Here is a 112,405-nt window from a genome sequence, read left to right on the forward strand (position 1 = left end):
TGTTTTTCTCCGGTTTCCGGTCAGTTCTTCGCCTGTAAATCGATCGACAAACTTCTTCTTTCTGACTCGGTCGATCGAGAATGCTTGGAGAAAGAAGCCAAGATCATGAATCTCGTAAGTGGAAATCCTAACGTTGTTCAGATCTTTAACGTTTACGAAGACGAGGATTATCTCCATATGGTTATCGAGCTCTGTGAGTCGTCCGATCTTTACGATCGCATCTCCAAACGGATCTTCTCTGAAACTGAAGCGGCTGCCGTTATGTCACCGTTAATGGACGCGATCGCTCACTGTCACCGACTCGGAGTTGCTCACAGAGATATTAAGCCGGATAACATATTATTCGACGGCTGGAATCGGTTGAAACTCGCTGATTTTGGATCGGCCGAGTGCTTTCACGAGGCGCATTCGATGAGAGGGATCGTAGGAACGCCGTACTATGTGGCGCCGGAGGTGATTTCGGGGAGAGATTACAATGAGAAGGTTGATGTATGGAGCGCAGGAGTTATTTTGTATATAATGTTGGCTGGAATCCCGCCGTTTTACGGCGAATCTGCGGGAGAGATATTTGAGGCAGTTCTCCGTGCGAATCTTCGGTTTCCAACTCGGATCTTTCATTCTGTGTCTTCGTCGGCGAAAGATCTCTTGCGGAGGATGCTCTGTAAGGATGTTTCGAGGAGATTCTCAGCAGAACAAGTTCTCAGTAAGTGATTCTTGATGAAGCCTTCTTAACTCTGTTTAAGTCTTCTTAAATGTCTTGCATGAGAGTCTTTCAAAGAGATTTCTCAAATTCTTTCCAGTTATTAGGGTTTTGATCACTGTTTTACTCTTATAATTCAAGGTTTTTAAAGTGTTTTTTTGGTTGATTCTTTAAATTTTCCCTATTTTTGATTTGTCGTAGTTTTTGTGTCCCTTTTCTCTGTATTTAGATTTACCAGTTTTTAGGGTTTTGATCTCTGTTTCTCTATATTTTGTATGCGTAGTATGTGCTCCTGTATTAATTTCTCTGTTTTCTCTGCATTAATTCCTCTTCTTTATTATTCTACTAAATTTAGAGCCGAAATCCCCAAACCGAAGCGCAAAATAACAAACTTTTTAGTTAGCTTAGCTGTTAGTCCCACCTTTTTCGCATTCTTTCTGTTTCTGTTTCTATTTCTAATCGGTTTTCGAGGTTGCTTCATCTGCGATGTAGATTAGATCTTCCATAATATCGATGTTATTTTGCGAATCTTATATGTATTGGTTAAAATCTTTATTTTAGTCATAAGGGTTTCGTAGACTAAGACGTCTCTGTTTTGCTCTGTTTTAATTTCAGGACATCCATGGATAGTAAGTGGAGGAGAGGCTAGATCCATGACAGATCTAACCTAAAAGAATAAGTACAACACCTTGAGTGTATATATGTTGGAAGAGTACTGTAGATATACGATGTATGGTCCTCGTAGATTCCGGTTCTTCTCTGGAAGTTTGTAGATGATCCCAGGGGTCCGGCTTTTCAATGGAGGAGAAAGAAAAAGGCTATGTAACTAAGAAGAATGAAACTAAGTGTTTTTTTTTTCTTTTTTAAATAAATAACTATGATGTGATGAGAAAGAGTGAGTTTGAGATTGTAGATATATACGAAAGTTGAGAATGTATACGCCTTGCACGGCCTCTCACTTTTCTGTTCTTGAGTTTTGGGATCCGTCTCTCTCGCTCAGAAGTTTCTTTCCTTTTTTCTTGGTATTTTTCTTCGAAGTGGAAGAAAAGAAACTGAACTAATCAACTAGTATTTTTCTATTGACTCTTGTACGCTTATGAAGAAGCTCTCATGTAGTTATGTTTGACTCTATTATTTCCTGTTTTTCTAGTATACTTTTTCATTGGGTTTTTTTATCACTAATTTGTGAAAAGACGAAGTTATCCTTTCGATACGGAGGGATATAGTAGTGAGGACCGTACTTTCCAGTAAATTCAGCAACGACCACGCGATTTTCAAACCAAACTTGTGTGATAAGCTTTAGATGAGGGTACTAGAAAGATAAGTGGATGGAAGTATCTGATATTTCGCCATGATTGACGTAAGAGGGTTATTATTTTATTATTCTATACATGTGATATTGCCTACTACTAATTATTTTTTTAATCAAAAAATCCTTCAATAATGTACTTAAATTGGGCATTAGGGTATGATGGATGATCACTCACTCCCTTATTTGGAAACAGTGACCACCGCTATAGTTTTGATCAAATAAAGAAAATTAAAATATAATTTTTTTATATTTTTCTTATGTATGCTTGAATAGAATCTCATTACTTGATAAGTTACATACTCTAGTGGCGTCATGTGCATTGCACAAGGGCCTATTTGTAAATTAAAATATTAATTAGGAGGATTTTGAAGATCATATAATATATCTCAGAACCATATGAAATTGGCCCCATATCAAATCCTACAATTCTCTATGGCCATGCTTCAAGACTTCCCCAAAGGAGGTCCTGATAATGCTTTTCGAGATTTTTACTAATTTCTTTCTATCTCGGGATTTCCCTCAAGATTTTAATATCTCTAAGATGATTGGACAACTGTCCTTATGTATAGAATTATGCTCACATTACCCTCATCTTTAGCCTAAACCTTTTTATTTTTTTCTCTCAAACCTTATGACATCAAGATATTCATTAAATAGGGTAAATTATTTTTGACCAAATTATCCTTGTTTTTAATCCATCATCTTTGTTCCCTTCCCAAAAAAAAAAAAAAAAAAATCCTTTATTATTCTACTCATGATCCACCTTTTTTTACTTCTCCCAAAATCATAACTCTGATGTTTGAAGGTTGGAAAAAAAAAAATCTTAGAAGTTGAAGATATGAAGGGTATTTTTTTTTTAATCTTGAAGACTGAAGATGGATTTTGGGCAAAAAAGGTCCAGGATTCTTGGCCTGGGGTTGAAAATGTGAACATTTAATTTATTTTAGAGAGTTGTTATTACCACACCAACTTTTTATGATTACATATCAATCCATTTGTAATAAATTGCTTAATTATGAAATGATTGGTGTCATAAATAAAAGTTGGTGTGGCAATAGATTTTCTCTTATTTTTTATTAGGCTCACAAAAGTCAAGGGAGTTTCGTTTCCTGTTTGAAAACACGGATATTTCATTTATTCACTCAAACGTGGAGGGTGGTATCTCTAAATCACCCTATATACCAAAGTCGGCGTATAAGGTGTTTTTTGGGGGGGATATTATATAATCTCATTATTTTAATTGTAATAAAAAAATATTTTCTAAATCAAAATTTTATATTATAATGTGTATATTTGAATTTGATAAGTGATTCTAGTTTTCTTTCCATGTGATGGGAATCGAGCTGTCCCCAAGAAGTTTTGGTCCCAACGCCACTTTGATCGCCTGTGACTTTTTGTTTGCTTGATTGAGTTACCAATAAAGTAAAACTTAATCGAGCCAGTTCCAGTTCCAGTTCCGTATACAATGTTTTTCTTCTTAATTAATTTTGGGACCCAAGAACAATAGGAGCACATGTGGTCCTTGTTCTTGGTAGGACAAGTTGCGCCATCATTGAGGCAAATTGTATTTGTCTTTCAAAGGTAATAGTTGAAGACAATAATTTTGGAAGAAGCTCACAATATAGGACAAGTATTGCATTGTTATTGGATCACAAATCTTATTGTGTAGCGGCTTGTCTAATATTATCCATATAAAATAAAATAAAATAAACACTTAAAAAATAAGGATTTTTGAAATTTATAATAGGATTTAAACGAAGAGTAAAGACCCATTACGGTATCCCATACCTAATTAAGGTCAGGTTACATCCCATTTTATGCCACATGGCATTTTTAGGACCCGCTAATTGTATGATATGAAGTCTATCCCTTGGTGAGTCTACGTATCAAAAATCATAATGTTTGATAACTTGTATCCACTAGATTTAAACTTGTGAAAAAGAGTTTAAATCTAACGATTAAAAATCATTCTTATGATAATGTTATTATCAATGGATGCATATCACCAATCAAATTGATCTTTTGTGTGTAGATTCATCAAGTGGTGGACCACATATCCATACGGTTTAGGTCTCAAAAATGCGATGTGGCTTAAAATGTGGTGCTAACTGACCTTGGTTGGGTAGGAGACACCGTTCTGGATCACTACTCTTCAATGAATGGGTTTAGGACAGGTTTGTACCCTTTCACAAGTCCAAAGAGGTGAGAATCCTTTTGTCTCCTTTCATTCTTTAAGAATCATAAAGATCTTTTTCAAATATTAATTTGTTTATTTGAAAGAGTCGAGCTAGAGTAACATTGAAATTGACATTGTTTAAGACATTGGTGTGCACAAAATCATAGATGCTTCTCACTCATATCTCGATGAAAAGTGTCTGGTTTTATAGACACATTCATGTAACCAATGTCAAAAATGATGTCAATTTCAAATATTACTTCAGCATTTTCCTATTTGAGTAATATAGACAGATTCTTTTCTTCTACATAATTTCATATTTAATTTAACAATTCACATTCTAATTTGATCCTAAGCCCTTAGTGAATTTGATTTGATATTGGACACTTGGATTATTTGACTATTAAGATTGACTACATAGCAAATGTAGAGAAATTACTCGATATGATTTCAATGTCAAGAATTTGTTCTTCCCTTCCAAAAGCATGGATCTATATGAAGCAAATCAATTTGCAATACATTTCAATTTGGGTTCACGAATGCAATCAATCGTGCATCAACAAATCTCTAAACCGCATATTTGTAATCGAATAATTTTTTTTTTCATTGATTCGACAAACTAAATGTAATATTTGAACGAATAATGTAGTAAAATTAATTTGTTTATTAAAGAAGTTTGTTGAAAGCGGAAGGAAGTATAAAAGAAATAAGATCGTGCTTCGTCTTCGTTTACTACACCTGTAATAAGATCGTCTCATTGAATATGAAATGAATAGTAGCAACCAACAAAAGCGGTCAAAGTCATGTCAGACTGAGCTGGTTGAGCAGCAAGAGGAAAATCGATCTAATTTCAGGTAAATCACAGTCAGAATCATAAGGAAAATACCAGTTTGACTGCCACCACGGATTTCACAAGAATTTAAAGCCAATCAAGCAGTCAAGTCAGTTTAGCCAACCGTTCCGTTTCGCTCAAGCCAAGTTATCCTAGTCCCTATTAGAAGAATAGCCCTACTATGGGACAAATAGCCCCAGAGGCACCTATCGAAAGGAAGTCATCTCCATCGAATCTCATTGAAACAGCAGGTAGGGGACCGGATATCGAATCTGAAGAGGGCCTTCGAACGTATCTATTTGATCCCCACCTCATTCTCTTTATTCCTCTCCTGGAAAAGCTGTAGGTGAGTCTGATTGTTCTGACTTCTATTGTTGTAAGTTTCCTTAAGGCGCCTTCCAATTCCAGGCCAACAGGGGAATTTTTCGGTGAGGAGGATCTCATTTAAAAGAAGGAAGAAAAACCTACGTATCCTTTCGCTTGGATTCGGGTATTATTGTCTCCCTTCCCCTCCAAAAAATTCTTCAATCTCACCTGCAATCAATCGATGGGTTCTCTAATTAATTTTAAATAAGTTCAATGGATTTGAAAAATCTATCAAGTATATAAATTATTCAAATTTTAAAATATGAATTTCTATCATTTTTAAATGAATTCATCTACATTTCCCATGATAGACAAAAATAAATAAAGATTCAAAACCTGAATAATTATATCCATCGTGGATTTGACGCCAGATGGTATTTATGGGCATCTTTTGTGGAAAGTGTGATAATGCCTGCTTAATTTTTTTTTTTTCATTTTTATTTCTTTATTTCGTTTTTTTCAAGGAAATATAAAATAAGAAAGAATATGCTTTTGGATGTTGACGTGGCAGTGTGTTCTCTTTGCTGTCACTGATATTTAATTTAGATAGTTGCAATTGCCACACCAATTTTCACTAATGCTACACCAACAGTGTACAGTTTTTTTTTTTTTTTTTGATTTATATTGGAATTGCTGTGGCATTAGTAAAAGTTGGTGTGACAATAGTAGCTCTCTCAATTAAGTATGTTTATTTTAAACTTGTGCAAATGTGCAGTCCGGATCAAACAGCTTGGTAACATGTTATGGTTTTGATGCCTAGGATTAACTTATGAGAATTTTGGTAAGAATCGAAACTGAACTAATATAATGGTTATGTTTCTAAGTTCCTTAGTTACAGAACTAAAACCGACCCATTTACACCCATAGTATAATGTTTGTCTTCCTCATTGATCAATTTATTTTTTTCATGAGTTTGGTTTAACTACTTAATCAAATCATCATTTAGGGTTTTCTTTGTATACATTGCTCTTATAGCCTTCATTGTATTCTTGAAATAATTATGTAAAATCAAACATAGATACTTTCATTTCGTGCTATGTACAATAAAAATAAATTATTTAGATGAATTTCTACAAATGTATTATCCCTACACAGAAGAATAAAAATCTAGTGCTCTATATAAAGGTTTATTTATTTTCAGGTCAAAAAGATTAACTCAATAGATATACCATAGAAATTGGAGAACTTTAAAAAAATAAAATTACTTTGTCAAGAAATATCTGAAGTTTTAAGTAGCGTGTCTATTCATGTTAGTCTACATAGAAGATTGGGGTTAAGTTGTTGGACCCTTGGAGGGTATTTTTGATATTTTAGTGAAATTAAAATTCGTTAATCAACTAGGCTAACCTATTCTCAAAGGGTAGATGTAATTTTACATTTTTTAGGGGTAACTCTTAATATCATCAATTCGCAGGGCCATTTCGAAAATTCCCCTAACTTATTATATGTCAGTGGGACCCCTACAGTCCTTTGTGTCGAGACCTGAAGAAAAGTTGAATGGCAGTTGAGACTTAAGAATCTTGTTTCGTTTGACCTGTTGAGTAAGAGGGGAAAAAAATCTGAAATTTCGCGGTTTAACACGTGTCACTCTTAAGTAGTTTGAATATGTTTAAAGAACACACGTGTCAATTTGGTCACAAAGATGCCAAAGCTAATTTAACCATACCCGTGTCATAGTACTTTAACTTTTATTGATTTCTTATTTTCTTTATATTTAATAAATAAAAATTAGTCCAATTTACCTAATTTGAACACTGGTCCAATCTTAGTTTGACAAATGACCATTGGAGCAAAAGTTTTGATTATCAATTTGACTTTTGTACAAAATGATATCTTTTATTGATGTGTTAAGTTATTATAATTATAAATAAATAAAAATATTAAATAGATGTTAATTTTTACCCACGACCCTCACGTTTTATGATGTGTTGGCTCATAATTCAATAAATGTTTTACATGTGGCGCAATGAAATCTAATATAAAAAGTTTCTCTCTTGCCCATTTTTCATATATTTATTTTTTTAGATTTCAAATGTTAAAAATGGCCATTACACCCACATTGATTATTATATTGACAACCCAACAATACAGACTTTTAGATTTTATAAAAATATTTATATTAAAAAAAAGATATTATTTTTGGAGCGTGTTTCAAGGTGTTGAAAATGGATGATCACCGAACACTCAAATTTAAAAATAAAATTCAATGAAAAAAAATTATTTTTTAAAATTCTTATAATTTCGTCCTCTACAATTTCATTACATTAGATCATATTTTTGAATGTCACAAGGTAATCAAATCAGAATATTTGCTTTTTTCACTATAGTAGGAGAGAGAAAGAGGGGAACGTTGACAAAAAAACAACGTCCATTTAACATAACTCAAAAAATAATAATACACTAATTATTAAATTAAATTTACATTTGAAATTATTATTTAAGTTAATGTTTTGTATCAATGTCTTTGGTGATATATTACAATTTGCATTCTTTAACACCATGTTTGCATCCAACACTTGTTTTAGTTTCTGTTTGTGGTGACACAAGTCCCTCCTTACAACTCATGAATTAATAAGTCTCACAACAATAAAGTCTACTCGACATGGATTAGGCATTAATGAAATCTTTTGCAGTAATCTTTCACAAAAATTATCAACTAATATTTGACGGGTCAACTCTTACAACAATTAAATGGGTAAATATAATAAATATCCGTAGTCTGAACACAACTCATCTAATATCAAGTTAAACAAATCGACACAATTACACTCAATTGAAACCCGTTAACTTCAAGTCGTATTCCTAGGTCAAGTTAACAACTACACCATTAGACTTTGGAAATTGAATAATAGATTGATTCCTACGTCAAAGTTTGTTTTATCACCTAGGCTCATGTAGATCATTTTACCAAACACACTTCACGCTATAAATTTTTGGCATAATTGTTCAACAATAATCCTAGCAATTCTAAATGAATCAATTAATTTACGGTCTATTTTGTTCAAACATGAAGTTGTTTAACCTCTAAAAATTAACAATGAGAGTTAATTACAAGTCCAAGGTTTAATTACTTGTGAGAATTTATGGAAAGTTACGTAGAATAATTCATCGTCATTTATTTTATATATATATATATCTTAGAGTTTTAGGGTGAGTTATCAATTCTCACTTAATAAAATGTTATAAGTCTCACCTCATAGATGGAGATTTGTAACTTGTTGAAAATGAGAGATGGGAAGACTTGAAACTTTCCAAAGTAGTTGGGCGTATAAAACACGCACAAATATCTAAGGCAACCTTTCGCCCCCGACTCTATACTTACAAACCGGCCTCTATTGATTTCAATACCCTTCATTGTCAATCTTATAGATATTTTTTTCTCTCATGTATCAATTATCGTAGATTTGAGGAGTATGGCTCTCATTATGTGAATGACTTAGTTGCTTTGATTTATCAATTAGTTATGCCACGCTAGTAGTATGGATATGCCTCCTACCATTTTTGGTAGAGTCGCGATAAAATGACATGCTAACACCTCTTAGTGAAACTCTTGACGTAGTAATCCACAAAACCTAGATATTTTCTTTGAGATACACAGGATAAAATATCTATGATTCTGTGAACATACCACGTCAGGAGCATCAATTGTAACAAGTTAGTTTATCATTAGTTTGGTAATCAATGAGACATCTACGTACTTATTAAGGTGACAAGAAAAAAAATTGCCGAATTCTTAACATATTCATATTTAAATAATTCAAAATATTTTTCAAAAATTATATTCTATGGATAATTAATTTGATTAAATTTATTTTGAGATGTGGGAGGTGTTAGATATTAACATAATACATTTATAGGAAGCTTTCAAGTAATATCTTTGCTTAAGGGATTGAAATGAAAAATAAATTGGAATGGGACTTTCTGTAGTATCTGAACTCTTATAGGTTAAGTAATTTATTTAATTTGTCCGTGTTTAATTTCAGGCAAAATTAAATTCGAATTGGAAATAAAATAGTATATATCTCAATCTAAATTGGAAATAGGAGGAGAAAATTAATAAAAACATATAATCCAATAGTTTCAAACAAAGAAAGATCCCTCATGTCTCCAATGTACCTCAATAAATATACTTTCATGTCAAGAAATGCAATATGAGATTCCAATCCGAGGTCACTTCCGCATTATTCTAAATAGAATTTAGGTCAAAGAAATGATTGATACTTCACCATAATATGAAAAAAATGGAAGGTTCATCAATAATGGAATTTCTATTTTATTTTTTTATTTTTAAAATTAAATCCGAAAAAATTTCACTCTACTTCAAGCCTGGAGTATCCGAGATCTAGAACCAAATCACCTAAATTAATGCTAGATTTTTCAGTTCATGCAACAAATAATATGGAGATTTCCTAATTATGAAATCTATATTAAAATCAAAATTTTAGAGTAAGAAATGATGATGACATCAAATGCAACATAAATGGATTAATTAGGTACCATTCAATTTCTTATGCATTGACATGTCATTAATTTTCGTCTCACCTCCCTTGGCTTGGTTTCCAAGAACTCATGAAGCATGAAAAAAAGATGGCCGTCTCATCTCATTAGAGTTGATATTCTAATTCATTTTATTCAATTTATTATCTTATTTTAGACAAACAAGATTAGGAATCAATAATTAGTTGGTGAAAGTGATTTTAGAACCCATGTCTAAGCATCATCATTGACAGACTTCAATCCACCTACAAACTTGCATCTTGTATCTTCTATTCATCTCAATAACGAGTTGTAATAAAATAGCTAAAACTAAAATAATTAATGGGATTATGTTGAAATAATATTAAAATGTATATTGTGGGGGACATTTTTAAAATGAATGTGCGTCAGAAGCATAAATGCTTTTCATCGAGATCTCATTTCAATATAACTCCGGCACGACTAAATTTTATTTTAGTAACTAAATTGCAATTCATATTAGAAAAAAAAAAATCCCTCAAATTTTTTTTTTCCTCCTCAATATCAAAAGCCATCATAACATTACTAATAATATATGGATTAATCCACAATTAAAACTATGATGCGTGGAGGGGCACTTCGAAATCATCAACTTCATAAGTGAAGTTTGACCAACGTCATCTTTAATATTGAATATATATTCATTATCTTTCAAAGAATCTCCGATACTTAAATTGGAATAAATTCAAATTTAAAAAAAAAAAATCAAGAAAAAAAAGAGTCCTCTTATGTGTTATATTGATTTTTTTTTTTTTTTTATCTTTTTGGGGTCGGGGGAGGATTCATGACAATTACTGACTTTAATTTAGCCATGTATAATTATGATAGATGAGATTCTACCTTTATTTGAATCACGTTATTTTTATATTTATAAACATTTGCTTGTAATTACACCTTTTGGGTTATGGAGTCACCTAACATGTTGACCAGAGTTCCCAAATGAACAACCTCTTGGAGAGTTGGGAGTTGGGAGTTGGGAGTTGGGAGTGCGATAGAACCATGTAGATGATGACAGCTGTTCGGCGTAATTTGGCCAAATTAGGATGAATACTGTGACTTCAATAATGCAGCCATCAATCACACATGAGTGATGGCATGCTGGACATTGACAGGACTGTTTGTTTGTATAATCGTTGAACCTTAATCCAACTATAAAAGCTTGTTTGAATACTTTTTAGGCTTTAAACCAAATTGGTGTTCAATTCCTCTTCTTCTTCTTCTTCTTCTTCTTCTTCTTCTTTTTCTTCTTTTTTTTTTATTTTTTTATTTTATAACTATTTGATAAGTCCTTTTTAAGGACTTAAGTAACGACGAGTTGGCAAGATTTGAATCAAGTCTTTGGTATCATTACCCAAAAATTTTACCAATTAAGTTAGCTGGCACTTGTCATTGTTCAATTCCTATTTTGAATTCAAATTAAATGGATCATGATCTCATCGATTCCTTATTTATTCTAAATGAGTCAACCATAATTTGGGTTGAGTTTTGTAAAAACAATTAGTATTTTTAATATATTTTTTTTATTTTTTATTGATTAGATGAATTCCACTCAATTCACCATTTGATTTGCAATTCCATTTATTTCTATTTATCTTTGACAATTATTTCACAGCAATTGATAGACTATAATTTTTATTTATCATTAGCTAAGATGTTATATTAATTGATGTATAGGCGTCTTTGGACAAGATCATGATTTATGGACTGGAAAAATTCCAATTAAGGGCTCATTCTACTATCTACAGGAATACTTAATTATCTAAAAAAATAAAGATGGCTATTATTGAAAAAAAAAAAATTTAAAAAGAAAATAAAATTGGTGGACATTCTTGAAAAAGAAGAAAATAGGAAAAATAATAAAATTAAGAAAAATATTTGACAGACTTCATTGGACATTGTGCTAATGTGACATTGCATAAACTTGAGGAAAATGCAAAATTTAAAGTTGTCGTCAAGATAAGGGAATTAAATCCCAAACCCTCTTTTTATAGGGAATAAGTGAGTGGGGTTTAATTATATTTTAAAGGAATCACAATTATTCAAGTCTTGAAAGTTTATTGATCCTTTCTTTAAAAAAATTTCGACTTCATATATTCCAATATTACTATGTTAAGTTTAAAACATTTTGCACCAAGTTTCATTGCCACCGACCTACACACTTGTCTTATAATAATATCTTTAATTGATTCGAGAATCGAACCAAATTGATTGGTTTCATACAAGCTTGATCCAAGAATCAAATCAAATTGATCGATTTTTCATTTTTATAACTTAAGATCGAACTACAACTTGTTCTGAACCAAACTAAATCACTCAAAACTATTGATTTGATTCGATTCTTGATTCGAACCTGACCAAGTTGCACCCCTAATAAGGGAGATTAACAAGTAATCCAAACCACTCAAATTTTCAAGAACTCAATCAAGTATTCTAATTTTTTCAAACTATTAATTTTAATGTTACATACCCTTTCATAGAAGAATTCTAAATATCGTTGTTTGCATAATTTCAACACAATTTTGATGTATATTAGAGGTTATTTTTTCGTCAACGAAATCTTCTACAATTAAGACAAATAAAATTTAAAAATTCTTGATTTTTTCGCATCTCAAACTCTAAAAATTCTAAGTTTCTTACACTCTAAGACTCTATCTCCCCAACATGCACATGTTGAGCTTGAGCTTTTCAAAGAAGAATACGAGACTATAATTTTTAAAACATTTTCAATCTCAGCCGTTTGTTAAATTATAGTTCTATAAGATTCCAACTCGTTCTATCCTATAATAGAGAAAACACTTTCATTTTCTTTCCGGAATATTTACATCTTTTGCCTTTTTCTATTTTTTTGTTTTTTCGTGTTTGTGAAATGACAATGTTATCCTCTCTTACACGGAGCGGAGCTAAGCTAATTTTCGAGGGGGTTGAACTGTTGAAGTGCTTATCAAGCTTAAAATTTGATAAGTGGATGAAAAGTTTCCTTTTCCTTTTTCTTCGATTTGACGGGGAACAAGTTCTCCCAATTATGGTGGGTCCAGTGGCGAAATCACCGCATGTGACTTTTTTTTTTATTTTATTGAATTCGTGATAAAGACCACTGCCGTACAAGAGCAAACGTTTATAAACTTTGAAATAGTCCCTCCGAGTTTTACGAAATATTCGAGATACCCTTTCTTTTTAAAATGATGACATATTCATGATCTTGGTCTTTTGTGAGAGACCAATAGTAAAATGATACTTCTCTTCAAAAAATTGCCCAAATCCTTATGATTTTTCTCCTAAAAACCAATCCATAGGAGTTTTTGGGAATTTAAATAATCTTAAGGTTTTTTTTTTTCTTTTACTAGAGATGGATGTTAAGGCAAATTAAAAAAATTATATTAATCTCATAGACTTAAGACCGTGGTCAAAGGTTATTTCTTCAGTTTGAGATGTAGGGGTGTTTTAAATATTCATAAAAATCCAAAGGGACATTTGTAGATCACCTTAAGTTTCGGGAATCTAAGAGGAAGCTAGTGGCCATATCATTAATAGGATCAATCGTACAATTATAGTCAAAAAATCTACCCGCCCGGTCAAGGTATCAGTCCAAAAATCCAAAAAACTTTTCTCAAAGGAAAGCAAGCTCATCACATTGGGCAAGTAATCTATAATTATGCGTTCTCACATCTTCCAATAATTTTACTACATCTTACCTATTAGATATATATATATTTTTTAATTGACTAATTATTTTATTCTATTAGAAAATAAAAACTAATAAAATGAAAAAGCATAAAGCCAGGGAAACTTGGAAAGTCATGCAAAATGAGATTTCAAAAAAAAAAAAAAAAAAAATCATAAAATATTGGATTTAAAAGTTCATGCAAAAAAATCTTTTTTAAAAGTTCGATTTCAATAAAAATTATATTGAAATCATTTTAACATTTGATATTTTATATAAACTTGGATGCCTAACATAAATGGGATAAGAAAAATCTACAAATCATCGAATTATTTTAGAACATCTCCTTTTCACCATCTTTTAACATACCACCAAAAACACTATTTCTTATTTTTAAATGGAAGGAAACGGTGACGAGTGATTGTTTGATCACAAACCAACATTGTTTTGTCATGTGACACTAATGACGTAAGTAATAAGAGGAAAATTTATCTCTCTTGTCTAAAAATTTTTATTTTTAAATTTCAAATTTTAAAAAAAGTATTACAGGATCCACATTGATTATCATGTTGGTAATCTAGCATTGCAATCTCCTATATTTCATGAAAAATCTCATGGGAAAAAAATGAATTATTATTATTTTTTTTATTTTTTTTTAAATTGATCAATATTGTTGAAAATTGATAGTTACAGGACACCCAAATTTAAAATTAAAATACAATGGTAAAAATAATTTATTTTTGAAATTCATAGAATTTCATCTTCTACAAGACTTTTATATTGATCATATTTTTGAATGCGACAAGATGATCATATCAAGAAATTTTGATTTTTTGCCACGTGAAGAAGAGAAAAATTCTCTTATTATCATTTATGTCATCAATACCACATATCAAATTGGTGTTGGTCTGTTAGCAAACAGTCACTCAAGTACTAACATAGTTGAGGTTAAATGGTTGGGAATCATTGAGAAACTTTTAGTTACTCGAGATGTAATGAGTCTCTACCAAAAAAAAGAGGTATATTTTGTACAATACGGATTAGTTCTTGATCATCATTGATTCCACAACGACAAAATTATTTTGCAATGTGTTAAATCAACAAAACTATGTGTTTGAAGCCCTCATAGATGTCCTATTAATTGATGAGAGAAATAAGTTGGTTGAAAAAGATGAGGAAGAGGATGATTAAATATGAATTATTTATTATTGTTAAAAAAATAAAAAAAAAAGTCATTTTCATTGGAATACATTAAATTTAAAATATTAAACTATTTTTAATTTAATAAATCATGAATGAATGCAATTATCAATGTAAAAATCAAAAATAAAAATCAATATAACTTACACCATTGGAAATTGAAGTCAAAAGAAGTCGATATCTTACTCACTAATTCAGGTGGCCCCCTTTCACTCTTGACGATCAAATGATTCAATCCTTAAGCCTCCTTTTCTATCTCTCTAGTTTGGTATGATGTGTCGGGCTTGTGTGTAATCATGTCATTGATAAGATTATATTCCTATTTATAAATTAAAAAAGGAAATCAAAGGTTTCATTCCAATGTATTTGCAAATTCATTGTGAGAAACTCTAATTTTTTTAAATTTATATTAAGTTGTTTTTGGAATCTTAGTAGGCGTTTGGATAGGACTCCTTGGCTACTTCTGACTCTTGCGGGGAGTTAGAAGTCGTTTGGATGCGTTTGTATGAACTACTCTTTCGAAGAGTTACTCCGCGCAAAAGCAAGAAATTACTCTCTATGAAGAAGTCAAGAAAACCTATTTCTCAAAACTCTTCTTGCGGGGAGTCAAAATCTAACGGTTCGTTTTACCAAAATACCCCTAACTTTATTAATTTTCTATGAAAATATTTCTAATTCATTTGCCCTTAAATCAAACAAAAGAAACATTTATTAATATAATTTTATTTTTTTTTAATTTTGAGTATAATGGATTTAAACACATTATATTAATATTTAAAATATTATAGTATATTATATTAATATTTATTATATTATATATATTAATATTTATAGTTAAACAAATTATATTAATATTTAATATTTAAAATATTATATTATTTATATTAATATTTATTATATTATATTATATTAATATTTATAGTTAAAATGTCAAAAACAATATAGTTTGAAGGCATATTATGACACTAAAAGACAGTTTGTCAATTTTTTTTTAAAATTTGAGTATAATGGATTTAAACACATTATATTAATATTTAATATTTAAAATATTATATTATATTATATTAATATTTATTATATTATTATATTAATATTTATAGTTAAAATGTAAAAAACAGTATAGTTTGAAGGCATCTTATGACACTAAAAGACAGTTTGTCAATTTTTTTTTAATATTATGTCATATTATGTCAAAAACAGTCAGTCAATTTTTTTAAAAAATTTTAAGTATAATGGATTTAAACATATTATATTAATATTTAATATTTAAAATATTATATTATATTATATTAATATTTATTATATTATATTATATAATATTTATAGTTAAAATGTCAAAAAACATATAGTTTGAAGGCATATTATGACACTAAAAGATAAAAAATAGTAACTGATATAATATAAGGGTATTCTAGTCTTTTTTCTAGAAGTCATGAGAAGTCAGTATGGTTCCCAAACAAACTTCCAGCATAAAAGTACTTCTGCCAGTACTTCATAGAGTTGATTGCCAAACGCCATTTCTGCACATAATTATTTTTCCAGCTCCTCCATAGAGTACTTCAGCTCCTGTTCTTTGGAAGAGTAGTTCTGCTCCTGGTATCCAAACAGGCCCTTAAAGTTTTGTACTTGAATCATTGAAGATGACGAATTTCGAGAGAGAAATTAAGAATTGCTTAATTAGAGGTTGAAGAAGAGGATATTTAGGTCATTAACATTATCTAAAGAAAGACGACTGAGGTCAAGGGACACATGCATCGAAAACGAAAGGAGCATCTTAATATTCACAAAACACATGGGGGGGGGTATGCACGTCTAAATCAGTCTAAATATTCAGCTTCAACAAAAGGTGGAGTCGGCATGTAAATAAGTTTGGAAGAAAATAAGATACGGAATCATTCGAAAAGAATATCCTTTTAAATGTCAGAGGTCGTACAATATGTCCAAGCAGCTGTCAATGAAAAAGTTTGTGCATTTCAACTAATTGGGTGATTTTGACATACCCCGCTACATTTTGATGAATATTAGAGATACCCCCAAACATTTTCAAATTGATGATATAGAATCCTTCACCGTTGTTATTAATGTGCGATCAACAAAAGATGATGTATAGGTGAATAAATACTTCTCAAAAGACTTAAATACCCTCAAAATACCTCACACTAAATTCATCTTTGAATCAATGCGTCTTAAATTTATTGAAATACCCTCATTGTTACTTCATTCAAGAATCACTTAAGGAAAATTAGTTGAGTGGTCATGGGCCACATAGACTGTCAAGTTGGCAAATAAATATTACAATTTCTAGAGTTTTTTAGGTCATATTATATTAAAAAAATAGTAATGGGGCACATGGATTGCCATGTTGGCAAAATAACAGGTCACATAGAAAGCCATTTAAATCAAACTGTTAAAAAATGAGTTGTTTTAATCTTGATAAAAAACAATGAAAATCTTTTTTTTTTTTTTTTTGAAATTCTTAAAATTTTAAAATATATAAGATTGTGGTATCTGATCATCTTTTTTATTGTCACAAATAGATGTGGTTGGGAAATCTCTCCCTCTACCCTCAAAAAGATCAAGTTGACTCGTCTTGAGGCAGTTAGTATGGTACAAGTCAAATTATTAGAAATAATTACATTATTTATATATTTAAATTTTTATTGAAAATAATAATCATTAATTTTTTACTACAAGCAAAATCCTTACAAAAGATTAGCTTATTCGAAACTTTTAATCCATATAAGACAAAACAATCCAGCTATGGTGTGGCTACCCTTATTAATTTGTGGGGTGCTTTTATAATTGCCAATTCCACTAGGCTAGTTGTCATACAAGTACAACCATCCTATGCTAGACAACCCCAGTAACATTGTTTTAAAGATAAACTAAGTTTTTGTTCAAACAGAAATACAATTAAAACACATAAATGATAATGTAGGTTAACATAATTACCTAGTAAGATTTTAAATCTTACCAAGGGTTGTTGGGCCCATGTGAATCATCACATTGGCATTCCAACACCACGACACTCTAGATTTCATGGAAAAACTTTGATTAAAAAAAAAAACTAACTAAAAATTTGATCTTTTTGAATTGATCAATGGCGTTGAAAATAGACTGCTACCGACCTTCCAAATTTAAAAAATTAAAATTTATGGTAAAAAATAAGTTTTTTTTTTTTTTTTCAAAATCCTTAGAATTCTGTTATGTACAACAATGTGGCATCAAATCGTGTCTTTGGATGTGACAAGATGATGGGGTTAGGAAATTTCCTTACTAACTTAGTATGGAAAGTGTTGTTCATAACATATACATCTTCTCCAACCTTTTTTTTTTTAAGTTAACGTCCTTTGCAGGCTATGATTTCATGATTGCATCAGATTTAATAAATAATTTTTAAAAAAATTCTAAAAAGGAATAGGTAACGAACTTTCAAATTTTAAATTAAAATTTCTGATGAAAAATAACTTTTTTTTTCCCAAAAAAGATGCACAAACTTGCGATTTTCAACCATGATCATGATTTTGAGATTACCTTTGCTTGGAATGATACAATGAATCGATCTTAACTCTTCTATATTGTGTGAATCATGCAAAAAAAAAAAAAATGGATAATGATCGATTTTCTCAAGAGTTTTAATATTTATTAAAATGAGAAGTTGAAGACGATAACGGACATTCTACAAAAGAAAACTCAAGAATTTCAATCTTACATCCTAAATCTGACATCCCATACCAATATTGATATTAGAGATCTTGATTGTTTCACTAGATTTTAATTGTGAGGGTATTTTAGTCTTTTGACAATTTCTTATCCTCCCAAATGTGGGCACGATTTAATTGGAAGGGTATTTCAACCTTTTGATAAGTAGTTATTCTCTAAAAGCGTGATCTGTTACTAGTCTCTTGTTATGGACAACAGTCAAGGGATCTAAATCATCAATCTAAAAATATGGGGGGTATCTCTAATATTCATCAAAAGATTAGGGGGGGGTGTTATGTCAATGACACCCTAACTTATTCCATCCATGTATGTCAACGATTAAGTAACCTGTTATCATTTAACGGTTGAGATGTATTCAGTATTATAGGGAAACATTGGGCCCATTTCACTCCTTTCGTGTCACCTCCTGAACATAGCCTCTGATGACTGACCAGTCGAATCTGAAATTGCTTCACATAAAGAAAAAGTTTGATAGTGAGAGAGATGAACATGTTTTGCATGACTTCGAAGAAACCAGGTAAATCGGTAAATACTTTTTTAATTTATTTTTATACTAAAATATCCTTAAATTCTTATTTCCAAAGTGTATTTATTGCACTTTAAAATGTGCTCTTAGGGCACATGTTAACAAAACTCTATAAGTTTTAAAAATAATTGATTTTTCATTTATTTATTTATAGTGATTTTATTGGCCCTCCAACTTCTCTGTATTATATCGGGATTACAAGTTATAAAAATAAATGAATAAGATGATAATAATTGCTATATGGATTTGATTCTTTCAAATCAAGAAACTTCTGTCCATCGGATTTGTTTAAGCATATTTTCGGGAGTGGAATCAAACCATTAATCAAATTTATTTTTGATTAGTGATACATTTAACGATTGAGATCTCATCAAGCATTGTAGAAGGATTTTTTATTTATATTATTTAAAAAATAAAAAAGAATAGAGTTGTGCTGGGGTGACACAAAATTTATTGTGATTCTCACTATTCTAGTGTCGAGATGCATTTATGATTATAGATGATTTTTACTGGTAGAGCAAGGAAACACATCTATGATTACGTGCTCATCCCACGTCAGACTCGTGAGAATGACAGTATATACTTTTTTTGTCATTTCAGCATTATCCTTTGTGATATAAACAAATAAGGCAGTTAAGCTCTTAAATCAACGAGAAACTGTCACAATTAATGGCCAGCAATTGAATGACTAAAATCTTGATTAATGAGATGTGGTGGGTCAGGATGTAGGGTCCATCAAGGCTAATGAACCTCACATCCACAGTACGTACACACACGTCATCCTTGTTAAATTGATAATGCAATAATTTAATCTATATGTTTATCAAACAAAAATATATGGATTAGTTTGAGACCATTTGCTTCTTATCGGATTAGCAGTTGTATGTAGCATGTCATTTTCCTCTCACTCATTTCCCTAGCTTCCAAAAAAAAGTAACAAACCTAATCCAAAACATATTTTACACCGATCGATTCTTGTTAGAATTTTGATTTGGTTTACTTCGACTCAATTGAATTTTGAATGACTCAGTACTATAATTCATTTAAATTAGTTCATTGTGTTGACGTAACAACTTGTCCAATTAGAACAAGAATTTGAAAAAATAAAATAAAAATTAGGATATACACAAATAAGGCTGATTTATTTCCATTTCAAATCATTATTCATTTTAATTTTGAAAACTATAATTTATCAATTTTTGGAAATAAAGTATTTCACTTAAAACTGGAAAAATAATTACTATTTTATAAAAGAGTTTTTTTTTTTATACTAAAATTAAAGTGGGTATGTGTGAAAAAAAAAATTAAAATTTAGTGTTTTATAATGGGGAAAGTTTCTGAAATATTTTTAGTTGAAAATAGGAAAATAACTTTTTAAATTAAAATAAATAATCAACTGAAATAAAACTTCACAATTTTTTTCTACATTTTTTTTTTGTTGTTGTCGTAAAGTATACTATAACAAAGGACATATCGACAGAATTTAACAAAAAATGGGGAGAAATCCATTCAATCAACAGGAAATTTTTTGAGATGATTTATGTCACTTATTTGAGTTAACTCTCAAATCAATAAAAACAGAATCCACATGCAATTGAGCTTTAAATAATGTTTTTTTGAGATAGACGTTCTTGTCCTTAACAATGGAGATGGAGATGCCTAGCCTACTTGGGACCACAGTCAAAATTCTCTGAGTTTAAAAAAAAATTATTTTTTCTTTTAAATTGTTGAATAAGAGAGCAACCTATTAAATCTGGAAATCGTTAATTAATCGCCATAATATAATATTTTTACCCTTCAACCTAAACATTTTATATTCTTCAACTTTGAAATCTAAGGGGAAAAAAATGATGGAATTTTGAAAAAAAATAATCCAAAAACATCATTTTATGTAATTCTCATCTTAAAAAAACTTTAAATTTTTTCAGATTTATTGGAATTAAGCAAACTGACCCCATGGAATAATTGTTGGATTTGAACTTGGTTGCCATTCTTGGGACAATAAAGTCAATAATCAAAGATATGTGAGGTAGAGACATGAATGTAGCCCAAATGATCTTCATTTTAGGTTGTTGTGGGCCTCTCTTACTATAACATGCCTATGCATGTGAGAAAGAGAAAGGGAGGCCGTGAAACCATATTTTTCTTGATAATTAAATTGCAACATAGTTTATTTTTTCCTCTTTTAATATTTAATAAAACGATCATATCTTTTTTGGTTCAAGTCTGGCCCACGAAATGGATTGGTCCAACCCAGATTACAGATATGTCAGAGAATGTCGTGCCTCTAATCCGGCCCATCTAATAAGGGCCGGATGGGCTAGGCCCTATAAACAATTATAAAAAACACTCTGCCCAGGCCCATTGAAACCCCTACCCATGCTTACGAAATGGCCAATCAAGAATTATTAATATTATTATTGTAAATAAAATTATAATATAATTCATCGGATCAGTTGCACCAAATATAAATCGGGCCTAGCCCAACTAATAATATACTTCTCAAACCAAGGGAAACAATGGGACAGGAAAAAAGAACCATTGAGAGGCCTAATAAAGACTACTTATTTCAAACTAACTAAAGCTTGATTGGAACTGTAAAGTGAAAATAAGCTTCTTGGTGATTTCTAGCTAAACATTTTATGGTTTCTAATCTTTAGCTTTATGAAAAATAGTTGAATTTTATTGATAGAGAGAAACATACTTGACTTTCATTATTAGAAGTAAAAAATTTGATTTTTTTTTTTTTTAATATAAAATTTATTAAGGGTTGTGCCATGGATCGACGACATAGTGTAAACACAATGGATCAACGATAAAGGTTCTCACTATACATCGTCATATCTTCCCCAAACAATCACCATACTCACAAGTATATTTCTCTTATGTCTGAAAAACTTCCCTTGATACTTATAGATATCAGTTCATTGCAAAAGGCAATTAGCCAGGGTAGAAAAAAAACTTCATGGTTACGAAAATATTGATATTTCAAGACCCAATCAAATGAGCTAAATATGATTCTTTTGAATCATAATATGTCATCATTGACATTTGGAATGACAAACACCCTTCACTGCAAAGATTGACAACGGCGATGAACAAGGACGGAGCCAAGATTTTCCCCACATGGGGTCAATCAAGGAGGGAGTTTTTTTTTTGTGGGGGACATTTAAGAAGGGAATTTTTTGTTTTTTTTTTTATTTGTAAGGGCAATAGGTGTAGATTTTCTTGTCTGCAACTATTACTTGTCACAATAGATTATAAACTTTATTGACTTTGAAAATTTTGATGAAAACACACCTATTCTAAAACTTCCCCTAGTGATGAAGATGAGATTGGCTGAGGACATCAATGAGTCATACATATGATGTAAATACCTATATTTGGAAGGGTCTTGTTTTCAAATTACAAAACAAACATTCTAATAATTGTAAATATACATTTTCGAGAAATTTACCATTTTGGTAAAAAAAACTTAATTTTAGTAACAGTAAATTACTATTTTCGAAATTAAAAATGATGGTTTCCAGTTTTGATAGTTTTTCAATTTTACCGTGGCAATTTGGTAAGGTAGTCTTTATAGTTCCTTGTATTGGATTTTGACAATTTAGGGAATGCCAGTTCATATAGGAATATAAAAATCATTCGTTAATAAATTGGAGTTAAAGTATCGCCCATTTTCAAAACTTTTAATCTAGTTAAAAATGATAATTTTTTTTTCCCCATAAATCTGATCCAAGCCATTATCGATTCATGGTAACATGGCTGGGTTTTTTTAGAGAAGTGCTATTGCCACACCAACTTTTACAAATGCCATACCAATTCCTATGCAAATCACGAAGGAATGAATGGCACATAGTGGTGTGACGTTAGTAAGAGTTGGTCTGTCAATAGTAACTTAAGAAATTAGTCTGTCACGCTCTCTGCAATTTAAAACTACTACAGGGAATACGGAAAAGCCGCTCCCTATCCCAACTGCTGAACAAACCCACCACACCAACCGGCACTACAGGGGTGTCGAGTCATAATATATGATTTTTTTTTTAATAAATAATAACAACTAGTTTATCAATTTGGATCGGGTCCATTGCCAGTCCTAAAAATTACCCAAGGCAATAATATTTAAACAAATTTCTGTTCATGAAACCTTAAAAACATCACACACACACAAACCTAAATTACAGAGAAAATCAACAAACATTGAAATAGAGACAGAACGCAAAGAAATCCACAACACCTGTCTTTAGAAATTTCAGGTTCACTTAGTGATGGCATAGACAGCGTAGATGATTCCAGGAATGTATCCAAAAATAGTCAGCAAAAGACAGATCCAGAATTCCAACTGCAATCATCCACACCACACCCCAACGTATTATAAAATTTTGATTTTTTTACGGAAGAAATCGAATTATAACCTAAACGAGAAAAACAGAGAGAAAATGGAAAATCTCCTAGAATAAAGAAAGAAAGAAAGAAAGAAAGAAAGAAAGAAAATCTCATATTTCCAACAGTGAGGTATCACGATCATGGAAAATAAACGAATAGGAGAGGAATTAATAAACCTTGCATCCGAATTTGAGAAAAACTCCAAGAGGAGGAAGGATAATCGCCAAAAGGATGTCAATGCAGTTGGCTGTCCCTTCGTCTGCCATTTTTCAAGTTCTTCCAGAAGCAGCTTTCAGAGAGAGAGAGAGAGGAGAGAGTTGAAACTGAAGCGAAGAAGAGGCGAAGGTGGTTGAAATGGTGAGACATCGATGGGCCTTTTATAACAAAATATTACTGGATTGGTTATTTGCTTGGTTGTAGTGACAGCTAAGACCGGGGGGACTGCTCCTGTGAAACCAACATCACTGAGCACTTATTTGATGTGTTAACAAATGTCGGTATAAGCTGTTAAATCTACAGAAACTCGACACGTGTTTTAAGAATGACTGATTATTTACAGACGAGAGAAAAATGTGAGTGCGGAAGATTTTTTTGGCAATAATTGTTTAACGCTCTGAATTTATTAACAGCAAAACTTCCTCACCTCAATAATACAGGCTGTCAATTGCGGCCTCTAGGCCGCTAAATAACCCGGCCCACCAAAAAAGCAAGGGGTTCTTGAGTCTCAATATTTTCCAACCCATTAAATCTGGGCCAGGTTTGAGCCTAACAATGACCAAATTGGTTAGGAGTATACTATTGGATAATTAGCAGTATGATTTTTTTACACAATTAATAGCTAAAACATATTATAAAATTACGTGTTTTTAAATTCGGATGGAGATTACACCTCTACTATGAAGAAAAGCAAATATCAAATCTGAGAATGAACCGTGTTGGGTTTGGAGAAGATTTTAAATGGGTTGGGTTTTTTCCAATCTAAAATATTGAGCCCATCTAATGGTTGGGCCAGGCAAATTCAGGCTAAATAATATAAACTATAGGCCCAGTGTGAAACGCATTATCTTAAACAGTCAGTCAAGCACGACTCCTGTACGTTTCAATGCAACAGCAAAAGGTTAAACAGGAAGATATGGTTTTAGGTGGGTGCATAAATCACAATTGGTGGTGCATATTCATCTTTGGCGTCTTAAACTTCAGATAAGAAACGCGGAAAGAGACATGTTACCTACGCTACCGGTTTACCTTTCTTTCGCGTATTACACGTTCGACTCTTCCGGAGGTAAAAGAATCCTTATTTGTTACGGAATATTTATCGTTTGTTATTTTTATTCTATCTCCAAATTATTAGGGAAAAAACAAAAATAAAAATATGAACTTCTAACTTACTATCTTCAAAGTGTTGAAATCTAAAGAAAACACAGTGTTTGAGATTGAGTTTCGAATAGAAGAAGTGATTTCGAATTATATAGTGGTCTACTTTAAGTAGTTCTGAAGCGATTGATATGAATATGAACATGAACATGAACATGGATAAAAAAGGAAAGATGTCAATGGTGGGAGAAAACTCTGATAAGAAAGAGAGTAATGAGATATATGATACGTTTCCAGCTGGTCTTCGGGTTCTGGTAGTTGAAAACGATCCTGCGTATCTTGAGCAGATTGAGAAGTTGCTTAAGCAATGTAGCTATGAAGGTATTTGTGTATTGGGTTTATGTTTTCTACTCTTCTTGACTCTTTATAGTTCTGCTTTTAATTGATAAATAAATGGTTAATTAGGTTTCGTATGTTACAAAGAATTGGAGGATAGTAATAGTTTCAAGGAGTTTAATGCTAATCATGGTTTTAAAACTTGTTATGACGTCTCATCTCGTCCATGAACGACCGGACAAGTTTTTCGATATGTTTGAGTTGTTTCGTTCGACAATGAGACAAATTAACCATGGTTTTAAATGTCATCCGATACACTTGACTTGCCTATCCATCTCGTTGGTGGACGATACCGAGACTTATTGGACAAGTCGTCTTGGTCTCGGATGAGATTTAAAACCATGATGGTAAGAACATTATGGATACTTTTAGATCTTAAAAAATATGTTTAATATAATCCAGATATGTAGATCCTAAAATTAGTTTTAGGCATTTGGGAGGGGATGACTCATTCAAAAATGATTGAATCCACATTATAGTGATTGAAATATAAACATTCCTAATATACTGTCACCTTCCTCAAATTGATTTTTTTTTTTTTTCTTTTGAGTAGAAAATGAAAAGGCAGTTTATCATGGCGTAACACACCAATACATTTGAAGATTGAACAATTGAAGATGAACATATTTGAATGTCTTGGTGTATAAGACCCATTCTATGTATGAAATATTTTGTTTGTTTTGTATTCACCACCCAATATAATTCAACCTTTTCAAAAGGACACATCCACAACTTCTATCATCTGATAAATTTGGGGGTCCAACTCAAAACCAATTGGCAATGAGTGGAGAGGCCCAATAGCTCATAAGGAGAGAGACAAACACAAACCATGTCTTCAAATCACAAAAAAAATAAAAAAATAAATGAAAACCCTCTTGAATGGAGGAAAAAGATGAACCCATTCATCTTCAGATTACAGATTATCTACATTGTTTCTTAAATGGCCAAAATAGATCACACAATAAATGAAGATCATAATTTAGAAACCTATGGGCCCAACTCATCCTCACAAAACTGGCTTGTAAGGTGAGGATTGCCTCAGGTTTATATATAACCCAAGGTCATGATACCTAGCACTCCTCGTGTAACGTGTCTCCTACATCCTCGTGGTTTTCTGTTCTGATACCATGTAAAAGCCCATGGGCCCACCTTAACCTCGCTAGCAATTCCCCTTCAAAATTGTTACAGAATTAAATAGCTCCAATGACAGAAAATACAAACTCTCGTGAAAATTCCATAACACAGACTGTCTAGGTCTTGATTCAGGTGGGACACTCAGCTTCTTCATAGTTGGAAAAATAAAACAACCTATTAAGATTTTGAGTATAAAATATAGAATCATAAAAATAATTGCAGCCATTATTCTGCTCTGGGTAATGTTGATTAATGATTGTGAATTGGGTTTTGGTTATTTATATAATTAATATAGATAGGGTAACCAAATGTGTGACTTCTTGATTGATTGGTCTTTAAAATAAAATGAAATATGTCACAGATTATATTGGAGAAATAATTAGAAGGTTTCCAAATATGTATTATTTATCTGAGTTTGTGTGGTTATTTTCAGTTACCATGTGTTCTAGTGCTGTACATGCACTATCCCTGCTTCAAGAGAGAAATTATGAGTTTGATATTGTTATAAGTGAAGTCCACATGCCATGCATGGATGGATTTATGCTCCTCGAAAAAATTCATCAAGAGAAAGACTTGCCATTTATCAGTAAGTACTCACTTCTTTCTATAAAAAAAATTAAATTTAGTCAAATTTGATCAATCTTGACCTTTTGAACCTAAGTACTTGATAGCTTTAGATTTGTTACAATATGCAGTGATGTCCTTCGATGAAAGTAAAGATGTTGTCATGAAGAGTGTCCGAGGTGGAGCATGTGATTACCTAATAAAACCTACTCGGATTGAGCGCTTAACAACTATATGGCAGCACGTGGTCCGGAAAAGAGAGAATGAGAAAAAAGAACTGGAGAACTTGAGGAACGACCGACTACAAAAATCATCCGATGTTGCAGATTATGCATCCTCTGAAAATGAATACAGTTGGAAAAACAGAAAGCAGAGGAACCAAGGTGGAGTGGAGGAAAGGGACGACAGTTCTATGCCAAAGAAGCCTCGAGTGCTCTGGACAGCCGAGCTTAGTCGTTTATTCACCGAATCAGTGAACCAACTTGGAATCGAGAGTATGTTTCTCTTGCCATGTTGTACCTTTTTTTCTTTTTGAAACCAATGTATCCGGGCCTCTTAGAGCACTTCACTAATCAGCAAAGCATATGCAGCACCCTAACCCCCCAACCCAACACATTAGGGATAAATCCGTGCATGGCCCTAAGGCCACTATATGAAAAAAAAAGGGGTAAATTCGAGTCAAGGTCCGTGAATTTGGTTAAATTCGAGGGTCCTTGGTGCCAAATTTACCAATTTTTTTCATGTAGGGGTATTCAAACTCAAGACATCCAATTCTTGAGATAAATCCTTGAGGGTGCATGGTCCATGGTGCCAAATTTACCCCTTTTTTCACATAGGGGTATTAGAACTCAAGACATCCAATTCCTGAGGATCTTGCCCTTTCACCAACCCTTTTGTTCTATTCTGTTCCAAATTAATCAGAAATAAAATTTATGAGTTTTGGTCCTTTGTATTTAATTAATATTGTTTTGATTGTATACTATCTACATTTTCAGTTCGTGGCCAATACGACAAGCAATGCAAAAAATCCATTGGAAAAATTTGCATGGGTGCAATGTTCTAAAATTGAGAATGAGATTCAAGGAATCTAGTTATAGATGAAATGGAATTGAAAATGACACATCAATTAAGACTGCTTTTCAATTTGAACTGTGATAGTATGATGCTCCCCTCTGACAAACGCCCCCCTACCCCATCACAGAACCGTAGATCATTTGCCTTGGGATACACAAGAAAAAGACTTATGGTTCAGCGTATCCCAAAGCAAATGATCTATGGTTCTGTGATGGGGGCGTCATATTATCACGACTCTTTCAATTTGACAGGATGGGTGCTCGATATCTTTTATTAGCACTTCGAAAGACCACCCAAAGATGTGAATCTATAAGTATTTGACTTCGGATGTCTGATTACTGGCACTTAATCTATGGTTAAGTATTTATTGATTCTAGAAAATTAGAAAGCATCTCACTAATTCTTGATCTGACTTCAATAACTTTTGGTACATTTCAATCTGCTTAGCTTGGGCTCCACCAGTTTGCATTCAATTCAAATATTTTTCTTTATCATTCTTGCTCCCTTATATTAAACCAAAACAACAACAAATAACTCTTAGGAACTTCAAATTTGTTTAAAATCTAACATTCTAGCAACTTTAATTTTATTTTCTGTAATCACCTCCACTTCCACAACATGCTTTCAACACTGATTCCTCTTCAAATCCTACATAAAACATGCATGTAATCATCATCAGTTAGAACTTGTCTTTTTTTCTACAATCTATGCTTGTATTTAGTTATAAAATTAATTAGAGTTATGGAAATTTACCAAGGGTGGAGGCAGAGCGAAGAAGGGACATGAAGGTGCTATAATAGTCAGCATAGCGTAATAACAACTTCAGGGTGTTCTTGTCTCAACTCATCCAGGACTTTCTGTACTCGGTGGTTGTGATACCTGGAAAAGCTATTTAAGCTATTGAGGCACTTGAACTTGTTATCTTAGGCACTTGAATCGTTGGTTTTAAACGCGGTTAGATAAATGGGCATACATCCAATTGGGAAGTTTCCAGGTACCACCACATAAAGTGCACCCACACCAATCACTTTCTGTAATAACAATTAAATATCTTTTTTAGAAAAATTCAAACCAATCAACAACTTAAGGTTCATAATTAATTCTAGTAATATATGTTCTTAGAAAATATTTTATTATAAGAAAACAAATAATAATTACCTTAAACAGCATCCTTGATAGAGTTGACAACAAGTGGCACGAAAGTCTTAACCTCATCGATGGTTTTGCCTTGGAAGAAGCCTCCAACTTCCCCTACCATGAATAGAGACTTCTCAAGTTTCTTTGTGCTCTGCTTTAAAAATTGTATTTTGTTTGTGTTTGCAGAGGCTGTTCCTAAGAAAATACTAGAGCTTATGAATGTTCCTGGACTCACTAGAGAAAACGTTGCCAGTCATCTTCAGGTGTGTTTCGTACCCCCATTTTTCCATGCCAAAAGGATTAAAAAAAAAAAAAAAAAACATTGAAGGGGTCTATGAAGTAATTCATTTAGTTCAAAAACCGTAAAAGTCAATATCACCATTATGTTTCAGTCTCACTTTTTTTCTTATAAGTTCTCATTATCATAATTTTGTGTTACAGAAACATCGCTTGAATCTTAAAAAGAATAGTGGAGTATCACAGCAACAGAATGGACTCAATAGGCATATTTGTCAACCAAATGTAAATCTCGAGTCGATTTTAGTTCCTGATGAAGTTGATATCCAAGCTCATGAATTCCCACCCCAACCAGAAGAGATTGGGAGATCAACAATGGTTGATCAAATGAATATTGTTGGCCCTGAAACTTCAAATTTAAATTTTGAAGTGGAGCAACAGCAATTGAGAAATAATAACAAACATGAACTCCGGACTAGTAATTCTCAGTTAGCTCATTTGCATGAGCATACCCCTTCATTTGGGAACATGTGTTTTCAAGTCCCTGAGGTTGCCTCAAGATTTTTGAACTTCACAACAAGAACAAGATTGGACATTAAATGTGGAAACCATTGTAATTCTCAAATGTTCAACAAGATGACTCATTCTCAATCTCAATCTCAGCATGGGTTCCTAAATTCCTTGGGACATCAAATATTCTCAAATGAAATTGTAGGTCAGGTATTGGAAAGAGATGAGACAATTTTAGATGGTAGATGTGCAACATACAATCCAGCTTTGCAAGCTTCTGGTTTTGATTTTTCGATGAACCGAGTCAGAGAATTACCTGGAAATGGTTCTCCTCATGGTAATACAGCAGGGATATTTACATCGACAAGGACGTTTCAAGATGGGAATGACGGAAACATAAACTTTTCTCCAAATCATAGTATCTTTAACGATGTTCAACAGAACATATCACAAGATGCTTGTCTATCTTTCAAGGTGTCTCAAAATGCCAATGTCATGCAAGGTTACCTCAATCCGTCTTCATCAATTTTGGGCAATGAAGGTATTTTGTATAACCAGAGGACTCGACAAAACATCCTTGGCAAAGCAGCGATCACTAGGAGAGAAGAAAATGTGAAGCAATTCCATAACAATCTCTTGGCAGACAATTCATTAAGGATAAAGAAGGAAAGCATGCATGATTTGACGGGTGAGAACACGCTTCTTGACCAACACTCAGATCAGGATTATCTTGCGAGTGAACTTTTAAAACAGGTCAATTTTTTGTGATTCAATCATCTTATATTTTCCTGTTCCAATTTCAGAAGATACCAACTGTATCTCATCTCACAATTTCTTATGTTTTCCTACAGCCAGGAGCGATTGATAACAACTTTATAACTTTGATGGGTTTCAATTCCACTAATAAGATTTACACTCCATGACATGGTTGCATGCGTGCTTACTCTTACAATTGAATCTATTCTTTCTCTATTTCAGTTGGAGGAGTCAATTGTATTTTTTATTAACTATTTTAGTATACCAGTACTTCCATTTGTGAATAATCCAATTTGTGCTAGTTTAGTAAAGAGTTCAAAGAATCGAGTTTGTAGGCTGAAAGATCACTCAATGTGGAGGAGAAATCACCAAAAAGATACAATGACATGATATGCAAAGGTATATATGAAAAGTTTAATTTTGATTGATTTTAGTTGTTTGGGTGAACAAGTATTAATTTAATTAATTGGGTTGTGAAACTGTAGTTTGGATTGAGTTCCAGTGCCTCTACATACCCTTTCCGAGAAGAAGTGAAGAAGTGAAGAAGTGTGTCTTTCAGATTTCAGTTTTTTTTTCCTTACAGATTTATTTTTGACTGCTATAGACATAAATGTGAATTCTTATAGGCCATTTGCTTCTTGTGCTTATATTATGAACTGTTACTGATGATTTTGAATCTAGTAATTGATCTGTTAGATGTTTATTGAATCTGTGAACTGTTAATCAAAACATTGAACATGCTATATATGGTTAATCAGAACAGTAAAAATGCTGCTACATGGGGAATACCTTTCAAAGAAAATCTGTAAATTTCAATAAGAGATTTTCTTTTTTGAGGGAAAATATGAAGGTTACAAATACTTACCCCATATATATATATATATATATATGGGTATGTTAACATCCAAGATCTCATTAGGACATTGGCATTGTCCAATATTTTTTTTTCCAATAATACTCCTTATTGTTTTGTCTTTTAGTAAAAAAGATAATGGTGTATTGGTCTTTTACACAATAAATATTTGTTTACATAAATATTTAAGTATATTGAATTAAATATATTTTTTGTAGTAAATCTTTTGAAAATAAATATGCAAACATTCATAATAAATGTATTTATAGTATTAAAGATGAAGATGTCATTATCTTTTCATTAAAAGACAAAACAATGAGGAGCATTATTAAAAGAAAAGAGTGTTGGACAATGCTAACATCCCTATGACGTCTTGGACGTTAGCATTCCCCATGCGCATACACACACATATATAATTTATATAGGAGAGCGTTCAAAAGCCCTAAAGAGAGCGAAACATTGTGCCAATTATTTTTCAAAACATGGGTTAGAAGTTTCGTAATTGGTTGATTTTTTGTGAGGATGATCTCTAACCCTAGTTTACAAGTTGAAAAATTGTGGACCGTCTGATTTTTGTAAATCACTTTTAATGAGGTTAGAAGTTTCAGAATGGGCTGATTTTTTATGAGGATTATCTCCCAATCATAAAGATCATCCTAAAAAAAAAAAAAATATCAGCTCACTCCAAAACTTCTAACCCATATATTGAAAAAATGTTTGGCTCTCTTTAGGATCAGATCATCCTCATAAAAAAAATCAGTTCATTCTAAAACATCTTGAAGAGATCATCCTCATAAAAAAAATCAGTTAATTCTAAAACATCTTGAATTTTGAAATTAAGTAGTTGTTTTGATTTGGGATTTTTTGGGCTGGGCTTTTTTTTATACCCCTACTTCACAAGTGGGCATGTCAAAGGAGGTCAAGTGGGGCACAACACAGATGGGTATCTCAAATATTTGTCAAAGTTGGCTAACGAAAATAGCTACATTGAATCTCTGCAGCGCATCAACAACAATGGCACCCTCCCAGGACTGCCAAGTCCTAAGGTGATAATAAAAGCATTAAAAACAACCTTCTTGATGTTGCTAATCATGGAGTTATGGCCAAGTTTTGTTTCATCACATAACATTGGCCCCAAAGTATTTAATATTTTTGGAATGTCTAAAATTGTTTCTGAGAGTATTTGATTAGACTTATAAATCTAAATCACCCACAAGAGATTCAAAAACGAAAAACCAATAAATAATCCAGAGATTAAGATCCCAAAACAGAATAGAAATTTCAAAGAAGAAAGAAAAACAATTTTACATAAGGAATTCCTTTTAATTAAGGATTTAAAAATTGGCAAAGAAATATCATCTAGAGATCACTTGATGCACATAAAATTCAATAAAATAATTGCAGTTCAAAAATAAAGAAAAGATGATTTTAGGGGAAACATAACTACATACCTCTGCCTTGCCTCGCAGTGGAACAATTGTAGCCTTGATAAAACGTATAATTATCTTATGGTCTCTTAATAGACAAAAATCCCACAACAAATAATTGCCATGAGTCATACTTATTTGGGCCCACAACCTCCAAGATGATTTTAAACCGTTGGATTTTAGATTTTTAATACTATGAGCAGTAAAACAAACACCTTTTACATCTGGGCCAGACCTTTTATTGAAATGGCTATAGAGAACTATTTTTTTGGATCAGGATTGAAGATTTGGATTTTGATATAGACCTGATCCATTTAAGATTCAATTTGATTACTTAATGGATTTGTTTTGGATCAACCATATCCCAGTAAGACAAGGGCCCAAATTGCTAATATGTAAGAAAATGTATATTATTATTTTGTTTAGATGTATGATATATAAATGTCCATATTTTTACCAAATCGGATTAAATTGAAGCTCCCATAAAAGAATTTTGATTTTCCAAATCTAATGGACCTTTGGGACGAGGTTCAATATGAAATAATTGAATCCAATTTGATTCAAGCCCATTACATGGTTTTGCCCATCAATGGCATCTACCATCTCATTGAGTTTTCCGAGGTGACTCGTGCGAGTCGTCTCGGTCTTAATGACGACAATCATCGATCTCATTGGATCGTCAGACATGCTTAAACCAATAATTGAAGATATTGACCAAGGCAAAGCTCATAAAAATTCAGGTAAGTCAACTGGCGTTAGCTTTTTTAATATATATATAAAATAATTAATTTTTAATAATATAAATGATTGTGATCTATATAGAAGATATTTTATGATAAAACCTTACTAATCCAACTTATGATGAAAACAAGTTTGATTTACATTAGGTTTAAAGGGTTGGACTTGGCCAAGAGGAGATAACTTGGACGATTCAACTCGGATTTTTTGGCAAGATGAGAGGTTTGAAAACTATCTTGCCGAGTTAAGTTTGATGCGGAGCCCACCAGGGTGTGGACTCAGCAATAAGACGTAGCAACAGGGGTTTGCTCTCTTGATAGTGAGTTTGAAACCGAGTAATTACATACTCCCCTTAATTAAAATGGAACACGTGGTTGTGGGATCTGTGTGGCCCTCATGTAGTTATAATCTCACCAATGTGAGGATTCTCCCTCGTACACCAAAAAAATATAAAAAAATTGATGTGTGGAGCCCCTAAGAGTAAATTTATAGGGCATATCATTAGGTGCATGAATTTGGTAGTTTCTAGCGACAAAATATTTAATGTCCTCCCAAATATGAATTATCAAGTTGCACTCATGGGGCCAAAATTGTTAGATTTGGTCTATTTTAATCATTAGTGGGAATATGCCTCAATTCACTATCATTTTGCTTACTATTTTTTATGTGAGGAGTTTGTCTAAAACTTTTTCTTGATCCCTAAGAAATTATATATTTTTTCAATTTTTCATATTCAAATATTTCAGTTCTTCATTAATTTTTTTTATTAGATTATTATTTCTCTTAGAAATAGGCTTTTTGAATGTTATTTAATGTGAACAAAGAGCTTTATGAGTGGCACATCCTAAGACAAGTCTCTTGGTATTCAATTTTGGATTCCCATCTCCTATTATTCGCAAATGAGATTGAGATGATTAAGATGAGTGAGATTTTTTTTTTTTTTTCCTTTCAAATCTATGAACCGGGAAGAAAGAAAAAGGGGCATTTTAACCAAGACATCTCATTTCATTTACGAACACTTCTAAGATAATCAAACCATCTAATTATTTATGATTGAATGATGTAATTTCTTTTTTATTTTTTCTCTTTTTCAATTATTGAACAACAAAGAGGAAAAAGAAGAAGAACAACAACAAAACCATGGCTTGTCGTGACGATTTTCAAAACTCTTCAAGTAAAATTCAAAACTTGGCCAAGTCAACTCAACTCGAATGGATTTCGAGATTATTTGGCCCCAATACTTGATATAACAAACTCACTGAGTCAACTTTTGCAAAATACCAAATCCTCATCATCAAGTCAGCTAAAAAATTTGTCTATTTATAATACTTTTTATGGAGTATTTTAAAGTATTAAAATATTTTTTAAGCATTAAAATTTTTAATGTATTTTTATTTGACTCATCAAGTTCTTTTTACTTAATTCCGTTGACGTTGGAGTCCGATTTTCTATTTTTAAAATTATGCATTTAGCCGGTCTACATTCGATCTTTAAAAAATTAAAAAAATAGAAAAAATAAAATAATTACAAAACAAGGTCTCAAATGCACCTACGTAAGAAAATTTTGGCTCTCTACGCCATCATGTAGCCATCAGATCCATCCGTGGGGCCCACAATTACGTAGCCTTCAAATCTTTGATGCCGTTATAGGCACGTCACATTATAAGTAAAGTTTTTGTAGCTAACTTTTCCATTACAAACGGTTTAGTCCTTATTAATTCTTATGTTACCAAACCCCAAATAAAAATTTCCAAGCAAAATTTGTTCTAAATCAATTTCCAATGATTTTACTAAACAAGAGATAGTGATATCTTGAATTGAATTTTCCTCGATCTTACGGTGGTAAATCCGAGTCAAATTGATTTACATGTTGTTTGTCTAATATTGTTCCTAATATGGTTTAGTATACATATCGTTTATTTAACACTAGTGCAAGTCTATCTTGATGTAGTAAATCTTTCAGATTTGATTTTGTGATAATTATTTTGGATTATAATGCTAAAATAATTATCACAAAATAAAATCTAAACACTGTTAAAAAGAAAAATTAAATTTTTTTAAAAAAGAGGATCACATTGGATCATATCAATGTTAATGCATGTTTCTAAATTAAAATGTTTTTAATAAAATTATAATTAAAACATGTATAAATTGAAAATGAATTTCAAAAGTAAAGAAAGCTCAAGTGACCAATATTTAAAAAATCAAACCAATCGATGGTCTCGTTAGATTTGACTAGATTTTATAATAAAAAGGATTCAGCCAATGAACCATGAATCTTTTATTATTATTATTATTATCTTTTTATGAATATAAATATACGTATTATTGGGAAAATGTATACATATTTTTATATGGATTTATTATTATTATTAGTATTATCCTTTTATGAATATAAATAAAGGCATTTTTAGGATAATGTATACATATTTTAATTTTTTCAATGAATATACATAAAATCCAACCGATTTGGACCAAGGTCCAATCATCGATCGACTAATTTGAAAAATGTTTATTTTTAAAACATTGTTAGTGGTCTTGTTTGAGAAAAAAACAAAATCAATAATTTAGATGAATTATTCTAAGAAAACTAAAATTAATATGATAGAAAAAGATGGGCAAGTAGACTTTGAGGGAGGTGACACTTAAATGGAAAAGGGGGAATTCCATGTATTTAGTGGGATTCCACTTTCACGATTTTTAATGTCTCGTAAAATTCATCTGGGACCCACTCTTTTATTTTATATTTTAAAAACAGCGAGACAAACAACAAAAATGTGGATTTGCGAATCGGACCCTCAGCTAGTATAGGATAAACCGTGTAACAAACACAGCAAAAAGATTTGCACTTTACAGTGGATTTTGGAGGGACAGGGCTGTCCTTTCTAACATTTAAAATATTAATATAAATAACATTAATTAATCATTTATATGATAAAAATTTATTTAAATTATATTGTTTTAGATGTAATGTACTAATTGACTTTTTTTATTCAAATTTTGCAAATGTATCATTTTTAATAAAATCTCCCTTAGAGGAGTTTATTAAAAAATATTATTTTTTGTGCCGTCTCTCAATCGGGACTTTGGGCAATTGCCTAACTTACCTTATGGTTTGGTCGACTCTGCTAGCAAAATTCAATGTGTGCAAATTTTTGTTTCACATTTGTTCACGACAATTTCATAAGCAATTGATAGCAACTTATGGAAATTCAAGAGTGACACAATTTTTGAATGTATCAATATTTTTAAATGTTAATAAATTTTTTTTTTAATATTTATAAGCTTAATCATTTTTATTTGGCTCATTTGAGTTAGGAGTGCCAATGGATCAGTTTTTTATTTAATTCCTAAGGTTCCTAGAACCAGAACAATTATGTTTTTTTTCGATTCCAATTCTTGTCGGTTCTGGTTATTAAAAAAGTAGAACCGAAATCACAAAGAAATACAAGTATCCATTGCTTCCGATTCTCAAGAATCAAATAATAAAAAAATATTTTGATTTATTATAAAAAAAAAATTTCTTTCAAAAAATTAATATATTATCTAAAAGTATATCAACTTAATTGTAATTTGTTCTACTAAATGTATGACTCAAATATTATTATTTCTAACTAAAATTCATAGTTTTTACAAGTATTGAACTTTTTGAAGAAATTACCCATTTTAAAACTCCAATGTATAGTTTATAAGAAAAATTGAAGAATTTTCTTTAATATTTATAAATTTTAAAATGTAAAAAAAATCTCAAATCATCTATGATAGAAATGCAAAATGAGAAAATATATCTATTTCGATACTTGGGATTACCCATCAGATTGAATCAATCGATTTTGGTTCCAATCAGTTTGATTCTATTTTAGATCCGACTCTAAGTGATTCTAGAATAAAGGAATTAGAATTGGGGTTTCGATTTAAGTTTTGGTTCCTATCCTGATTTGGAATAAATAGGTATCCGAATTCACTTGCTTTCTAAATTTAAAATTGCTTTAAGCCTGTCTACATTGAATCCTTAAAAAATAAAAATAAAAATAATGAATTTTAATAATATGATATTATTTTTGGCACATGCCCCTTTCCTCTATTGTTATAGTGAAATTTTTTTTTGTTTGTGATCTAATCACCTTGTGACATTCAAAAACATGATCCTATGCAATGGAGTAGTAGAGACAAAAATTATATGAACTTAAAAAAAAAAAAAAAAAAAAAAAAAAAGAGTTAATTTTCACTTTAAAATTTATTTTTAAATTTGAATGCTAAGTGACCATTCATTTTCAATAACTTTGGTCAAGCTTAAAAAACTTTTTTTTTTAAATTGTGTCTTGGATTGTCAACGTGAGTCCAACATTTCTTTTAAGATTATTTCTGGCAAAGGACAAGAGAGAGAAGCTCTCTTCATATAATATCATTTTTGTTGGATACGTCAGAGACGTACGTCAAGAAGCGGTGTCATACGATTAACACTAAAAAATAATTATAAAAAGGATCCCAAACTGCATCTACGAAAGCAATTTTGGTTCTCTACGCCAGCATGTACTCATCCCTAGTTGTAGATCCGTGGTCAGCGGGGCCCACAATTTATTTATTCCACCTGTGCCCAAAAAATCTTCTCTAAATCGTTATAAGCACGTGACTTTTTTTAACAGCGATAATAAGTAAAGCTTTTGTAACGAAATTTTCCACTACAAACTGTTTAGCCTTTTTTACGTTACCAACCAACAAATAAAAATTGGCTATTTTTCATAATTTGTAATATCTTTTTATCTTTTATTTTTATCATTTTTTTCTTCATTTTTTTTTTTTCCGTTTTATCCGAAATGTACTCCAACTTTGTAACAACCAAGATACATGATAATAATTGTAACAAAGAATTTGGAGGGACGATAGAACAAAAATTTGCATTCAAAATTTTATTTTATGGTAATTTTAAAGATGATTTTTCCAGACAGCCCATGTAATGTTGAGGTGAATTATTATTGAGGACAACCAAAGAACGTGACGTCTGCAAATTTTGCTTTATATTTATTTACAGTATCTATTATGGTATCAAGCAAGGCTAAGTTCTATTTTAATATATTAACATAAACTACTTTATAATCTCCACCTATACTAAAATAATACAAAGGAGAATACGTATTAAGGATGACTAATTAGAGAAACGTAAGCCACATGACCTCAAACACAATAACTGACCAAATGAGTGGTTGAAAGCTTGAAATTGACACGAGGGAGAACCAAACTTTAACGAAAGACCACAAAAGTAACACAAAATTACACTTAAAACAATCTTTTAAAAGCCATCGGTTGACCATCTACGTCCAATGAATCCAACTTTCTCTCTCTACTCAGCACATTTATAATTATAGTCCATTGGATCTTTACACCTTGAAGGAATCTAAGCCCTCCATTTTTGACCAGTCATGTTCTTTTTTCCACTCATTTAAATGCTGTAGAGACGTTATATAGTTCACTCTCATTTTGAATTAAGCATGGAAGGAGAAGACCCAAGTAAGAATAACATGAAAGAAGATAAGGGAGAAGGAGAGATTCGATATCGAGGCGTTCGAAAAAGGCCATGGGGGAAGTATGCGGCAGAGATACGAGACTCAAATAGGCAAGGTGCACGTTTGTGGCTCGGGACTTTTAGTACGGCAGAGGAGGCGGCACGAGCTTATGATCAAGCGGCTTTTGCAATGAGAGGTCCACTAGCCATTCTTAACTTCCCCGATGAATACCGTCATACTGGTTCTTCTTCTTATTCATCATCGTCGTCAACTTCTTCTTCATCTGTTAGTGAAAATGTGGAGAGAGGAAGTTCTTCAAATGAGAAAGAAAAACAAGTTTTCGAATTCGAGTACTATGATAACAAGCTGTTGGAAGAGCTTCTTGAGTATGATGAGAAGAACAAGAAGTAAGAGTGAAAATTTCAAGTCTAGAGAGGTTGACGTTAATTATCATTGTGAAATATCATCGAGAGGATTCTAATAACTCTCTTCTTTGTTTCTAAGTTGTATAATTGCAAAGAAATAGATTTCTTTGCAAAAAAAACTACTGTCTAAGAATTATGGACTATAGTACCCATATTTTTGGAATAAGGCAATGATATAAGACTAATAACAAGAATCTTCTAACTAATATGGAAAAGATCAAGTTTTTAAGAGTTTTGTAAAATGTCAAATAATTAAGAGTTACTACATTGGGCCTCGTTAGAGATCCTTATTCTGGATTTAATCTTGTCCACAAATATATTTGGTCAGGTACCTAACTGTCAATAGCAACTGTATTTTAGTTAGTTCAGGTTTCTAGAATAGATTGACTTTGGGAATGAGGCTGCTTTTGACTTGAGTTTGTCAAATGGGTAAGAAATACAAAAGAATTTGATATTGAGTTGTGAGAAATGTCATAAATGCAATAACAATGGGGCTTAATAGGAAAAACGTGGATTCTATTTTAGACCACTTAATTATATTGTTCTCTCAAGACATGCTGACTTGTTGTAACCTAAATTAGTATATTTGTTTCTTTCTTTTGTAGGCAGGAAGGGGGTATAAGTGTATGACATCACAGGAGAGCAATGATGCAAGAAAATTTATAATTTAATTTTTCAAAAGTATCGGTCATTGTCTTTTTAAATCTTTAATTTACTCCTCCATGTGATCCATATTGAACAATCTAACCACACAACGAGCTTTCCACATCATGGAAGCCATTCTCATTAATTATTGAATACTGATGAATGCATGCGGTCTGTACATGGCTGATGCGGCAAGGGCAGAGAAATGCAGATCTTTTTTCCTTGTGCATCTCGAAGAGAAAGATTTATGATTTTGTGTCCTTGCCACGTCAACCACGTGCATTCATCACGACTCTTAATTATTTGAGGTGGAATATTATTCAAGTAAACTGCTGCTATGTATAAATTTTTGGTATCCTTAATAATGCCATAATGATTCATTATGTGTTTTGATTGTCTAACATGATCTCCATGTGACCCAATTGATGAGAATAACAAAACAGATGTAAAAATTCCATGTAAATGTATTCTAAATCATTAAAGAATACTCATGTTAGTTGTTCAAAACGGGTTGGGATCCATACGCTCCATGAAAACAAACACGCAACCAAATTTATTAGCCATCCAATGATCATGGTATCTTGAATATTTTTTGTGATTGATACAATAGACTACACATACAATTTTCCCAAATTACTATCAAGTTCCATTGGTTGTGCTCATTTTAACAATAAACAATTCTCGACATTAATTTTTGCATTATGAAGAATTAACATAAATTCTCATAGGAAACGACATTACTGTCACAATCACATAATTAAGCTACAAAGATCGTCCAACTACTCTTACATTTGAATTTAATGTTCAGTCTTCAAGTATACTAGAGATAGTTTCTTCTAGTATGTACATCATATAAACGGGATGAAGACATATGCACCAAGGAATGCCTTTTGAATTGTCAAGGTGCTGGTTTTCTTTTTTTTTTTTCATTTTTTGGAACCAAGATATCTGGGCCTCTAAGGGGGGAATCGAACTCAAGACCTCCACTTCTTGAGGCATGAGCCATCTCACCATCATGGTGTTGTTAATGGAGACTCCATAACGTACATAAATAGAATCACTTCTCTATGAATAGAATCCTAATTCAGGTATTGTGTAGTACTTAAATGGACAACTCAAAACCCTTGCCTAGACCAAACTTAGTAATTCCAAACCTTGATGACATAATCATTTATAGTATCTCACTGGAGGAGGCATTGAGGCACCTGATGTGAAATGGTGCTCAAACGAAAGTGCTATTTCTTGAAACGAACCATAGTTGATGTATTGTTTGTGCGTACAACACCATTTAACAAACCCTCAATTGTGTTGAGGTCACATTCAGACATGACCAACAGTGCCCTTACACCCCCATGCTTGTGAAACAAATCAAACAAAGCATGACTGTGCTGCTGTGGCCCTGCACACTTCCCAAGGTGCTCTGTATGATAGGCATGATACAATACAAGGGATCATCCAATGTAAGGGAACGGTAATTTTTTTTTCTATATATGGTCAGAAATGAAGTACGGCGTTTTTATTCTGATTCTAGTCATTTCTTGCACTACTTTATCTATAAAAAAAGAAAAAAAGAAAAAAAGAAAAGAAAAGGAGAGTTCTGCATCAAATGACCGAAGAATCTGTATCCATTATTTCCGATGACTCAAAAAATAAGGAAATATTAAAGAAAGAAAGAGCTATACAACTTAATCACCTATTTCTTTAGTAGGATTCAATGGTTGGTTGGGAATCATTTATCTTTACCTCGACATAAATATTGAAGTAATAAGGTACCATTCATACTGTACTAAGATCAGAAACTCCATTTACGAAAACCAACAATGACGCCTGCACACATCAAGGGATCACACTTACGCGATCCCTCACTGTCTCCCATCACCACAAGAGCCTACAAAGTCATGGATTCCATCAAAAAGCAAATTTGAACTCAAGAGTGAGGATAACCAGTATTTTATAAGAATTGACAACTCAAAATACAACTTTACATGTTCTCAAATCGCAGAAAGACAATCCTGCCATTTTTACCTTTAAGCTTTGTCGACATATTTAATATTATTTTTTAGGGATGGGATAAATCAGTTGTTAACAACAAAGTTCACAATGGTATAGAAGTGAGCAGACCAGAAAAAAATGAATGCTTATACCACCACGGAAAATATTTCAGAACAAATTGCAGGAAAGAATGAAGGTGCCAGCTAGCTCAATTGGTAAAGTCTATGGGTGATGATAGTGATGCCATAGACATGGCTTCAATTCCAGCGATCACTAAATTACCATACTCATTAAAAATAGGCTAACTGAACAAATAAAAAAAAAAGGCTGTGTAGAACACTATCAAATAATAGAATACTGAATACAATGCAATGTATTAAGATGTGTATTGATACACTAGATCATATACACAGAAGATTAAGAGATATATAGGCAAATGAGATTAGTGGTCAGTAAGATGTGGGTGAAGGCGGGTTTTGAACCCAGGTCATGGTATCAACACTCAAAAGACTTATAAAGCTAACACCTTCAGGATAAATCTATATAATACAAACAGGACAGTTGTCTTCCCAAGGTTTATCCCCCTTTTCAATAGTACCCCTCCAACTTTATTGTCTTTTCTCTTCTTTTAATAAATACCCCTCCGACTTTATTGCCTTTCCCCCTCTACCCTTAAACCCCAGAGAAGATGACGGTGCCTACTGGCACAAGCAAACTCTAGGCTGAGATAAGGTGTATACTGATACACCAGATCATCTCCACAATGCCCCCAACCTACTTGCCCCCTCTTCCTCAACCCCGTCCACACACTAGTTACTGGTTTTGGTCCACAATAGACAGTTTTACCACCCACGACCTCAAAGTTAGGTCTGTTTGGAAATATCCTTAGGGTAGCAAAAAAGTTGAATCCAAACAGATCTTCAAAATTCTTAGGTGCTTATGTCTGTCATATGTATAAGTAAACTAATTCTTCGACATTTGAAATAAGAATTCCAAAGGCTTTGCTTCTATGACCTTTCCAAGCATGTTCTTATTTTTTACTAAGCTTTTCACCTTGAAATACGAAATTATAAATCCTTTGAATAAAAAGAAAGTAAATTAGGCAGTAAAGGAAAAGGGATAAATAGTGGGTTGAGGGATCCATGATTTCTATGATGACTTCTCACATAGTGAGGCCCTCATTTTTCATCTGAGACTTACCCCAATTAATAAATATTACTAGTAACTCGTGCAGTTCAATGAAACTGCTCCCACTGGTGACCAGAAAAGAGAGTGGCTAGCGCCCAACCCGTGGAGAAAGCTAGCCCAGGAGATATTTATGGACTTATAGAAAATGACCTTCATCTGGTGCCATGATTCATCCTACACTGAACAAACCCCCCCCCCCCCCCTTCTCTCTCCTGCAAATGAGTTGAGTGAGCAGCAAAATGAGTTGATGAAGGCAATCCATGGCCTGTTGACAAAAGATCTGATCCAACTTAAAATTTCCCGGGAGAAGCAAAATGTTTGAAGAGTTATGAAGGAGAACCCACAGATAAAATGATCATATGGATTTGCCACGTCAAGATAATTTGTCCCTTGATGTAGATTGTAGGCCTAACCATAAATTCAAAGGCGCCACATCTGGAAATCCAAGTTGGAGAAACACAAAGGACTGAGCTAGATTGAATCTCTCAGGAAAACCTAGAATGGTCCTTATATTCCCCGTATATTTTTTTTATCTTAATTGTGGACAAATCTCTCCCCTAATCACATAGGTTTCTGTGTACAAGATCATTTTATTTAAAAGAAGATTTAACATACAGGTAAGGAATTTCAACAATAGAAATGGTTGCAGAGAGAGAACTGACCTTAGGAGCCTTAGTGTCATGGTCCTGTAGCCCAACTAGCACAAACTTGAGTGCCCAGGTAAAGACTGCGACCTTGGTTTGGCCCAACAAGGGAAAATAGGCGTATTCAATGGTGGGGCCCCCATGGCTACAATGGTGGGACACATACGCTTGGGAAGCAGTATCAACCGAGGGTGTTTCTATGTTACTTACGTTGACACAAGCCCAATGCACAGATGGCTTGTCAATCGGATTTTTGCGGAAGAACTAAAGGTTCACTATGATTGGCTTCAACTTTTGATGTTCGGAATTGCCGATAAGAGTGAGCATCCTCTTTTAAGGAGCGATGCTTGCCCAACCCCTTCCCCATAGCCAACATATAGGCCACCATATGGACATCTCTGGCTCAACTTGGGGTCAGCTTGGGATGATCATGGGGGGAATCGTCCTAGATTTTAGGGGGCACTTGGACATGCCACAGGATGGTACTGAACTGAGGAACTGGCACTGTGGCACCCATGTGAACCCTAAGGCCAGGTACACTCACTCTATATGCATCAACTATGCCACCAATGCAGATGCACGGTTGTGCCTTCCATAGGATGGTCCCACTGGGACGATTTGCTATCCTAAACCACAAGTGCCTTGTTATGGACTGCTCGGTGCTCATAGACTAGGTAGTTCCTCATCACGTGGAGCTATAATACAGTGTGGGCGACATGCATTGGAAAACCAGAGATGGATCAGAGAACAACCGTAAATTTTTAATTGGCAGTTCACAGAGGCAGTAAAAATCAGTTTGCTCTTCGCCATTATTTAATTTGATTGCTGTTCACTGAGCCAGCAAAAATCTTAAATGTTAATTCTTCAATTTAAAAAAATAAAAAATTATAGACTTTTAATTCTGTGAATGCATATACCCGTGGCTGTTAACCAAGCCAACAAAATACTGTTTGTTCTTACTAGCCTCACCTGTGGGGATCGATGATTGTTCATCCCTTAGAATCACAAACTTCTGAAATAATTCCAAAAGACACTTAGAATATGCCTTTGGATGAGGATAGCACCACCGTGCTATCTTAATATATCCTTAGAAATGGAGGTGGATAAGAAGTACCTAAACTTCCAGCATTTCGATTTTGGGTTACTTAGATAACTCCAACTCTTCAACAAATTTCCAATGTTTCGCATAAGTAACATCTTCTTCAACTTGCTGAAGGTATAGTTTTCTAGTGTCTATGAGGAGGCTCTATAGTCCAACAACACTCAAATTTCACATCTTCATTACTTGCAGTTTTAAAATATACTTCGAAAATCTTTAAAAGCTGGGTCCGAACTAGATAAGGAGAGGGGAGGGGAGGGGTTTATAGTGTCAGGCCATTGAAGATGGCGAACCTCTAAATCATTCTTTTCAAGTAATAGTGACATGCACAAGATTCCACCTCTACATAATGGGCTCAACAGGAAAAAAAAATTCCAAGTAACACTTCCAACGTAGAACATCAAGCTTAATGCACTCTTCCTCTCATCCATGTCATACTATCTTCAAAAAATGGAAGTCTGATTCATTAGCAAGCTAACAGAAAGTTCCAGGCTCAAGTGGTAACCCTTATGCTGACTACTAGACTATCATTTTACTAGCCACCTCATTTTGTTAAGATGGGTAGCTAATAACATTTAGCCCATGAAAAAATTAAAATACATTTGAGGATCACAAGTTCACAAGACTTCCAAGTGATTAACTTTTTTTTCGTGTAAAATATTAAATTATTTCAGAACACTTGAGATAGTCTCCCTTTGCAAAATGTATGTCCTAATTTTCTTATCGTTTTGAGGCTCAAAATGAGAAATATATCGTCACCGCAGTAGAGTTTAGCCACCAAGTTCGGGATGGATTGGTGTGGTTCCTCTACGTGTAGGACACCAGAATATCGAACCATGAATGGAGAAAGGCATGAGATCTCTGAAGTTCCCCTCATGAAATGTCAAGTCATAAATTTAATTTGGTGAAAATATAGACCACTGTCAGGGTTCCTGATTGCAAACATTTTAAGCACCACAAAAATTTCAAACGGGAGATATGGGACTATGGACTTAAGTAGCAACTTCACTCGAATGCTCCAATCATTGTGTTCTTGCCACCAGCGCATCGGAGTTTGCAAGTAAATTATACTAAATTTTAGGCATATCTACAGCATTAATAAGCCAAAGGCAGAAAATGCAACTTTTTTAGGTTTCTCATCCTTTATTTTATCTGATCACATAAAACTTACAAGGGAATTTGTGAGTTGTGGTGTTTGTTTACCCTTACAAAAGGGAAAGTAAACCTTCACCATCAATCTACACTATCCTCATGAGTCTCCTATCCAAAAAAAACCTCCTAATTTTTAGGAATTTTTTGAACATCCCTAATACACAAGCGACTCCTCTTCATTGACTCAACTGGATTTAAATATAAAAATAAAATTTAAAACATTAAAAAAAAAAATCTCCACTTCTGAATATGCTCACCTTTTTGGTAATTTTTTGAGAAAAAGTCAAGATACTACTCTTAGTCACAATAACTGTCCCACTCCACTATCCAAATCGGCTCCCCTATTTTTTGGGGGTGGGTGATATAGTTTCCCTGCTTCCCCCACACCATCCTTACCTCACCATACTCCTCTCAATTGTTGGAGGGGAACCACAATTATTCCCAACATCTTGCTCAATTTTTGTAGAGGAACCAAGTCGGTAATGTTTGGCTTCCATAATCATCGAATTCAATTTCATTGAAAATGATTAAAGCTTCAATTTTTTTTCTAATTGTTCGCAATGATCATCATTACCATTCTCAAAAGAGCCATCAATCAAGGTGAGTTAGATTCATTAGAATTTAGAACTACAAGGCCTGGAATTTCTTTACGTTCTTATTATCCTTTTGTTTTGTTCCCCAATCCTTCTAAGTTAAAGAGCAAGGAGGCTAAGAAGTGATGAACTATATGTTTTTCCTGCTTTAGTTTTCTTCTCGATTTATAGTCTTCGTAGCTCTCTCTCTCTCTCTCTACATATATAGGGTCAGGATCCAGTAAGTCGTGAAGAATAACTCGTGGAAAAAACGGATGATCTCGACCGTTAAAATTCAAAATCCAACGATTGAGATTTATTCTGAAGACAAGTATCTCCGAGATATGTGTTATGGAATATGTATAGATCTTAGCAGTTGGATTTTGTGTTTACATAGCAGAGATCATGTGTTTTCTCATGAGCCATTCTTCCTAAGTCAACGGATCCCAACCCACATATATTATGCACCATTTTCTCCATCAACATGCAATATGCATGCCTCTATGCCAGTTACACTTTAATATGGAGATTCGAGCTATCAACGGCCTAACATTCCAATGGACCTAAATGCATAGAGATTTTGAACAAGTGTTTTTTGAAGATTTTGTCTTCAAATAGGAGTTGTCAATTCAAATGGAAACATTAAAAAAAAAAAGGTTTTTCTTGAATTGCTTTTATCTTTTTTCGACTCTTTAAATTTTGTTTATAATCTTTGTAGTTTTTGGTAAAGATGGTCTTCTCGACCTCCTATGCATTTCTCTTTGTACTTCTTTATTTGGTGAATACATCTTTACCTTAACCCAAATTGGAAAGGTACAAAGAATCTCTATTCAAGTAAAAGTGCTAAATCCAGTTGTGGCATAATTGGTAGTATCTAAGTCCTAGAGACAATACTTATCGTCGGTGATAAAATATGGCTACACCCAAGACTTGTACGCATGTCACTTGAGGCAAAAACATGAAGCAGTAAGGAATGGCATGGAAAACAATGGGTCTCATCCTAGCTGACCTTTGACCTTGTAAGTTGTAACCAGAGACGGGTCTCCCAACCTAACAGCTAATCAATCTGATAACTAATTCAAAACAAGCACCGATCTTTTTTCTCACTCTAGAAGAACTCAAGCAGACAAACTCCTAAGAGGAAACAATCTCGTTCCAAGATCCCAAGTCCGTAGTATTACCATTCACATACTTTACCACCTCACCCAGTGGCAACTTCTTCTGTTCCAAGATCTTTGCCAACTGTATGTGGAGTTGAAATCTATTGGAGACCAACTTATAATTAACCTAAATAAGAGGGCTTTGATCCAGTTCGGTTAGATCTCAAGCACTAGCTAATATAAAGTGGGGAGGTGGACCGACTTTACCATATTGGATTCAGGAAATTTTGTGTTTGTCTCTTACCGACCTTGCAGGGGAGATTTTATCAAAATAGGTGTCTTAAGAGTTAAGATTTTCAACTTCACCTCTTTCATACCCAATTCCATTTTTCCCCTATTTTGGAAATTTAAACACAAAAGCTAAATAAATAAAATCTCTAAATGTTTAGTTTCATACCCCAATACCATTTGAAAAAAAAAAACTAATCTTTCTCTAGTCTCTACTATTATTGTGACTAGTGAATTATTTAACAGATAGAACAAGAGAAAAATAGAGATTCAAACCTTATCTTATCAGACCAAAAGAAGAAGAAAAAAAAAAAAACCGAAAGAAACATAAACTGAATGGGATCAAGAGGATACAAATAAGCTCAAAATCAAATTAGATTTATTCAGGGTTTTAAGAATGAAATCTAGGGTTTATATCATTACCTCTGGTAGGAGAAGGCCAAGCTTTGCCTTCGTTGTGATTGATGCCGTACTCAAGATTTTCTACAGTTCCAGCGAGAGAGGGGGAGAGCTAAAAACAGTTGTAGAATAACCGGTTTCGACAGTTTTTTCAACGGTTTCAAAGTGTGCAATTGACAGAACATGCGATTTGTCTTTTTGCAAATATTTGAGATACCCTTTTATTTTCAGAATGATGACTTATCCCCTTGACTTTGGTATACTTTGAAAGACTAATAAAAAAATGATCTATAAATCCTCATCTCTAACCTCTATCAAAAATATCTTCTAGTTCTTCAATAGAGAATCATAAATGATAATGGTGTGGAAAGTTAAGTCCATATCTCTTTGGGGTTTTAACATGTAATGTGGCGGGATCCCCATTTAGACCTTAAATACTTTATATGATACTGAGAGCGATAGAGTGTATGATTCAATATAATATGATAAATAGATGAATAAGGCTGAAGTGACCTCAGGCTGGAACCGCATGTCATACTTCTTGAAGTAAAAGTGCATGTGAACCATATATGCTTTTCATCGATATACAAGTGAAAAAGCATCTATGGTTCATAACTACTTTCACGTCAAGAAATACGATATGAGATTCCAACTTGAGGTCACTCTAGCACGACTCTAAATAGATATAGTGAACTATATTTAGTGTATCTCATTAGAAATAGAAGATTTTGATGCATGAAAGATTAACAAAGATATTTACAAAGTTAGTATTTTTTTAAATTTAGTAAAATTAAGGTTAGAAATGATGTTGTTTTATTTTAATTCTTGTAGATCTCTACATAAACTCACAGTAACACCTTGTGTTAGTCTTGGAGGACAAGCGACCAAAGAATCCATAATCACCAAGTTAGTGATCTGATGAGGGTGAAGTTCATAATCAATAATGATGATTATTTCACACAAACTCCATGCGATATGTAATGTTAGAATGCCCCTATGCTATCAAGTGATAGCAAAAGCCAAATGTGAAACACTGCCTCGTGATATTTTCAAGCCATTTTTGATATCTTCCAAAGGTGGTCTGATTAATGAGCGTTGGTATCCAATCTTTGTGGTCAATTTTTATTTTTACTTTTATATGCGAGCATGGATCCCTAAATCTAGTGATATATGCAAAGAAATGAGTAAAAATAATTAACAAAGCGTACAATTTGCATGATTTAATTATGTCTACATCCACGGATGAGAGTTGAGAAAGTTTGATTATGTATGAGAGTGAGTACAAATTCACTAATATAATCATATATTTTCCAATCCAATTACCCAAACCACAACCAACTCATTTTCTACTTAAAATATCATATTTAACGTTCCCCCAAGGCAAGATAATTATGAAATTGAGTAAACAAAGTTAACTAAAAATTTCGGTGCAGTCCACGAAGAGAATATAAGACCATGTGCCATGATATTATATTTAATGGGGGGTGTTCAATGGCAAACTTTTTGGCAAAACATTTTTCAAAACATGAGTTAGAAGTGTTGGAATGGGCTGATTTTTGGTGAGGATGATCACTACGGTGAGGAGATCATCCTCACCAAAAATCAGCCCATTCCAAAACTTCTAACCCCATCAAAAATAGTTTACAAAAAATGGACGGTCCACGATTTTTCAACTGGTAAACATGGGTTTGAAGTTTTGATTTAAAATAGCCCTTCTGTTTTCAAATTGATCAAATGCCAAACACCCTTGACCTTGGTCTTCCTTTTAGGTTAATGAAAAATGACCTAAATGTCATCCATCTTCAACCTCCAACAAAATTACAAAGACCCTTGATTTTTCTACTCAAAATGGGTTATCTATTATAAGACTCTATGGTAAATTTCTTTTAATCTATTCAATCTTATCTTATCTTCTACATGATATGACTTAGTAAAATTGTATATTGTAATATATAATTTACATAATTTATTTTCTATAAAATATATTATATAAATACACATAATCAGAATACATCACCTATTAGGTCAGAAAATGGCTGATCCAATAAGTTATTGGATTGGGTTCTTAGAGCATCTCCAAAGACAATGTTATATTTGCTTCTTTCAATTCCAATGGGTGAGTTTGGAGTGGACTTGGATAAGCTTAACCCAGCCCTAAAGAGATGGGCTGTGCCCAAACCTTTCCCTAATGGACTCAGGTCATAAAATATAAATTCATACACCTTTCGAAGCCATTTGATGCCACTTTTGGGATTCAATTTCCTTCTTAGTTAAAATACAATCAGAATATATCTGTTACTTTAAGAGATACTTTATTTGTTCTTATTATTATAAAATCATACATCTAAGGATATATAATAAACAGCAGGTGCCGGCTAGCTTAATTGGTAAAGTCTTTAGGTGATGATTCCAAAGACCTGGGTTCAAATCTCGCCAGCACCAAGTTATCTAACTCATTAATAACAGGGCCACCTGTGAGGGTGCACCCTCACTTACGTGTGTTGCACGTGCCCTAAGACTAGTCTTTGGACAAGACCATGGTCTATGGAATGGCAAAGCCCACATACGGGCCTGGTCCATTATCTACCGGGATATCCCATTATCCAAAAATATAAGTATATAATAAACATATATACAATATACGAGCGGGCTGGTTCAGGCACTATGATACCCTAGTCCCGCCCTGATTTAATGGGTTTAAAAATTGTGAACCCAACCCTAGTTTCCTGGGCTCAAGATGAAGGGTCTAAACTTTGTTATGTGGCGGGGCGGACCAGATTAGGGGGCCAAATAATAGAATAGCATAAAATGTTGATGCTATAGCATAAGATTCACATGTACAGTTCATCAATTCATGAGGTTCATAGGGTCAACCCAACAAAAAATACGGATATCGTATAAGTTCAGCATCATCGTTGTCATCTATATCTTTATGTTAAAATATAGTGATGTGTGGGAGACCCGAAATCTTATTTTGGCCTTCCACTTTATGTTGAACCATTCCAAATCATTATATTCCCTATCCTACAAATTGAAGTTAACAACTTCAATATAGCTGTCAATGGACAACATCAGACCCGAAATCTGATTTGTTCCTATAACTATGGGTATAAATCAAGTGTTTTGAATCCAATACGGATCCCAAAATCTTATTGTATCCGACCCAATCAGGGATGATCCATTTAATGTCCTACCATCCAATGAATACTGAATGAATTTTATGAAATATTCACATTTTTATTTATTTTAGTATATGTGTAGTTCAGTCTCTGTGGTATTATATATATTACTACATGGTCAATCTTAAGCATCGATATAGATCTATAACATTCGTAAAAACTTCACAACTCCTTGTCATGATTAATGAATTTTTATTTATTTTAATTTGATTAATGCTGAAGTGACCTCAAGTTTAGACCTCACATCACACACCTTGACGTGAAAGTGTATGAGAACCACAGATGCTTTTCCTCGAGATATGAGTGAAAAAGCATCCATGATTCATATCCACTTTCCCCTCAAGATGTGCAATATGAGGTCACTTGAGCACAAACTCTTCTAATTTTATTTAAATGTGATGATTATGAATCCAATACATTTTAAACCTCAATGCATGTAATCACGTTCATGTACCTCTGCGTGTGAATAAAATACAACAAATACGTGTGAAAGCAAAGAGGGTAAGATTATCAAGATTCATTCCCAAATAGGCTCAAAGTTATCCATGATATACAACCATAATTAGTAAACACTTTATTATATTTATTATAATATTACACATACGTGTTATATTCCATGTTAACCTTATTTTGCATGTGAAAGCAACTTTTGCTATGCGAGTCAACAAAGAGTAAGGTCGCCCTAAAATTCAAAAGATTATAGCCGTTCAATCAGTAAAAAAGAAAAAAAAAAAAATTGGTCCGATTAGTTTGATGGGCTGTCAACATCACATGTGTCTTTTTTTTTTTTGAAAGATCAACAAGGTTAAGGCAGACCCAGACTAACTACAATTGAAGAATCGGGACACCACAGGTATCCTGATAAATAACAAAGACAAGATCACTAGAGAGCAACTCATAATCTAATTCAGTACAACCTAAACTATTCTGATAGGAAACAAGTATGTCAACAATCCTGTTGGTCTCTCTAAAGACATGGGTGAAGGAAACTTCGTTGAATCTGTCAAACAAGTTCCTTATAGCAAGGATCACATGAATAACACTCTACAGGAAGATCCACCTACCCTTCAGGACTTGGATAGTGAGCAAGGAATTATATTGGATTTGAATCTTAGAGCATCCTTTAGATATTACTAATTTGATGCCATGGAGAATGTCCCGAAACTCGTGGGAAATGATAAAGATTGGAGCTTCACATCCAACAATAATCGCCAAAACATCACATGTGTTTGTGCTTATAAGTTAGGGCATATTGAATAGTCGTTGTTGACATAGAGGTTATGAGACCAATGGTTAGCTCAAATATTAATGTTTAGAAAAGAGTCGTGATAAATTAACTTGCTTTTTGTGCAAGCACTTCACGCAATTTGGCATGGATACAAGGGGTAGAGACTCAAAATAGTGTGTCGTACCTAACAAAGGTCAAGTGACACTCCATTTCATACCACATGGTATTTGTGGGACCTACTAACCATATGGATATGTGGTCCATCCCTTGTTAAACCTACCCACAAAATATCAGTTTGATTGGTGATATGCATTCATTGATTTTAGCATTGTCTTAAAATTGATTTTGAATCGTTGGATTCAAACTCTTTTTCAAGAGCTTAGATCCACTAAATAAAAGTTATCAAATACTATGATTATTGGTATTTAGGTTCACCAAGAGATGGACCACATATCCATTCGGTCAGTGGGACCCACAAATACCACATGGCATGAAATAGGGTGCCACCTAACCTTTGTTAGGTACAACACATTGTTCTAAATCCCTATCTTTTGTATCCATGTCAAATTACGTCAAGTGCGTGTGCAAAAATCAAGTTAATTTATCATGACTCTTCGAAAAAATATATCAAACATTTGTTAGTTAAAGACTAATGATAATGTGACTTTTTTTTACACCCCCATATGCTCCTTGACCTGGTAGTTACATAATCATGAATCTTTTTCTTGTGTGTCCTAAAGCAAAAGTTCTACGATTCTATGATGGGAGCATTCACGACTTTTAATTAAATATGACTAATACAAACCTATACTAATAATAATATGCCCCACCTAGCACCATGGTCTCACCTACGTCTCTCTCTCTCTCTCTCAAACATGCCTCTCTAATTCATTAGACCATGATGGATATAGGGCCTAACAATGCCTAGCTTGAATCAATTTGGCTAACTATAATATTGTATATATGTATGTATATTGTATACTCTGGATTTTATATAGAAATGTTGAATTGACTTCCTTCAACATTATACTCAACGCTATGTTGAAGTGGGAATGTGTAGAGAACCATAGATTTTTTTTTTTCTTGTATCTTGATGAAAAATATATGTGGTTCTCTACCCATTTCCACATCAGCATAGTCTCGAAAGAATTCAATTTAGAGCAACCCATTATATATATATATATATAATAATAATAAAAAGAATAAAAAGAATAGTTAAATTATATTATTAAAAAAAACTCAACCCCATTAAGACCAAGCTTGATTATTTGTTAGTGATTAATGTAGAGCTTCATTTGTTCTTGTGTTTTGATTATTATGACATATCAAGCTGCAGTAATGGAAACAAGATATAGTTATTTCATCAATTATCAGATTATGATATGCAATCAAATGTATGGAGATTTAAATCCTATAGATGATCATTTGATTGTAACATGGAGTTCAAGATACAGTGATTTGTGGTTGAATTTGTGATTAAAACCCCAACATCACTCTACAACCAGTATGATAGATCATTATGCACATCAGTTTTAATAAAAACAAATAAAAACAACCATTTTTCTAGTTTAAAATTTTATCTATGAATATTTTTCAAAAATTAAATTAAAGTTGTGAATGATAGCGATTTATTTTAGTATTTCAATTAACTGAAAAGACATTAATTAGAAGTTAGGTTGAAAATAAGAAGCTCAACTCCAGCATTCATGGGAAATTAGAATAGATTGGATGGCTAACGGAGAAAAGTTATAAGAAAAAGCTATAAATAAATAAAAATCCCGGAAAATTTTAGTCATTTTGGTCAAATTATTGTGTTTGTTTTCATGAATCATGGTTTTGCTTCCACTTGAGAGTTGGGACTCCTTTGCGGCGTCCACTCACTACTTCGCGGTTCAACTGCTGTTTGATTGGATGGCCACTAGATTCTCTGACAATTTGAGAAGTACTTTAAAATATAAATAATAATAAGATGAAACACAAAAAACTGAAAAGGAGAAAAGGATATCCTATCAACGGTCCAGATACAGCCGGACCCACCTTCACAAAGCACAAACGAAGAGTCCTCTGTAACTGGGTCCCTCCAAAATCTTGACCAACATGATGACCACTTGAATGCGAATGCGAGTGTTGACTTCCGTATAGCGTATTTCCCACTTTAGACTTTTCTAGCTTGAACCAACGGTCGACTGTCAGGTTTTGAGGAAAAAAATAGATTCCCGATGGATCAATTTCGATAATTTAAGGATTCACACACTTTTCCAAAAATACATTTTCTTGGGAATCATCCCAATAATCATGTTGATGGAAAGTCCCAACCCACACATTTTTCCTCTTGAAAATCCATCTCCCACTTGGTATGTTAGTTGCTTTGTCTCAAACTTTATTTGTGATTGGTATTTTTCTAATCTAATTTATATAAAAAATAATTATTATTTAAATTTATATAATAAAATACAACGATTTGTTTTTTTTCAAATGTTTGTCCTCCATAAATAAGGGTTTAGACTTGATTTCATACGTATCCCAAGGGATTTTTTTTAATTTTCTTTCTTCTCTTATTTCTTGTTAAAGAATGCTCCTCTGACTTTATTATATTTCCTCTTTGAACCATTTTCACATATAAATTAATTTAAATTAGAACTTAGGTTTTGATTCATATCAAATTCCTTTAATGATAATCCATTTGATATTAAGTATACTTCTCATAAATCTTATTTGAAAATTAGATTTTAAAAGTTGATTTCATAATTAATTCAATCTTTTGTGATAAATTTTGTAATTTTTATGATCTTAGCCAGATATTCAATTCATCTAATGCTCAGGAGTGTCTGGCACATGAGACTCTATCTGAATAGAGGAGTCACATTTTTGTCATAAACTTATATCAGATGTACATGAAATTTGCTCATGAAATTAACCAACTAGTTTTTGATGTAGTGGCCAAACCCTCCCTTCAAAAAGAGAGAGGTGTTGAGTTCAAGTCCCTCATTGCCCACTCACAAAGATTTATCCCAATTTACATAAGTATTGTTTGTGAGGTAATGAATGTATCCGGAGAATTTGGGCGAGATATAGTGCTCTGATCAAGTTTGCGGGTCTGCACATCAAATCATAAATATTAAAAAAAAAAAAAAAAAAATTGCTTGTAAAATCTTAATTCATCCATAAAAGAAAGTCTGTGATTTGAAAATCTCCGGTGACATGTCTTCATCACCAAGTTCATAAATCTTGTAATTCATTATGATATTTTTGTAACTTATAAGATACATACACAATTTATATTGAGTGAGGATGTATGCATGATAGTAGGGACTAGTCCCATCTCAAAAGAGTGTGCAGACTACAATATCAATTAAAAAAAAAAAAACAAAAATCTATAGAATTTATTTTCCATGTCACTCTAAAAAGTCCTCACCTTTAGTGTCTCAAGATAATTTATACCGTACAGTTCATTAAGACAGGTTGATTTGAATATTTTATTTTTAGTTGTATATGATACGTGGGAAACCAGGAGTACACAGTGCCAAGTTAAAACAAGCAACAAAACATTTTTTTTAATTGGCCAAATAGACATCAATAATATACACAAGTCAACCAAGGAACCTCGCCAACAATCTTTCGCGTGTCACCAACCTTCCTTTCTGATCTTATCTACTGCTCCATACACAGTACACTCACCAAATCACCATTAATTTCCTCTAAAAATCATTATTAAGGGAGCTGCTATTGGCACCCCAACTTTACTTATTACACCTTAATTAAAATAAAAAAGAATTAAGTCAATGTTGAGAATAAGAAAGTTAGGGGCGCTAATAGGAACTCTCAACTTCTATTTGATAGGTTTGGGATTTTATATTGGTCTATTCCTAGTTGTAACTGCTGAAGTCGTTTGAATCTGTTATACTGTTTTGTAATGTTAGAAAGTTGTCTCTTAATCTTTAATTAAGATGTAATAAATAACTTAAGAAATTGAGATATAATAAGTAAAAGTTGGGGGTGCCAATAGTAACTCTCAAACCGTTGGATCATCAAAATTTCTTGTTGGTTAGTAAAAAATTACATCAATCATGCTGTAAAATACTCGTTATATACTTGATTGAGAGGCAGTCAGGGCATGATGCTTACTTTCCACAACACAGCTTGTCAGAAACTCCAAACAAAGTCGTCGTTGACTTGCAGTTTTTCACGACCTTTAAAACCCTGGCCAATCCAAAGAATATTAAAGAGAACTTTTACGGTTTAAAATAAAAGATAGGGAATTTATGTGTACTACCTATTGAAAGAGACATTTTTGGTCTCCAAATGTTTAACTTTAAAAAAAAAAATTAATAAATAAAATACAATAATTTTGTGATTCATATCTTTGAGATGGATTGATTTCTTATTAGTTTTTTTAAAAAATTAAAATCTCTGTACAATTGGATTTAAAAAACTCATATTTATGTCGGCACTAGAAACAAGGTTACAAATAATGATAGGATCAAGAGAATTCTTAGAGATATTTATTAATTTTTCCAATATCATGAACAACATACACTGATTAAAATTTGTTAATAATAGGATAGATCAAAGGAGCAATTTGTGGTTAGAAAGTGTAGACTAAATCTAAATCTAGGCATATAAAAATGGTAAAGGAATAGAAATATTATTAAGTTGTCATAAGAAGATCGTTATAATCTATTTTTGGAATCTGAATCACTTCTCATGTCGAAACTTGTGGGAGCCATATTATACCATGTATGGAAGGTGTCTATTATTACGTCTGGCCGATTTCTATCAATATTTTTTTCATACAAATTAAATATCAACTATTAATCAAAGATGTGACAAGCACAAATAACTCATTAGGTTCTAAAGAAATGGACTTGATCTTCTTCAACCCACCATGGTAGTTAGTGTTTTTTTTAATTAAAAAAAAAAAAAAGAAGAAGAAACACGCTACTTCAAGAAATTTCAACCCACGTCTCTGAAATTTAACTCCAAATTGATATATTCTTTGAATTTAGAGAATATGTTCTCATAACCAATTTGAATTCTAACAGGGATAAAAATTATATTTAAAACATATTTTATAAAAAAATGAAAAGATAAAAGTCAAAAAAGTATTTATGTAAAATATGCTCTCCTCCAAACCAAGTTGCACCCCTATCTTCAACAACAATGTTGAAATGACATCAAAACTGACCTCATTTCACACTTTTTTTTTTTTTTTACGTGGAGGTGTTTAAGAAACGTAGATGCTTTCATTGAGATACAAACAAAAAAGTATCTATGATTTTGTGCACACCTCCATGTCAAATAAGTGTAAAATGAGGTCAATCTTGAGGGCACTAAAGCAAGACTCTGATCATTAATTATAATTTGCCCCTTACAAGAAAATTCTTGCTACACCCTTTACTGTTTTTCTTAATTATTAACTTAATTTAATTGTCATATTCATTGAAAAAATATCAACTCTTGTGCCTTTTACTTATTGGTTGATTGATTGATTTAATTGTTATTGTCATCCAAAAATGTTAAATATAGATTACGGCATATGTTATAGATAAATAAATGGATACGACGAGAAGATCATTTCATGCTTAAAATTGACATCTATTCAATATTACAGGTGTCATAATCTCATTTGGGATGCTTTAAATCACTTTTCTAAACTTTTGCACCTTCCCCATATCAAACCTATTAGTACCGTAAATCCATTTTGTCTCATGTCTTTGGGTTGGCTCCTACCACAAAAGAAACACAAAGTTGATATGTGCCCTTCACCGTAAATAATTATTTCCTTCAAAGAGGTATATTTCCTTATGATACGTTGTCTAATTACTAATATGTCCTTCCTTTCTTTTAGCATCTCCAGGAATTATAAGGATTCAAAAATGTTATATGCCCTTAAATAGGTTATTAGTAGTAATTACACAATGGAAGGCAAAATTTACCTTTTGGTTAAATTGGATAATTGGTTGGGAACAGAACCTCTATACTATTTTTGAGTCGCGCTGGGGTGACATTGGATATATTGTGATTATTACATTTTTGATGTGGGGTGTGCACGTAATCATAGATGTGTTTCCTCGTGTAATTTTTTTTTGTTCTTGTTGTATTTTTCCATATCAGGATCATAGTCTAGATTAGGTTTTAAACACACACACACACACACACACACACATTTTCTAATCGGATCAAAGGGACAATTGCTAAATTTTCAATTTTAAATGAAGAAATTTTGGTGTACTGTCAATATGGGGCTTTCTCAACTATGAAAAAAAGCTCTACACGGATTTATATGAAAAAAAAAAAAAAGTGCTACAAAGGATTTGCATGTATCATCTTTAAAAAAATTTAAAATTGTGATTTTCTGATTCAAAAATTTTCACTCGATTTGCACGCGATTGACGTGGCAAGGGCACAAAATCATCAATCTTTTTATTTTAGTACACAAGGAAAATGATCAACAGTTATGTGCTCAACAGAATATAGATTGAGTGAAAATTTTCAAGTCAGAATTCATTAGCAAAAAATCTATAATGATTTATGATTTTAATTCTCACATTGAATTCTGATTCTGGTTGGGTTAACATCCCAAGTAAATGGTCTATTCCTTGCCGGCTTTAAGATTATTATAATATGATATATAAAAATATTAAAATAATTTAAACAATTCCTTCAAAGTTAAAATTATTGACTGCAATTTTCAAATAAAATTTTAAAAGTGTGTTGATTGAAGGAAGGAAACATCAATCGAGAATTGATTTCACACATTACCTTATTGTCATTTTCAAAGTTTTAATTAATTAGAGATTGTAGATAAATCCACAAAACTACAATCACAAGAAGATTAGACAAGAGTTCATATTTTGACTTGAAAGACGCGTTTATCTAGAATAAAAGTGCTAGATTCCAAAGGTAAACGTCAGGTTTAAATGTTGATAGGTAAGTATCCTGTAGAAAAATGAGTAGTTGTGAATCCCATACACCCTTCTCGTGGGGACAATGAAAGATAACCTCAATGGGTAGAAAAAAAATCCAATAAATTAATTTTTTAATGTTTGCAAAAGAAAAAATATATATAGAATTAATTAGTTAGGCATCTATTGTTATACTTACATTTATCATCCATAAAAAAATGAAATACACCCAAAATTAAGCTCAAACAAACTCTCTTATTTATTCTTCTTTTTCTTATACTATTTTATAATTTACTCTTCTTCTTGAATTAATGTATAGGATCCCCTTACGCAAAGCAATGAAAACCACAACACAATAATTAAAAAATGAAATTAGAGTTGAACCCTTTGTATGTTAAAGAATCTATAACTCTTTCATATTTTTTACTATTCATTGTCTCAAGTGAATATGTTAAAGTTGGTTTGAATTAGAATATGTAAATGAAAGTTGCTAGTAGAGAAAGATGAATGAATAGTAGGAAAAATGAGGGATGAGAAGCTTAGAAATAAAATAAATCTTAAAGAAAATGGAAAAGATCTAAGTATCCGATCGAATGAGGTAGAAGAGTTGAGTTAAATTTGAGTTTATATAATCAAAACAATATCTACACCGGTTCGATAATAATTTTCTTTCTTTTTTTATTATGCTTTACTTTAAACGGTACTTTTAATGGAAATTAAATAGTTTAACTGGTTGGTTTCTATTATTTTGATATTAAAAAAAATAAAATTATTCACTACCAGTGAACGACATTGACTTTAAGTCATGGAATGAAGACCTAATCTTATATTGATTAGGATAACCGACTTCATGAAGATAATTGATAAAATTTTGGTGTGAAAAATATAAATGATCCTATTATTATTATTATTTTTTATAACGATGGTTCTAGACCCACCTGTAAGTCAAACTAGCAAGGTCGAGGCAACTGCCTTCTTAGAGAACCATATCTTACCCAAATCCCTCGAGTACATGCGATACCCCACATACCAAATAAGCAGGGAAAAATTCTTGTGAGTGACCAATGAAGGTCTTGAAGTCAAGATCTCTCCCTTTTTGAAATGATGCCTTTATTTTTAATTAGAAAGTGATATGTACATTGTGTATAAATGGTATATTTGTAATATAAAATATTTATTAAAAGGTATTTTAAAAATTGAAAATGATATTTTTATAATTTTCAAATCAAATCAACATATTTTAAGGACATGAGATTACTATTTTCTTATTAGTTTTTTAACAAAATAATCCTAATTATAAGTTTAAAGGTTAAGGAGGGGGCATTTTTAAAATCCAAATTTTGGCGCCGAACTCCAACCACTTCTAGTCCGCCTTCTCTCGTTATAATAGTAAGAAAGATGTTGGATAACGTTATCCAACTCACTAGTCCTTTACATTGCTAATGTGGCACACTTTGACAATATGACATAGGCCCCACTTGATTGGTAAATTCTAGTCATGAATATAATTTTTTTTTTTTCATACATTAAATCTAGAAGACAAAATGCTTAAATCCAATAGGAATTTACCTATTTGACATATACTTATTCTTAAAAATATAATTGCAACCTCATAAAAACCTTCAAAAATGAGTAATCCTTATCTCAAAGATTTGAGATTGGCTACCTTTAAAATTAAGAAATACATAAAATAAATAAATGTATTTTCTCTTACCAATAATCCAAAATTCAGCCAATATATTTTTTTTTTTTAATGACAGGGTGGTTTGAACTTACATCCGATTAGGGGGACCAAAAGAGCCAAAGCATATGCGTCCCTCCCCTAGGCACATACAATGCCCACACATCACACGCACCAGGTAAGTGAGGGTGTGCCCTCACGGTGGTTCCGAGGAAATACTATTCATACTAAGTATCAAATTCACAACCTCTGAACTCTCACAGCTTATTAGATTTGAAATTGTCATTGGCCGCCCCCCCCGGACGATTTTTCTGCCGAGAATATTATTAAAATGAATTTGCTCTTGATAATACTATCAAAAATCCAAAGACCCAATCAATGTATATATGTAAAAAAATGTGGAAACAATAAGAAAACTACAAAAAAAAAAAAAAAAATCTGTGTTTGGTCCACAAAAAGTGGTAAATGTTTTTCAACAAAAGCGACATTTTATATTATTTGGTTCATAAGCAAAATAGTTGAATTGGAAACTTGTTTCCATAAAAAACTGAGTTTAAATTGGAAATGATTTCATCAATTATTTATTCATTCTTTTCATGGGCTATGATACCATCACCCCTGAGGTCCCAACATCAAAGGTTATGTGAATGTCTATTTTCCTTCAAATAAATCTGGCAAAATAAAATATTTTCTATTTTACTTGTCAAATAATGTATATATTTATGAATACTTTAAATATTAGGGTAATTTAGCGTGCTCTTCCATGTTTTGCTGAATATTTGAGATATTCCTTATATTTTTAAACTAATATATATCTCTCGACCTTAGGTTTTTTTTTATATACCAATAAAAAATGATCAAAATACTCTCACCTTCATCCTCCAATCAAAAGCCCTTGATTTTTCTCCAAAAAATCTGTCTTCTTCAAGCTCTACAACATCCATTGTAGATACTTGAAATTTATCTAACCTAATTTATGGTCCATCATTTACAACCTCACCCTAACCCATGTATAGATATCTCTTGATTTTTTAACCCAAAATTTCATTGTCTTCTGCATTTTCGAAAATTCCATATTGTTCTTAGGTTTGAAGGCTGTGAAGTAGGTAGATCCTAAAATGTCAAAGATGAAGGAACATGTTTGCCATGCAACGGATTGATGCTTTCCATCAACATGACTGTTGGAATGGTAGGGATTCCCCAGAAAAATGTATCCTTAGGAAAATGCCTATTCATCCTTGGAAGATTGAAATTAATCTCAAGGAAATCCATGTTTTTCCTCAAATTCTGTCATATTGATGGAGAGCTTTAATCATGAGTTGAAGGTAGTAAAGTCAGAATAAAAAAGAGGCTCAAATATCCATTAATCTATAAGCCAAAGATGAGGGCTTTTATGTCATTTTTCTATTAATCTATTAGAGGGACCAATGCCAAAAACAAAGGCATGCTAACCATTTGAAAACATTGGAGTATCTTAAATATCCACCAAAAAGTAGCCTATCTCCATTAAAATCACACTAAATATAGTACATAAATTGGTTGTAAATTATAATGTGTTTTCACTTTTAAAAGTCAACTCATAACTTAATAAACCCTAAGAAGTTCTTTCGTTGATCTACCAAACTACTAAGAAATGAATTTCATGAAAACTGTTTTCAAGAAAATAAATTTTACTCAGAAATGGGAATTGCAATTTACACGTTAACGGTAGTATTATATTAATAAAGATTAAGGATTAAAGATTAAAGAAACGGCCAAATTTAAGATAGTTGACCGAGAAGGATTAGGGTATATGCCGATCAAGATTCGTGTTAAGGGGAGACCTTCTACTTCAAATTGCACTTAAATACCCAGCCACTCTCCTCTCTTTAACTCCAAATTATTCTCACAACTCGCTCTCTTACTTCATTAAGAGTAGAAGGAGACGGACAGGCGAGTCAGACTTTTCTTATTAGTTCTTCTTCTCTCTCTGTATTTCTTTCTTACATGCAAGATGACTCTTTGGAGCTTTTGAAAACGATCCTTGTTTCTTGTAAGAGAAACATAAGAAAACTCTCTTCTCTCTCTTTCACTTCAGAATTCTCCCTTTTTCATGGGTTTAGTCCATTTTCTTGTTTTATAGATTTGAATTGTTGGTTAATTTCGTTTTTGTTTTTTGAGTTTAAGATGTTCTTTCTTTCTTTGGTTGTTTTAAGTTCTTGAAGTTCTAGCTATTAACTACAACTGTACTGGAAGCATTGACGTATTATTCAATCGTCAAGTTCCTGTTTTCTTTTTATATCTAAACTGACGATTTGTTGAAAAGTCAAAGTTTTAATCCCCTCCATTTATTGAACATAGTTGGTTTATGTAGCTTTCTTTCCTTCTCTGTAGAAAGAACAACAACTTTTTTTTTCTCTAGAAAACGACCCAATACTGTGTTGTGGTTTTAATTTTCAAGTTCCAATAATTGACCGAAATTTCCATTAAAAGTTGTGAAAATTTTACATTTTTATGCAGTCCGTCCATGTTTCTAGGAAAAAACTTTGTTTTTCTGCAATCTCTTCTAATTTATTTAATTAGTTTTTCTGATTTTTTATTCGATTTTTTATTTCTACTTTTACGGTTTTCAAGAATTTTTTTCTTCTTGTTTTTCTGATATGGATACTTGAAATTCATGGAGTTTTGCTAGTTTCTTTGGAAAATCTGTTAAGATGGTAGGTTTCATGTGTTGCTCGTTTTGCTTTGGGTGATGAGGTTTCTTGGATTCTCTAACCCCTTTTTAAGGTTTCTCTTCTTGTTTTCTTCTGCTTTTCCTCTAGTCATGGAGCCTTTTGGACTTTCTAGAGAATTATGGCCTTTTCTTTCCTTTAATCTATTAAATATTATTTTCTCTGTCTTTAATTTATAATTCTGTAAAGGAGAGGAACAAAAAGCACAAAAGAATCTATTTCACACAACAAGATGTAAAGAGATCATAACTTACACACTAAATGAATCATTTGGGTAGAAAATGAAAAAAAAATTAAAATATAATCATACCATACATCTTTGTTTATTATTTCTGTTTTTTTTTTTTTTTTTCTGTATGAGATTCAGGATCCAAATCTCCATCCATGATTCTCTCTATATTTGAAATCCATTACCATCATGATCGTCATAGAAATTCATCAATACTCACATGTAGATAATCAGAGTAATATTGACCACCCAATGAATGGGTCCCATTCTCTCTATATCTTTAATACTGGATTGACTCGGTTGACTTTTCTGAATCAAATGGGTCATGAACCTCTTGTTCTAATCTCTTTCTTCTTCACATCTTGCAGGGGTTCCTTCTACAATTGTTTAAAGGAGACTAGTAGTAAGTTGTAGTAAGAGGAAGCTTGGATAAGCTAGCCATGGCTAGAGAACAATTACAAGTGCTTAGTGCACTTGACATAGCGAAGACCCAATTATACCACTTCACGGCAATCGTGATCGCTGGTATGGGTTTCTTCACCGATGCCTATGATCTCTTCTGCATCTCACTCGTCACAAAATTACTTGGTCGAATATACTACCATGTCGATGGTGCACCCAAGCCAGGTACATTACCACCTAATGTCTCTGCCGCTGTCAATGGTGTTGCTCTCTGCGGTACCCTTGCAGGCCAGCTCTTCTTTGGCTGGCTTGGTGATAAAATGGGTCGTAAGCGTGTTTATGGGATGACTCTTCTGATTATGGTATTTTGCTCAGTTGCTTCCGGACTTTCCTTGGGGAACGAACCAAAAAGTGTTATCGCCACACTATGCTTCTTTCGCTTCTGGCTTGGGTTTGGCATTGGTGGCGACTACCCACTCTCCGCCACAATCATGTCTGAGTATGCCAACAAGAAGACACGTGGTGCCTTCATCGCTGCTGTCTTTGCCATGCAAGGTTTTGGAATATTAGGTGGTGGAATGGTTGCAATCATTGTCTCTGCTGTATTCAAGGCCAAGTACAAGGCTCCTCCTTATGAAATTGATGCGATTGCCTCAACCGTCCCACAAGCTGATTATGTCTGGCGTATCATTTTAATGTTTGGAGCGTTGCCCGCCGCGTTGACATACTATTGGCGAATGAAGATGCCCGAGACTGCCCGTTACACTGCTCTTGTCGCCAAGAATGCAAAACAAGCCGCAGCTGACATGTCCAAGGTCTTGCAAGTTGAAATTCAAGCCGAAGAGGCTAAGGTTGAGCAGATGACACAAGAGAATAGTAACTCATTTGGGTTGTTTTCAAAGAAGTTCCTTCATCGCCACGGGCTTCACTTGCTTGGAACAACTACTACTTGGTTCTTACTTGATATTGCATTTTATAGTCAGAATTTGTTCCAAAAGGATATATTTAGTGCAATTGGATGGATTCCCCCTGCAAATACCATGAACGCAATTGAAGAGGTTTATTTGATTGCGAGGGCACAAACACTTATTGCTCTCTGCAGTACCGTTCCAGGGTACTGGTTTACAGTGTTTTTCATTGATTACATCGGGAGGTTTGCAATTCAATTGATGGGTTTCTTCTTCATGACCGTATTCATGTTTGCTCTTGCCTTCCCTTACAACCACTGGACTGAAAGGAAAAACCGAATTGGGTTTGTTGTGATGTACGCATTAACTTTCTTCTTTGCAAATTTCGGGCCTAACGCTACCACATTTGTTGTCCCGGCTGAGATCTTCCCAGCTAGGCTACGCTCAACATGCCACGGTATATCAGCCGCAGCTGGGAAGGCTGGAGCTATCATTGGTGCATTTGGGTTCTTATATGCAGCTCAAAACAAGGACAAGTCGCTGGCGGATGCAGGTTACCCCGCGGGTATTGGAGTGAAGAATTCGCTCATCGTGCTTGGTGTGATTAACTTCTTGGGCATGTTGTTTACTTTCTTGGTGCCAGAGTCTAAAGGAAAATCTCTAGAGGAGATGTCGGGTGAGAATGAGGAAGAAAACGAAGAAGAGGCAACTATGGAGATGCAAGCGTCGGGTTATAATAGCAGGACAGTTCCAGTTTAAGCTTAACAAATATTGGGCCTCTTTGTTTATACATAGAAGTATGTGTTGTGTGTATTAAGATGCAAGAAGAACTACTTGTTGTTTATTTCGTTGTTCATTTTCGAATGAAAGTGAAAATTTCGATTGTTGTTTGAATCTGTTTTTTTCTCATCAATTGTACTAATAAAACCCATATTTCTTCTTGTAAAGTCTTTCATCATTTTTATTTTGATCTGTTGATTGTCTTTGCAAGAAAGCCTATTAAAAACGAAATTTCTTTAAAAAGAAATGAAATTAACCAGAACAGAAAGAAAGAAATCCCAAGAGAATGCAGAGAGTAAAAAGCTACTGTTGACCATATTGACTGTATCATCTTGTGTCTCTTCACTTGATGCCATTGATTTTGTTTAGGAGACAAGTGCAGCCCCTTCAAGACAATTGATCTTGTTTTGGACCGATTTGTATTTACTAAATATAATTTTTAAATAATACAAAAAAATAATTCATATATCAGAATATTTAAATAAATAAATAAAACTATAAAGTACACAACTACAACTATTAAAGCAAAAAAGAGCAAAATAAAGCATGGTTGATATTTCTGAAATCCATGACCTCATTGAATAGATTTTTGGTCCCAAATGATAGAATTTCAAAAATTTTGCACCCATGGCTTGATGAAATTCCAAGGGAACTGCTTGCATTCAAAAATTGAAAGTGAAAAACTACCACCAAAAAAAAAAAATGAAGAAGAATTACAAGTAGGTCTGTCAATGGATAGTTGAAAATCCGAATCCAATTCGAATTTGTATTCAAAATTTTGGATATTATCCAAAAATTCTGGACATCAAATTCGAATGAATTTAGTGTTTGAATATAGTGCGAATATGGATTTAGATGTTGGTACATCCGATTGCGATAAAATGCATATATTAATGTTATAATAATAATAATTGGGAACTGCTATTGACACTCCAACTTTTACTTATTCCACTCCAATTAAAAATAAAGAAAATAAGTGAATGATTGAGAATAAATAAAAGTTGGCTAGCCAATAGAATCTCTCTCTAGATTTCTATTTCTTAGGTTTGGGATTTTATATGAGCCTAGTCGTAATTGTAAACAACTATTGAAATTGTTTAAACAAGTTTTATAATGTTGAGATTATAATTTGAGCCAAACCTTTGAAATGTTTGAATGGTGTGTTAATCTTTAATTGGGGGTGATAAAAATTTTAAGAAATTGAGATGTAAAAAGTAAAAGTTGGCATTGCTCTCTAATAATCAAGTTACACTTCTTTTAAAACAATCTTTTTTTCTCGTGTCTTTTTTTTTTTTTAAAGAAATTTTTATTGACATGCCACAATACTCTAAGGGCCCTCTAAAGTTATAAAAAATTAAAAAAAAAAAAAAATGAAAGAGAAAATTTTAAGGGTACCTCACGAATTAACCCCTCTCTATATTTTTTCTCCTCCATCTATAGTACATTGTCTTTTCTGGTGAACCAAGACATTAGAAATGTCAGGATTCAACACTGGTAATTGGATTCAGAATCTCATAATTTTTTTTTATAGTTTTTAGAAATATGAAAAATATCTATGAATCCTCAGTGTTAATTTCTTGAAAATCCTTTAACCATTTTCTTAAAAATTAGTTTAAGTTATACTTCTCATCCTTAAATCCCTATCAACATTCATTCTCTTCCATCCAATGTTATATCTCATTTGTTAATTAAATAGATGATTAGAAACTCAATGCATTAAAATAAGATAAATACAATCTATTTTTATTTGATTTAAAAAAATAAAAAAAAAATGAATGCAAACACTACATATGGATGCAATCCAATGTTGCAACATTTTTAATATATGTCGGATGTACACTCTTGACATGGACTTTACAATGTTGGATGTTAGTCCTACACATGACTTTAATGCTTAAGCATGTTGGATGCCCACTCTTAACATAATGAAAAAAAAATAGGTATGTCCACCCTTGACACGAGCTTTACATTGTCGGATGTGAGCTCTTGACATGACTTTAAGCCTATCGAATATCCCTCTTGACACCATGATCTTCGTCATCATTGTCTCTAATCTTAGAAAGAAAATCAACAATTAAAGAAAATTGCTTACTACGAAATTTTTTTATAAGAATTTAATGACTATCTTTGTTGTGAATGAAATTCAATAATCTTTGCGCTCAAACAAAGAACCTGTGAATAAAAACTTCAAGATTCTTACATCTTTTTAAATTTTGCTAGACCAAATATGTAGATATCTTTGTGGAGAAATGAGGTAGGGCTAATTTTAAATCGGGACGAGGATTCAAAATCATTAAAAATATGACAAATTTGATTCTGGTTGAAATCGTCGAAAATATTTCAAGTAAAAAGTTGACAACAATTGATGATTATAACTTTAGAAGTAAAGAGAGGTGTCTCAAAAATTGGAGGGCCCTTAAAGTATTTTGTCATGTCAATAAAATTTTCCTTAATTTTTTTTTTGGAAAACCTACTAAAAGAGAATTAATATTTTAATTAATTATAAAAAAAATTTAAAATTTTTAAAAATTATAAAAAAGAAGAGTGTAGTGTTTTACGTTTTCCAAACCATGTAAGAGGTTGTGGGCATTATAGAAAAACACTTTCTTTACTAATTTAGTAAGATTACCTTATTAAGGTAGTTGAGCTCAAATGAAATATTAAATTGTCAAATCCAACACCACAAAAAAAAAGAAGTAAAGTTTGTTTACTTGATTCAAGGTTTTGAAACTTGATGGATACCAAACTCCCAAATTTAAAATTAAAATTTAACGATAAAAAAAAAATTATTTTAAAATTAATAGAATTTTGTCCTCTTCATCATTGGATCATGTTTTAGGATGGCATAAAGTGAGCTCAATGAAAAAAAGTTTACTCACAAAAATCTAGGATCCACCAATCACATGTATTGAATGACATTTTTAATTTACAAAAATACCTTTGTTAGTTACAAAACTACCCTTGTAGGCTTTGACATGACAAGCACGGAAGAGTATGAGAACAAAAAATGACCCGAACTCTACGACCCATAGTAAGATTTAAGTTAGTAAGGCTGACCTTACCCTTAGTTTCACTAAACTTGGGACGGTTCCGTGGGTAAATTTGTTTTTAATAATTAAAGGATTTTGTTAACTTTTGCGTCTTGAGGGCACAAGTTAAAGTGCAATAAATACACTTGGGAAATTGAGTTTTGTATACAAAATGCTGGAATGACACAAACGGAGACATAAAGGTGACAAAAAAAAAAAATCTAGCACCGATTCTTCAAAAAAAAAAAAAATCTTTTTTATTTTATTTTTAATAATCAAAATGTGCCCGTATTTTTATTAACAAGGTGTATTTATTGCACTTTAATGTGTGCTCTTAGGGCACACGTTAACAAGACCCATAATTGAAGAATCGACCCTGTTCTAGTAATGAATAATGACAAAAACATTTCTTTATTCTTCACTCTTCCGTGGCTTCACCCCCATTGCCATCTCTCCCCTTAGGGTTTACGAACCAGTGGCTGCGATATTCTCCGCTGACCAGGCGGAGATTTTCTCCGGCGTCCAGGTAAATCTCCCTCCTTGCTCTCCCCCCATCTTCATTGGCAAGCCAAAAACCCTTGATTTTTTTACTCGATTTCCCCCCAAAATCTTATCTTTTCTCGAGGTATGAAAGGTGAAGTAGATAGAATCTGTAAGCTGAAGATGAAAAATCATGGATTTTTTTTACGCAGGTTGAAGATGAATGAGTTTGAGAAAAAAAAATCAAGGTTTTTATTTTTCTGAATTTAGTTTCTGGGTTTATCTGTTGTAGAGTATTAAGTGAGGAAAATTGTGGAGAAGATGAAAACAAAGAGAGAAGAAGATACCATAGAGAGTGAATCAAAGAGACAAAAGCTTCTTCGAGAGTCCTCTCCTTCTCCTTCCTTTGCTATTGACAATCCTCTTCTTCCTCTCGCATCTTATGACGATGACGACGAAGAAGAAGAGGAAGAAGAAAGGAGGAGAGAGGAGAATGGTAATAGACATAAAGAAGAAGACGATGACGATGAGAATGAACATAACGAAGGATCAAATCAAGGGAGGCATAGCCGCCAGGTTGAAATTCGAAGGGACTGCCCTTATTTGGATACTGTCAACCGCCAGGTATTTATTTTTTATTGGTGTATTTCATTCCCTTGTAGGGATTTTTTTTGCATTACTCAAGCACATTTGTATGTATATATATACTGTTAACCATCCAATTACTCCAAAAGACCAATCTGTTGGAGAGCGGGAGAACTATGTATATGAGAGGGTCATGGGGCTTAATTGGGCTATGACAAACCTGAGAAAGGACGAAACCCCCCTCACCCATAAGGGTGGAAAGAATCGAACCAAGTGCTCTGATACCATGTCAACTAACTAACTACTCCAAAAGACTGATTTGTTGGAAAGGGGTGAACTATGAATATAAGAGAGTCACAAGGCTTAACTCGGGTATGACAAACCCGAGAGTGGAGTAAAATATACATTTAGCACTCCCCCTTACCCATAAGGGTGGAAATAATCGAACCCGTGACCCATACGAACCTAGCGCTCTGATACCGTGTTAACTAACCAACTACTCCACAAGACATGATCTGTTGGAGAGGGGGAGAACTATAAATATAAGAGGGTTGCAAGGCTTATCTAGGGTATGACAAACCCAAGATTGGAGGAAAATATACTTTCAACTTATAAATCTTCTCATTTTATATTTCGCTAGATGGTAATAGATGTTTTTTGTTGTTGTTGTAATTGCTTGTCTTATAATGCTTCAGGTTTTGGACTTCGATTTTGAGAAATTCTGCTCTGTGTCCCTCTCGAATTTGAATGTATATGCTTGTTTAGTTTGTGGGAAGTATTACCAAGGAAGAGGTCGGAAGTCTCATGCGTATACTCATAGCCTTGAAGCAGGCCACCATGTTTACATCAATCTTCAAACTGAAAAAGTTTATTGCCTTCCTGATGGATATGAGATTAATGATCCGTCATTAGATGACATTCGACATGTGCTGAACCCAAGGTGAAGCTGTTAGTTTTTTTATTTTTTTATCCTTTATTTTAGTGAGTTATACTTTTTTTTTTTTTTCTGGCGGGTCAATCACCTTATTGTCGTTTCTTCTGGTTTGTTATGTACAGATTTAACAGGGAACAAGTTGCGCAGCTTGACAAAAACAAGCAGTGGTCAAGAGCTCTCGATGGTTCTGATTATCTTCCTGGGATGGTATTCCACTGTCATTGTTATCTTATAGGACAGAGAGTGGGTCGGATTTTATCTGAAATCTGAGTTATCCGAATCCGAATTTAGTGGGTTTGAATCCTTGGAGCATATGTGAATAAAAATATGGGTTGATGTCCAATTTTATCAACCTTGACCCGAGACGGATGATATGTTGCTTTGAAAATTATATTTTTATGCTTTTCGAAATATCTTTTTTCTACCTTTTTAATATAACACGAAGTAAAATAAAAGAATTATACTGATAAAATTGAATGGTATTGCAATTTGAAAAGAAATATGGCAACAAAAAAAAATGTTGAATGGTCCATAATTATCTGACCCAAATCAAGTAATTCGGTCTGGTCGGATTTAGTGAAAGCAACATTATTCGGGTATGGTTTTAGCTAAAAGGATCAGAGTTAGGTATGGATCCAGATATAAAATTCGGATCTGAATATGGGTATACTCAGATCCAGCCTGAACCTGACTCATTTTAAGCCCTATTATCTTATCATCTTGTTGTGTAATAAACTTAAAAATTTTGATTTTATCCTTGTGTTAATTATAATTTGTGAACCATGGCAATGTTTCAGGTGGGCCTTAATAACATTAAGGAGACTGATTTTGTCAACGTCACAATTCAATCATTGATGCGAGTTACTCCTTTAAGGAACTTTTTCCTTATTCCTGAGAACTATCGAAACTGCAAGTCTCCTCTTGTTCATCGTTTTGGAGAACTCATGCGAAAGATTTGGCATGCACGGAACTTCAAGGGCCAGGTTTGGACCTTCATATAAAAAAAATCAAATTCAAGTTTTAGCTCTCAAACATGGAACCGATTTCTCCCTCAAAACCTAAATTGTCTGCAGGTGAGCCCTCATGAGTTTCTCCAAGCAGTTATGAAAGCTAGTAAGAAGCGGTTCCGAATAGGTGCGCAGTCAGATCCAGTTGAGTTCATGTCTTGGCTTCTTAACACGCTGAATGCAGATCTTAGACGTTCAAAGAAAAACTGCAGCATCATCCACAAATGCTTTCAGGTTTTACAGTTTTCCTTGTTTATTTATGAGAGCTGCTATTGGCACCCCAAGTTTTACTTATTACATCCCAATTTTTAAAATTATTTATCATGCCCAATTAAAGATTAAAACACACTCTTCAAATGTTACAATGCTTTTGCTCAAATTATCATCTCAACATTAAAAAACATTACAACACTCATTTAGCTGTTTGCAATTGTGATTAGGCTCATATAAAGTTTCAAACCCAATTTTTTGAAATCTAAGCAAAAGAAAACGAGAGAGCTTCTATTGGCACCCCAACTTTTACTTATTGTCAACCATCCACTTATTTTCTTTATTTTTAATTGGGGTGTAATAAGTAAAAGTTGGAGTGCCAATAGAAGCTCTCTTAATTTATTCACTCAATTCTTGGTTATTCTTTCAAATTGTGTTTATCTAATTTTCCATGCTCAACAGGGGGAATTAGAGGTTATAAAAGAGCTTCATAGCAAGTCTTACATTGAGAAGAAAGAAAATAGTGATGCAGATGGTGGTACCGAACATGACAACGTTATCCTGGAAACTTGTAGAATGCCATTCTTAATGCTAGGACTAGATTTGCCACCACCTCCTCTTTTCAAAGATGTGATGGAGAAAAATATAATCCCGCAGGTACTATATTTAGTTTTATAAAATGATTCAGCTCAAATTTTAGTATATAGCGTTTTTTGTCCAAATTTGGTTGAAAATAAAGGTTATTTGTTTGTTTTTATAATTTTGTCACTCAGAGTCAGAAACAGATGTATAAAATTAATGTTGAAAAATGGTACCTCTAGGAGCTATGCTTTGAAGGAAGGTGCACAAGAGCCTTGAGGCTTAAGCCTTGTAGCACAAGCATGAAGTGCAGCTGAGGCACGTGCACAGTAAATTTTAATATTATTGTTTATTTGTCACTTCTTTACCCAAAATTAATGAATTTAATTAAATCATCATTTGCCTCCTATTTTGAGCAAAACCCAACTCTTTTCCCCTAGTTTTTAAATTTTGGAGCATTGTTATTGTGCTCTTATTTTGCATCCAATTTGATTCTTTTAATTCGTTTTCACTTTTGGTAATTTCATAATTTCTAGCCTCCCAATTTAATTCCAATTTTGATGAATCTTAATTTGATGGAAAATTAATTTATAAGGCCTTAATAAAACATTCTTACAGTAACTTTACTTTTCAAAAAGGATGCAGAAAACTCATAAAAGGCTGTTAAAAACATTTGACAACACAACACACTACTGCACAAAATAATTTCTATTAAAATCCAATTTAAAAACTCGACAACGATTTCTTAATTTAAAAACTCGACTTTAAATAATGAAATTTTTTAATTTTCCGGAAAAAACTGGACTTCCCTCTTGATTTACTCTAGCAATTATTTTGACGTGTTTAGGTTCCACTTTTTAATATACTGAAGAAATTTGATGGCGAGTCTGTGACAGAAGTTGTGAGGCCTTCCATAGCAAGGATGAGATACCGTGTAACCAGATTGCCGCAATACCTAATTCTCCACATGCGTCGGTTCACAAAGAATAATTTCTTCATAGAGAAAAACCCAACGCTAGGTGAGTTTTCACACTAATGAAGATTGATTATTTATTATGAAACTTACTTTCAATTGCTCACCAACTTGTTCTCACCGTTTTTTCTTTTATTATTGTTGAATAGTTAATTTTCCTGTGAAGAACCTTGAACTGAAGGATTATATTCCGCTGCCAACACCAAATGAGAATGAGAAATTGCGGTCAAAGTATGATCTGATTGCGAATGTCGTTCATGATGGAAAGCCTGGTGAAGGGGTTTACAGAGTATTTGTGCAAAGGAAATCAGAAGAACTATGGTAAAAATTTGAACATTGACAATTATATATATTTTTTACTTATAAATAAGGATATTTGGACACTATAACGATTGAAATTCAACAATTCTACTCGCCGACGTTCCAATAATGTTTGTTTGTAGGTATGAGATGCAGGATCTTCATGTGGCAGAAACTCTTCCTCAGATGGTTGCTCTCTCTGAGGCTTACATGCAGATTTACGAGCAGCAGGAGTGACGTCTGTTTCTTGTTCTGTGTGTTGGATGGATACTTTGTTACAAATGTAACCAAATTCTAAAGTCCGGAGGACGTTCATTGATCAAAGGTAATCGGGTAGAAAACTAATGCTTTAGCATACAAAAAAAAAAAAAATACTATGGTAATTTCAAGTTACTGAGATTATTGTTTTTTTTCCATAGTACTCAAAGAATGCGACAGTGTTAGTAGAAATTCAATTGTTCGCCCACTCACTCAAACGGCGGAAATGAGGTGAGACATGCAAATATGTTGTGATCAGATTACCATACATATGAAGGACATTGTTTAAATTATGTGTGGATCATTCTTTTTTGTTTTGGCTGAGATCTTATTTTGTAATGCCTAGCAACTTTGTTAACAATATAGGGTGTGACCTTTTGATCAATGTTTGATTAGGTATTATAGCTTGAGGATTAATCAACAATTATCTTGAGAGCTTCAATTGGCACCCCAACTTTTACTTATTACACCTCCAATTAAAAATAATAAAGAAAATAAGTGAATGGTTAAGATTTAAGTAAAAGTTTGGGATGCTATTGAAGCTCTCTCGTTTTTTCTTTGTTAGATTTATATATATATATATTTTTTTTTGGGTTTAGGATTTTATATGAGCCTAATCATATATGCCAACAACTCCTGAAATTATTGTTTGAATGAGTGACAATGTTGAGATACTATAATTTGAGCCAAACCTTTGTAATGTTTGAAGAATTTGTTTTAATCTTTTAATTGGGGTGATAAATAATTTAAGAAATTAGGGTGTATGTAATAAGTAAAAGTTGGGGTGTTAATAGCATCTCTCTAAAACTAATCGGATTTCCGTAGGAATGTCTCACACCTCAGCCGTTTGTTGAACGCGTGATGTCCACAACATAAAAAATCTACGGTGGAGTTAAGAAGGCATGAAAGAGGTCCTTTAGGCCGTTGTATTTAAAAAAAAAAAAAAAAAAACATGAGGTTCCTGTTTAAAATTTTGAAAATATGACCGACCGTTTGGTCTTTTCCTCAAGTTTAAAATCCTCCTCATTTCACTTGCGGTCCCAACTAAGCTAAGAAGAGAGAGGTGCAGCGAATTCGATCCTTGGAAGAAGGGGAGAAGCTGCTGCTTGCCATTTATGTGGTCGTTAAAATCAGGAATAGTCAGACTAATTTATATGGATTGATTTAATTGTTATTATCATTTTTTTTTTTTTTTTGTAGTTTCTTGATGAAGCTTAGAGAGACATCTGAGATCGCTTGTAATTCAGTGAAGTTTGTAGGTTTAATTTGGTAAATATGTAATAAGTTTTGATCAAACTATTTTTTTTTTATCGATTGTTTTGATCAAACTATTGGAGAGGGAGGGTTTTATAAATTTAATTTATATATATATATATAAATTCGGAGAAGCAGATGTTAAGAAGAGATCTCGAAGGAATTTGATCTCAATTACGGAGGCATTTTTCAAATCAGAATCAGAGCTCAGATTATAGCCTATTAATAGTTTACAATGGCTAATTCATTCTCCATCCTCTCTTAAATATCATCAGTCGGATTAAGCCCTATGAACATTTGATCCACCACTTGCATAAATCATGGCTATAGTCGCCGATCAAGTTGCATTATGGTGTATGGGTCAACCTAGCGATAACTAAAATTGTTCATGAGTCAGTAGGAGGCCCAAATTTTTTATTTTTATTATTTATTCTAGCCTTCAATATATAACTCGGTTTATCAGGTCATTTCAGGACGTATAAACAATCAAGATCAGATGATTTGAAATCTGTGCAAGAAGTCCTCTACGAATCCTCATATTTAATAGAGAAACCTTTTTCTTACTAACTTGGTAAGATTTTATGCCTTACTAAGGGTCGTTTGCTCAGACTCAGATAAAAAGAAAAAAATATGAACTTATCCAAGGTTTTGAAAATGGGTGGCTACGGATCGTCACATAACTCCGAAACTTAAAATTGAAATTCCATGGTGAAAAATAATTTATTTATTTATTTTAGGGTTTTGTTTTTCAAAGTACAAAGAATTTTGTCAATCATTCAACATCACCAAACCCTAAGAACATGTGTCATGTGGTATATAAAAGAACATATTAGACGTGGTAATCCAACCCTCCAGTGTTCAAGATTGTGTTACCTATTGAAACTTCGCCATGTGATGTATAAAAGAATGGGGAGTGAAAGTAGGTATACAACCCTCAAGTATATACTATTTGAGTTGCCATTCAAACTTCACCTTCACCTAATCAATGAGACAACCAGGTATTTTAGGGAAACAGTAGTATATTTTGCAAAAATTATGGAACCAACCATGTTTTAAGACAATTTTGTTATATGTGATAAGACATTCATCACTGACTGATATTGAGAGTGAGATATAAGCTTATATTTTTTTGAAAAGAGATATAAGCTTTATATTCTTATATTCCCAAACAGGTTTGAACCAAGGACACGGGGCCAACACTCCACACACCTTACCAATTGGCTAAGTTGGCTGATCAATAAATGTTTGGTTAATCTATAGTTGATGCAGCAATAAGATTGATAGGCAGGTTGATGCCCCTTCTGAAGATGAAACCCAATACATAACAGATTTGATGGAACAGGGTTTGTATGGCTGACACCAACTAGTTTGAGACAAGGCTTCAATGATGACGAAAGCAATATCAAAATGTCGAGATCATAAAATCATAGGCCTCAGAAAGGCTTTTGATCCCAAAAGGGTTCGAAGAAACAAAATAAAAATAAATAAATCTCAGTAGGTTTATGAAAAGATCTAGCGTCTGTGTTATTGCTACATTGGTTAATTAACAGATATGTAAGACAACTTGCTATGGATCTAAATTCCTTGAAGGGGCAGTCGAGAGCTTTCTCCACTTCTTATAAATCATAGATGTAAAGTTAATGGAATAAACCAAACCAGTTGTAAAAAATAAAGGTTTTTAAGCATGCTGAGATGTGCTTGAACACTAATTTCTGACCTGAACATTAGGTTCCTATCTTTTAGAAGAGGCAAGTTCACTATTACGGGGCAACGGCAAAGCCTTTGTGGCAACATTATCTGACGGTGAACCCCTAGCTTTCTTCTTCAGCTGTTCAAGAAGTCGGTGACCTTCTCTAAACTCGTCCCGTGCGGTAGGTCCATGGCTTTCCCACCCATCTATTGCTCGCTGTTGAAACTCCATCGCAAGGGCATAGCTGCACACACCAAGGTAGTAACATATACAAATCACAGCATTTATTCCAACAAAAAAAACATATGACAATAAAAAAAATGCTTATACTATAGGTAGAAATAAATATTAATTATAAATTATAAAAAATGATCATACAAGTTAATTACCAGAAACCTATAGATAATATTGTTATTTGCATACCAACTGAATACACAATCTACCATTGTTGTGTGTATAAATACTATCTTCTTATATTTAATAATATATAAAAATATTCTTAAAAAATAATCATTCAATATAAAGGGATGTTAATTATAAACTATGAAACTGAAATGGTTTCTCAATTTTTTTTTTTTTGAATATTAGAGATTATTAAATTAGAAAATATAATTATAAGGAAAAATTGTAATTGAACACCTGAAGTACCGCATAGTTGTCATCGAAAAGAACAAATTGTGACACTCTTTCATCAGATGTGGTTCTGTTTAAGTGGAAGAAGGCACTGTGTAAGAATTTCTAATCCCCTACACATTCCAAGAAGCTATTGAAAGGATAATCTCAAAGGTAATGGTCAATTTCGGGGGTGTTGGAGAAAACTTGCCCAGAGTTCTAACGAATGTGGATTATGCCCAAGAATCAGTCTATAGATCTGGAACCCGATATAGATCCAGAATAGGTCTCAATGGGTGACTTTCTCATTATTGACAATTATCAGGTGCCTTAATATCATGCAATGAGCTCGTCAACTGACTCATCATATGTCAACCTAAATATCATGCAATGAGCTCGTCAAATGACTCATTATATCTATTGACACCGGGTTATTTTATACCATATATACAACCACAAATTGACAATGCAACTTCATAAACGTTCAAGTCCTAGTTCTGCCAAACCATGCCTTCGCCCAATAGACCACACAAGTCATGGCAAGTTGAGTGGTCAATTAACTAAAAAGTATCCCAATCTTGGTGAGCCAAGTGGACTGATTGATTCTAAATCATACAAGTCTTGGCTCATGGTGAGTGAGTAGCTTGATTAACTCTAAATTGCATGAATTTTGGTTTGGTTCTGGCCATCTTAGAGACCCGATAAAAATTGGGCCTCGTTTAGTTATTCACCCCGATATGTACCAGAGTAGTGAATTTGTTTTATATAAGAACATTAGTACTCTAAATAAATATTAATCTGGGGATGTCTAGAATTAAATGTACTTCAACTAAAATTAGAGAGAATGTGGAATCTTTTTTTTTTTAACTTTCTCTTTACATAGATGTCCATTCATGTTCCTCATTCCTTCTCATTTCAACTACAAGCAAGAACTCCATATCATATTTTTCTAAGGTATTCCCATCAAAAGTTTGATTTGCTTGAAGTTGAAGAATCCATTATTGATATCAACTATCATATGAAGAAGTACAGGTTAGATTTTTTATTTCATTAAAAATAATTGTCTATCTCATTAGGCACTTGACGGGTATTGGATTTTTGTAGTGTGAGTGTTGGTTCTAGTTCCAAGGGTCTAATACCCAGAACCGCAACCAATATTTATTTAGGGACTGGTTCCGAGTATCTGTAGAACAAATCTGAAATCAACCCATTGACACCCCTAGATCATAGTGCACACTGAAACCCAATTAACTTCACAATGCATAGCGAGTCTAAGCTCAATTGACCTTGTAAACAAAGGAAGTCCTAGGCATGATTGCTTTTATCAACAATTAGTGGTGTGTTAAAGGCTAAAATACCATCAACCTTGCAAGTCATAACATGTTGAAGCCCAATTGATTTCACAAGTCGTAGCAAGCCCAAGGCCTAATTGACCTTGCGAGACATGCCAAAGCTAAGGCCAAATCTCTTCTACCAAAAATTCATGGTATGTTAAAGACCGATTAACCTTGCAAGTCATAGCACACTGAAGCCCAATTGATTTCACAAGTCATAACGAGTTTGAGGCCCGTTTTTAAAAGCAAGTCATAGTGAGCCTTGATCCAATTGACACTAATCAACAAATTATAGTGTACTAAAACCTGATTGACCTTGCAAGTCATAGAGAGTGATGAAACCCGATGATACATGTGATAGCAAGCTTGAGCCTCGATCAACTTTGCATGTCACAGGGAGCCTAGGTTCAATAGACGCCACCTAAATCAAGGCAACTTGAGCCCTGTCTCGAACCAAAAAAGGTCACCAAGCTATTCAACCCTCATTAAATGAGCTAGTGTGATCTCAAGAGGGATTATCACTTCGCATGACCATCCCTCAAGTTAAATTGAGTCATCGATATAACCATTGGAGTTTGACATCAAATTTAAACTCCATCCATGGCTTGCTTCCTACATAAGATAGGTGTGCCTTTAGCATTGGTATTATAAGGATTCTTTAAGTTTTACGTTTATCAAATATCTTACCTAAGATCTTTTTTTTAACTGCACAAAGACCCCTTCCTACAAACATTCTAACGATCAAGTCAGACTAAAATTTGGTATATTTAGGCGTTGATTAGCAATAATTTTACATCTTTTTTTTCAAAGGACATGACCTAATCATGAGTTTTTGGGGGTCTCTACGTATATCGTTGGGCTTCCTGGCCATATTGTCTATCATGTCTATGCCACGTGATTTGACGTCATGTTTCAAATTTCATTTTTTAGCATGTCATAGCACGTGTCCAAGATGACACTTGACGATATTGGATATTGGTCTTTTCGAGTGAATGAGTAAGATTGTGCCTTATGCCAACCTTGTCGGTCCATGTGCATCACCATCCTTTTTTTACTAATGATTTCCTGTCTCTTGTTAGATAGTTTTCTGCTTCATGACTACAAATAGTGATTGTTGACTATATTAATCCCCTCTTCTTCACTCAAAGGAGTCGTATTCTCCTCAGTCACTACCCAACAATATGCATTTTGATCCAAGAATAATCTTATCTCGAGTCTTAAAAACAATGCCTCAAGCAAACACTTACCAACTTCAAAAGCACTCAAGATGGAGAATTGATCCTTGTCGACCTTGAACTCCCATGACCCCAAAACAATGATCGACTTTGAATTTCATGTGTTATTGAAGTCAAGAAGCCCCCAAATGATATGCAATACGCTTTCGAAGCACCAAACAACATAAACACTTGTCAGTCATTCTTGGGACACCGTTTCAAGAAATATTGAGAAAAGACGTGATCCCATTTAAGAAAATCAGTTCATCCCATAACAAAATGATGCCAAGACTCACCCGGTAAAAGTTCTCCTTCATTTGACTAGTAGCCATTCACAAGCAATTGAGGAGCTTACTCACAAATGGATCAAGCGGAAAACGAAAACTTGCATTAAACTGTTCCCACAAAAACTTGGATCTCATCAAGCCCTCCCACTTGGGTTGCCCATCTCATCTAAGATATCCCGAGGTTTGTCATTTTGCTTTATCAACAATTCAAAAGCGACAAGAACCATTGAAGTCAAGAAAAATCAAAGAAGATAAATGAAAGAAGAAGAAACAGGCAATACTTGAGAATGGGACCTTAAAGGATTCAAATGCAAACACTAGAGAAAGTGGAGTGCAAAAGCAAATTGGAGAAGACAATTGGAAGTTCTAAGCAAAGACTAAAAAGGAAAGGGAGAGGAGCCAAGCTTCAAGAGCCTGGATTTGGACCCATGTAGTCAAAGACCACCATTCATTGTCGGGAGACAACAAACTAACCGATAAAAGATTTGTTATCATTAGTAAGAAGGGACCATGATGCACATGGTTCGACAAGACGCATGCCACAATTCTACATATACATCCAAAAAGGCCAACCTCCATAACTGTCAAGTGCCATCTTCGACACATGCCATGACATGCGAATTAATGAAATTCAAGACATGAAGTTAGACATGTGGCATAGATAAGATAGATAATATGGACAAGATACTTAAATGATACATCCAAAAACCCCCCAAAAAACTTATAATTAGGAAATGCCCTCTAAAAGAAAGATACAAAATTCTCATTAATTAGTTCCTAAAATCTACCAAATCTTACTCTAACTAAATAGTTAGTGTGTTTTCGAGAGGTTGTCTTTGTGCAATTTAAAAGAGAAAATCTCAAGAGTGACATTTGGTAAAAGCAAAGCTATAAGAACCATTATATGTACCATATGATCTATTTGAACAGTCCACCAAATAGAAATCACCTAACCGCATGAGTGGGAACTTATTGTGATGATAATAAATATGTTAACACCTGACAAGCATCCATAGCCTATCAATGCACATCAAGATACATGCAAGCGTACTTGCAAACTTGTTTGGCCAACATTCAATAAAGCCCAATACGACTGGTTTTGGGGGCTACCCTTAGGATCCAACTAGACCTTTAGAGATGACCTTCAATATGTGACCTCAGGTCCAACTTTCAGGATTCAACTGTCGGGCAACTAGGACCAATTCACTAAACAGCCTCATAAGAACATCTTCAACCAATGAGAGTACAATGCAACCACTCAACACTAAAGCAACTTCTCAAGGCCTAGCTACAAGACACTCCATAACAATAAATAATCTCAGAAGGTATCCATAGAACTCCCTGATCTATTTTGTGTCTACAAAGAAGGGAATATCCCTTAAATAGAAAGAACTTCGACGATCACTAGAAGAAACATAAAGGATATAAGTACAAATGCAAATACTCAACTAGCAATACAGATGACAGATATCACACCTAGGAAAATGGTAACATCCCAGAAACTCTTGTATATCATCTCTCCAATGGATCTAACATTGTGACAAGTTGACCAAGTCAAGTGTAAATCAGTAAAAGATTAAAGTGAAAATTTATGCAAAAGAAAAAAATAATATAAGGAAGCCAATAGTTCCACGGCACACCATAGCATCCCATGTGCGTGCAAGTGTGCATGCATATTCTAAAGTTGGGCATAGTTGTCACCATTGGAAACAAATTATGGTTGCCAAAAGCCCCACTCAAAAGGCCAACTCTACTGCTAATAATGCATGTAACTTCACTCTTTCATGTGAATTAAAATATCCCAAACCAAGGAACAAATAAGAAAAATAGTAGGCGACTTCTCAAGGTTAATTTCTGTTCGTGCAATAGTTTATAATATGCAACTAAGGCATCAAACATCAAGTCCCCATACTAAAGACATGGGGCCATCCATAATATGCAACAAGTGGGCCCTTCCAGCCATCTAAAAAGGGGTCCTAGTAACTGTAGAAAACCTAGAAAAAATCACATTAACACCATAACAAGGTTATCCTGGTGGGAAAGAAAGAGAATAGCTGTTCATGGAAATTGGTGTCTCTCCCTTGGCAACCCTTCACTCATAAGGAATCCAACAAGGATCAGAGACCTAATGGAGAGAAGAGTGTCTAGTACCAAATGTGTTGAGACTCGAGAACATCAAAGACCAATTCAATCTATAAGTATACAACTAAAAGTATTTAAAAGACTCTACTAGCTATAAATTCTTCCTAGAAAGACCATACCAAATACGGAATAATTCAAGATCTAACATACTAATAATCTTAGTTAGTTGCAGTTGCATCACAATTCTTATTACCTCCCCATAGCGGCATAAGCTTTCGAAAGGTTCTGACACGCCTCGATTGAATCCGCATGATGTGGACCAAGCGCGACATCCATGATGTCCTTGGCAAGTGCAAACATCTGTGCAGCCGATTGAGGCCTATCCAGCTCAAGATATGCTGCCCCCAAATTGTTGTAAATATACCCAACACCAAAATGTTTAGTCCCAAAACTCTCTTTAATCCTCTCTGCCGCGCTCTCCAAGTATGGAATAGCCTGCGGAACCTTACCCGTCAACAGAAGCAACCAACCTATTCGAGCAGAGGCGCTCCCTTCAGAATGTTGTTCTTGAGGGAGCTTCTCAATTATGGCCAACGCTCTCTTCAACAAACTAATCGCGGTTTCAAACTCATTCATTGTCTCATACATCATCGCTATCTCCATGTAAGCCTCCGCAACTTCCGAAGGTGATTCAGATTCTTTCAGATCAAGAATACCACACGCTATCTCCAAACACCTCTTAGAATCCGCAAACTTCTCTTGATTGCATAACGCATTTGCCATTGCAATAAAGACCAAAGCTCGAGTCTTGCTATTTTTATCAGTTTGTTGAGCGACACCCTTCAGAGAGTTAATTGCCTCGTCATACTTCCCCAAAGCAATTTGTATGTTTGCAGCATCGACTTCCGCTCGAAGTAAGTCAGAACTAAGACCCCAATTCTTCAACACCTTCTGTGACATCTCATTCTGCTCCAATGCTTTCTGGTGCTCTTCCAAACCCGTGTAGATAACCCCTAGAAGACGCCTATTATGAGCAACCTCGACCGAATTGTCCCCTAATTGAGCTTTATGTATTTCTAATGCTTTCAAACAATGTGGCAAAGCTTCTTTAAAATTCAAAACTGCAACATAAGCCTCCGCTAAGTCCCTATTAGCCACTCCAATTTCCCTACTATTTGGCTCCAAAGTCATCTCTTTTAATTCTAAACACTTTCTATGATTAACCAAAGCTTCTTCTCTTCGACCCACTGCCGTTTTTGTGTTGGCCAACTCGAGTTGAACCGCATGAAGAACGGGTCTTATATCATCGGGACTATAACCTTCTGATTCTAACTTACCCAAAACCCTATTGGCTCTATTTAGATACCCTAAGCTATCATTAAACCTCTTTAGACTATAACAAGCCGAACCCATCAAATGCAAAGTCATGGCTATTGGTAAAGATGCTTTATCGACTTTATCGAAAATTTCCAAGGCTCTTGTTGCAAATTCTAGAGTTTTTTCGGGTTCCTCACCTTCTTGATCGAGTTTAAGGCCTACTTTCAAGCAAGCCATCGCAAGCTTTGGATCTTTTTCATCAAAAGAGGATTCCATGACTTTGAAAGCCTTGAGAATATCATCTGTCGATACTGCAGACTCGAAGTCTTCTTCTATGTCGGATTTCTCCTTGATTTTTCTCTGTCTGGAGGATAAATGAGGGGATTTCTCAACAAGGGTACTGAGATTTCGAGATGGGTGGTTCTGAAATTGGTGGGTTTTGATTTTAAGGAGGGGCAATTCATGGGATCTGTTGGAGGATCTGATGAGATGTGTAGGTGAAAAAGAAGAGGAGGGGTTTTGCTTAAGGGGTGTGGGATTGATGTCTGAGATGAATTCTTTGGAGAAAACTATTCGACGAATAGATATGTTGTATTGGTACGTGAGGTGTGAAAGAAGAGAATTCGAAGCTCTTCTCATGGCGGACGAGAGAGATTCTAATCAGAGATTTGGGGTTTTTGACGTTAAAACCCTTGAAAACCCCTAGTTTACACTTTACACTTCAAGACCAAGACGAGGTTTGGATTTTCGATCCTGTACTCCTGAGAGTTGAATAATAACTCGACTTTGTTTTTCATTGATCGACAGATGTCAGTTTTTTTTTCTTTTTTCTTTTTTCTTTTTTCTTGTACTAATTGAGACTGAGATAAGAAAGTCTGATTGCCCTTTGTTAGATCTAAATAGAAAGTTAAACTGATTGGTGATTTTCCGTACACTATGAAATGATGATTTGTTTGTGTAACTCAACTCTTCGCTTCTCAAATAACTCGAATGAGTCATCTCTTCATATCAGGTGAGATGGAATCTTAATGATGGTGTCTCATCTCATTCACAAGCGATGCCAGCTGACTTAGATGAGTTAAATCCATCTTGAACAAATTTTGACTTCATGGAAAGTGATGAGTTTACTTAAAAATCCCTTGCCATCGAAATAATAAGATTGACCTTACATTGGAAGAAGATGATTGATGAATAATTTTAATAAGGATCAATAACGATATCTTCTTCACAAACAAATTGGACTCTAAGCTTGAGATGATTAATGCAAGATTTGAAATGATGTGGTGCTTGAAAGGGGAGATTATGACCAATGCAATGGAGTACAACTATAATAATGAAATGCAAGGAATGCAACCTATACTCGGTGATGTGTGATTATTCATTCTTTATTTTAATTATTATCCATAAAAATGAAATAATTTGACTTGTGCAAGATGAGATGAGTAAAACGAAGTAATTCGATGAGGTATTGAGTTTTAAAACTAAGGGTGACAATCTCAACACAATCGATAAGAAGATAATGGATTTAAAATTAGAGTTATACGTGTCATCCCACCCAACATGTTTACAACATTAAATAGTCACTTTTTTTGTGTGGAAGGGTATGTAGAGTTTTGAAGGCATAACTTGAGAACAAACTTAATCAGCCTTACGAACTCAGCTAACCCTTGGTGGTTAAGATAGTGGATTTGGTTTGAACCTAATTGTGTTTGGGTCCTAATCATGTTGACCCTTAAATTAATTATTGAATGGATTGTGTTTAGATTAGAAACGTCAACCTACTTAAACCCATGTTTTGACATATTTAGTCATCGTGTTATTAATGTGTCATATTGGCTCATGTACAACCCGACTCATATATAAATCATTTAAATCATGAAACATAGGAGGTGTCTCAAATATCGTGAATTATTAAAGTATTTTTAAAATTACCTATTGTTGCCATAATTTCATTCAACTTTTTTGCATATATTATAGAAGGTGTTTAATATAGTTATCAAATGATTAAAAAGATTAAGCTTTGGTAAACCCTCTCTAAAAAATTGATATGATTGCCAAAAATCCTTAATTTCTTGTTGCAATTAATTCTAGTTATACAATTCTCTCCCATCTTATTTAACTCTACAATTTAAGAAAAAGAAAAACACCCTCTCACTAATGAAAGGTACCTCGTTGTCTCCACATCTCTATTTCTATCTTTATCTCTCAATCTCTCTATCACTTGCTATCTGTCTCTTTCATTTATAAATTCTATAAAACTAGTCAATGCACAACATCAATTATATGTTCCCGGGTTTTTGGATAGACATACTTTCTTCTTTCCTTTGTGCTCGTTTTAATTTTATCACAAATATGTATATGGACTTAAATCCACAAAACTATATTTGGTGGTGGAAATAAAATCTAATATTTTTTTTCTCTTAAAATTAGAATTTTATTCAACAAGTTAAGCGGTCAGGTTAGGTTACCAATTTAATAAATGTGTCTGATATGAATTTTATCACAAATTTGTATGTAGACTTAAATCTACAAAACTATATTTGGTGGTGAAAATAAAATCTAATATTTTTTTCATCTTAAAATTAGAATTTTATTCAACAAGTTAAGCGGACCGGGTTAGGTTACCAATTTAATAAATGTGTTGGATCTGATTTAAGTTTTTGAAACGATCATTAAATGGGTCGGGTTTGAGTTGGATAAAATTTTAAAGGGTAATTTAAATCATCCTCTCTTAAATTGGTGATGTTAGGTTTATCCGGTATGGTAAGTCAATGTCGCATTTTCTCAATGATTTAACAGTGATTCTTTTTTTTTTTCTAAAATGGTTTTCAAATACTTAAATTACCAAATCAATTATCACTATTGAATCAACTTACGGTCATGGGGATAAACCTAATATTGCATTTTGTAGGGGTGTAAATCTATTATCACTAATTTAAAATGGGGGTGTTTCTAAAATACCGATTTGTAAAATGCCCTTACTTCAACACGACGACATGAACATAACCCGACCCGACCCATTCCCACCCCTTTGTTAAAAATTAAAGCCATATTCCTCACTGCCGCCTTCCTTTCCCTCTCCATTGCAGCCGCTGTTTACGTGAAGAGCGCAGAAGATGAAGATCATGGTCGCTGTGAAGCGAGTCGTCGACTACGCCGTTAAGATCAGAGTCAAACCTGACAAGGTAATCTAAATCAACGCTTCTCGATTAATCTCCATTCATCATGATCATTATTAACTGATGATCATATTATTCTCGCAACCAATCAGACGGGTGTAGAGACGAATAATGTGAAGATGTCGATGAACCCCTTTTGCGAAATCGCTCTAGAGGAGGCCCTTCGCATCAAAGAAGCTGGATTAGCGTCTGAGGTGATCGCTGTAAGCATGGGTCCCACTCAGTGTGTCGATACTCTAAGGACCGGACTCGCCATGGGTGCTGATAGAGCCATCCACGTTGATGCTCCTGCAACACTGTATCCTCTCTCAGTGGCTAAGATACTCAAGGCGCTAGTTGACATGGAGAAGCCCGGTCTCCTCATTCTTGGGAAACAGGTCCATTTAAATTGGAAATTAGGTTTAAATTTGGGGATTATGGTTTTGTGTATTTGTAGAGAAATTTGGGTTTTTTTTTTTGGGAATGTTACTAATTAGTAGGTCGATATGAAAATTGGGTTATTTAGTTTTGAGTTTCGATCACCCCCGATTTCTTTTAGTTGTGAAAGATATCGAGGGAATTTCGTTGCAAATTTAGCTAAGTTGGTTAGACGTAAAACCTCCTTGAACCCACTTTCACAGCTTCACCTATCCAATTATTTTTAGAGCTGCTATTGGCACCACAACTTTTACTTATTACACTCCAAATAAAAAATAATAATTAAAAGTTGGGTGCCAATAGAAATTCTCTCTCTCTCTCTCTCTCTCTCTCATCTCTTTTGTTTAGATATTTATTTGTTAGATTTAGGATTTTATACGAGCCTAATCTTAATTGTAAACGACTGCTGAAGTTGTTTGAATGTTAATGCTTTGTAATGTTCAAGTAATAATTTAAACCAAGCTTTTGTATTGTTTGAATGGTGTTCTTTATTCTTTAATCAGCGTGTGATAAATGATTTAAGAAATTGTGGTGTAATAAGTAATAGTTGGGGTGCCAATAGCAGCTCTCTCTTGAGGGAATTTCGGTGCATAGTGTTGAAATTTTGACATTTTGATATGTTGATTTAGTTTATTTTGCTTTGTGGAATCTTGTACAGGCAATTGATGATGATTGCAATCAAACGGGGCAGATGGTAGCTGGATTGCTCAAGTGGCCTCAAGGAACGTTTGCTTCAAAGGTTAGCACTGGTACTATCAATAGGTTGATCAATGCTGTTTGATTATGGGATTTTGCAGTTAAACATTTATTTGGCTAAGGATTTTGTTGCAATTAGTAACTTGAACGTAATAGTTAGTGGTTTTGTATAGTTAGCGCGTTACTTGATGAATTTACGTGGCATATTAGTTGTAACCAATTAATTAAGTCTCAAAGATCTCTGTCAAGATTAGCCGTGTTTTTGGCCAAATTTTAGGACTTTCCACCTACAAAGGACAATCTACCCAAGTCTTTGCTTCATACTTGTGCAAAGACAACGAAATACAAGAAAACAACAAATAGAAGGGCATGGAGATTTAGTGGTGAACCACTAAGGGCTATGTCCGTGGGTGTGACTACAATTGAGAGCTTTCATTCATTATCATCATAAATCAAACCTTAGCCCGAAAAATTTGGGGCCAATAATTTCCATTCTGACAATCAAACAGAATATAAGAGTGTGAGTATTACAGGTCTCTCATTTCATCTCTAGGCCTTTAATATGAATCTATCTAGGAATCACTTTGAAAAACCAAACACAAATTTACGATACTATAACAAACATACCAGCACATGCATTTTTAGGTTCTAAATCCTAATTAAAAGACAAGGTACTTTCAAATCATTTGTAGTGCTTCTTTGGTTGTTAGTATCAGATGGGATGTTTTCGGATGATGATGAGATGAATGTATTGTGATGTTTAGAAATTACACCCTAGCGTTTAGGAGAGGGGAAACATATCATGAGAAGGTGTTCAACTACAATATTTGTCCAGGTTATCAACAAAACTACAATATTTTTCCTATCAACTAGAGTACTAATTTGTACTGTTGGAAGTTGGCGGTGAATGAGGGGTACAACGAGCTGGTGAATTTCTGTTTGTTATTATATGTCTTACGAAATAAAATGTCCATATGTGGATTATGTTTGAGTTGGTGGCTTCTTCATATATCCAATGGTTTGTTTTGTTGCCTTTTATGTGAGTGGTTATTATTGGTAACTTAAGAATAGAAGAGCACTCCACTATAAAGAGTATATAAATCCTCTTACAAACATAAATGGTTGAAGTGTCCAACCAGTGACTCCTCTTTTTGGGCATCCAAGATCAAATCTAGATATCATTTCTTTGTGTAAATCTAATTCAAATACTTCCAATAAAACATGATAAATGTGCTTTGGGTATTAATCTCTTCATGTTTAATATTTTGAATTCCTCTGCTTTTGTAATATGGTGTGCTTCTTACATACTTTATTCCAGTTGACCATTACTGGTCTGATATCCTTTACTTTCCTTAGTTGAGTCCTTCATCTTGTTTTTTCTTGCAAATCCATATTCAATTGTAGGAAACTGAACCATTGAATAAAGTCGAACTTATACTTTCTATGCATTAGTGTAATTATCTTTTGCATTACATTATGTTCATAAATCTTCAAATTTATTGATGGAAACTGGTAATTGGTGTAGACAGAATATTTAGGTTCATCTCCATGCACATAGTTATTTTATTTATTTATTTATTTATTTTTTGCGTTCTAGTAGGTTGTACTGGACAAAGAGAAACAGGTAGCAACAGTGGAAAGGGAGGTGGACGGTGGTCTCGAGACTCTGAGTTTAGATCTACCAGCAGTAATCACGTAAAATATCATATTCCCTTATTGCTTCCTTGTATGTTTCCTCCTTTTTTTTTGTTGGCTTTTTTAAACCTTCTTAACAATAGCATGTAAGATTTAGAGTTGATGCAAGCTTCCTTGGAAGTCTAAAATTTTGGGAATTGGTTTAACTTTCTAATAACCATCCTCATTATTATTGAATCAGGAAACATATTGCAGTAGTAATCGTTTTAGTGCATTATATTATCTGAAATGGTCCTTCTGTTCTTCATAATAAATACTTTTATCCACATAAAGTATTAAAACTTTTAGGGGGTGTTTAGTTTGGATCTTAGAATCTGGTTTTTGGTCAGGATCCTATTCTACAATCCAATATTATGTTTATAAAATCAAAATTGAGGCAGGACTTATTTCTTTCGATTTTGGAATCTGTTTCATGCGCTTTTGCACTAAAGAGGACCATTTATAAGAATGAGGTAGATGTGTAGAATTGCACTAATAATTGTGGGATAAATTTAGTAACACCAGCTATGTGAGGTAGAACCAAGGCCAAATGTGTGGAGTGTAAATTTAGCATTAACACCCAGGAAGAGGAATGTCTAATAAAAATCGATAGTCTACTACAACCCTGGCGACCAACCTCCTGAAGAGAGCGATGTGCATGGACCAGGTGAGTAGGGATGCAGCTCCGTGGACCGCTCATCGGGCCTGATAGGTGGTGGTATCACACCCTTCTCAAAGGAACCGTACGTGACACTCTCGCGTCATACGGCTCCGTCCCGGAATCAGGACCTCCCCTTTCCTTTGACCAACGGGTCCTCGAACCCCTTGCATGGAGGTGACTTTGAATTCATTCATTGATTGATTCAAGGTAGCTTTAGCTTGCTTCCAAGTCCAAGCGCTAGCGGTAGAAGCTAGTCGCCAGAGAGCAATTATTTTCATTATCTTCATATTATATGGAGAGATTGAGGAAGATGTTTTCCATAGAGTTGGACTGGAGTGCTATGACAAACACATTACCAGTTAAATAAAAGAAAATTTTATAAAATAACAGTAAGACCAGCTATGCTTTATAGAGCTGAATGTTAGGTGGTCAAGAAGCATCGTATTACTAAATATAATTTAGTAGAGATGAGGATGTTGAGATGGGTGAGTGGAAACACCATGGAAAATGAAATTAGAAATGAACGTATTCAAGAAGATGTAGGAGTAACTCGTATAGTGGATAAACTAAGAGAAAATCAAATGAAATGGTTTGGGCATGTTCAACAAAGGCCAATTACAATGCTAGTTAGAATAAATATTCGAGTTGAAGGTTCAAAAAGAGCAAGAGGAAGACCGAAAAGAATGTGAATGGACATAGTAAAATGAGATCGGAATACACTTTCAATAACAGAGGTCGTGGCACTGGATGAAGTGGAATGCAAAAACAAGATTCGTTTGGTCTACCTCAAATCTTTGACGCTGGGTGTTGGAGAATGGGATGACTAATTCTGCTTCATGCCAGGCAGGAACTTTGGAGGCTATTTTCTTACTTGGAAGGAAAACTTTTGAGGAAAGAAGAAAAATTTGGAGTCTTTATTTTTTTGATAGGTAAATTTGGAGTCTTTATTGACATAGAAAAACATGCAATAGAGTCCCATGAGAATTAGTTAGGACAATATCTTAAAAAATTTAAGCCTGACTTTGTATGTTGGCATTATATTATTATGGACATGTATGCTTGAGTTGTAACTAGAGTGGGAGAAGATGGTGATGAGAGAAAGGATTTTCTAGTTACGTGCGTTTGCACTAATGAATGACCCGGTAAAAATCTTTGTTTTTCCCTTTTTTGCTAGTTACTGATGGATTAACTGCTTGCACTCAATGAAAAGGCCCTTGGTGTCTGCTAGTTGTAGATGTTGTAGTGTCGGTCTGTTACTTGAGAAAAAGAGTTAATTCAAAACTAGAACTGTGGAGGGATACCGTTAAATACAAAGGGTTCTAAGATACATGGGATTATGATAGAATATATCTATTTTTGGATAAATATAAAATTTTTCCATTAATAAGAAAGGAGAAAAGGTGGCTGAGATAGCCCCCAAACAGCAGGACAGAAAAAACAAACAAACCAAAAACAAAAGAAAGAAATAAAAAGATAAAAAGGAAAAAAGAAAGATACATGCCCATAGGGGGGCTACAAGTTACAAATGGTTTTCCAATTGAAAACAAAATCTTTGAAGCAAATGCCCTCAAAGTCTTTACTTAGCTTCGACCAAAAGAAAAGTAATCCCATTATCTCCAAAATCACCGTGTGAGATGAGCTCTCCGTACTTTGGACGATTATGTTGTTGTGCTCTTTCCAGAGACCCCAAGCAATGACGGAAGGAAGGATAGCCCAAAGATACCTCTTTCTAGAAGAGAAGATATTGAATCTCCAACCTTCCAACAACGCGAAAAAAGATAGAGGGTAAACCCAAACCACCTGGAAACAAGATAAGAAGAACATCCAAATAACACGCGAGAAGGGACCATGAATAAGAATGTGGTTGGTAGACTCCCCGTCTTTCGAACAAAGGTAACATTTAGGGGTGATCCACTCCTGAGAGATCAGATTGTCCAAGGTTTGGATTCTACCCAAAGAGGCAAGCCATGCACCTAAAAGGTTCGAAAACACTTTGATGAAACAAAAAGGACTGATTAAATATTGAAATCTTCTTGTCCTCTACTTCTATTCCCTAGATGGCCTCAAGGTGATGGCTTTCGATGCTTGTGATGTTCCATGGAAGAGGAAGTAGAAGTTGATGCAGCCACTTCCTAAGCAGTTGCCTATGCTTCTTGTATTTCTGCATATTTTGCTGGAGCTGAGGAGAGAGTTAAGTTTCTTAAGTTTTGCTTAGTGTGGAGGTTTGATCTTCCCCCCATGATTTGTTTATCATATCCGGCTTAACTGAACTTGGAAAGGAAATGTGAAGGTGGGGTTAGAAGGTTTTAGAACTACCTTATATATTGTTCCTTAGATTGATGAACAATGCTTAGAGGGCCCTTAAAGATGGTTCGAGGTTCTGGCGGAATCACATAAATAAATAAACTCCATTTTTTTTTCTTTTCTTTTTTCAATTGTTTACAATCCCAAGCCTAGATAAAGGAGGCAATGTCAGGTTGGCAGCCGGGGTGTAGGATCTTCATGTTCCCATGAAGAAATATAAATTGTTTTGTTCAGAAAGCTGAAGGGCTCTCTTCGAAAGCCATTCAAGCTGCTGAAGCTTCAGATATATGACTTGCCTTCATTTACTGAAAATTCTCAAGTAATTATGACTCGAAAGATTCAATTAGATTTTATGACCCTTGCAATAACTTGTACTGAATATTGTTGATCTTTTTGTTCACAGAACGGACTTGAGATTGAACCAACCAAGATATGCAACACTACCCAACATAATGAAAGCAAAATCAAAGGTTATAAAGAAAGTTACTCCTGGTGAGCTGAATGTGGAAGTCAGGCCTGATTTGGAGCTTGTTCAAGTCACCGAACCTCCCAAGAGGAAAACTGGGGTGATTGTGAACTCTGTGGATGAGCTTGTCGACAAGTTAAAAAATGAATCTCATGTCATTTAATCTTTTATTTAATTTTCGCCTAAATGGGTTCAACCATTGTTCCTTTTTTTCTCGAGGAAGATCCATTAACATGGTAACTGCTTTGTTGTTGTTCGGATGAAAATACCAGAGATGGATACCAAATTCATTTAATTTTGATGCTTTAATAAATTTACATGCTGGCATTCCTTGCCATGCTTTTTCTTAGTAGCTAACAAGTGTATTAAACCTGCTTTGGATATCATTTACTCCATCGCTTTCAAGTTCAGGGATTGCAAATTATATATATATATATATATCATGCAGGTTGGACTCTTCAGATATTCAATTTTTGAGCGAAATTTGTCTTTCGCGAATGACAAAATATATGGTTTTAGATAGAATTGATAGAGGATCAAGAATTGTTTGAATGATCCTAATATTTTGGAAAAATTCAATAATTTAATGAAGAAATCATAATAATTTTTTTAAAATACATATTTATATCTAACTAAGAACATATAAGTTTGTAAATTAATTAGGGCACCATGTGGCTTGAAACAAATTCCTAAACAGTAACATGAGAAATTTGATTGTAATGTTCTTTTTAATTATTTTAAAATTAATGAAAGTGATAATTGTACAAGGATATATTTTAGATAATTAATATATGTAAAAGGATATATTTCTATACAAATGATACACTCATTTTTTTCTCCAACTCGAAGGCAACAAGGGAATTAAAAAGAAATGTCCGAAAATCTTTAAATGAAAGATCTTTGAAAGGCAAGTATGATATTATGAACTAAATAACCATGACTCGTGTTTTTCTACATCAATCTCAAAACAATTCTAAAGAAATGCAAACTAATATACTCATTTTGCTCCAATCATTAAGTTTCTTAGAGTATCGTACTGTTTCTAAGTCAAATAATGTGATACTAGAGAGAATCTTGAAATTGGACATCCACTGTGAGGCTTCATGCTAGCCTTGAAGGATAAAATGATATCGATTGACACAGTTTCAAATAATTTAACGTTGATTATGCATTAATAATTGTGGTGGAGTTATTTTTTGGAAGTCTAAGAAACAAACTATTATGATTCAATCCAAAATAAATTGTTAATTTACAGTACAAACTACGATTATGCCAGATGTACCACACTGACGCATAGCCGCTATTTGTATACATTATGATGGTGTTGTTGCAATTGAAAATGTTTATTACTGTTATTACAATGGAAAGTTGCGACAAATACATCAAACACAACATTGTTAGGAGTTACGAAATAACGTTAGTGTAAAACCAATATAACATCGAAAGATAATACTGTAGATTCTTTGATCAAATGATTAGTATGAGAGAAATTTGAAAACACCAAAAGGGTTGGAACTAAAGTCCGTTATTAGAATGTAATTCATCTTTTCAGTAGATTGACAATTGTAGGAACAATTCTGATAGACTTACTACATGATTGTGAAAGTAGGACCATTACCTATGAGAATTAGTTTTAATTATCTCCACCTTACATTTAAACAAAAAAAAAAATACTAGGATAAACACACGGTGAAATAACATTCTTATGTTTTTTTTCCCACCTAGTAGTACCTAGAGTGTGGTGTATCTATTGTATGATTAAGATTCTGAGTTACAGAGTCATTTTGACTCTTATATTTTAAACATATTGCCATGATGTGAAGGTTTTTTAAGTTACCAAACAACTTCATTTATACATAGTATTACATTCTGTCTAAAATAATTTTTATTTTATTAAAATAAGTGAAGGATTATTATAAATATATCATTAAAATGATTAATATATCTCTATTTTTTTTTGTTAGAAGACAAAATGAATAAGGATATTATTAAAAATAAAAAAGTGTTGGAGAATGTTAATGTGCCCGTGAGATCTTGGACGTTAGCATTTCCCATATATATATTTCGATTATTTCATTCTCATGTTTGATAAACAAATCTATGCATTTACAATGTAGAGAGAAAGTCATACTTACGGCATTTATTTGTTTGCAAGTTTCCTCTTAACTTTTAATATTTTTCTTCATGGGTTGGGAAAAGGGAATAGTTTGAGCTAATAAATAATATTTGACATATGAGTTGAGTCCCAAGAGGCACCCACATTTTGCCGCCCATGAGATTCCATGCACCATACAACACCTCATTGGGTTGTGTCATGCTAAACCTGACTGGATGGACATGATATGTGGATTGCAATAAGTTGGGCTGTTGGATTTCTGTCGTGGAACCTTGTTTCTAGGTTGTCCATTTGTTAAGGTACACAGAGGTTACCGTACTAATAAACATGATTTATGTTAATTTATTCACAACTTTAGATATAAATATTATTTCTTGAAAGAAAAATATGATTATGTTCGACCACTATTGTTTATTTTATTAAAGAAAGAAAGCTTAGTAATGGTGGAGGGTGATGTCGCCTTCAAAATGTTGAAACCAAGAAAATTAACAATCATGCTTATTTGAATAAATTTCTACAATATTAATCTCATCATATCCTTTCCACTCTAATAAACTATGTATAATGTGTGTAAGCACAACGATACAAGCAACTTGACAATAACAAAGCCAAGCTTTTGAGATATCCGTCCTTTCGCTCTCAGCAAGCCAGATTTTTACTAAGCCCCTTGAAAATTACATACATATTTTTCCAAGACTAAAATACCCCTTACAAAGATTCTTAACTAGAATCTATCCATTGATGTGGTCCATGTTCTGATGCTATCATGCGTCATGATGACAACATGAATTTCAATTCGAGTCAACAAAGCCATATACCAAATCTCGGTTAAATGTAGAGAGATTCTATTGGCATACCAAATTTTACTTTTAACACACCAATCCTTTTGAAATTAATAGATATATAGTTTGGTGTGTTATAAGGAAAAAATGTGTGTTAAATCCTGAACCAAGTCTTCTGTTAGTAAAATCGTGTTTGCCACCATGGTTGTTAAGTCCTCTCAATGTGATGATGTCCTACTTGATAGAAGTGCTACAAGGGTATTTGTGTCATTTGATCATCTATCAATACTATCCTAAATCATTTTAAATTTATAATGGACAGCTTTTAATCTAATAGTGTTTTGGAATTTTGTTCAATCTAATTCTACATAGAAACAATAGTGAGAGAAGAAGATTCAATCTAATTCGACAAAGATACCTATTAGATAAGAATAGTGAGATAAGAAGATCGAGGGAAGAACAAGATGAATCAACGGGAATTGAGGTTTGATTTCCGTACGCCCCAGCACCCATCAATGGGTACTAACAGTTGGGGTGGTGCATCTCCCTTATTGGCTAGAAACATACCCCAAGAGTCATTGGATCTAAGGTACCTAAGGCTCAACACCATACGTAGCCGGGACGAGATCTTCCCGGCCGAAGATGACCTTTTCGAGCTACCCCCGCCCCCACCCGCTAAGTCCAATGCTGCCCAAACCCCACGTCGCGGACTGGGCTCAAAGTTTAGGTGGTTCCAAAAGGAGAAGACCTTGGGCTCGAATCAAAAGAACAAATTGCGTAATTGGTTTCCTCGTTGGGACTCTCGAAATAGATGGCCCCAAGGTTGGTGTTGATCATCTCCATACATGCAAAATGTGGGTATTCAAATTAAGGACTTTTCTAACCTTGAATCAAACGTACCATGTCCGCTGAGATGGGAGAAAAAACACTAGTTTCTGAGGGATCAATACATGTCTTTTAGGGATCCCTTTCATGTGAATCATCTTTGAAATAATTATGTTCTATATGTTTATCCCCCTTTGCTAGAAGTTTTGATAACTCCATATTACAATATAATCAATTTCAGTGTTTCAAATGTTCTTATTCTTTTATTTTATTTTTCACACGTACATATGTGTGCGTGCGTGTGCCCCAGATGATCTTGATTCTAATTGATCCTTACTGCGGGAGGGGGGAACCTTCTATGTATTGATCTATATATGTTGTATGACTCGAACACTCAACTTGACTTGAATCTCCATCGAGTTGATTTAATGGTTGCTTAATCATGTCGACTCAGGCGATTTGGTGAGGGGGTGTAGTAGCTTTGATAATTCAATGCATGTTTAAAACTCAGATACTCCGTTAGATTTAAATATATATTTATCATCCTCATCAACGTCTGAAGATTTATGCCAAAGATTTGGGATTGGCTAAATAGATCATATTCCGTCATTCAACTTTATCCTAAGTCACATCTTGTATGATCGAAAATGAGTTCCTGTACACTTTTATTAAAGGGTTAGGATCTCCTAGATTCGTTAATCAGAACTCATGTGTTCACACATGATCCCAATTATGTAAATGCAAAATCCAACAGTTGGGACTTATCTTAGAGATTTGTGATATATTTTTGGGATACATATCCCACCCAAATCGTTGGATTTTGCATTACACGGTTGAATTGTATATGAACATATAAGTTTCTTTCCTCGAAGTTCAACCCTTAAATTTTAATATCCTAGAATAGATTTTAATATTGTAAAATTTATTTAATCTATTTACTTTCTTATCCAAAAAAGAATATTGAATTTTACACATCTTTACCCTTCCCTTGGCTGATGATTTGTTATACTCGAAGTGATTCTCTTTTATAGTTATATTTGGAAAAAGAAGGCCAACAAATCTCAAATCCATGCACATCAATAAAACTTTTCCAACACAAAAGTTTACTGTGAGCTCAAAATTTATCAATCAAAAAGAAGGAAATGGATACAATATGGACAAGAACACAAAAATTTATACCTTAAACTTAATTAATTGACAATAAAAGGTGATATGGTAATTAGAGCGACTGGTTTAGATCCCCAGGTCACACCTTCGAATCTCAATATGTCCTTCCACATAAAGTGACTATTTAATAGTTGTTTGAGTGCAAACAACCTTCAACTTATATAGACATAAGCAACAACCACACATTAAAGAAATGTACAATACTTAGACAAAAGTTAAAAGCATTCAACATTGGAAACTAACTTACATATGAAAACTTTAACATAACTAGATTCCAAGACAAAAGCAACGAAAAGAGTCTTCCAACTAGCATAAAACTTGGAAACAAGTGAGTTCTTGTTGAATAATTTCAAAATAAAATTCAAGTTTATGTGGTTTATTTTTTTGATTTTTCTTAAGTTAGATTTTAGGTATTTTTGTGTATATACGATTTAGTCCCACATAGCTCACAAGTGAGAAAGTGGTGTACTTTATAAGAAGAAATAAACATAGTTGATTGTATTTATATCACACCTTTAAGGCTTTGATCTGGTGTTTCGAGGCGGTGTGAAGCACCACCCGCGCATACACGTTGTGCGAAAGGGCGATTGGATGCTTTGAGACGCACTTTGCACTTCGATAGATCAAATGGAAATTAATTGGATGCGATCATAACCATTAGATCACACTGATTCAATTAATAGGTGTTGATTAAAAGGCATGAGACACATACCTTCAATAAGATGCGATTTGGATCGTTAGATCCAAATCAGACACGATCCAACGGTTATTAAATCATGACTCTTAGTCAACCGGCACAAAAATGGTTATAAAAATCTAAACAGAAGTAAGATTTCTTCATCGAAAATTTCTATGTTTTCCTTTTCTTTATTGAAAATTTCTAATTTTTTGAATGTTCTAGATTAAATCAGATTATACATATTTCGATTTAATAATTTGAGTGTAGACTTCTTTGTATCCTGAAGACATTTGTTTGTTGACATTTTGTGTACTGTGATTTTAACAAGTAAAGGGGAATATTTATCTAAAAGAGATCGAATTTGATTGGAACCTTGAAGTCCTAAAAATATCTTCTTCATTGAATTTTTTCAGGTCACAAATTAAAATTTCTAATAGTTTTTCTAACAATTCCAAGGCACAACCTAAGATAGATAAGTTTGACTTCCCCATTACATAGATGTATATTAAGTTTCAACAGAAATGCACCAACTTCATATCCTCAAATAAGAGAGGTTGGTGTTCCCTTGATATTCTTTGGTATGGAGATAAGTAACAAAATCACTTACTAGATTATCTCTATAAACATGAGGATTCTCATTGGACAACAATTCCTTGATAGGGCCGTAACGCTTTGTCATGGACTCGTTGCTTGTAACAAAAAAGAACGCCGTAGATGCTCTTAGTTTGTCATTGTTTACTAATACCCTGTGCTCAACGCTTTTTAAGTTTGTCGTTAGAAATAAGCTACATTAAAAGAAAACACCATTCCATTAAATTAATTAAATAATAATTAGTTTTAGCATTATTGGATAAAAAGTTCAATTGTGTGACATTCCTTTTACACTATAGCACCTCTTAACCCGAATCATGTTCATATATTTTATCCACTTAGAATTGAAGGACGGAACAAGATTTGTTCAACCGACTCCAAATTTTTAGAAAATAAATTGGTAAAAAATCGTTTAACTTATATTTTTAACTAATACTAGGCCTAATGATTTAGGAGCCATTAAAAAAGGACCAAGATGTAATATTATCATCTCTGGGCGATCGAATTCATAGATATTAGGAAGAATATATCCCATCAAATAAACATTTTATTTTGTTGGATTATTTTTTGATCAATGCCATAACCCATCAATGAAGAGGTGGATGCATGAACAATATTATCATATGTATTATCAAATACTACCCATCGAACGAATGTATCTAGAGAAGATCTCCAATGTTTAATACCAAAGCTCCTGGCACGGGGTGGACACCGACCCATTGTTGTTGATGAAGAACTTGAAGTCCGCCAATGTTGTCTTAAAGAAGAATAGTGAGGAATGAAAGGTTTGTATGTCGCTCACCACCTATAGTCAACTCTGGCTCTGGACAGGCTGGGTAGTAGTGACAAGTAAGGACATGTCATTTAGAAAGATCCATTTCCTTTAGATGGTTTGGGTTGAGCCCAAGAGCCTCTGATAAGAGACATTCTCCTCATTTCGTAGCATGTTATTCGTACTCGATTATTATCTCTCTGCAAATTAAGCACATGAGGTTAATGGAGGAACTCTGAAAATTCTCAACGTTAGGAAGAATTTTTTGTGAGATCCTCAAAAAAATCAACCCAATTTGAAACTTCTAACCCCATCAAAAGTGGTTTAGCAATTTACAGTAACAAATCGAGGGTCCAAAGTTGGATTGTATGTATGCACACACTAGAAGGTGGTCATGCATCAAAAGGGCTTGTTCGTAATTAAAACATTGATTAAAAGACTTGTTAATATTACATATTAAAAGGGATATTTTGTAATTTTGAAAACTAATCAATTTGCAATTTTCATGGTTTTGGACCAAAGTGACCTTGATTATATTAAATTTAAATATAAAAGTGGGGAATTTATGGCAACTCAAATTTTGGTTTCCAATCATTTCCCCCCCTTCTCTCACTATAATAGTATAGATTTATTTAGGAAAGCGTTCGGAAGCCCTAAAGAGAGCTAAATATTGTGCCAAACATTTTTGAAAATTGGGGTTAGAAGTTTCAGAATAGGCTGATTTTTTGAGAGGATGATCTCTATGGTGAATAGATCACCATCACCAAAAATCAGCTCATTCCGAAACTTCTAACCCTAGTTTATAAGTTGAAGAATTGTAGACATTCGATTTTTATAAACCACTTTGAGGTTAGAAGTTTTGGAATTGGCTTATTTTTTGTGAGGGATCTCCTCATCATAAAGATCATCTTAAAAAAAAAATCAGTCCATTTTGAAACCTCTAACCCATACATTAAAAAATTGTTTAACACAATGTTTATCTCTCTTTAGGGCCTCCGAACGCCACCCATTTAGGGAAGTGTTCGGAGGCCCTAAAGAGAGCAAATATTGTGTCAAACATTTTTGAAAATAGGGTTAGAAGTTCTAGAATGGGCTGATTTTTTATGAGGATGACCTCCATGGTGAAGAGATCATACTCACAAAAAATCAGCTCATTCCGAAACTTTGACCTTAGTTTATAAGTTGAAGAATCGTGGACCGTCCGATTTTTATAAATCACTTTTGATGAGGTTAGAAGTTACTGAATTGATTGATTTTTGGTGAGGATGATCTCATCATAAAGATCATCCTCACAAAAAATCAACCCATTTTGAAACCTCTAACCCATACATTAAAAAATTGTTTGGCTCTCTTTAGGGCCTCCGAACGCCACCCATTTAAGGAAGCGTTTGGAGGCCCTAAAGAGAGCCAAACATTTTTGAAAATAAGGGGTTTGAAGTTTTGAAACTGGCTGATTATTTGTGAGGATGATCTTTATAGTGAAGAGATCATTCTCACAAAAAATCAGCTTATTCTGAAACTTCTAAACTTAGTTCATAAGTTGAAGAATCATGGACCGTCCGATTTTTATAAACCACTTTTGACGAGGTTAAAAGTTTTGTAATTGATTGATTTTTGGTGAGGATGATCTCCCCATTATAAAGGTCATTCTCACAAAAAATCAATCCATTTTGAAACCTCTAACCCATACATTAAAAAATTGTTTGACCATAATGTTTGGTTCTCTTTAGGCCTCTGAAAGCCATCCATTTAAGGAAGCGTTCGGAGGCCCTAAAAAGTGCCAAATATTATGCTAAACATTTTTGAAAATAGGGGTTAGAAGTTTCAGAATGGGTTAATTTTTTGTGAGGAAGAGATCATCCTCACCAAAAATCAATTCATTCCAAAACTTCTAATCTTAGTTTACAAGTTGAAGAATTGTGGATTGTCCGATTTTTATAAACCACTTTTGATGAGATTGGAAGTTTCAAAATTTGTTGATTTCTGGTGAGGATGATCCTCTCATCATAAAGATCATCCTCACAAAAAATCAGCTTATTTTAAAACCTCTAACTCTTACATTAAAAAATTATTAGGCATAATGTTTGATTCTGAAAATAGGGGTTAGAAATTTCTAACCCCCATTTTATATATAAAAAAATCAGTGCCAAACATTTTTGAAAATAAGGGTTAGAAATTTCAGAATGGGCTGACTTTTTGTGAGAATGATCTCTATGGTTAAGAGACCATTCTCACCAAAAATCAACTCATTTTGAAACTTCTAACCCTAATTTACAAGTTGAATATTCATGTACCCAAAATCAGAATCTATCATATAAAAAGATTCTGATTTCTCTTTTTATGTGTTGAGAAAACGAGATTTAGAACTGTGCAATTGATGCAAATTTTGCGTTTAGAAAATAAAATAAAAAAGTGAATTATTTATATATACCTACTGTGGAGGATATTTATTGCTAGGTACCAAAGGAGGACTCGTGACACCTATGGATTTGAGTCAAGTACAGAGATACAAGGGTAAGCTCGGTGACTCGGTTACAAACCAACCATGGGTTTGAGTCTCGAATGGGGAAAAGCAGGGAATAAATCAAAATGGATTAAATTGTCCCTCATTCGGATTATCCATTTGCAATATCAACACATATTCCGAGGTAGACACGTGACATTATTTGAAGATGGTTATTTTCCTTTTTAATGTAATAACTAATTTCGGTAAGGGTAATCTGGTCCATTGTATCTTAGTAAGGGTTAACTCTTTTAAAGCTTTTCTATAAATAGGCCTTTGAGGCCATGGAAAAGGGGGGGGGGGAGGTAGAGACAAAAAGGATGGAAAGAGGCCATGTAACAGCGAATTTGATAGTAGAAAGACTCCTTGAGCCCGTGGACGTAGGCACGATTGCCGAACCACGTAAAAAATCTGTCTTCTATTTTCTTTTTTATGTTTTTATTACCATTTTACGAACAAAATGTGAAAATCATGATGGAGGATGATTTATCCCAAAATCGGTCTCCACACCTACAAACTTGAGGTAATTCTTGAGGTTGCGGGGCTCAGGAGCAAAGGCAGATACAACGAGTCTCCCCAATTAACCGAACGTGACTTGTACAGATTGCTACTATACATCACCTTTCTAGTGGGATCGAGTGTATAAAGTACTTTCTCTCTTCTATATCTTGCTTGAAATCATCTCTTCCAACACACTAAGTGGGATCCCATGGTTTATCAATTGAAAGAAACCCCATGTCTGTGATGCAAGAAACACTTCTTCGATAATCTCTTTACGTCGATTCACGTTTTTATCTATGTCTTTGAGGTCTATAAGTGGAATTTTGAGATGGCCGGTTTGGTTAGAATTTGAGTTATTGATAGAGTTTAGTTCTTCAGGTGGAAGATGGAAGAAATTTGGTATCTTTACCATGCCTCCTCCATCAACTAGACCTCTTACATCGGCTTTTGTGTCGTGGAAAGCCTTCGTTATATCAGTTTCCATTAATTTCTTTATTGTTGAGTATTTTTGCTCACTTCCCAACAACAGTTGGACATGTGGTGCGGATGACATCACCAACAGGGAGAGTTTCTTTCTCTTGCTCACACATGCAAACATATTCATTTTTATTTTTAAAGATTTCAAATCTTAAAACGGGTTGTTGGGTCCACATTGATTCTCACATCAACAATCTAACCATACACAATCTTCTAAATTTCATGAAAATATTTATATTAAAAAAATAAATTCAAACTTGATCCAAAGTGTTAAAAGGGAATAGTTACTGAACACTCAAATTTAAAAATAAAATTCAACGGTAAAAAATAATTTATATAATTTTATCTTCTACAATTTCATTGCATTGGATCATGTTTTTGAATGTCACAAGGTGATTAAATAAAAATGTTTTCTTTTTTAAGTGATTTATCAGACAAACCTAACTGTTGCATTTTTATTATAAAATCTCCCTTAGAGTTTTGACAATTCCATGGAATTGTACTTTATCATGTTTGTTACCAATAAACCTACTTAATCAAGTTTGTTACCCAACGAACTTTGTATTGAGGATCCATGTCATAAAATTCAAAATTATGGATTTAATTGGTTACTTAACATAGTTTGGAATTGATCCTAACCACATGATTAATTTGTGGCCTCCAAAAACATGATTTGATGTCACATGATTATGAATGACAAAAATCTAAGAATTTTAGAAAAAAAATATCGAAAAAAAGAGAGTTAATTTTCACTGTTAAATTTTAATTTTAAATTTGGGACTTCGATAGTCATCCATTTTCGACATCTTCAATCAAACTAAAAAAAAGGACTCATTTTTTTAATTTTGTTCTTTGGATCTGATTTTTTTATTTTATTTTATGAAATCGAGAAGGTTGTGGTGTTGAATTGCCATTTTGATAATCCATATAGGTTCAATGACGTAAGATTTAAAATCTTACTAAGTTAATCATAATAGTATAATTCGTAAAATAAGGTTTGCTCATGTAACTAACCTGAAAAAGTAATGAAGAAGTTTTTTTAATAAAATTGAGAGAGATAAGTCTGCCCGGTAAATCTCTCTTCTTTTTTTCACTATGGGCAAGGTAAAGGAACTCTCTCTCTCATTGATGTCATTTGCGCCACATGTCCAACTGCTGTTTGACTGTGAGAAAAAAAAAATCTCTCTTTTACGTTCCCCGGAGAGGCCCTTCAAAATTTTGAACGAAACCTTTCCATTGGATTACAAGTGGCCTTTGTTAGGATGTGTTTCAAATTTTAACAGAAATATAAGGGCGTGAAATAAATTCAAAACACCACATGCCTTGAAACGAAGACGGTTTCTTCAAAATTTGAAGGTGACTGCCCGCTTCAAAGTCGGACTCCATAAGTGAAGTGGAATTTAGCGGAGGCACCATAAGTGAGGTGGAATTTAGTGTTGGTACCGACAGCTACAGCTGAACTAGAGTCCGGGCTCAGTAAGTGAAGAGGAATTTAGTGGTGGTGAGAATACCCCAAAAATTCAATTCGTGAAAAATTCGAGTTTTATTCAATTTTAGATTGTAAAAATTCTAATAAAATTTTTGACAAATGAAAAATATGTGGTATATGTTTGAGATGTGTAATATCCATTTTATTTAAAAAAAATTGAAAATAAAAAATCTGACTGATGTTAATGGTGATGGTGATGATAATGACGACATTAAGGTTATAGTTTCCTTGAATTTTAAAAGAAGATCAAAGTCAATGGATAAATCATCAATTTGAAAAATTAAGGTGTAATCTCAAATAAATGTAGAGAGTCATGTTATTATTTTTTTAAAGATAAAAATTACATTTATCACATAAAAATATGGATTCTTCCAAAATTTTGAAGCATGGTCGCTTCAAAGTCGACTTGTGTTACACATCACAACTTACAAATTTACACTTTTCAACATATAACAAGTTCAATAATTTGGAGAATAATACTTTCATTGAAAAATAAATAAAAAATTCGTGAATTTTTCAAGAATTAAACGGGTGATTGCTAACAAGGGTGGTGGCACTGACAACTACAGCTGAATTAGACTTTGACTTTGAAGCAGGTAGCTCGCTTCAAATTTTGAAGAAACCCTCCTCGTTACAAGACATGTGGCTTTTTAAAAAAAAATTTATTTCACGCCCTATATTTCCAAAAAATTTGAAACACCTCCTTGAAATTGCCTCTTATAATACAAGGAGAGGGTTTCTTCAAAGTTTTTTCCATTGAACTAACTACTTCAAAGTTTTTTCTGTTGAACTAACTGCCAATTTGTGATTCAAATATGGGTTTTGTTAATGTGTGCCCTAAGGGCATACATTAAAGTGCAATAAATACACTTTGGAAATTGGAATTTGAGGGTGTTGCAGTAAAAATAATATTTTTAAGGGTATTTTCAGTACAAAATTCAATTCTTGAAGTGTATTTATTGAATTTTACGTGTGCCCTAAACGTTAATTAGAACCTTCAAATATGAAAGGGTTCTTTGGTTCTGATTGATCCTTAATGGGGGAGGGGGTTCGACCTTCTATGTAGTGATCTATGTTGTATGACTCGAACACTCAACTTGACTTAATCTCCATTGAGTTGATTCAATGATTCCTTAATCATGTTAATAGACAAGTTGAGGACTGGGCGTACATTGGAGCTTTGATGATTCAATGCATGTTTAAAACTCAGATGCTCCGTTTTATATATATATACATACACACACATATACAGAATAGTTCAAGGGACAACAATTGTGACAATGATTTTCTATAAATCACTTTTGATGTGATTAGAAATTTTGGACTAAACTAATTTTTGATGAGGATGATCTTCTTACTTTATGGTGAGGATACCATCATCACCAAATATTAGCCCATTCCAAAACTTCTAACCCATATAAGAAAAAAATCATTGTGACAATTGTTGCCTTTAACTACCATCATCATCATCAACATCAACGTCCAAAGATCTATACCAAAGACTTGTGGTTGGCTAAACAAATCTTATTCCTTAATTTAATTTTATCCTAATTAAGTCACGTCTCCTATAATTGAAAATGAGTTCTTGTACACTTTTATCCAATGGTTGGGAATTGGTATTGTTAACATGATATTATCCCAACTATTTAAATACAAAATCCAACAGTTGAGTCTTAGAAATTCGTGATATATTCAGGGATACATATCCCAACAAAATCATTGAATTTTTCATTACGCAGTCCCATTGTGTATGAAGTATGAGCATATAAGTCCCTTTTCCATGAGCCTACGGAGTTCTACACTTAATTTAATATCTTAAAATAGATTTTAATATTGTAAATTTTGTTTATTATATTTACTGTCTTATCTAAAAAAAGAACATTGAATTTAACACATCTTTGCCCTTCCCTTGGCTGATGAACTGTTAGGTTTGACCGAATTGTTTCTCTTTTATATTTATATTTGGAAAAAGAAGGCCCCAAGCTTGATAGGCAACAAATCCCAATTCCATGCAAATCAATAAACATTTAAAAAGAAATTTTTTACTATGAGCCCAAAATTGATCAACCAAAAAGAAGGAAATGGATACAATTAACATGAACAAGAACACAAAAATCTATACCTTAAACTTAATTAATAAAAAAAGGTGAACAGAGATATGAGAAATTATTCTTCTTTAATAAAAAGTAGTCAATTATTTTAACTTGTTCAAAGTAGAATAAGATATATTTGAGTGCCAGTGGCGACCCTTATATAGGCATAACCAACACGATATATAGACCAAAATTAAAAGCATTCAACATAAGAAGCTAACTTACATATGGAAACATAGACAAAACTAAATTCTAAGACAAAAGCAACAAAAGGATTCTTCTTATTATGAAACAAATTAACTAGCGCAAAACTTGGAAACAAGTGAGTTCCAAGGCACTTCCCCATTACATAGATGTATATTAAGTTTCAAACACAAATGCACCAACCTCATATCCTCAAATAAGAAAGGTTGGTGTTCCCTTGATATCCTTTGTTACGGAGATAGGCAACAAAATCACTTACTAGAGTATCTCTATAAATAGGAGGATTCTCATCAGACAACAATTCCTTGATAGGGCCGTAACGCTTTGTGAAGGAATCGCTACTTGTACCGAAAAAGAATGCTGCAGATGCTCTTGGTTTCTCACCATTTACTAGTATCCTGTGCTCAACGCTTTTAAGTTTATCGTTAGAAATAAGCTGCATTAAAAGAAAACACCATTCCATTAAATAACTTAAATATAATGTTTAGCTTTAGAATTATTGGGTAAAAAGTCTGATTGTGTAACGTTCCTTTTACACTATTGAACATCTTAACCCAAATCATGTTAATATATTTTATCCACTTAGAATTGAAAGATGGAACAAGATTCGTTCACCTCCCACCCCAGATTTTTGGAATATAAATTTGTAATTAAAATCGTTCAGCTGATATTCATAACTAATCCCTATGCCTAATCAAACTCATAGATATTTATTTTTGGATCGACGCCATAACCCATCAAATGTTTGGCCCCAAATCAAAAGTTGTAACTTTAGTAAAGAGGTCAATGCATGAACAATAGTACTGATATATTATCAAATACTGCCTATTGAACGAATTTACCTGGAGAAGATCCCCAATGTTTACTACCAAAGCTCCTGGCACAGGGTGGACGTCAACCCATTGTTTTTTATGAAGAACTTGAAGTCCGCCGATGTGGTCTTGGAGAAGAATTGTGAGAAATGAAGAGTCAGTATGTCGCTCACCACCTATAGTCAGCTCTGGCTCTGGACAGGCCGGGTAGTAGTGACAGGTGAGGGTATGCCCTTTAGAAACATCCATATTCTTTAGATGGTCAGGCTTGAGCCCGAGAGCCTCCGACATTAACTCCAAGAGACACTCTCCTAATTTTGAAACACGTTCTTCGTATTCAATTATTATCTCTCTGCAAGTTAAGCACCGAAGTTAATGGAGAATCTCTGAAAATTCTCAATGAACACAATTATCTTTAATTTTGGAACAAATTTGTGCGTTGTGAGAGGAATTTTTTTACTTTTTATTTACTTTGGTTGCCAAGGTTTTAGTGAATATTTGATTATTTGACATATTGCAATCAATTAAATTGAATCTAGGGGACACAATAGGACAATTGCATCTTGAATATTAATGTACCCATAATCAAAATCTATCATATACAAAGATTCTGATTACTATATGTGTTATCAGAATTGAAAACTGTGCGCGATTGATGCAAAAAAAGTGAATTAATGTATTTATGTATACCTGCAAACTTGAGGTAATTCTTGAGGTTGGGGTGGTTCAGGAGCCAAAGACAGATACAATGTGTCTCTCCAATTAGCCGAACGTGCCTTATAAAGATTGCTACTATACCCCACCTTTTTAGTGGGATCAAGTGTATAATACCCTTTCTTCACTTCTGTATCTTGCTCGAAAAACCTTCGAGTCCCTTCGATCATCTCATCCAACACACTCAATGGGATCCCATGGTTCACCATTTGAAAGAAACCCCATGTCCCCGATGCACAGAGCACTTCTTCTACAGCGACTTTACGTCGATTCGCGTCCTTATCGATGTCTCTGAGGTCTACAACTGGAATTTTGAGATGGGTATTGTTGGAATTTGAATTATTGATAGAGATGCGTTCTTCAGTTGGAAGATGGAAGAAATCTGGGATTTTTACCATCCCTCCTGCATCAACTAGACCTTTGACACCACCTTTTGTGTCATGGAAAGCCTTTAGGATTTCAGATTCCATTAATTTTCTTTGATGGATCGAAGGAATTAATTCACCCTTATAATGCTTGATGAAGTTGTAAAGATATGTTGAACGAGGTGTGTATATATAGTTATTTTGCATTACTCAGGAAGCCATAAGTGAAGTGGAATTTAGTTCTGGCACTGACAGCTACATCGGAGCTAACCGATTTTTAATTCAAAATTTCTCTCTTTGACCAAGTCAGTCAAGGAAAGTTCCCAGATCACACAAAAAATCATCATCAGACGACACACATAAGTTTCCAGCAGCATCAAATTTTTTGAGATAGCAGCCCAACAGTTACTTATTACACCCCTAACACTCCAATTAAAGATTAAAACACACCATTATTTCAAACATTACAAAAGTTTGGCCTAAATTATTATCTTAACATTACAAAGCATTATAACACTCGTTTGAACAATTTCAGTAGTTATTTTCAATTATTATTAGGCTCGTGTATAACCTAAAACCCAAAATACAATTATCTAGAAAAGAGAGAGAGAGAGAGAGTTTCTATTGGTACTCCTACTTTTACTTATTCTCAATCATTTACTTATTGTCTTTATTTTTAATTAGAGTATAATAAGTAGAAGTTGGTATGCCAATAGCAACTCTCTAAATTTAATTGATTAATCTGATCGAAATCCTAATTTTCAATTCACACGGATTTGCACATGTCACCGATTAATATATATAAATGATATTCTCACATCAAATTGATTAAATTCTAGGGAAAATTATTAAAATAATAATATATTAATTAATAATTATTAAAAAAATTATATATATAATATATATATATATATATATATATATATATATATATATATATATAATATATATATATATATATATATATATATATATATATATATAAATCAACGATCTGATATTGGCGGTTGGATTGTCAGTTTTAAATGTTAAATATTTAAATTGATTGAAATACCTTTTGACCATGAAAGTTGACAGTTTGACTGTCAATTTTCATACCAACCTGCGCTCCAACTCCAAAGCGCATATTTTTCCTGAAAACCAACAATTGGAATGCCAGTTTTCATTCCATACAAAAATCAACGGTTTTCATGAGGGTATTTTCATCAAGTTGAAAATCGACAATCCAATCACTAATTTATTACTTTTTTGATAAATTTAAAAAATATATCATTTTTAATAATTATTAATTAATATATTATTATTTTTATAACTTTTCCTAAATTAAATTCCAGCATGTGATGCACGCATTGTTTCAAATCTCTGTTTGAGTATGTTCTCGTTCATAGATAAGAATGAGTTGTCCCAGGCGAGTCAAATCATTGCTTTATAAATATTATTTATGTATATTTATATATAAGTAACCATAAATAATTTTATGAGATAAGGAAGATTACAAGATGATTAGTCTTACATTCATATTTCATGGTAGTTGCTAGTGGCACCCCACCTTTTACAGAATACACCCCAATTTCTTAAATTATCTATCACACCTTAGTAAAATATTAAAATACATTCTTCAAACATTACCAAGGTTTGACTCCAATTCTAAACTTGACATTACAAAACATTATAACACTCGTCCAAACAATTTCAATAGTTATTTAAGTTTATAATTGGACTCATATAAAATCCTAAACCCAAATAATAACAAAAAAAAAAAAAAAGCTACTTATTCTCAATCATTAACTTATTTTCTTTATTTTAATTTGGGTGTAATAAGTAAAAGTTGTGGTGCCAATAACAGCTCTCTATTTCATTTATAATAAATTCTAAAATTTTAAAAATAATTATTATTTTAATTAAAATATATAAATTCTGGTTGACTTGACCAAGATTTATTGACTTGGCTAAGATTTTAAAAATATCATCTGAATCATATCATTTATATCGTGAGATATGTGACTTTTGAGCCTCTGTGTACATTCAGCTCGTTGGTGAACGATACTGGTGAGTCGTCTCGATCTCAGACAAGATTTAGATCGTATATATATTTTCAAATATTTTACTTAAAAAATGTAAAACATCACATTTTTTAGGCCCATTGGCCACCTGAATATTCGGCTAAATAAGAATCCAACGAATAATATGGACACCAATAGCCAT

The 112,405-nt window shown here is 33.3% G+C and overlaps 7 protein-coding genes, 2 long non-coding RNA genes and 2 pseudogenes across 12 annotated transcripts in view; 6 read left to right on the forward strand and 5 right to left on the reverse strand.

Moving 5' to 3' along the window:
• LOC147403398 (phosphoenolpyruvate carboxylase kinase 1-like) overlaps positions 1-1,779 on the forward strand; it is a 1,895-nt gene extending 116 nt beyond the window's left edge. The window contains exons 1-2 of the mRNA XM_086438978.1: positions 1-703; positions 1,316-1,779. The exon at positions 1-703 is cut by the window's left edge and continues 116 nt beyond it. Of these exons, the coding sequence (XP_086295104.1) occupies positions 1-703; positions 1,316-1,371 (759 nt within the window). The 3' untranslated portion in view covers positions 1,372-1,779. The remainder of the gene's footprint in view (positions 704-1,315) is intronic.
• A 25,178-nt stretch (positions 1,780-26,957) lies between these two features.
• Positions 26,958-30,952, forward strand: LOC147403399 (uncharacterized). The gene is made up of 4 exons (XM_086438979.1): positions 26,958-27,299; positions 29,203-29,279; positions 29,458-30,516; positions 30,615-30,952. Exons 1-4 carry the CDS (start codon positions 26,969-26,971, stop codon positions 30,684-30,686), a joined length of 1,539 nt encoding a protein of 512 aa, XP_086295105.1. The 5' UTR covers positions 26,958-26,968; the 3' UTR covers positions 30,687-30,952.
• An 8,072-nt stretch (positions 30,953-39,024) lies between these two features.
• On the forward strand, positions 39,025-39,658 carry LOC147403400 (ethylene-responsive transcription factor ERF098-like). The gene has a single exon (XM_086438980.1). The coding sequence runs from the start codon at positions 39,027-39,029 to the stop codon at positions 39,450-39,452; it is 426 nt and encodes a 141-aa protein (XP_086295106.1). The 5' UTR covers positions 39,025-39,026; the 3' UTR covers positions 39,453-39,658.
• A 1,914-nt stretch (positions 39,659-41,572) lies between these two features.
• Positions 41,573-48,715, reverse strand: LOC147403401 (uncharacterized). Its single transcript, XR_015177480.1, has 2 exons — positions 48,570-48,715; positions 41,573-41,999 (listed from the first exon to the last, which is right to left on the reverse strand). It is a non-coding gene; the product is annotated as an uncharacterized LOC147403401 (long non-coding RNA).
• A 14,713-nt stretch (positions 48,716-63,428) lies between these two features.
• Positions 63,429-66,735, forward strand: LOC147403402 (inorganic phosphate transporter 1-4 pseudogene; annotated as a pseudogene). 2 transcript variants are annotated; one of them, XR_015177482.1, is made up of 2 exons: positions 63,429-63,570; positions 64,847-66,735. The product of XR_015177482.1 is annotated as an inorganic phosphate transporter 1-4 pseudogene, transcript variant X2 (transcript). The 2 variants fall into 2 exon arrangements; XR_015177481.1 differs by lacking the exon at positions 63,429-63,570 and adding an exon at positions 63,896-64,234.
• A 3,231-nt stretch (positions 66,736-69,966) lies between these two features.
• On the forward strand, positions 69,967-75,325 carry LOC147403403 (uncharacterized). The gene is made up of 11 exons (XM_086438983.1): positions 69,967-70,123; positions 70,370-70,701; positions 71,358-71,602; positions 71,719-71,803; positions 72,394-72,579; positions 72,670-72,837; positions 73,276-73,470; positions 74,240-74,411; positions 74,515-74,686; positions 74,809-74,990; positions 75,085-75,325. Exons 2-10 carry the CDS (start codon positions 70,399-70,401, stop codon positions 74,900-74,902), a joined length of 1,620 nt encoding a protein of 539 aa, XP_086295109.1. The 5' UTR covers positions 69,967-70,123; positions 70,370-70,398; the 3' UTR covers positions 74,903-74,990; positions 75,085-75,325.
• A 1,529-nt stretch (positions 75,326-76,854) lies between these two features.
• On the reverse strand, positions 76,855-85,474 carry LOC147403404 (Tetratricopeptide repeat (TPR)-like superfamily protein). Of its 2 annotated transcripts, XM_086438982.1 has the most exons (3): positions 83,650-85,474; positions 77,895-78,111; positions 76,855-77,155 (listed from the first exon to the last, which is right to left on the reverse strand). In XM_086438982.1, exons 1-2 carry the CDS (start codon positions 85,350-85,352, stop codon positions 77,910-77,912), a joined length of 1,905 nt encoding a protein of 634 aa, XP_086295108.1. In that variant the 5' UTR covers positions 85,353-85,474; the 3' UTR covers positions 76,855-77,155; positions 77,895-77,909. The 2 variants fall into 2 exon arrangements, with proteins under 2 accessions (XP_086295108.1, XP_086295107.1); XM_086438981.1 differs by lacking the exon at positions 76,855-77,155 and having other exon boundaries at positions 77,636-78,111; positions 83,650-85,472.
• Positions 80,045-83,638, reverse strand: LOC147403405 (uncharacterized). Its single transcript, XR_015177483.1, has 2 exons — positions 81,324-83,638; positions 80,045-81,191 (listed from the first exon to the last, which is right to left on the reverse strand). It is a non-coding gene; the product is annotated as an uncharacterized LOC147403405 (long non-coding RNA).
• A 2,268-nt stretch (positions 85,475-87,742) lies between the features above and the next one.
• On the forward strand, positions 87,743-94,462 carry ETFBETA (electron transfer flavoprotein beta). The gene is made up of 5 exons (XM_086438984.1): positions 87,743-87,898; positions 87,985-88,269; positions 88,968-89,048; positions 90,606-90,700; positions 94,048-94,462. The coding sequence occupies exons 1-5, from the start codon at positions 87,830-87,832 to the stop codon at positions 94,271-94,273; spliced, it is 756 nt and encodes a 251-aa protein (XP_086295110.1). The 5' UTR covers positions 87,743-87,829; the 3' UTR covers positions 94,274-94,462.
• A 5,909-nt stretch (positions 94,463-100,371) lies between these two features.
• On the reverse strand, positions 100,372-104,530 carry LOC147403407 (1-aminocyclopropane-1-carboxylate oxidase homolog 5 pseudogene; annotated as a pseudogene).
• Positions 104,531-108,237: 3,707 nt separating this feature from the next.
• LOC147403408 (1-aminocyclopropane-1-carboxylate oxidase homolog 1-like) lies at positions 108,238-110,374 on the reverse strand. The gene is made up of 3 exons (XM_086438985.1): positions 109,812-110,374; positions 109,152-109,473; positions 108,238-108,745 (listed from the first exon to the last, which is right to left on the reverse strand). Exons 1-3 carry the CDS (start codon positions 110,303-110,305, stop codon positions 108,494-108,496), a joined length of 1,068 nt encoding a protein of 355 aa, XP_086295111.1. The 5' UTR covers positions 110,306-110,374; the 3' UTR covers positions 108,238-108,493.
• Positions 110,375-112,405: the final 2,031 nt, after the last annotated feature.

The sequence above is a fragment of the Akebia trifoliata genome, chromosome 4, assembly GCF_017979445.1.
Source record: "Akebia trifoliata isolate Shusen 1 chromosome 4, ASM1797944v1, whole genome shotgun sequence".
In the NCBI taxonomy this organism is placed as follows: Eukaryota; Viridiplantae; Streptophyta; class Magnoliopsida; order Ranunculales; family Lardizabalaceae; genus Akebia; species Akebia trifoliata.

Excerpts from the sequence above, each read along its gene's own strand:
- LOC147403399 (XM_086438979.1), top strand. The coding sequence starts at position 26,969 with ATGAAGAGTGTCCGAGGTGGAGCATGTGATTACCTAATAAAACCTACT. Across the intron at positions 27,300-29,202 it reads GAACCAACTTGGAATCGAGA|AGGCTGTTCCTAAGAAAATA; the intron begins GTATGTTTCTCT and ends TTGTGTTTGCAG. Across the intron at positions 30,517-30,614 it reads CGAGTGAACTTTTAAAACAG|CCAGGAGCGATTGATAACAA; the intron begins GTCAATTTTTTG and ends GTTTTCCTACAG.
- LOC147403400 (XM_086438980.1), top strand. The coding sequence starts at position 39,027 with ATGGAAGGAGAAGACCCAAGTAAGAATAACATGAAAGAAGATAAGGGA.
- LOC147403403 (XM_086438983.1), top strand. The coding sequence starts at position 70,399 with ATGAAAACAAAGAGAGAAGAAGATACCATAGAGAGTGAATCAAAGAGA. Across the intron at positions 72,838-73,275 it reads TCATCCACAAATGCTTTCAG|GGGGAATTAGAGGTTATAAA; the intron begins GTTTTACAGTTT and ends CATGCTCAACAG. Across the intron at positions 74,412-74,514 it reads AGAGAAAAACCCAACGCTAG|TTAATTTTCCTGTGAAGAAC; the intron begins GTGAGTTTTCAC and ends ATTGTTGAATAG.
- LOC147403404 (XM_086438982.1), bottom strand. The coding sequence starts at position 85,352 with ATGAGAAGAGCTTCGAATTCTCTTCTTTCACACCTCACGTACCAATAC. Across the intron at positions 78,112-83,649 it reads GCTTATGCCGCTATGGGGAG|CTATGCCCTTGCGATGGAGT; the intron begins GTAATAAGAATT and ends TGGTGTGTGCAG.
- ETFBETA (XM_086438984.1), top strand. The coding sequence starts at position 87,830 with ATGAAGATCATGGTCGCTGTGAAGCGAGTCGTCGACTACGCCGTTAAG. Across the intron at positions 89,049-90,605 it reads AAGGAACGTTTGCTTCAAAG|GTTGTACTGGACAAAGAGAA; the intron begins GTTAGCACTGGT and ends GCGTTCTAGTAG. Across the intron at positions 90,701-94,047 it reads GATCTACCAGCAGTAATCAC|AACGGACTTGAGATTGAACC; the intron begins GTAAAATATCAT and ends TTTTGTTCACAG.
- LOC147403408 (XM_086438985.1), bottom strand. The coding sequence starts at position 110,305 with ATGGAATCTGAAATCCTAAAGGCTTTCCATGACACAAAAGGTGGTGTC. Across the intron at positions 109,474-109,811 it reads GAATTACCTCAAGTTTGCAG|AGAGATAATAATTGAATACG; the intron begins GTATACATAAAT and ends CTTAACTTGCAG. Across the intron at positions 108,746-109,151 it reads ACATTGGGGATCTTCTCCAG|CTTATTTCTAACGATAAACT; the intron begins GTAAATTCGTTC and ends CTTTTAATGCAG.